Source organism: Elephas maximus, chromosome 3 (genome assembly GCF_024166365.1).
Source record: "Elephas maximus indicus isolate mEleMax1 chromosome 3, mEleMax1 primary haplotype, whole genome shotgun sequence".
NCBI classification, from domain to species: Eukaryota; Metazoa; Chordata; class Mammalia; order Proboscidea; family Elephantidae; genus Elephas; species Elephas maximus.
Window position 1 is genome coordinate 183,322,785 of NC_064821.1, and position 144,179 is coordinate 183,466,963.

General features: G+C 41.0%; 1 protein-coding gene, 1 non-coding gene and 1 pseudogene across 3 annotated transcripts; all 3 read left to right on the forward strand.

The window, feature by feature from the left end:
• Positions 1-35,100: 35,100 nt before the first annotated feature.
• On the forward strand, positions 35,101-35,227 carry LOC126074174 (small nucleolar RNA SNORA11). The gene has a single exon (XR_007516976.1). It is a non-coding gene; the product is annotated as a small nucleolar RNA SNORA11 (small nucleolar RNA).
• A 12,665-nt stretch (positions 35,228-47,892) lies between these two features.
• LOC126073529 (zinc finger protein 14-like) lies at positions 47,893-100,608 on the forward strand. 2 transcript variants are annotated; one of them, XM_049880289.1, is made up of 5 exons: positions 47,893-48,245; positions 76,679-76,923; positions 96,049-96,175; positions 97,130-97,280; positions 97,637-100,608. In XM_049880289.1, the coding sequence occupies exons 2-5, from the start codon at positions 76,921-76,923 to the stop codon at positions 99,081-99,083; spliced, it is 1,728 nt and encodes a 575-aa protein (XP_049736246.1). In that variant the 5' UTR covers positions 47,893-48,245; positions 76,679-76,920; the 3' UTR covers positions 99,084-100,608. The 2 variants fall into 2 exon arrangements, with proteins under 2 accessions (XP_049736246.1, XP_049736247.1); XM_049880290.1 differs by having other exon boundaries at positions 47,893-48,212.
• A 23,911-nt stretch (positions 100,609-124,519) lies between these two features.
• On the forward strand, positions 124,520-138,875 carry LOC126071410 (ferritin heavy chain-like; annotated as a pseudogene).
• Positions 138,876-144,179: the final 5,304 nt, after the last annotated feature.

Here is a 144,179-nt window from a genome sequence, read left to right on the forward strand (position 1 = left end):
TCTCTCTTCCTTGCTCCATCCCAGGGGCTCTGTCCTTAGAGAGACAGAACCAGGGCCTGAGTAATTTGAGCTCCATGTTGGGCACCAAAAATTTGTTACCTGATTAGGGTCCGTGCCCTGGAGCAGTTGAGTCAATGAAACATACTCCAAGTCAAAAAGAGTGAGAAAGTTTATTAGGGGGATGAGGGGGATGTATACATCACGGGGGACCCAGCAGCAACACAGGCTGTCTCTATGGAGTCCCAAAGAGCAATTTTACATTAGACCTTATATAGAAGTTTACAAGGGTTAGAACTGTCTTTGTAGTCAGCAGATGGCCTGGCCAGAGGAGTTATTCATTAAAAGACAGTGACAAAAGATTCTTTATCAGACTAAAAAATACATGCCGGACATCTTTTATCAGGCTAAAGATATGCATATCAGACAACTGCGCTCTGATTTTCCTGTGGAGGGTTGTAAGTCACAGGTGGTCAGAACAAAAAGTTATTTGCATCAGATTAAACGAAGAATGAAGTCATTAGCATTAGGTCAAAACAAAGCAACAGAGGTATGTGAAGGAGGAGGCACACAGAGGAAAGAGAGCTTATGGGTTCATCATGGCGTTAGTTACGTGAAGCTCTCAGTTGCCCATTTTGAAAAAGGAGAAAATATGCTGGAAGTATTAGGGTCACATCCAACTTTCACAAGCATACTAAGCAACTGAAAACACCATGGCTTGAGTCAGGCGCACCTTAGTACTTAAAGTGACTTCTTTGTTTTATAACACTTTACATAGGTCTTTTGTAGCAGATTTGCCCAAGGCAATGAGCCTTTTGATTTCTTGACTGCTGCTTCCTTGGGCATTGATAGTGGATCCAAGTAAAATGAAATCCTTGACAACTTCAATCTTTTCTCCATTTGTCATGATGCTGCTTATTGGTCCAGTTGTGAGGATTTTTATTTACTTTATGTTGAAGTGTAATTCGCACTGAAGTCTTTAGTCTTTTATCTTCACCAAAAAGTGCTTCAAGTCCTCTTCACTTTCAGCAAGCAACATTGCATCGTGGGCATATGGAAGGTTGTTAATGAGCCTTACTCCAAACCTGACGCAGTGTTCTTTTTCATATAGTCCAGCTTCTATGGTTATTTGCTCAGCCTACAGATTGAATAAGTATGGTGAAAGGATACAACCATGACACTCACCTCTCCTGATTTTAAACCAAGCAGTATTCCCTTTTTCCGTTTGAACTACTGTCTCTTGGCCTACGTACAGGTTCCTCATGAGTACAATTAAGTGTTCTGGAATTTTCATTCTTTGTAATGTTATACATAATCTGTTACGATCCACACAGTTGAATGCCTTTGCATAGTCAATAAAACACAAGTAAACATCTTCCTGGTATTCCTTGCTTTCAGCCAAGATCCGTCTGACATCAGCAATGATATCCCTCATTCCACATCCTCTTCTAAATCCAGCTTAAATCTGGCAGTTCTCTGTTGATGTACTGCTGCAGCCCACTTTTGAATGATCCTCAGGAAAATTTTACTTGTGTGTGATATTAATGATATTGTTACACAATTTCCACATTCTGTTGGACCACCTTTCTTTAGAATGGGCACAAATATGGATCTTTTCCAGTTGGTTGGCCAGGAAGCTATCTTCCAAATTTCTTGGCATAGACGAGTGAGCACTTCCAGCACTGCATCTGTTTATTGAAAAGTCTTAATTGATATTCTGTCAATTTCTGGGGCCTTGATTTTCACCAATGCCTTCCATACAGCTTGGACTCTAAGGTTCCTTTGGATCCGTTTTGACACATGCAAAACAAAGATAACTTCTCATAAGCTCAAAGAATCTCCCAGTGACCCCCTGCTGGCCCTTTCTGCTAACAGATGGAGAGGATGGGTGACAGTCTGGGGTAAATTCAGCTGGTCAGGCACCTGCTGCAGCTGCTCAGCATTTAAGGAGCTTAGTTTTGACACTCCCTATGTTAAGAATGCAATGGGTTCACTGCTTGCACTCTCGTTAATAACTAACAATCAAGCAGATTGAAAACAGATATAGTTTATTACTTTCAGCAAGTGAGGAGACAAGAAGATCAGTCTCAAAGCACTGTTTCCCTCAACAAAGGGCTGGAGGAAGTTTTTATGCTACATGGCAAAGGGGAACTCATGCATATTCATTAAATTCCTGGTCCAGACAAAGGGCTGGAGGAAGTTTTATGTTAGGCGTGAAAGGGGAAGTCATGCACACTCATTAAATTCCTGGGAAGTGGCATCTATATTTATTGTGGGGCCAGGTTAGGAATTAGCACAGAAGTAGCATATGGAACCCCGCTTCCGAAGTCCAGTGATTTTTAGCTTCTTGGTATGAGTCTCAGAGCTCATACCAAGGTCACTGATTGTCTAACTTCAGGTCACTGATTGTCTCACAGCACATGTGTGTGGGTTTGGTTTCAGCTGGTTTGCCTGAAAAACATTTGTAAGCAGGGAGATTAGAAGGAAACAGGATGGGGGGCCTCACAATCTTGCCTGCAATCTGCTGCCTAAAGTTGTCCTGCAAAATCCTTCACTGGCACAGCCCCCAGCTCAGGGCCTGTCTGTTTCCTAACTGGTCTCACCTGGGGGAAACTAATTCTCTCTGGGTCTTCACCACTGCTGCTGATGGTGTGAGCTGAGGAGGAAGCAACCTATTCACACTGGGTGGATGTTCTGGAATGTAGCCCCTCACTGTTACTCACCTTGAAGCCTGGGCTCTGCCAAGGCTGTCCTGGATTCCTGGTGAACTTGGGACAGGGCCACGGAGGTTGAAGGAGATGCTATGTAGGCCCCTGATTCTAGATCAGATAGACTGCCCAAAGCATTGTGGATGTTGCCCTGGCCAAGGCTGGCCTTCTCCAAAAGTAGGGTGGAGGGGTTGCTGCACACGGGAGGGCACAGGAGTAGTCTTCCACTCCAGGATGGATAGGGAGCTGGCAGGTATGTCAGCTGTGTGTCTGGCCTTCCACCCTGACTTGTGGACCTCCTCAGACTACTTATTTTTCTGTGTTCTTTTCTTCCAATGGTAATTGTAGGTGGGAATGGCAGGCTCACTGTACCTACATTTCTTGCATTTAGCACAGATGGTAGGATGTACCTCACGGGATGAGAAAGGAGTGTGACTATCTGTGCAGTGGGCTGAAGGCTGGGGTTACAAGGTCCTGGTGTGGCTCTTCAGTTCAGATGCCACATGGCCAGGATCAGATAGGTGGTCATCACATCACTGTACTTTTGGTTTGAATCTCTTCCCATATGTAACACATGTTCACCATCACCTCAATGCATTGGGGGTCATTGTAATCTGAGAGTGGCTCCATCTATGGATTTTGTTCTTTACCTTCATGGCCCGCCTTCACCTATGGATGTCCTCAAATGTGCCAATCTTTCCAGAGTCATGAATGAAAATTTTCTCAGCAGGCGTTCACACTGCATAGATATGTGGAAGGGAATATGATGCTGGTACTTCAATACCTCCTCCTGCACTTCCATGAAGATATTTCACCAAAAGGCAGAGATACACTCACCATCAAACATAGGATGACTTCCAGGCTCCACACATCCATCAGGGGTCTATCATACTTTTTTCCCTGGGAAAGTTCTGGGGTAGAATAAGAGGGACTACCACAGAAGGTTCCCTGCGGTGAATTCACTTCTGAAGCCAAAGCCTGCAAATTTGATGGTCATTTCCTTCTCCAAAACTGGATTTTCTGTTTCCAGATCCCTATGAACAAAACCTTTGTTGTGGCAATACTGCAGCACAGGCACTATCTGGTAGAATTTGGCTTGGGTCTCCTTTTCACACATCCTGCCATGAGCAGCTAGGTGATAAAACACATTCCTTTCACTTGTATAGTCCATCACCATGTAGAGAGTGTTCTCATTTTCAATGACTTCAAACAGCTTTACAATGTTTGGATGCTTGAGGGCTTTCATAATTTTTACTTCTCAGGATGGCCTGTGGAGGCTAGAGGAGGTCTTTTGGGTCTCATAAATTATGTTAGTGGCTATCTATTTGCCAATGATAATATGCCTGCCCAACCTAATCTTTGCAAAAGTCCTCTTGCCAGTGGTTCTAGGAGGGCGTAGTCTACCACATGGGTCTCCATTTAAGCAGCAATTGCTAAGAGGCTTTGCAGAATGTTGGATGTGGGGTCAAGGCCTGCTGGACATTGGGACAAGAGATGCATTTTTGGTAGGATTGAAAATGAAAAAAGACAATCACGGAGAGGTGGGGCCAAGATGGCAGAGTAGTAAGACATCTCCGGTGAACACTCTTACAAAAAAGACCCAGAAAAACAAGTGAAATGATTATATTTATGACAAGCTAGAACCCCTGAAGATCAAAGGCAAAGTTAGAAAATGGGCTGAGCAGCAGGGGAAGGGAGAGACAGTTCAGAAGTGGAGAGGAGTTGTCGAAACTAAATCACCGGGATCCCTCAGGCACCATTCCCAGAGCAACTACTGTGGTAGTGGTAGCCTTCAGCCACAGTTTCCTCAGGAAGAAACAGCCAGCCGCACAGCCTACTCACACTTCTGTAGTCAGAGAATAATGATCCTCTGGGCAAAATCTAAGTACTTGCGTATATTTTACTGCTCGCCCAGCCCCCAAGCAAGCTTCAGTAGCTGGCAATTTCCCTGGGCCTGAGATAGGCACTGCTGAGCACCCTGAGCTATTCTCCCAGCCTTGGCGAAGGAATAAATTCACAACTGGGAGAAAAGATAATCTGCCAGCTCCACTAAACTAGGGAGCTCAGGACAGAAGTGGCTCCTGCCTAGGCATAAATGGTCCATGGACTTTGAATAACTTTCAACCCTGCATGAACCTGTGTGGGCCTATTTCAGGAGAATAGGCCATCATTGGCAGACTGCAACAGCTTCAGCAGTGAGGTAGAAAGGTGGGTGTTTGATGTTTGACACCACTTTGCCTATTAAACAAGGTCCTCACCTACCCACATCAGGGGCCTAAGGACTGGTGGCTCCACTCACGTCACCCAGCCACCCACAACAGGGGTCCAACGATAACTGGTACCTTCCAGTCCTTACAACCAAAAGCACTGGGTGCCCATGGTCCATCTGCAGAACCTGCTCACCCGTGTGCTCTAGGGAACAAGGATGTGCTTTCCTCACAGTCACTCAGGGAACAGTTGTCAGCCCCCTGCCTTGTTCAGAGCATGACCCTCTGCTGCAACCAGGTACTGGTACCTACACCTATCACCCCTGCCCCTATAAGACTGTAGGACAGGCCCTGTACAACACACTAGATGACCAAATAACTGGACACCTGAGCTGAATCAATAAAAGTAAAGAGAATGGTCTTCTAGGCTGATACGCCTGATAACAGTTCTAGCCATGTGTGGACAGAACTTCAATCAAGAGCTTCAAAGGCAAAAATAATCAGCCTAGCTCACTCAAGCAACCTATTTGGGCATATCAAAACAAAACACAGCAAGAAGCTAGGATACAGTAAGCAAACATAAAATAAAATAATGCAATGACTTATAGATGGCTCAAAGACAGGAATCAATATAAAATCACATAAAGAAGCAGACTATGATCGTTTCAACAAGCTCTCAAAAAAAGTATCAAGGGACCTTCTGGATGAAGGTGTCTTCCTGGAATTACTGGATGTGGAATACAAAAGATTAATATACAGAACTCTTTAAGACATCAGCAATGAGATCAGGAAGGATATCAGGCAATGTGCAGAACAAGCCAAAGAACACACAGATAAAGCAGTTGAAGAAACTGAAAAGGTTATTCAAGAACATAATGAAAAATTTAATAAGCTGCGAGAATCCATAGAGACAGCAATCAGAAATTCAGAAGGTTAACAATAAAATTACAGAAATAGACAACTCAATAGAAAGTCAGAGGAGCTGAATTGAGCAAGTGGAAGGCAAAATTGGTGAGACTGAAGATAAAGCAATTGGCACCAATATATCTGAAGAAAAATCAGATAAAAGAATTTGAAAAAATGAAGAAACCTTAAGAATCATGTGGGACTTTACCAAGAGAAATAACCTACCAGGGATTGGAGTACCAGAACAGGGAGGGATAACAGAAAATACAGAGAGAATTGTTGAAGGTTTGTGGGCAGAAAACTTCCCTGATATCATGAAAGATGTGAAGATATCTATCCAAGATGCTCATCGAACTCCACATGAGGTAGATTTAAAAGAAAGTCACCAAGACATATTATAATCAATCTTGCCAAAACCAAAGATAAAGAGAGAATTTTATGAGCAGCTAGGGATAAACAAAAAGTCACCTACAAAGGAGCGTCAATAAGAATAAGCTCAGACTACTCAGCAGAAACTATGCAGGCAAGAAGGCAATGGGATGACATATATAAAGCATTGGAGGAAAAAAATTGCCAGACAAGAGACATATATCCAGCAAAACTGTCTCTCAAATATGAAGGCAAAATTAGGACATTTCCCAATAAACAGAAATGTAGGAACTTTGTAAAAACCAAACCAAAACTACAAGAAATACTACAGAGAGCTCTCTGGTTAGAAAATCAATAATATCAGATACCAATCCAAGACTAGAACACTGGACAGAGCAATCAGATGTCAACCCACATAAGGAAATCACACACACACACAAAAAAAAAACAAGATAAAAAAATGCTCACAACAGGGAAACAGCAATGTCACTATGTGAAAGAAGACAACATTAAAACAAAGAAGAGGGACTAAGAAATGTAGTCACAGATCTTTCATATGGAGAAGAAGACAAGGCGATATAAAGAAATAAAAGTTAGGTTTAAACTTTAAAAAATGGGGTAAATATTAAGGTAACCACAAAGGACACTAACAATCCTACCCATCAAAATAAAACACAAGAAAAAAATAGGGACTCAGCAGAAACAAAATCAACAACAAATCAGAGGAAAAGACAATATAAAATAAAGATAAACTACGCAGCACAAAAAATTAAGTGGGAAAAAGAAACTGTCAAGAGCACACAAAGAAAGACATCAAAATGACAGCGCTAAACTCATACCTATCCATAATTATGCTGAATGTAAACGGACTAAGTTCACCAATAAAGAGAGAGAGAGTGGCAGAATGGATTAAAAAAACATGATCTGTCTGCATGCTGCCTACAAGAGACACCTTAGACTTGAGAGACACAAACAAACTAAACCCCAAGGATGGAATAAAAATATATCAAGCAAACAACAAGCAAAAAAGAGCAGGAGTGGCAATATTAATTGACTTTAAAGTTAAATCCACCACAAAGAATAAGAAAGGACACTATATAATGATTAAAGGGACAATATACCAGGAGGATATAACCATATTAAATATTCATGCACCAATGACAGGGCTGCAAGATACATAAAACAAACTCTAACAGCATCGAAAAGTCAGATAGACAGCTCCAAAGATCTAGTAGGAGACTTCAACACACCACTTGTGGTGAAGGACAGAACATCCGGAAAGAAGCTCAATAAAGACCAAAGATCTAAATTCCACAATCAACCAACTTGACCTCATAGGCATATACAGAACACTCCACTGAGCAGCATGCCAGTATCCTTTCTTTCCCAATGCACATGGAACATTCTCTAGAATAGACCACATATTAGGTCATAAAGCCAGCCTTAGCAGAATCTAAAACATTGAAATGTTACAAAGCATCTTCTCTGACCATAAGGCCATAAAAGTAAAAATCAATAACAGAAAAAGAAATCAAACACTTGGAAACTGAACAATACCCTGCTCAAAAAAAGACTGACTTATAGAAGACATGAAGGATGGAATAAGGAATTAATAAAATCCAATGAGAATGAAAACACTTCCTATCAGAACCTTTGGGACTCAGCAAAAGCAGTGCTTAGAGGTCAATTTATATCAATAAATGCACACATACAAAAAGAAGAAAGGGCCAAAATCAAAGAATCATGCCTACAACTTGGACAAATAGAAAGAGAGCAACAAAAGAAACCCTCAGGCACCAGAAGAAAACAAATAATAAAAATTAAAGCAGAATTAAATGAAATACAGAACTGACAAACAATTGAAAGAGTTAACAAGACCAAAAGCTCGTTCTTTGAAAAAATAAACAAAATTGATAAACCATTGGCCAAGCTGACAAAAGAAAAACAGGAGAGGAAACAAATAACCTGAATAAGAAATGAGATGGGCAATATTACAACAGACTCAACCGAAATTTAAAAAATCATATCAGATTACTACAAAAAATTGTACTCTAACAAATTTGAAAACCTAGAAGAAATGGATAATTCCTAGAAACACACTACCTACCTAAACTAACACAAAGAACAATTAAATAAACCCATAACAAAAGAATAGATTGAAAAATATAATTAAAAAACTCCCAACAAAAACACCCTGGCCTGAGGGCTTCACTGCAGAGTTCTACCAAACTTTCACAGAAGAGTTAACACCACTACTACTAAAAGTATTTCAGAGCATGGAAAAGGACGGAATACTCCTAAACTCATTCTATGAAGCCAGTATGTCCCTGATACCAAAACCAGGTAAAGACACCACAACAAAAGAAAATTACGGACCTATATCCCTCAAGGAAAAAAAAAAAAAAAGAACTTAGATGCAAAAATCCCCAACAAAATTCTAGCCAATAGAATTCGACAACATATCAAAAAAATTCACCATGACCAAGTGGGATTCATACCAGGTATGCAGCGCTGGTTCAACAGTAGAAAAATAATTAATGTAATCCATGATATAAATAAAACATTTACATTTTATTTATATCATGGATTACATTGGTTTTATCATATAAATAAAACAACAGACAAGAAACAGATGCAGAAAAGGCATTTTATAAAGTTCATAATAAAAACTCTCAGCAAAATAGGAACAGAAGGAAAATTCCTCAAGGTAATAAAGGGCATTTATACAAAGCCAACTGACAACATCATCCTAAATGGAGAGAGTCTAAAAGCATTCCCCTTGAGATCAGGAACCAGACAAGGATGCCCTTTATCACCACTCTAATTCAACACTGTGCTGGAGGTCCTGGCCAGAGCAGTTAGGCTAGATAAAGAAATAAAGGGCATCCAGATTGGTAAGGAAGAAGTAAAAGTATCTCTATTTGCAGATGACATGATCTTATACACAGAAAACCCTAAAGAATCCTAAAAAAAAACTACTGAAACTAACAGAAGAGTTCAGCAGAGTATCAGGTTACAAGATAAACATACAAAAATCAGGTGGATTCCTCTATACCAACAAAGAGAACGTTGAAGAGGAAATCACCAAATCAATACCATTTACAGTAGCCTCCAAGAAGATAAAATACTTGGGAATAAATCTTACCAGAGATGTAAAAGACCTACACAAAGAAAACTACAAGACAGTACTGGAAGAAACAAAGAGACCTACATAAGTGGAAAACATACCTTGCTCATGGATAGGAAGACTTAACATTGTAAAAATGTCTATTCTACCAAAAGCCATCTATAGATACAATGCAATACAAATCTAAATTCTAATGACATTTTTTATTGAGGTAGAGAAACAAATCACCAACTTCATACAGAAGGGAAAGAGGCCCAGCATAAGTAAAGCATTACTGAAAAACAAGAACAAAGTGGGAGGTCTCACTCTACCTGATTTTAGAACCTATTATAACACCACAGTAGTCAAAACAACCTGGTACTGGTACAAAAACAGGTACATAGACCAATGGAACAGAATTGAGAATCCAAACATAAATGCATCCACATATGAGCAGCTGATATTTGACAAAGGCCCAAAGGCAGTTAAATGGGGAAAAGACAGTCTCTAACAAATGGTGCTGGCATAACTGTATATTTCTCTGCAAAAAAAAATGAAACAAGACCCATACCTCACACCACGCACAAAAACTAACTCAAAATGGATCAAAGACGTAAATATAAAATGTAAAACGATAAAGATCATGGAAGAAAAAATAGGGACAATGCTAGGAGCCCTAATACATGGCATAAAGAGTATACAAACCATTACTAACAATGCAGAAGTGAAACTAGATAACTGGGAGCTCCTAAAAATCAAACACCTATGCTCATCCAAAGACTTCACCAGAAGAGTAAAAAGATTATCTACAGACTGGGAAAATGTTTTTTTTTTTTTTGCTATGACATTTCCAATCAGCATCTGATCTCTAAAATCTACATGATACTGCACAAAAGACAAAAAACCCAATTAAAAAACGGGCAAAGGATATGAACAGGCACTTCACCAAAGAAGACATTCAGGTAGCTAACAGATAAATGAGGAAATGCTCAAGAGCATTAGCCATTACAGAGATGCAAATCAAAACTACAGTGAGATTCCATTGCACACCACCGAGGCTGGCATTAATCCAAAAAACACAAAATAATAAATGTTGGAGAGGTGTGGAGAGATTGGAACACTTACACACTGCTGGTGGGAATGTAAAATGGTAAAACCACTTTGGAAATTGATTTGGACCATACAATCCAGCAATCCCACTCCTTGGAATATATCCTGGAGAATAAGAGCCTTGCACACCCATGTTCATTGCAGCATTGTTTACAATAGCAAAAAGATGGAAGCAACCAAGGTGCCCATCAACAGGTGAATGGATAAATAAATTATAGTATTTTGACACAATGGAATACTACACATTGATAAGGAACAATGATGAATCCATGAAACGTCTCATAACAGGGAGGAATTTGGAAGGCATTATGCTGAGTGCATTCAGTCAGTTGCAAAAGGACAAATATTGTATCAGATCACTCTTATGAGAACTCGAAAAATAGCTTAAATGGAGAAGAAAATATTCTTTGAAGGTTAGGAGAGTGGGTGGGGAGGGAGGGAGGGAGAGAGAGGGGTTTTCACTAATTAAAATTAGATAGTAGAAAAGAACTATTTTAGGTGAAGGGAAAGACAACGTACAATACAGGAGAAGTCAGCACAACTGAACTCAACCAAAAGCAAAGAAGTTTCCTGAATAAACTGAACTCTTCAAAGGCCAGCTTAGCACAGGCAAGGGTTTGGGGACCATGGTTTCAGGGGACATCTAAGTCAATCGGCATAATAAAAGCTATTAAGAAAACATTTCTGCATCTCACTTTGGAGAGTGGCATCTAGGGTCTTAAATGCTAGCAAGCAGCCATCTAAGAAGCATCAATTGGCCTCAACCCACCTGGGGCAAAGGAGAATGAAGAACACCAAGGACACAAGGTAATTATGAGCCCAAGAGACAGAAAGGGCCACATAAACCAGAGTCTACATCAGCCTGAGACCAGAAGAACTAGATGGTGCCCAGCTACAACTGATGACTGCCATGATAGAGAACACAACAGAGAACCCCTGAGGGAGCAGGAGAACAGTGGGATGCAGACCTCAAATTTTTGTAAAAAGACCAGGCTTAATGGTCTGACTGAGACTAGAAGGACCCAGAGGTCACGGTCCCCAGACCTTCTGTTAGCCAAGATAGGAACCATTCCCAAAGCCAACTCTTCAAACAGGGATTGGACTAGACTACAGGATAGAAAATGATACTGGTGAAGAATGATCAAGTAGACACACGAGACTATGTGGGCTGCTCCTGTATGAAGGGGAGATGAGAGGCAGAGTGTATCAGAAGCTGACTGAATGGGCTCAAAAATAGAGTGGAGGGAAGAAGTGTGCTGTCTCATTTCGGGGAGAGCACCTAGGATTACATGGCAAGGTGTATCTAAATTTTTGTATGAGAGACTGACGTGATTCATAAACTTTCACTAAAGCACAATAATAATTTTTCAAAAAAGAAAAAAGTTTTGATTCCTAAAGTTTTGTGACAACTTGGCTAGGCCATGTTTCTCAGTGGTTTCTTAAGATACAGTTTGGAAGTCCTATAATGATTTAATCACTTCCATGATGAGATTTGATATAATGTGATCACCACCATGATAGGATGTCCTGTGAGTAGCCAATCAGTCGAAATGGAGTTTTCTTGGGGGTGTGGCCTGCATTCAACATAGGTAGACTTTCTGGCAAGGCTGATGTGATTTGCTCATTCTGGATCCTGTAGCTGACTCCTGTTCATATGACCTCTGGTTCTTGGGACTTGAGCTAATAGCTTATCTGCCATCATACCTGCAGATCTTAGGATTCGCTGGCCTCCTCAGCCTTTGAGCCAGAGGCCTGCTATCTGATCTTCTGATCTTGGATTCACTAGCACCTGTGGCTACATGAGTAAGGAGAAGCCTCCAGCTGGTCAAAGGACTTGGGATTTTCCAGCCTTTTTTTTTTTTTTTTTAACACTGTGTAAGCCATTTTGTTTATATAAATGTCTCTATATATTTATATGCTCCACTGGTTTTGCTTCTCCAGAGAGCCCAGCCTAAGACAAAGGTGGTGACTAAAAATTTAATAAAACATGGAAAAGATGAGAAAGATAAGTTAAAGCATAATAAAAAAATAAAGTTTTAAAAAAACCAAAAACTTGTGAAAACTAAAAAATAACTAGAGAAAATAACAAAAAATCAAATGAAAGTGACAAAAATTAAATGAGAAATGTTGATTAAGAGTAAGGTTGCATGGCCAACTATTGCAAGTGCTGTCAATAATTGTACATCTGTAAAAAGTTGAATTAGCAAAAGTTGTGTGATATATTTATAACAAAAAAAAGGAAATAGCAGCTGCTGAGGCTGCTTATGTACAACTAAACTCCTTGTGGAATTTGGTCCTTTTGCTTGGAGTTTTAGGATCATGGTTTCATAGGACATCCCAGTTAATTGACCCAATAACAGGTTTAGTGCCTCTGTTCTACCTTCTAGTTTGATGTGTAGTGCTTTGGTATTAAAAGCTTGGAAGTGGTCATTCAAGGCACAAAAATTAGTCTCTATTCAGGTGGAACAACAGGGGAAGAAGGAGAGTCAGGAATAGGAGGAGGAAATGGAATGTGTGACTAATTGCCTCCATGAACAACTGTCCCCTTTGCCTTGAGACCAGAAGAACTGGATGGTATCCAACTACCATTACTGAACATTTTGATCAAAGATTCCATAGAAGACTCCTGATCAAAAAGGGAAAAAGCAGAAAAGAATTTCAAAATTTCATGGACACCAGAATTCCTGGGGCCATGACGGTTGGATGAATGCTTGAAACTATTGCCTTGAGATAGTCTTTGAACCTTAAACCAAAAATATCCCCTGAAGTCTTTTGAAAACCAAACAATAGCTTAACTAGTAAAAAATATGTTTGAGCATTATGCTCATTTAAGAACTATGTATATGAGATCAAATTGACAATAGTAACTAGAAAGATTAGATAGGAGCCTCAGGGGGCAGTGAATTTATGTTAATAGGAGAGAAAAACTCAGAAAAGGAGGGTGAGAATGGTTACACAACTCAACGTAATCAATGTCTCTAAAAGGTACATGTAGAATCTGTTGAATTTGTGTATTTTTTAAAAGTGTGCTTTAGATGAAAGTTTCCAGAGCAAATTACTTTCTCATTAAACAATTAATACACAAATTGGTTTGACACATTGGCTGCCAACACCATGACGAGTCAACACTCTCCCCTTCTTGACCTTGGATTCCCCATTTCCATTCGTCCAGCTTTCCTGTCCACTCCTCCCTTTTTGTCCCCTCCTCCCTTCTTGTCCTTGCCCTTGGGCTGGCGTGTCCATTTAGTCTCTTATACATGGTTGAGCTACAGGTATTATTGTTTGTTTTATGGGCCTGTCTAATCTTTGACTGAAGGATGAGCCTCAGGAGTGACTTCAGTACACAGATAAAAGGGTGTCTGGGGCTCATACTCTCGGAATTTCTCTAGTCTCTGTCAGATCAGTAAGTCTGGTCTTCTTTTGTGAGTTAGAATTTTGTTCTACATTTTTCTCCAGTTCTTCTCAGGACTCTCTACTGTGATCCCTGTCAGAGCACTCAGTGGTGGTAGCCGGGCACCATGTAGTTGTGCTGGACTTAGTCTGGTGGAGGCTGTGGTAGTTGTGGTCCATTAGTCCTTTGAACTCATCTCTCCCTTGTGTCTTTGGTTTTCTTCATTCTCTCTTGCTCCAGATGCGTGGGACCAGTGAAGTATCTTAGATGGCTGCTCACAAGCTTTTAAGACCCCAGACACAACTCACCAAAGTAGGATATAGAACATTTTCTTTATTAATTATGTTATGGCAGTTGTGCTAGATGTCCCCTGAGACCATGTTCCCCAGCTCTCAGCCGTTATTTGGTCCCTCGGGAGTTTGGATGCATCTATGAAGCTTCTGTGACTTTGCCTTGGTCTTGGTGTATGTTTTGCTATGTATATTCTCAACAACGAAAGAAAAAAGAGATAAAATAATAAACAAGAAACATGAAATAAAAAGTGACAAAAATTAAAAATTGACTTAAAATGAATAAAATAGGAAAATTATTTTTAAATACATTGAAAAGATAAAATTGAAAAGAATAAAAACCAAAAAAGGATATACCAGAGAAAAATATAATAATATAAAAGGATAAACAAAAAAGGAATAAATGACAAAAATAAAAAATATGGAAAAAGAAATGTGAACAATAACAAAGAATACAGAAATGAGAAAAAGAAAGTAATAAAAAATAAAATGAGAAAAGGAAAAAATAAAATAAAAATGTAAGATGTGTATGAATTAGAAACAAATGAGCAAAGGAAAAGGAGGAAATGGAACATTAAGATTAAAATAGGAAAAGAAAAAATTAAAAATAATAAGATAAATTGAACATATAAACACAAAACAATAAAAAACGAGAAAAGTCAAGAAAAAAGAAAAAAATAAGGATAAGGAAAAATATAAAATGACCAAAGCAAAATAATAGTAAAATGATAAAGAAAAATATAAAAAACAAAGAATAAAGTGAAAAAGAAAATAAATGAAAATGAGAAAAAGTCAAGACAAAAAAGAAAAAAGACAAAATAAGATAAAAAATTTAATAATAAAATAGACGACAACCCATGATTCAAAGAGAAAATAAGCCAAGTTTGGTCACAGACCCTCAGTTCACTGAAACAGCTTTCTGAGCTAGAAGAATCACAAATCTAGGTTGCCAGGGACTTATATTGTTGTTGTTGTTGTTGTTGCTGTTGTTGTTAGGTGCTGTGGAGTCGTTTCCAACTCATAGTGACCCTATGTACAACAGCATGAAATGCTGCCTAGTCCTGTACCATCTTCATAATTCTTGCTATGTTTGAGGCCACCGTTGCAGCCATGGTGTCAATCCATCTTGTTGAGGGTCTTCCTCACTTTCAATGACCCTCTACCAAGCATGATGTCCTTCTCCAGGGACTGGTCCCTCCTGATAACATGTCCAAGGTACATGAGACAAAGTTTTGCCATCCTTGTTTCTGAAGAGCATTCTGCCTGTGCCTCTTCCAAGACAGATTTGTTTGCTTTTCTGGCAGTCCATAGTACATTCAATATTCTTCGCCAACACCATAATCCAAAGGCGTCAATTCTTCGGTCTTCGTTATTCATTGTCAAGCTTTCATAGGCATATGAGATCGTGGAGAAGACCATGTCTTGGGTCAGGCACATCTTAGTCCTCAAAGTGACATCTTTGCCTTGTAACACTTTAAAGAGATCTTTTGCAGCACATTTGCCCAATGCAATGCGTCATTTGATTTCTTGACTGTTACGTCCATGGGTGTTAATTGTGGATCCAAGTAAAACGATTTCCTTGACAACTTCAATGTTTTCTCTGTTTATCATGATTTTTTTTTAAGTTACCAGTTACCTATTGTCTATTAAGTGTTTTTCCATTTCTGCCCTTCTCCTCCCTTGAAACCATCAAAGATTGTCTCTTTTTGTGTAAACATTTTCATGAGTTTTTATAATAGTGGTCTCATACAATATTTGTCCTTTTGTGATTGACTTATTTCACTCAGCATAATGCCCTCCAAGTTCATTCATGTTGTGAGATGCTTCAAAGATTCATCATTGTTCTTTATTGTTGTGAAGTACTCCATTGTGTGTATGTACCATAGTTTATTTATCCATTCGTCTGTTGATGGCCATGTAGGTTGTTTCCATCTTTTCGCTATTGTGAACAATGCTGCAGTGGACACGGGTGTGTATATGTCTATTCGTGTGACAATTCTTATTTCTCTAGGATATATTTCTAGGAGTGGGATTGCTGCATCATGTTATTTCTATTTCTAGCTTTCTAAGGAAGCGCCACATTGCTTTCCAAAATTGTTGTACCATTTTGCATTCCCACCAGCAGTGCTGAAGCCTCCCCAACATTTGTTACTTTCTGGTTTTTCTTTTTTTTTAATTTGTGCCGGTAATGCCGGGGTGAGATGGTATCTCATTGTGGTTTTTATTTGCATTTCTCTAATATCTAGTGATCACAACCGGTTCCTCACGTGTATTATAATGTTGTTTATTGGTCCAGTTGTAAGGATTTTTGTTTTCTTTATGTTGAGGTGTAATCCATAGTGAAGGCTGTAGTCTTTGATCTTCATCAGTAAGTGCTTCTTCAAGTCCTCTTTGCTTTCAGCAAACAAGGTTGTCTTATCTGCATATCACAGGTAGTTAATGAGTCTTCCTCCAAACCTGATGCGATGTTCTCCTGCATACAGTCCAGCTTCTCGGACTATTTGCTCAACATACAGATTGAATAAGCATGGTGAAAGGATACAACCCTGACTCACACCTTTTCTGATTTTAAACCACGCAGTATCCCCTTGTTCTGTCACAATGACTGCCTCATGATCTACGTACAGACTCTGCATGAGCACTGTTATGAATTGAATTGTGTCACCCCAAAAATGTGTGTCAACTTGGCTAGTCCAAGATTTCCAGTATTGTGTGATTATCCATCACGTTGTTATCTGATGTAATGTTCCTACATGTTGCAAATCCTATCTCTGATATTAATGAAATGGGGTTATCGGCAGTTATGTTAATGAGGCAGGACTCAATCTACAAGATTAGGTTGTGTCTTAAGCCGATCTCTTTTGAGATATGAAAGAGAGAAGTAAGCAGAGAGACATGGGGACTTCGCAACACCAAGAAACAAGATCCAGGAGAATAGTGCATCCTTTGAATCCGGGACCCATGCACTGAGAAGCTCCTCAACCAGGGAAGATTGATGGCCAGGACCTTCCCCCAGAGCTGAGAGAGAAAGCCTTCTCTTGGAGCCGGCGCCCCGAATTTGGACTTCTAGCCTCCTAGACTGTGAAAGAATAAATTTCTCTTTGTTAAAGCTATCCAGTTGTGGTATTTCTGTTATAGCAGCATTGGATGACTAAGACAACCACAATTAAGTATTCTGGAATTCCCATTCTCTGAAATGTTACCCATAATTTAGTATGATCCATACAGTAGAATGCCTTTGCATAGTTAATAAAACACGGGTCAATATTACTAATCACATGCAAATAAAATTTTGCTAAAGATCATTCAAAAGCGGTTGCAGCAGTTCGTTGACAGGGAACTGCCAGAAATTCAAGTCGGATTTAGAAGAGGATGTGGAATGAAGAATATCATTGCTGATGTCAGATGGATCTTGGCTGAAAGGGACTTATATTTAAAAAAAAAAAAAAAAAGCCAAACCCATTGCCATCAAGTCGATTCTGTCTCATACCAAACGTATAGGACAGGGTAGAGCTGCCCCATAGGGTTTCCGAAAAGCCACTGGTTGATTCAAACTGCTGACTTTTTGGTTAGCAGCCAAGCTCTTATCCACTGCACCACTAGGACTCCAAGACTTATAAAACCAAACCCCCTGCCATCGAGTAGATTCTGGCTCATAGTGACCCTACAGGACAGAGTAGCACTGCCCTATAGGGTTTCCGAGGAGTGTTTGGTAGATTCAAATTGCTGACCTTTTAGCAGCTGAGCTCTTAACCACTGTGCTACCAGGGCTCCCCAGGACTTAGATAGGGGCTGGGAATTCCAAACAGTTGGTTGCTTATGAGGTCACAGAAGAAATGGACCAATCAAGACTGGGGATAAGTCACAGAGCTTTTTTTCACTTGTTGGTCTCAAGAATTCTTTACTCATTTTTTCGAAATGAAATATATACACGTGCATATATATGAAATATTGTACATATTAATTTGAATATATATACACACATAGAGAGAAAATTCCAGACTTTTCTTTCCTATTATTTTTTAATTGTGTTGAAAATATACGTAGCAAAAGTTATGCCATTTTAACAACGTACATTTCATTAATATTGATTATATTCTTCAAGTTGTGCAACCATTCTTGCTGTCCTTTTCCAAATTATTCCACTACCTTTAATATAAACTCAATGCGCGTAAAAACTGTTTCTTTCCCCCTCCCTCCTACCCCTGGTAACTGTGAATAAGTTTTTTTCCTATATATTTGCTTATTTCCTGTAAGTGACATCATACAATACTTCTCCTCTTGGAACTGACTTATTTCCCTCAGGTTGATGTTCTCAGGGTCCATGTATGCTGTCGTATGAATCAGGAATTCTTTTTTTTTTTTTTGGCTGCATAATATTCCATTGGGAGTTCCTAGGTGGCACTCAACTACTAGCCAAAAGGTTGGTGGTTTGAACCCACCCAGAGGGGTCTTGAAGACAGTCCCAGCATCTGCTTCTGAAAGGTCACAGCCTTGAAAACCATATAGAGTAGTTCTACTCTGCACACATAGGGCTTCCATGAGTCTGAATGGACTTGACAGCAACTAACAACAATAGTGGAGCTTTGGTGGCACAGGGATTAAGAACTTGGCTGCTAACCAAAAAGTCAGCAGTTCAAGTCCACCGGCCGCTCCTTGGAAACCCTATGGGGCAGTTCTATCCTGTCCTATAGGGTCAGTATGAGTCAGCATCGACTTGACAGCAGTGGTTTTATGTTTGTTTGTTTTTTTTTTAACAGCAATAGAATTCCATTGCATGTATATACTACACTTTGTGTATCCATTCATCTGTTGGTGGACATTTTGGCTGTTTCCATCTTTTGGCTACTGTGAAAAGAGCTGCAGTGAACACTGGCTTGCAGGTTTCTGTTTGCATTCCTGACTTCACTTCTGAAATTGGGATTGCTGGGTCATATGGTAATTCTATGTTCAACTTTTTGAGTAACTGCCAAACTGTTTTCCACAGTGGCTATTCCATTTTGCACTCCCACCAGCAATAGACGAGGGTTCCAACTTCTCCCAATCCTCACCAATACCTGTTATTCTTTTTTTTTTTTTTAAATCATTCTAGTGGGGGTGAGTTGGTATCTCATTGTGGTTTTGATACGCATCTCCCCAAACGGCTAATGATGTTGGGCATCTTTTCATGTGCTTGCTGGTCATTTGAGTATCTTCTTTGGTGAAATGTCTATTCAAGTAATAAGTTACATTTTTAACACCTATAAAGCTGAGTGGAAGATAGTTTTCATCATGTTTCATTTTGATGTTACACTTTTGCCCTGTTTCTTTAGAGTAGATTCCTCCTTTCTACGAACCAGAGACTCACTATGTCCATTTCAGTACCTTTCAATGTAGAGTTTATAGCTCCGGGTCAAGAAAGCAAGTCATTTGTTCCTTTCTAACCTACCAATACTCTTGTGGGTCATGTCTCTCTTATTCAGCATGGGTAAAGGGAGCCTAGTGCTAGACATAACATGGGTACCTCAGGTGATGAAACCGAGATTTCTCCTACACATTTTTTTTTAAAAAACTTCTCATTTAAGAGTAATATGGATACAGAAAAGTGTGCAAATCATCAGTTTACACCTTTGTGACTGTTTGAAAATGGAATTCACCTATTTAATTAGAATCTAGATAAAAAAAACAGCGTTGTCAGTTCCCAACCCCTTCACCACCACTACCCCCTCGCCCCCCCGCCACCATTTCCCTTTACAATCACTTTCTCTGCAACTGGAACCACTATTCTGTCTACTAACAGCATAGATTAGCTTGCTTCTTTTTGAAAATTACTTAAATGGAATCACACAGTATTAAATTCCTTGTGTCTGCTTCCTTTGCTCAATTTTTTTGTGAGATGTGTCTATATCGATTACTTGTTGTTGCTGTTGCTAGGTGCCATCCAGTCAGTTCCGACTCATAGTGAACCTATGTACAACAGAACGAAACGCTGCCCAGTCCTGTGCTATCCTCAAAATCGTTGTTATGTTTGAGCCCATTGTTGCAGCCACTCTGTCAATTCATTTCATTGAGGGGCGTCCTTTTTTTAGCTGACTCTCTACCAAGCATGATGTCCTTCACCAGGGACTGATCCCTGCTGATAACATGTCCAAAGTATGTGAGACGAAGTCTCACCATCCTTGTTTCTAAGGAGCATTCTAGTTGTACTTCTTCCAAGACAGATTTGTTCCTTCTTCTGGCAGTCCATGGTATATTCAATACTCTTTGCCAAAACCATAAATCAAATGCATCAATTCTTCTTCGATCTTCCCTACTCACTGTCCAGCTTTCACATGCATATGAGGCTATTGAAAACACCATGGCTTGGGTCAGGTGTACCTTAGTCCTCAAAGTGACATCTTTACTTTTTAACACTTTAAAGAGGTCTTTTGTAGTAGATTTGCCCAATGCAATGCATCATTTGATTTCTTAACTGCTGTTTCCATGGGTGTTGACTGTGGATCCAAGTAAAATTAAATTTTTGACAATTTCCAATCTTTTCTCCACTTATCATGATGGTGTTTACTGGCCCAGTTGTGAGGATTTTTGTTTTCTTTTTGTTACTTAGTTATTCTAAATGCTGTGTAATTTGTTTATCCATTTTACCATTATGAGCATTTGAATACTTTTTTGTTTTGAGATGTTAAGAATAGTGCTACCTTAAACATTCTCCTTCAGGTCTTTTGACGAGTGTATGTATGCTTTGCTGTTGGATAAATACTTATATACGGAATTTCTGGCTTATAATATATGCATGTATTAGTGTTGGAAGATGAGCCCCTCAGGTTGGAAAATACTCCAGATACAACTGGGGAAGAGTTGCCTCCTCAAAGTGGAGTCAACCTTAATGATGTGGATGGAGTCAAGCTTTTGGGACCTTCATTTGCTGATGTGTCATGACTCAAAATGAGAAGAAACAGCGGCAAACATCCATTAGTAACAGGGAAGTGGAATGTATGAAGTATGAATTAGGAAAATCGTAAATCATCCAAAATGAAATGGAATGCATAAACATTGATATCCTAGGCACTAGTGAGCTAAAATGGACTGGTATTGGCCATTTTGAATTTTGGACAATCATATGGTACACTATGCTAGGAATGACAAATTGAAAAGAAATGGTGTTGCATTCATCATGAAAAAGAACATTTCAAGACCTATTCTGAATTACAATGCTGACAGCGATAGGAAAATATCTATACGCCTACAAGTACGACCAGGTAATACAACTATTATTGAAACTTACACACCAACCACTAAGGCCAAAGATGAAGAAACTGAAGATTTTTACCAACTTCTGCAATTTGAAATTGATTATACATGCATTGATCATTACCGGTGATTGGAACGCAAAAGTTGGAAACAAAGAAGAAGATTGGTAGTTGGAAAATATGGCCTTGGTGACAGAAATGATGCCAGAGATGGCATGATAGAACTTTGCAAGAACAATGACTTCTTCATTGCAAATACCTTTTTTCAACAACATAAACCGGGACTATACACATGGACTTCACCTAACCGAATACACAGGAATCAAATCAACTACATCTGTGGAAAGAAACAATGGAAAAGCTCAATATCATCAATCGGAACAAGGCCGGGGGCTGACTGGGGACCAGAGCATCAATTGCTCATATGCAAGTTCAAGTTGAAACTGAAGAAAATTAGAACATGTCCACAAGAGCCGAAGTATGACTTTGAGTATATCCCACCTGAATTTAGGGACCATCTCAAGAACAGATTTGACACATTGAACATCAATGACCAAAGAACAGATGAGTGGTGGAATGATATCAAGGACATCATACATGAGAAAGCAAGAGGCCATTAGAAAGACAGGAAAGAAAGAAAGGACCTAAATGGATGTCAGAAGAGACTCTGAAACTTGCTCTGGAACATCAAGTAGCTAAAGCCCAGGGAAGAAATAATGAAGTAAAAGAGCTGAACAGAAGATTTCAAAGGATGGCTCAAGAAGACAAAGTAAAGTATTATAATGACCTGTGCAAAGACCTGGAGCTAGAAAACCAAAAGGAAGAACATGCTCAGCATTTCTCAAGCTGAAAGAACTGAAGAAAAAATTCAAGCTTCAAGTTGCAATATTGAAGGATTCTACGAGGAAAATATTAAATGGCACAGGAAGCATCACAAGAATATAGAAGGAATACACAAAAAGAATTGGTCGATGTTCAGCCTTTTCAGGAGGTCGCATATGATCAGGAACCGATGGTACTGAAGGAAGAAGCCCAGCTGCACTGAAGACACTGGTGAAAAACAAGGCTGTAGGAATTGATAGAAAATCAACTGAGATGTTTCAACAAATGGATGTGTTCACTCGTCTATGCCAAGAAATTTGGAAGACAGCTACCTGGCCAACTGACTAGAAGAGATTCATATTTGTGCCCATTCCGAAGAAAGGCGATACAACAGAATGGGGAAATTATTGACAATATCATTAATATCACATACAAGCAGAACTGGCTGATCATTCAAAAGTGGTTGCAGCAATGGAACAACAGGGAACTGCCAGAAACACAAGCCAGATTCAGAAGAGGATGTGGAATGAAGGATATCATTGCTGACATCAGATGGATCCTGGCTGAAAGCAGAGAATACCAGAAGGATGTTTACCTGTGATTTATTTACTATGTGAAGGCATTCGACTGTGTGGATCTAACAAATTATGGATATCATTGCAAAGAATGGGAATTCCAGAGCACTTAATTATCCTCACAAGGGACCTGTACATAGACCAAGGGGTAGTCATTCAAACAGAACAAGGGGATACTCTGTGGTTTAAAATCAGGAAAGTTGTGCATCAGGGTTGTTTCCTTTGACCATACCTACTCTGTACATTGAGCAAATAATTTGAGAAGCTGGACTATATCAAGAAGAACCAGGCATCAGGATTGGAGGAAGACTCATTAATAACCTGTGTTATGCAGATGACACAACTTTGCTTGCTGGAAATGAAGAGGACTTGAAGCATTTACTGATGAAGATCAAAGACTACAGCCCTCAGTATGGATTATACTTCAACATAAAGAAAACAAAAATCCTCACAACTGGACCAGTAAGCAACACCATGATAAACGGAGAAGAGATTGAAGTTGTCAAAGATTTAATTTACTTGGATACACAATCAATGCTCATGGAAGTAGTCAAGAAATCAAAAGATGCATTGCATTGGGCAAATCTGCTACAAAAGACCTCTTTAAAGCGCACCTGACCAATGCTATGGTGTTTTCAATTGCCTCATATGCATGCAAAAGCTGGACAATGAATAAGGAAGATCGAAGAAGAATTGATGCCTTTGAATTGTGGTGTTGGCAAAGAATATTGAATATACCCTGCACTGCCAAAAGAATGAACAAATCTGTTTTGGAAGAAGTACAACCAAAATGCACATTAGAAGCAAGGATGGTGAGACTTCGTCTCACATACTTTGGACACATTTTCAGGAGGGACCAGTCCCTGAAGAAGGACATCACGCTTGGTAAAGTAGAGGGGCATTGAAAAAGAGGAAGATCCCCAACGACATGGATTAACACAGTGGCTGCAACAATGGGCTCAAGGATAACAATGACTGTGAGGATGGTGGAGGACCTGGCCATGTTTTGTTCTGTTGTACATAGGTTCATTATGAGTGGAAACTGACTCGACTGCACCTAATAAGGACAATATATGAATATTTATAATTTCTGTATATACTGCAGTTTTACCAATTTACACACCCACCAGCAGAGGATGAGAGTTCTCCTTCCTCTCTAATACCTAGTATTATCTGTTAAATTTGTCCCTTCTGTGGGTGTGCAGTGATGTGGCACTGTGATTTTAACTGGAACTTCCTTGAGGTCTAACAAAGCAGAGCACCTTCTCATATGTTTGTTGTCCACTTCCTTTTCTGTGACACGCCTGTTCAAGTTTTTGTCCTCTTTTCTATTTGGTTCCCTGCTTTTTTTCTAATTTGTTAGTAGGTATTCTTTATGTTTCAGATAAGATTTCTTGGTTGGATACAGCCCTGCATGCACTTCCTGTTTGTCCCACCCACCCCTATTTACTCTCTGATGCCACCTCCTACGTTCTAACTTAATGATGATTCCTTTTTAGCCACTGGACTCTTGCTCTTGGAACATGCCAGATGCACTCCCATCTCAGGGCTCTGTGCCAGCTCCTAATTCTGTCTGGAATGTTCTTCCTTCAGAGAGTCACATAGCTCCCTTCCCCACATCCTTCAAGTCTTTGCTCCAATGTCATCTTCATAGTGAGGTCTCACCTGCAACTTCTTTGTATAAAGGGTGGTAGTTTCCCAAATAGTCCAACATACCACGACCCTTCAATTCGACTACTCCACTACAAGGAATTTATCACAATGAATCAAAATGTAAGTCAGTGAAATAAATACAATCCAAAGGAGGAGAAACAAAGACTACTTGTTCAAAGATTTCTATAGCAAGGGAGTCAGCCACCATTACTTGCATTTGGCAGAATCTCCAAAGCAGGCAGGGGGTAGGGAAAGTTTATAGTAAAAATGGGAAGGCTTCAGGAATACCGATACACATTGTTAGCCAGCAGTCACCTTTATTCCCCGCTCCACTGGGACAGTGGACCCTGGATCTATGAGGTGTCTTGGGAGGGTGGCTCAGGGCTGGGACACTTTCCGTGACAAAGGTTTTTGTCAGCCCCCCCACCCCACGCCCACTTCAGCTTCTCCCCTCTTCTCTTCTCCTTCCCCTCTAAGTCAATCACCAGAGTTGGTCCACCCCTGGCCTCAGACCTTGGATTTGATCCCTGGGAAGCTGTAGGATGAGCAAGGGTCAGCCTTGAGCAGGTGGGGATGGTGGCTGCTCTGTGGCTGTACAAGTGAGGGTGAGGGGCTCTGAACTCCCTCCACACAGAACTCTTTGCCCTCCCTTCTTCCCCAAAGCTGGGCATTTCCTTCCACAAGCTGCTGTGCAAGTGGTTATTTGCCCCTTCTCAAGAGTCTGTGCCATGGCCTCTCCATCTTCCTCTCAGACAGAAGGAGGGGCTGACCCAGACCTGGTAATGGGGAATGAAATACAGGGGACTTTGGCTCTTCCAACCCCCCAGGTGGCTGATTAGGCTACTCTTCTCCCTAGTGACAGGGACTCTGAGCACTCTGTTCTAGGTGAGCCTTTGAAACCCCCGCCCTGCCATCCATCTCCCCACTTCTTCCCCTTTCTTGGAGTTGATCTGGGCACCAGTTGACTCCACAGCAGTGACTGCCTCCACCCCAACTAGCTGTCTCAGCTCTAGTCCTTGCTGTCCCATTCCTTAGCCCTGGACCCCCAGGCAGATAAAGGCCTCCCCCCACCCCTCAAGTCTCTCCTCCTGTCCTGTGGAACAGCCATCCTGCTCCTAGGGGCCCAGGAGGAGGACATGGTTTGGTTGCCTAAATGGTTTGGGGGCCCAGAGCACCCTAGCGAGGTGGTTCCTGTCTCCCCAACATTCGTCCTGTACTGTTTCCCCTACAGATCAAAGTCATAATGAAAGAAATGTCTGGGAAACAAACAGTTGTTGTCAAGTGGATTCTCACTCCTGGTGACCCCATATGTCGCAGAGCAAAATTATTCCATATGGTTTTCTTGAGTGTAATCTTTATTGAAGTAGATCGACAGGCTTTTCTTCTAGGGCACCTCTGGATGGGTTCTAACCTCCAATCTTTAGATTTGTAGTCAAACATAAACATTTGTGTCACACAGGGACCTAAAGAATGTTTTGAGGGAAAAATATCTTCAGGACCTTTGTTGTTGTTGTCGTTAGGTGCTGTTGAGTTGGCTGACTCACTGTGACCCTATGTATAACAGAACGAAACGTTGCCTGGTCTTGTGCCATCCACATAATAGTTGCTATGTTTGAGCCCATTGTTGCAGCCACTGTATCAATTCATCTCATTGAGGGTCTTCCCCTCTTTCACTGAATCTACTTTACCAAACATGATGTCCTTCTCTAGGAATTGGTCCCTCTGATAACATGTGCAAAGTACCTCTCACCATCCTAGCCTTTTAAGGGCATTCTGGCTGTACTTTTTCCAAGACAGATTTGTTCGTTCTCCTGGCAGACCATGGTATGTTCAATATTCAGGCCCCTGTAAAGACTTTTAATCTGAGAGAAGTAGGGTGGCATTGGAGGATTTTAACAGAGAAATAACGTGATGTGACTTATGTTTTAACAGGATCACTGTGTTTTGAGAAAGTGTAGGTGAACAAGGGCAGGAATCAGGTAGACACTAGGAAATATTGCCATAATCCCAGTGAGTGGTGATGGTAGCTTGGTCATGGCAGCAAGCGTGGGAAGAGGACAGTGTATCTGTGGCTGGCAACTTTTATCTGCTCAATTAACAACCAGTTGTCGGATTTACGGTAGACCTCCAACAGGGCTCTCTCTGCCTCCCAGGCTCAATGTGGCTTCACATCCTCTTCTCCTACCTTCTTCTCTCAGGCCTTCTCCTCCAGCTTATACCAGAAGATTTGACTAGCAGTGGTAAAGGGAGTGATATAAGATTTAACTTAATAAATATCAAACTAAAAGAGATACTACAGAAGAAGATAAGGCCATCAATTCATGTATTCTTCACCAACACTACAATTCAAAGGTGTCAATTCTCCGTTGGTTTTCCTTATTCGTTATCCAGCTTTTGCATGCATATGAGGCAACTGAAAACATCAAGGCTTAGGTCAGGTACACCTTAGTCTTCAAGGTGACATCTTTGCTTTTTAACACTTAAAGAAGTCTTTTGCAGCAGATTTACCCAATGCAATGTGTCTTTTGATTTCTTGACTACTGCTTCCATGGGTGTTGACTGTGTACCCAAGTAAAATGAAATCTTTGACAACTTCAATCTTTTCTCCATTTATCACAATGTTGCTTATTAGTTCAGTTGTGAGGATTTTTGTTTTATGTTGAGGTGTAATCCATACTGAAGACTGTGGTCTTTGATATTCATTAGTAAGTGCTTCAAGTCCTCTTCATTTTCAGCAAGCAAGGTTGTGTCATCTGAATAATGCAGGTTGTTAAAGAGTCTTCCTCCAAACCCAATGCCCCATTTTTCTTCATATAGTCCAGCTTCTCGGATTATTTGCTCAGCATACAGCCTGAATAAGTATGGTGAAAGGAAACAACCCTGATGCACACTTTTCCTGACTTTAAACCATCCAGTATCTCCTTGTTCTGTTGGAATGACTGCCTCTTGATCTATGTAAAGGTTCCTCATGAGCACAATTAAGTGTTCTGCAATTCCCATTCTTCTCAACATTATCTATAATTTGTTATGATCCACACAGTTGAATGCCTTTTCATAGTCAATAAAACACAGGTAAATATCTTTCTGGTATTCTCTGCTTTCAGCCAGGATCCATATATCCCTGGTTCCACATCCTCTTCTGAATCCAGCTTGCATTTCTAGCAGTTCCCTGTCGATATACTATTCGAATAGAGAACTAGGTTTTATGAAACACAGCTGGAATCAATGTCCACGACCCCATAGCACAACTCATCTAATGAGGACATCCCTAACACCACCACCAAGCCAAAGGCTCTACGGTTTACACTACCAATACTTTAGCCATGAACCCCGGACACCTCTTGTACCCCTACTGGCACTACAGCCCTAGGAACTCAACTGGGATGAGGGTTCCCAGTGCCTATCTATTTGAGCCACTGGTTCCTGCTTCTACTAATTCTGCTGACTGGTTGGAAACCCTGGTGGCGTAGTGCTTAAGTGCTACATCTGCTAACCAAAAGGTTGGCAGGTCAAATCCGCCAGGCACTCCTTGGAAACTCTACGGGGCAGCTCTACTCTGTCCTATAGGGTCGCTGTGAGTTGGAATTGACTCGACGGCAGTGGGTCGGGTTGGGTTGTAGTATAATGTAACCTTCTTGACCATATCCTACCTCTAAGGCAGTACAAGAAAGCAAATGTTTGGCACTTTCATTTCCTATTGGGTGAGACATCCTCTGCATCCCAGTGTGGCTGACAAGGCCAGGAAAATTCCAAACACACAAGGGATTTCAGGTGCTAAGCTGACCAACAAACATCAAAAGTGTCCATAAGAAAGAGTATATCAGATCAGGACCGGTGAAGGTTGTATCATTATAAAAACATCAGACTGATTTCTTCCTGCAACTTTAATCCACACTACCAGGAGGAAATGCCAAAGGAAAATCACAAATTCCATTATTGCAGTAAATGATATATATAACCTGCTGATGGAATTACCTGAGATGAGAACAGTCATTTGGATACTGTCAAATATTACCGTAAACAGTATGATAAAATTTTTACAGAACGATACATTTGTGTGACAGGTAGAGAGATAGTATGTCACCAAGTATGAAGAACAAAACTTCAGACCATTGGTTTTGTTCTGTTTGTTCAAACAGTCAAATGGTTTGATATAACATTATATATTTTCCTATTTTTCGTCCTTTCCCTTCTACTCATCACACTTTAATGAACTGATTTGAAGATCAAAACAATCATCTTCCGTAACTTCAACTCTCTGTTTTTAAATATCTCCATTGATACAGTGACAAGTCTGTTTTCCGGGAGCTGGAACACAGAAAAGGGCCATCTCCTCTCTGGACTGGCGAGGCCCAGGATTGGCGGGGATTGTCTCTATCTGGAAAACCAGCTGCTGGTATAATCCATCTGGAATCTCATCCATGTTACTGGCAGCCCAAGCAGGTGGCACATACAGTTTATAGAGATGATTGACTCACCGGAACCACCAAGCATTTGCAGAAGGACAATAGGTAAGGTAGCAAACTCAGAGGGAAGAACTTGCCCCTGGGAACTGATTAATAGAAAAATCAGCACAGTGATGTAAAGTTGCTACTGAAGATGGCTAACACCCAGAGATTTTCTACTCATGAGTCTCCATCAGAAAACAGGGTGTCCTCACAGCCAGGCTTTGAGAAGCTCTATACTTTTTAATTCTGATCACGAAAGGAATGTTTGGGAATTCCAGGCAAGGAGACAATATAAATATTAGCCAAGTGCGGCCCGTGCCCTGGAGCAGTCAAGCCAGTGAAACACACTTCAAGTCAGAAAGAGTGAGAAAATTTATTCAGGAGACGGATACATCACCAGGGACCCAGGGGCAACATGGTCTGTCTCTATAGAGTCCCAAAGAGCAATTTTGCATTAGAGTTTATATAGAATCTTACAAGGGCTAGAAGTGTCTTTGTAGTCTGCAGGTGGCCTGGCTGGAGGAGTTATGCATTACAGGATAGTGACAAAAGACTCTTTATCAGACTAAAGAGATACATATCAGAATCCTGGGCTCTGATTTTCCTGTGGGGGTTGTAAATCATAGGTGGCCCAACAGAACAAAACAAAGTTATTTGCATCAGTTTAAAACAAAGAACAAATCATTAACATTAGGTCAAAACAGAGTCTTTAACAGACGTATGTGAAGGAGGAGACAGGCAGAGGAAGGAGAAAAACTTACAGGTCATCTTGGCATTAGTTATGTCAAGCTCTCAGTCGCCCATTTTGAAAAAGGAGAAAACATGCTGGGGGAGTACTGGGGTCACAATATCAAGCTGTGTCATGAACCTGGTGTTCAAATCATAAGACAGAAGAAAAAAAAATAATGAATGCATATTCACATTCTCTTTGCCTCCTCCAACAATTCTTACATTGGCCCGCATTTCTAGCCACATCAATCTTGAGCTCTCTCGTCATTCAATTCCCCACACTCTTGTGACCCCAGTACTCCTCAGCATGTTTTCTCCTTTTCAAAATAGGCAGCTGAGAGCTTGACATAACTAACGCCATGATCAACCTACAAGTTTTTCTCCTTGCTCCGCCTGCCTCCTCCTTCATATACCTCTGTTAATGACTCTGTTCTGACCTAATGTTAATGACTTTGTTCTTTGTTATAATCTTAGTTTGTCCACCTGTGATTTACAACCCCCCTCAGGAAAATCAGAACCCAGGTGTCTGATATGTATCTCTTTAGTCTGATAATCTTTGTCACTATCTTGTAATGAATAACTCCTCCGGCCAGACACAAAGACACTTCTAACCCTTGTAAGATTCTATGTAAGCTCTAATGTAAAATTGCTTTTTGGGACACCATAGAGACAGGCTGTGTTGCTGTCAGGTCCCTGGTGATGTATAGATCTCCTCAATAAACTTTCCCTCTCTTTCTCACTTGGAGTATGTTTCATTGACTCTGCTGCTCCTGGGCACCAGAGTAACAATCACTATCTCTTGCTATGGATTATTCATTTCTGAACAATATCTTATTTGTCGTAATTCCCCCCCCCCCCGAATTACTACACATATTCATATAAAATATTTTTGCATCTTAGAACTACTGTAGCAATAAAATATATATGCCGATCGAATAATAACAAAGTTCAAACATTACTACTTTGACTTGTGCCTATGACCCCAATACTTTTCAGCATGTTTCCTCCTTTTCAAAATGGGTGACTGAGAGCTTGACATAACTAACGCTAAGATGACCTGTAAGTTTTTCTTCTTCCTCTGCCTGCCTCCTCCTTCACATACCTCTGTTAAAGACTGCATTTTGACCTAATGTTAATGATTTGTTCTTTGTTTTAAACTGATGCAAATAATTTTGTTTTGTTCTGTTGGACCACCTATGACTTACAACCCCCACAGGAAAATCAGAGCCCAGGTATCTGATATGTATCTCTTTAGTCTGATAAAGAGTCTTTTGACACTATCTTGTAATGCATAACTCCTCCTACCAGGCCACTTGTAGACTACAAAGACACTTCTAGCCCTTGTAAGATTCTATATAAACTCTAATACAAAATTGCTCTTTGGGACTCTATAGAGACAGACCATGTTGCCCCTGGGTCCCTGGTGATGTATCCGTCTCCTTAATAAACTTTCTCACTCTTTCTGACTTGGAGGATGTTTCATTGGCTCGACTGCTTCAGGGCACAGACCTAATCGGGTAACACTCTCACCGTAACATTCTTGCAAAAGTACATAAAAGGTCAAATCACTTCCTTGTTTATAATCCTTTCATGAATTCTCTTTAGTTTTAGTTTTAGGAAATTTCCAATGTGGAGCTTTAACAAAAAACAAACCTGGGAGGTGGGGGTGGGGGGGTGAGGAGCTAAGGGGGGGCGGGGGAGTGAGGGGGTGGGGGGTGGGAGGGTGAAAAGCCAAGTGGCAGCAGCAACCAACGAAAGATAGTTTGGATTCAGTTTGAGCACTCTTCCACCCCTGACATTCTGCTAGTTATGACTATTAGAAAAGCTTACCCTCAGGGTTATAAGGAAAAATACCCATGGTCCCCCTGTGGCACCTCAGACGAATGAATTTAAACCCAGTATGAGCCCAAGGTTCTTAAACCACGAACCACGGCCTTGGGGGAGATTCCTAACCCTGACTATGCTAATTTGAAGTTTTCCAGAAGAAAAAAGAATATTATGAATAGGAGGAGGAAAAAGAGGGAGAGCCCCCATCCCATGGTATATCTGGGGACAGACGAACAGATAATAAAAAAACCTGGATACAACAGGAGAAAATCTTATATATGTATGCATATGATATTAAATTAAAACAAAAGTTCATAATCTGGTTCAACTGAGAATTCAAAACTGATTAGCACATTTTATTATTAATTTTAGATTATTGTTAAAATAACTTATACAACAAAAGATAAAGTGGCACTATTGGTTTTTGTGCCTCTACGACATAACTTATGAATTAATTTTAGTATATGCTAAAATACACAATTTGGCAACCATCATGAATTAATCAATACTGGAACTGAAATTAAAGTTATTCCTGGAGAGCTCACTAAGTTTAAACATGATACCCCCGATAATCTTAGGGTAGTTAGTGAATATAAAATAAATAATAAATAAATATGCCTCATCTTAACTATCAAAATTATTCTTACCTAAATTTCCTGTAGTCATAGCACCCGCTGCCATAAAATATCCCGTAGTTGGCATCGACCTTCTGACACAATGAGTAATAAACTGACATTAAGTCTTTGACACTTACAAATTGTCTTGACGAAATGGGACCCCACAGACTCCCAGTTAAAATAATATGGCCCCATATATGCTAAACAGGGCTTCAAGGATTAAAACTCATTATATAAGGTCGAATTAGTAAAGGGGTGATTATCCCCACTGCTTCTCCATTTAACAACCCAATTTTGCCCATTCTTATACCTAGAAGGAATAACTTGCAACTCACAGTGGATTACTGAAAGCTTAATGCTGTGGTCCCATACCCAAAACTGGGTATTATTAAATTGCTGTCTTCATCCAATCAGCAACAGTAAATATTTTGCTACTACAAGTTTACTAATATGTCCTATTCACTGCCTATTTCAATAGCCTCTAGGCCACAGTTTCCCTCCACCTCTGAAAGAACACAATACACCTTTGCCACGCTACTCACAGGGCACCTCAGCAGCCTTGTCATCACACACAATATTTACGTGCAAGATCTTAACTGCATGCTCTTTCTACAGGAGCACAGGCACGACATTATATTAATGACATCCTCCCCTGAGGAGATCTGTTTAACACTCTAATTAATAACACGCAAGTCCAACATCTTTTTAGTCCTTTATTGAGTTCTAAAGGCAATATATCCCTCATTTACAACTTTTACTTAAACTCACCGATGCTGTTATTGACAAAACAGCCCACCCTGAATGGGGCCCCTCCATGAAGACGTTCTAAAATCTGTCCAAATTAAAATCCACAGGCACTGTAGTTAGTGCCCGCTGAAACTCTTTCACTGTCACACTTTAAAAATCTTTTCTCACCCCGAGAGTATGGCCCCCCGACACCTTTTTGGCTCAGTAATGAAGTCACTCCTGAGGTTCACCCTTTAGTCAAAGATTATAGACAGGCCAATAAAACAAGACTAAAGGGCACACCTGCCCAAGGGCAAGGACTATGGTGATTGGGATCCCAAGGTCGAGAAGGAAGAGTGTTGACATGTGTGGGGTTGGTAACCAACCGCAAAATAATATGTGTACTAATTGTTTACTGAGAAGCTAGTTTGTTCTGTAAACCTTCATGTAAAGTACAATTTAAAAAAAAATATGCCTCCTAGACTCTCTGGACCACCTATGATGGCCTTAAGTTGTCCATGGGCTCCTGATGCAAGAAACCATCCTTTTGATGGTAACGTTTCACTGGCAGTAATTTTCGGTCTCAAAGGCTTTTGTTTTGGCTCTGTTATAGATTGAATTGTGTCCCTCCAATATATCTGTCAACTTGCCTAGGCCATGCTTCCCAGTATTGTGTGATTTCCACAATTTTGTCATTTGAAATGATTTTCCTATGTGTTGTGAATCCCATCTCTTATGATCTTAATGAGGCAGGATCAGAGGCAGTTATGTTAATGAGGCTGGATTCAATCTACAAGATTAGGTTGTGTTTTAAATCAATCTCTATTGAGATAGGGAGAAGTAAGCAGAGGAACAGGGGGACCTCGTACCACCAAGAAAGTACTGTCAGGAGCAGAGTGCATCCTTTGTACCTGAGATCCCTCAGCTAAGACGAACCTAGACCAGGGGAAGATTGATGACAATGATCTTCCTCCAGAGCCAACAGAGAGAGAGCGAGCTTTCCCTTGGCGCTGGGGCCCTGAATTTGGACTTATAGCCTCCGAAACTGTGAGAGAATAAATTTCTCTTTGTTAAAGCCAAAAAAAAAAAAAGTCCTTCTCCATCCTATGCCATGTACCATTAGAACAATAATTGCTGACTGCATACTGAGCTCTCTTAGAAATAGAGGTTCTCATAGACCCTGAGGCTATGATCCTCCACACTCATCTGTCCATCGTGCCTTGGATCATGGGAGCAGAACCCTATAAGCTTGGCAGGGTTGCTGAGGCTTCCTCAATATGAGATGGAGCCAAACATAGGCTCTCTGGTATATTAAACCTGCAGGAAGGAGTGGCCTCCCCTGTTCTCAATCTCTTGCCAGGTGCCATGTTACTGAAGGAAAGCACCCCTCCTGCAGGCCCCTTGACTACCTGGAAGCCCCTTGGGATTAACAAGTGCACTGCAATGGGAGTTTGTAGATGGTATGTACAGCACTGTCCCCATCCTACAAATGATAGAACTTGGTGGAGTGGTGCTGCTTTCCACCCCTTAACCAGAAAGTCCCTGATAAAGAACAAGACCTTGGGGTCAGCACAATGGCCACACTTTAGGCAATCATCTTAGCACTAAATGCCCTGGCTAATAAATGGCCCCATCTACATATATACAAGACCTCTTTAAAGCATTCAAAAGCAAAGATGTCACCTTGAAGACTAATGTGCGCCTGACCCAAGCCATGGTGTTTTCAACTGGCTCATATACATGCAAAAGCTGACGATGAATAAGGAAGACCTAAGAAGAACCAGCGTCTTTGAATTGTATTGGTGAAGAATACTGAATATCCCATGGACTGCCAAAAGAACAAATAAATCTGCCTTGGACGAAGCACAATCAGAATGCTCCTTAGGAGCAAGGATGGCGAGACTACATCTCACATACTTTGGACATGTTATCAAGAGGGATCAGTCCCTGGGGAAGGACATCATGCTTGGTAAAGTAGAGTGTCAGTGAAAAAGAAGACTCTCAACAAGATAGATTGACACAGCAGATGCAAGAATGGGCTTAAGCATAACAATAATTGTGAGGCTGGGGCAGGACTGTGCAGTGTTTCTTTCTATTGTACATAGGGTCCCTACGAGTTGGAACTGACTGGATGGCACCTAACAACAATACATATTTTTTACGAACTCTGAGGACAGAGCCTGGGAGCTGTCACCTTCAGGGCATAAAAACTCTGGAATGCTTTGCCTCACAGATACCTGAAACATAAATCAAGGTCACACATTATCTATTCTATATATATATTCTAAGGTCACAACACAAAGTCTCACCAGGACACTCCTGCCTTTCAGAAAACCAGACATTACTGATAGTGACCAAGACACACATTTCGCTTCTCAAAATACACAGTGTTGGTGTACTCAGAGCAAGGGGCCTCAAGACTGGCTTCTCTGTTTACAACACACCCAAGAGGAATCTGGGCTCATTGTGACAAGGGGCACATAGCTCATGGCCTTCCTATGAACAACACCCACACAGGTCTTCCTGCACCTCCAGGTTGCTGCTGGGTAGGGCCAGTAGGAGAGGACTCACTATTGGAGGAAAAACTGCAGCATTTAGTTGGGGAGGTTGCCAGTCCATGCATGAGCCATGGGTGAACCTCTCTTTTCAAGGAAAAAAAAAAAAAAAAAGATTGACATGAGGAAACAACCAGACAAAGCCAGAGTATATGACATTCTAAACATCACTGGCCTGGATGCTTCAAAAAAGTCAGTGTCAGAAACTGAAAAAGCGGAGGTTGTTTTAAGAGGCTAAGGACACAACAACCAGACGTACTGCATGTACCTTGAACTTATCCTGGATCTAAAAAAAATTTCGCAAAAAACATCTCTGCAGTAATTGGGGAAATTTGAATATTGATCATATACTAGATGATACAGAATCATCAACAGTTTTCTTCTGTGACAATGGTATTGTGTATAGGTAGGAAAATGCTTACTGAAACATCGAGGAGTGACGTTATTTTCAAACATTTCGGCAAGAAGTGTGCACATATGTATACATGTAGGTGGAGACAGAAAATAGCAAACTGTTAATAATTGTAAAACAATTTGGCAGTTCCTCAAAAAGTTAAACAGAATTACTGTATGACCCAGCAATTCCACTCCTAAGTATATGCCCAAAAGGCTTGAAAGCAGGGACACTGGCAGACACTTGGGCACCAATGTTCACAGCAGCTTTATTCACAACGGCCCAAAGGTGGGAACACCCCAAGTGCCCATCAACAGCCGAGAGTGGATAAACAAAACGTATATACATCTCATGGAATACCACTCAGTCATAAATAGACATTAAGTTCTCATACGTGCTATGACATGGACAAACCATGAAAACATGCTTAGTGAGATAAACCAGGCCCAAGAGGACAAGTATTGAATGGTCCCACTTATATGAAATGTCTAAAACAGCAGATACATAGACCAAAGTGTATTAGTGGTTTCCAGGGTCGGCAAGACTGGGAAATGGGGAGGTACTTGTTTCTGCTAAGGGTAACGGGAAAATTTGGAAATGGATCGTGGTGACGGTTGTACAACACGGTGAAGGTAACTGATGCCACTGAAGTGGACACGTAAAAATGGCGGAAATGGCAAATGCTTTGCTCTATGTATCCTACCACAATAAAATAAAAATTTTAAAAATACTGATTATTGAATCTACATGAAGGATATACAGATATTCTATGTTCATTATCTTGTTCTTTCAATTTTTCTGTATTTGAAAATTTTAAAAATAGTAAGTTTGAGGCAGAAGAGCCACTAGTTTGTGGTCCACGGCCCTGGTGCTGATGGCTCACTTTCGCCCACTGCTTGGGCTGTGAACCTGTTAACAGCAGGCTTCCCGGCTTTCTGGGAACTGATTTTCAGAATACCAGTGGTTGTGTGTTATTTCAGTATCCACTCCCGCTTAGTTCTTTTTTTCTTTCATATTATTTTAGAATTAAAATAGAGATTTATTTTCCCATTCAATTTCAAGAAGTTTATACCGTACCTACGAAAGGAATGTGTTTTAGCTTTGAAATTGTACCACGTAACTCTGAAATAAAGCCAGGTTATGTTTCTTCAAAAAAAAAAAACAAAAAAAACACAATGTTGGGCTTTTGAAAGAGGCATTCAATGGAACTTTCATGCCTTGGATCGGTACCAGACAGTCAGTTTGCTTGAGAGACAAATTGATCTCCTCAAAGAGCTCCTATTTAAGTTACGATACAACAAATGGATCCCTAAAGGGGTCTCCTTTTGCCCCAAGCTTTGATCTCTTTTAATTCAAGGCTCTTTGGCTGACTTACACTTTATAGTAACTTATAAAAACAAAACAAAAACTCTTCTAGAGCTTCTTCGTATATTTCAAAGGGGATGTGTCTCACTTCTAAAGGTACAAAAACTTATCCTACTAGGTATTATCCTACATGAGGCCCTTTTAATGTCTCCCCCTACCTTGATAGATTATCCATACTGCCCCATCCCGTAAGGTCTGGAGCCCAGATCACAGTTTCACACACTAACATTTCCAAAGGTGTATCAACGTGCCATGAGCATCTCTCAGTTGATACTGAAAGCCCCAAGCCAAAGCCAACAAAAGCGTCAGAACTTTGCTCACTGCACTCCTGTTGATCCTAAAAATATAAAAGAAATCTATAGCACCAGTAGCTACAGGGGCGAGTGCACAGACATCTTAGATCAGGCCACTCAAACATACAAGGCCCTACCCCCAAATACCCCAGAAGATAGCTGCTTGGAAAGGCTACCCTCTTCCTGGTGGCCCTCCACACCACATCCGAGGCATTGCCTCAGACCACCTCATCCCAGCCCAAGAGTTCACGACTGGAAATGACATCACCCAGCTCATGAACTCACCGAAGCAGATAACACCACCATGGACATTTTCAGCATTTGGGACTCCAGTCACCTTGGACATAATACAATGGATACTTCCTTAATCTCTCCCACACTCAGTGGGCATTCTTATCCATAAGTGCCCCCAGCAGACCCACGTGAGTTACAGTGATGCCTACCGGGTCCACTGAACCAAGAGGTACCAAATCTATTTTCCTGGTTGTCTCCCACTAAATGGGGTGCATGGCTATTAACTGGGTTTCAATCACCGGTCATGATAGTAGGAATATTCCTAATTGTTACCTTACTTAAACCAAAACCAAACCAAACCCAGTGCCGTCGAGTCGATTCCGGCTCATAGCGACCCTGTAGTACAGAGTAGAACTGCCCCATAGAGTTTCCAAGGAGCGCCTGGCAAATTCGAACTGCCGACCCTTTGGTTAGCAGCTGTAGCATTTAACCACTACGCCACCATAAAAAAATAGGTTAGCTTAATTGAACACTGTGTCTTTTGAAAATCTATCTATATGGGATCATTTGACTATACCAACTCAAAGGGTCAGAGAGTAAACTTAGGAGGGCCAGTGAGCTTATGTTAATGGGCAGGAACAATTAGGAAAAGGAGGGTGACAATGGCTGCACAACTTGAAGAATCTACTCAATTTTACTGAATTGTACATGTAGAAATTGTTGAATTGGTTTGTTTGGCTGTATAACTGAAGTAGCAAAAATGCATTTTCTTTAGTGTTTTAATATTAAAGAACATATTTTCTCATTTGTTTTAGTATAGCTGTATAAGCTACGATTAATCTCTAGTCCTTGGAAAATGGTGCAGGCTCTGTTCAAAATATAGCTGAGCAGCCTGCTACACTCTTAAACATAATAAACACCCTAATACCTTACACCATGTTTTCCCCTATTCAAAATAGGTGATTGAGAGCTTGACACGACTAATGCCATAAGGATCCTCTAAGTAATCTCTGAACACTTTTTTATTGCACCAGCTGCACCCATCTCTTCCAAAGGGGTGGGGAGCTCTCTCAGCTCCTGTGGCCTTGGTCGCTCTTCTTCTTTTTTGTTCTCTTGAGAAATGGCCTTCAGCCTGAAAACCAACAGGAAGGCTCTCTGGCATTTTTAGTCTGCAACTTTCTTGCTTCCTATCTCAGCCACAGTGGACTTGGCAAAACAGTTCCACTAGCAGAGAGATTCTTATGTGAGTTTTTCAGTCTGTTACAAATATACTAATTAGAGTCCGGATGCCTGACATGCATATCTTTAGTTTAATAAAGAGCTTTTTGTAGTTGTTTTGTGATGTATAAGACCATCTGCGGACTACATGCTCAAAACATTAGGTAATCCTGATCTTCCCCATATAAAACCCTCCCATCAGCCCTTTTAGGTAGACAGAATTTGGGAGAAATTTAACGCCCTCTGTCTGTCTCCTGAATACTGGTATTCAATAAAGCCCTCTTACTGCTTACCTCCTGTCTCAGTATTGGCTTGGCAGCAGGCGGCTCAAACCCATGATTTGCGGTAACATAATTTCAACGATAAAATTAAAAAAATAAAAACTTCTCCCTTTTTCCATGCTAAAGCACTAAAAATTTTAAACTGACCAAAATATTCTCAGCACATGATAACCCTGAGACCCCACCATGCTTGCCATACATAAGCCCTCTCTGGCATCTCCAACTTGGTGCAGACTTGTCCCCGGGTACAGCCCCCTCTGTAGCCCTGTATGGAGGAATGTTGTAGTTTCCTCTCTGGTACGTGTGAGTACAAAATTCTATTTGTTTCTAGCCTTCCTGAGTGAGCCTCACTTTCTTGTACCACACCTGACAGACCATCCATGACTCCCATAGACCTCTTTAGGGTCAAAACTAAAACATGCATTTTATAGCTCACACAGTATTTAAAAAAAATTAATCTTGGAGAATTTCCTCTTTTAGCTTTGTCACAGGTGCCACCAATTCATGCCATTTTACAAAGTTAAGTCTCTTTCCTGTCTCCTGTAGGGCTCTGAATCTTTGGTCTGTCTTCCCGACTAAACTAGAAGCTCCATTAGGTAAGGATGGTCCCTGTCTTCTACATCACTTTATGCCCTCTATCTTAATATGGCTGGGACATTTTATGGTGCTCCTGAAATCCTTGTCAAATGAAGGATACCAATGAATGAACTGCCCTTGTCTCCATTATGAATAGCCTTTTCTCCCTTTGATTTTTATTCTATTTTTGATATTGAATACTATGTGGAGATATTGGAAACCTTGGTGGTGTAGTGGTTAAGAGCTATGGCTGCTAACCAAGAGGTCAGCAGTTCGAATCCACCAGGTGCTCCTTGGAAACCGTATGGGGCAGTTCTACTCTCTTACAGGGTCACTGAGTCGGAATCCACTCTACGGCAACAGGATGTGGAGATAAGTAGAGGGAAGTATCCATTTGGTGAATATTTCAAAACAAAATTTGAACAAACAGCACAAGACTCTGAGCTTTAAAGCAAACTTCTACCTTCTTTTCTACTAATGGACTCATTCCAATATAAAATCATGTACAGGTGTATATGCTTAACATCTGTGGGGGCAACGTCCAACCGCACGCACTTCCATGGTCCCATACCAAAAACCCAAACCCGTTGCTTAGAGTCGATTCAGACTCATATAGCACACTATAGAACAGAGTAGAACCGCGCCATAGCGTTTCCAAGGAGCAGCTGGTGGATTCGAACGTACTAACCCTTATGGTTAACCGCAGAGATCTTAACCACTGTGCGACCACGACTCCTAAGGTTATAATAAAAAAAAAAAAAAATAGAGTTCAGAAATCCTGATGGGAGAACGTGCTGTAGCAAATGTACTTGGCTAAGTATGGCGATCCAATCTGTGTCTCATTAGCTCCTCGGCTTCCACATCCGCCCAGGCACTCAGGTAGCAGGAGAAGGGGTCCCTGCGCCCATCTGTGGCTGCTTGTCCTACCGCACTCGCCTCAGGCAGGGACCAAGCAGACACCACCGGACATGCCGAAAGGGGTGCCCCGTCAAGGCTGCTGCCCCAATCGGCCAGGCGCCCTGCACAGGATCAGAGAGCCAACATCTTGGCTTCTTCCCGGGTGGGAGGAGGAGCAAGAAAAGCGGTGGGGAGGGGGCGGCAGAAGGAAGCCGAGGGGAGATGGGCAGGGCTGGAAGAGTTTAAAGCCCATGGTGGGGTGGGGGAGGGGGACAGTAAAGGCGGGGGCGGGGGGGGGGAAGGAAGGGAAGGAAGCCGGAGGCATGGTGGGGCAGGAGGCGGCTGGCTGGATGGCGAGTGCGCGCAGTGGCAGCAGGGGGCCGGATGTGGCTCTCGGAGACCTGCGGCGACCAAGCAGCACCTACAGCGGCAGAGCCAAAGTTTTCACGAAGTCCATCAGTGTGGTGACAGCGCGTCCCTGGTCCCACCAGTGACCGTCCTGCGCGCCTCTCTTTTTGTATATAGCATGGTGTTCCCATAGCACACAAATTGCATAACATCCTATTTTCAGGAACAAATCGTGAACATTAAGCAACGCATACCTGTATTTATAGTGTAGAATATTTTGTGAATGTTGCAAAACACTCATGGGCCATTCTATTTATGCCCTCAAGGAAGGCACCTCATGGTCAACGCCCCCCAACTCCTCACCGTTTTTTTTATCTCCAGTGCCTCCAGACTGGATGTTTCGCAAAAGAGTCTGACCTAACTGATGACAACACCAAAAGATAAACATGAATGACACTGCTGAATATTATTACATCAAACACGGTTCTTAGTATAAATTAGGAATTTTAAATTTATGCCAATTATAAAACAAAATTGGAGCCCTGGTGGCAAAGTGGTTAAGAGCTTGGCTGCAAACCAAAATGTCAGCAGTTGGAATCCACCAGCCATTCCTTGGAAACTCTGTGGGAGCAGTTCTACTCTGTCTATAGAGTCTCTATGAGTCGAAATCAACGGCAACTTTTTGTTGTTGTTTTTGGTTATAAAAATTAAGATACAGCACAATAAAACAAACAAAATCCCAAACTCATTGAGGATGAGTCGATCCTAGTGGATTCTGACTTACAAGACAGAGTAGAACTAATCTGTAGGGTTTCCAAGGTGGATTTGAACTGCCAACCTCCTAGTTAGCAACCAAGCTCTTAACCAGTGTGCCACCAGGGTTCCATAGCACAATGAAACCAAAAAACCAAACCCATTGTCATCGAGTGGATTCTGATTCCTGATTCACAACAGTCCTATAGGATAGAGCAGAACTTCCCCACAGAGTTTCCAAGGAGCAGCTAGTAGATTCAAAGGGCCATTCTTTTGGTTAGCAGCCAAGCTCTTAACCACTGTGTCAGCAGGGCTCCACAGAGCAATTAAAAAAAAAAACCCATTGTCGTTGAGTCTATCCTGACTCATAGCAACCCCACAGGACAGAGCAGAACTGCCCCCTAGGGTTTCCAAAGAGCACCTGCTGTATTCAAACTGCCGATACTCTGGTTAGCAACTGTAGCTCTTAACCACTATGCCACCAAGGTTTCCGACCCATAGAACAACAGGTCTATGTATTTTCAATATTTCATTTCTTATGTTTTCTATCCCAGTGGCACCATGATCAGGTGCTTGGCTGCTAACTGAAAGGTTGGTGGTTCAAACTCACCCAGTGTCTCTATGGGAGAAAAAGCTAGTGGTCTGCTTCTGTAACTGTTACAGCCTATAAATCCTATGGGGGCAGTTCTACCCTGTCACATGGTATTACTGTAAGTCAAAAATCAGTCCACAGCACCTAGCAGCAACATCCCTCAAAATGGCAGAGGTTTGAGGCTTTGTATTTATTTTATTATCTAAAGTCCCAGATCTCCTCCATTTTGACAGAGAGGGCTGGGGATGAGTCACTTCTGAAAATTAAATTTCAGGTTCCCTGCTCTTGTACCGAGAGAGAGAGAGATCAATTTAAAAATTAAAATGTATGGTTCAAAATTGAAATGAAAAATGGACTGTAATATTTGAAAAGTGTGGATGGAAAATATTTCCATAATCCAAATAGTAAGAATATTTGTTGTTATTAATACAAAGTAAATACCACTGATGTTCATGAAAATCAATCATAGATTTGACAGAACCAACGTTCAGGGTTTTTTTTCAAATCATTATAATGTCTCAATAAGCATGAAAACCAAAATGTCAGACCACAAGTTTGGTTGTTTAAGAAGCTGAATGATTGCATGCAACATGATATAGATTCCTATTTTTTCTTCCTCTCCCTTCTACTCATCACACTTTGTTAAATTGATTTGAATATCGAAAGCAATGATATTCTGTAACTTCAGCTCTCCATTTAAAAACATCTATATTGGTCTTTCCATCAACTCATTGGAAAAACAAATCACATTCCCTAAAAGATATAAATTATGTGCTGATGCGGCTTTTTGTTTTTCTGAAAGCAGTTTGTACAATCTGGTTCCCTTCAAATAAACAGCTTTAACAAAACTCAAAACATTTCTGAATTACCCGCACAATAGTTTTCAGATGATAAACTGTTCTGTTTCTATTAGACATCTCAGAAAATCCAAGTCTGTTCAATTCAGCCACAATAACATAATAAAATAATAACCAACAACAGTAGATATTACTGATCACTTACTCTCTACCAGTTAGTGTGTTAAGCATTTTAAATGTATAATATCATTTTACTAATTTTTTAAAAAAGCACAAAGTATGAGGACTCACACTTTCCAACTTCAAAACATACAACAAAGCTACAGTAATCAAAACAGTGTAGTACAGGTATAAGGATGAACCATGGAATTCCTAGAGAAAGAAAATCCAGTCAGAGGAAATATGTAGTGCAAAGGCCATACAAACAATCAATCAAACAAACAAAAAAACCAAACCCCTTGACATTGAATTGATTCTGATTCAGAATGACCCTATATGACAGAGTAGACCTGCCCCATTGGATTTCCAAGAAGCAGCTGGTTAGCAGCTAGTTAACCACTGTGCCTCCAGGGCTCCTGGCCTCACGGGAGAAAAAGATTGCCATTTTTGAGGAATTAAGAAGGAGAAAATGTGGTGACGGTTTTTTATTTCAGAGCTATCAAAGAAGATAAATGGGTGGCAAATAAGCTTATAGATATAGGCTCAATATTATTAGTCATTAAACCCATTAACCTGCTGCCTTCAAGTCAAATCTGACCTATAGCAACCCTATAGAACAAAGTAGAACTGCCCCCATAGTTTCCAAGGAGCATCTGGTGAATTCAAACTGCTGACCTTTTGGTTAGCAGCCGTAGCTCTTAACCACTACACCACCACGGTTTCCCTATTAGTCATTAAAGAAGTACAATTTAGAACCACCTCCATCACCTGTTAATATGACTAAAGAAAAAAGAGCTGACACTTCCAAATGTTGGTGAGAATGCAGAGCAACAGGAACTTTCATTCACCGATTGGGATACAAAATGTTGCAGCCACTTTGGAAACTGCTTGGTCATTTCTTGTAAAGGTAAAGATGCACTTACCAGATAACACAGTGATCCCACTCCTAGGTATTGACCCAAGTGAACTGAAAATTTATGTTCACACAAAAACCTGTATGGTGTTTTTATAGCAGCTTTATTCATCATTAGCAAAACCTGGAAACAACACATTCTTCAACAAGTGAATGGATTAACAAACTTTGGTGTATCAGTACAATATACACAGCAATAAATAGAGCTCACTATTGACAGAACATGGAGAAATCTTAAATGCATTTCTGTAAGTTAAAGAAGCCAGATAAAAATGGTAAATAACAGATGGTTCCATTTATACAATATTCTAGAAAGACAAACTATATAGAGAAAAAACAGATCAGTTGGTAGGAGTGAGGGAGGGAAGAGGAGTTGAGTACAAAGAGGCTTCACAAAGGCATTTTTCAGGCAACAGAACTGTTCTGTATGGAATTATACTGGTGTTTACATGACTCTAAGCATTTGTCAAAACCACAGAGTTATACGTCATGAAGAATGGACTATGCTATATAGAAATTTCTAAAACGTTCCAGATATGCGTGTATCCCAGAGGGGGAAGCAAACTAACAAATGAATCTAAGTCTATTACAAATGTAGGACATAATATCCATGACAGTGATGATGAAATAAGGAGCTAACCTAAAGAACTTTGGAGATCGTGCTTTTTCTGGAAACTCTAAGAATAAATACAAGAACTTCAAAGAAATACTGCTTTAATTGGTAAATCTGTTTCTCAGAGCAATATTGTTTAGCAATTGTAAAATTACACATTTACCAGAGTTGAACAAATACATAGATAAATTGCAAATAATGGGAACCAAGCTTCTCATCACCACTCAAAGACAATTATAATTAGCAAGGAGAGGGATAGACTGAAAATTAGCAGGGGTAAAGCAGGACGCTGCATAATGATGAAAGGGAAATTCAACAAGATGACATAACAATCTGACATGCGTATATACCTAACAACAGAACTTCAACACATATAAATGAAACATGAAATAGAAAAAAAAAATCACAAGGATATGAAAGTCAGCAATCATATGGAAGACCTAACTACATCATCACCATCTTGACCTAACTGACATTTATTAAACACTCCACCCAACGACAGCAGAAGATACATTTCTAAGTGTTCATTAGGCATTCAGCAAGATAAGGCTGTATGCTGGGTTATAATACAAACTTTAACAACAGAATAAAATGAATAGACAAATGAATAAGAAAAAATGTTGTATATTCATCCATTGGAATAAAACACAGCGACAGAACAAATTACTGCTATACACAACAACATAGATAAAATTTGACAGACATGTTGACTAGATGAAGTCATACAGTATTATTCCAACTACATGAATCCAAAGAATAGGCAAATTTTATCTCTGGCAATAACAGTCCGAACATTGGTTATTCTTGGGGTGCCTATCGACTGGGAAAAGGGCATGAGGGAATCTTCTTATGTGCTGGAAAATTTCCCTAACCTGATGTCAGAGAAGGTTATAGGGGGGTATGTTGCTGTTGTTAAGTGCTGTCAAGTCAGTTCTGACACATAGTGACTCTGTGTACAAAACCAGGCCTGTGCTATCTTCCCAGTTGTTGTTATGTTTGAGCCCATTGTTGCAACCACTGTGGCAATACATTTTGTTGAGGGTCTTCCTTTTTTTCACTGACCCCCTACTTTACCAAGCATGATGTCCTTCTCCAGGGACTGGTCCCTTCTGATAACATGTCCAAAGTAAGTGAGACAAAGTCTCGCCATCCTCGCCTCTAAGGCGCATTCAGGCTGTACTTATTCCAAGACAGATTTATTTGTTCTCCCAGTAGTCCACGTATATTCAGTATTCTTTGCCAATGCCATAATTCAAAGGCATCAATTCTTTTTGGATCTTCCTTACTCGCCCGTGCAGTTTTCACATGCATATGAGGGGACTGAAAATACCATGGCTTGGGTCAGGCTTAGTCCTCAAAGTGATGGCTTTGCTTTTGTTGTAGAGAAAAACTCGAATGCTGTTTCAAGTTAAAACAGAGAGGTTCAGTAAGGGTTTAAAACAACTGCAATTGGGGAACCACATAGCCTCTTGAAAATGGAACCAGGCAGTCCTGGGAGAGTTTCATTATACAAGTATTCTCATGGGGTAAAAAGAGGAGCCAAACCATACAGAGGGCAATTACAAGAAAATCAATGAATATTGTCATAATCACACTCTAGTTACTGATTATTAATACTATAGTTACTGATTACAGATAGCTTTACAGGCTGCTTATTTAATGGTCACTAGATGCTTAAAAAAAATTTTTTTTTTTAGATGCTTTACATGCATTTTACCTATCTTGCAAAAATATCTTGTTGGCAACATTACCCAGTCAGTACTCTTTAAGTACAAGTATTTTGAGGGGTGCAGATGGTCACTTGGTTAACACCTCTTGGGGCGTATGATTTCACAGCCTGATTTTGACCAATGAAAAACATGTTTTTCTCAAAAAAACATAGCTGTTAGTCTAGATATCCAGATTAGAATTGCACAGGATGGTCAGCATATTATGCCCCTGTCTCACTGATTGCACTGAAAGTTTTCTTTTCCTAAGACACTTAACACTTTAAAAAGGTGTTTTGCACATTTCCCAATGTAATACGTTTGATTTCTTGACTGCTGCTTGCATGGGTCTTGATTGTGCCTCCAAATAAAATATCCTTGACAACTTCGATCTTTTCTCTGTTTATCATGATGTTGCTTATTGGTCCAGTTGCCAGAACTGTTTTCTTTATATACAGCGTATAAGCAGATGTAAAAATTGTGTTGTACACTTAAGACTAGTACACACTGTGCACTTTATTATATGTGTGAGTACCTGAGAAAAGTAAAAACTTTGTAATTGTCATTTTCAAAGGTACTTCGCCTTTTACCTATTCTCCTGCAAAAGGACTGGTATCTCCCTGCATCTCACCTTGGAAAATGCCTCCCTTCAGGATCCTCAGCTCTTGGAGAGATCAGACTGAGTTTGCACAGTCGGTATCCTTCTCCTAGGTAAAAATGCTCGAAATGCAAGAGAGGACAGGCTACGAAACAGAAGCCAAACTAGACACTTCAACAATTCTAAATATGGGCAAATATTTACGAGGAGCGGGCAAATCCTCTAAAGAACACGGTAAAAATTTTTCAAATGGCCAAATATGCGAACACTTTCTCTGCTCCCCAAAGGTATTAAACCAAAAAAAACCAAAAAACAACCAAACCCGTTACCGTCGAGTTGATTCCGGCTCATAGCGACCCTATAGGACAGAGCAGAACTCCCCTACAGAGTTTCCCATGAGCGCCTGGCGGATTTGAACTGCCAATCTTTTGGTTAGCAGCCATAACATTTAACCACTATGCCACCAGGGTTCCAAAGGGTATTAAAACCAAAAAGCCAAACCCAGCGCCGTCCAATCAATTCCGACTCATAGCGACCCTATAGGACAGAGTAGAACTGTCCCATAGTTTCCAAGGGGCGCCTGGCGGATTCGTACCGCTGACCCTTTGGTTAGCAGCCGTAGCACTTAACCACTACGCCACCAGGGTCTCCTCAAAGAGTAGAGTATTAGAAATCTTTAAATACTTAAATCCGTGTTTAAGCTTATACATGCGTTTAAAGAAAAGCTACGTTCTTCTCTATAGAAGAAAGAAGGCAGCAGAGGACACAGCCAAAACCTAAAGGTAAGCCGCTGAATCCCACGTTCCTGGCTGGAACCCTCGGGAATCGCTCAGGGAGCCCCTCCCCTTCGGTACCGAGCATCCCAGGAACGGGAAGCGGAAGTGCGCGGCCACGGGTAGGCTGCTGGTTTCTACCGCACTCCTGTTCCGGCGTCAGGAAGGTTTTGCGTATATAGGCATCCGGCTTGGTCCAGTTCTTGCTCACGCTTTCCTGCGCACTTCTGACCTCTCCACCCACCCAGAGCCGCGGGACTTTCTGTAGCCTGGCTCTGCCCGTGGTATCCCGCCGCCTCAGCCTCTGTGTTCCTCTTTCCTCCTCCGCCGCGGTCCTTCGCCAGCCGGAGTCTCCTCTGAGAGTTCGTCCCACCCCCCCAGTGCCCGCATGGGCTGCGATTTCTTTCTGCCCCGGCGGCTTCTGGACGGCGGAGTAGGTGGGTTGGACCGGTCTGTCGATGCATTAGCAGGTAAAATCGTGTACATGCTCGCTAAGGAGAAGTGTGTTCTCAGACCGGCAGTGTTAGCTTCACCTGGGAGTTGTGAGAAATGCGCAGTCACAGGCTTCATGGAAGCCCAGGGTTATTGGCCTGAGTCTAAAATGATCTGCCTTCACCCTTTCTAGTCCACCGCTCACATGCTCATCTTTGTATTCTGTGCTTCCTCAAGGCAGGACTTTTGTTAAGTATTGGTGATCATAAAAAAGTAAGGTTATGGTGAGGAATGTATCTTCCCGACTTTAATGGATATGTGTATGTGTGTATATATATTTATGTATTTAAAATAGGTGAAGAATTTAGAAACATGAGTTGCAACTAATAGGTACATTTAGGACCATATTTATCCTGAGTACGGGAGGAAAATATGTAGAGGCACACTTCGAGGAATTTTTTTGGCTGTAAGGCAGACATTTTCGTCATGATTGTTTGAGAAACAATATGGCCAGCCCTAGTTGGTCTGCCATAAGATGTGGTGTGGCTGAACAAGCTTAATATAGGCGTCTTAGTTATCTAGTGCTGCTATAACGGAAATATCACAAGTGGATGGCTTTAACAAAGAGAAATTTATTTTCTTACAGTGTAGTAGTTTACAAGTCCAAATTCAGGGTGTCAGCTCCAAGGGAAGGCTTTCCCTGCCAGCCTTCTCATCAGTCATCCCCAGGACTAGGAGCTTCTCTGCGCAGGGACCCCAGGTCCAAAGGACTCACTCTGTTCCTGGCACTGCTTTCTTGGTGGTATGAGGTCCCCCTGTTTCTCTTCTTTCTTCTTTTGTATCTCAAGAGATTGTCTCAAGACACAGTCCAGTCTTGTAAGTTGAGTCCTGCCTCAGTAACACAACCAAAGTGGAATGCAGAACATTTTCTCAGTAGACTTTGTTATGCCAGTTGATGTAGATGTTCCCTGAAACTATGGTCCCCAGGCCCCAGCAACTCTGTCCCTCAAAGTGTTTGGTTGCATTAAGAAAAATTCTTAGGTTTTGCTTTGGCCCAGTTGTGCAGGATTGCGTGGTGTTCTTCCTTCACCAAAGCTGACCCTTGTCTACTGTCTAGTTAGTGAATTGCCCTCCTTCTCCCTCCCCACCCTCGTAACCATCAAAGAATGCTTTTTCTGTGTTTAAACCTTTTCTTAAGTTCTTATAATAGTGATCTCATACACTATTTGTCCTTTTGTGACTGACTAACTTCACTCAGCATAATACCCTGCAGGTTCATCCATGTTGTGAGATGTTTCGCAGACTCATCATCGTTCATCGTTGCATAGTGTTCCTTTGTAGGCACCATAGTTTGTTTATCTGTTCGTCTGTTGATGGGCACCTAGGTTGTTTCCATCTTTTTGCTCTATTGTGAACAATGCTGCAGTGAACATGGGTATGCATATGTCTATTTGTGTGACGGCTCTTATTTCTTATTCCTAGAAGCAGGATTGCTGGATCGTATGGTACTTCTAGTACTAACTTTTTAAGAAAGCACCAAATCGTTCTCCAGAGTGGTTGTACCATTTTTCATTCCCACCAGCAGTGCATAAGTGTTCCAATCTCTCCACAAGCTCTCCAACATTTATTATTTTGTGTTTTTTGGATTAGTGCCAGCCTTGTGGAGCTGAGATGGTATCTCAGTGTAGTTTTGATTTGCATTTCTGTAATGGCCAGTGATTGTGAGGATTTCTTGATGTGTCTGTTAGCCTCCTGAATGTCTTCTTTGGTGAAGTGTCAGTTCATATCCTTTGCCCACATTTTAATTGAGTTGTCTTTCTGTTGTTGACGTGTTGCAGTATCTTGTATACTTTAAAGATTAGACCCTTATCGGATATGTTGTAGCCAGAATTTTTTTCCGAGTCTGTAGGTTCGGTTTTTACTCTTTTGGTGGAGTCTTTGGATGAGCATAAGTGTTGGATCTTTAGGAGCTCCCAGTTACCCAGTTTCTCTTCTGGCATTTGTTCATGGTTAGTTATGATTTTATACTATTTATGCCATGTATTAGGGCTCTTAGCATTGTCATTATTTTTTCTTCCATGATATTTATTGCTTTAGATTTTATATTTAGGTCTTTGATCCATTTTGAGTTAGTTTTTGTACATGGTGTGACATATGGGTCTTGTTATATTTTTTTTGCTGATGGATATCCAGTTATGCCAGCACCACTTGTTAAAGAGACTGTCTTTTCCCCATTTAATGGACTTTGGGCCTTTGTCAAATATCAGCAGCTCGTAGGTGGATGGATTGATGGTGATTTGTTTATCCATCTTGTTAAAAATTGCCTTTGGAATTTGGATCGAGATTGCGTTGTATCTGCAGATCACTTTGGATAGAGTTGACATTTTCACGATGTTGAGTCTTCTATCCATGAGCATTGTATGTGTTTTCGCTTAGGTGGGTCTCTTTTGGTTTTTTGCAGTAGTGTCTTGTAGTTTTCTTTGTATAGGTCTTTTACATCTCTGGTTAGATTTATTCCAAAGTATTTTATCTTCTTGAGGGCTATCGTAAATGGAATTGATTGGGTGATTTCCTCTTTGAAGTTCTCTTTGTTGGTATAGAGGAGTCCAACTGATTTTTTTATGTTTATCTTCCATCCTAATAATTTGCTGAAGTCTTCTACTAGTTCCGGTAGTTTTCTTGTGGATTCTCTGAGTGTTTTCTGTGTATAAGATTGTATCATCTACAAATAGGTGGGGATAGTTTTACTTCTTCTTCTTTTCTTTTTAACCAATTTGGATGTCTTTTATTTCTTTTTCTTGCCTAATTGCTCTGGCTAGGACCCCCAGCACAATGTGGAATAGGAGTGGTGATAAGGGGCATCCTTCTCTGTTTCCCATTCTCAAGGGGGGAATGCTTTCAGACTCTGTCCCTTTAGAATGATGGTGGCTGTTGGCTTTGTATAAATGCCCTTTATTATGTTGAGGAAGTTCCTTTCTATTCCTGTTTTGCTGATATTTTTTTCTCATGAATGGGTGTTGGACTTCGTCAGATGCCTTTTCTGCATCAGTTGATAAGATAATGTGGTTCTTTTATTTATGTGACAGATTACATTGATGGATTTTCTAATGTTCAATCATCCCTGCATACTTGCTATGAATCCCACTTTGTCATGATGAATTATTTTTTTGATATGCTATTGAATTCTATTGGCTAGAATTTTTATTTTTTTATTGTACGTTAGATGAAGGTTTGCAGAACAAACTAGTTTCTCATTAAACATTTAGTACACATATTCCTTTATGACGTTGGTTAACAACCACACAACATGTCAACACTTTCCATTCTCAACCTTTGGTTCCCTTTTACCAGCTTTCCTGTCCTCTCCTGTCTTCTAGTCCTTGCCGCTGGCCTGCTGTCTCCTTTTGTTTTGTTTTATGGGCCTGTCTAATCTTTGGGTGAAGGGTGAACCTTGGGAGTGACTTCATTACTGAGCTAAAAGGGTGTCTGGGGGCCATACTCTAGGGGTTTCTCCAGTCTCTGTCAGACCAGTAAGTCTGGGCTTTTTTTGTGAGTTACAGTATTGTTCTACATTTTCTTCCAGCTCTGTCTGGGACCCCGTATTGTAATCCCTGTCAGAGCAGTTGGTGGTGGTAGCCTGGTACCATCCAGTTGTACTGCACTCAGTCTGGTAGAGGCCATGATAGGTGTGGCCTGTTAGTCCTTTGGACTAATCTTTCCCTTGTTTATTTAGTTCTCATTATCCTTTGCTCCCGAAAGGGTGAGACCAGTGTTGTATCTTAAATGGCCATTCACAGGCTTTTAAGACCCAAGATGCTACTCACCACAGTAGAATGGAGAACATTTTCTTTATAAACTATGTTATGCTAATTGAGCTAGATGTTCTCCAAGACCATGGTTCCCACAGTCCTCAGCCCAGTAATTTGGTCCCTCGGGGAGTTTGGATGTATCTGTGGAGCTTCCATGACCTTGCCTTGTACAAGTTGTGCTGGCTTCCCCAGTATTGTGTACTGTCTTACCCTTTACCAAAGTTACCACTTATCTATTGTCTTTTTAGTGTTTTTCCATCCTCACCCGTCTCCTCCCTGAGACCATTGAAGATTGCTTCTTTTTGTGTGTAAACCTTTTCATGAGTTTTTACAGTAGTGGCCTCATACAATATTTGTCTTTTTGTAATTGACTCATTTCACTCAGCATAATGTCCTCCAGAGTCATCCATGTTATGAGATGCTTCACAGATTCATCATTGCTCTTTATCGTTTTGTAATACTCCATTGTGTGCATGTACTATATTTTGCTTATCCATTTATCTGTTGATGGGCATCTAGGTTGTTTCCATCTTTTTGCAATGTTAACAGTGCTGCAGTGAATATGGGTGTGCATATGTCTATCCGTGTGACAGCTCTTATTTCTCTAGGATGTATTCCTAGGAATGAGATTGCTGGATCCTATGGTATTTCTATTTCTAGCTTTCTGAGGAAGCGCCATACCATTTTCCAAAATGGTTGTATCATTTTGCATTCCCACCTGCAGAGCATAAGAGTTCCCATTTTACTGCAGCCTCTCCAACATTTGTTATTTCCTGTGACTTTGATTGCTGCCAGTAATGCTGGGGTGAAATGTTATCTTATTGTGCTTTTGATTTGCATTTCTCTAATGGCTAAAGATCATGGGCATTTCCTCATGTTTTTGTTGGCTGCTGGAATGTCTGTTCAGTTCCTTTGCCCATTTTTTAATTGGATTATTTGTCTTTTTGTTATAGAGGTGTTGGCTTTTCTTGTAGATTTTAGAGATCAGACCTTTGTCTGATTTGTAATAGCCAAAAAATTTTCCCCAGTCTGTAGGTTCTCTTTTTATTTTTTTGGTGAAGTCTTTTGCTGAGCCTAAGTGTTTAATTTTTAGAAGATCCCGTTTACCTAGCATATCATCTGGAGTTTGTTTGTCATTGGGTATGGTTTGAATCCTGTTAAAGCCTTGTATTAGGGCCTTTAGCATTGATCCTGTTTTTTATTCTATGAACTTTATTGTATTTGGCTTTATATTTAGCCTTTGATACATTTTGAATTAGTTTTTGTTTATGGTGTGAGGTATGGGTCCTGTTTCACTTTTTTGTAGGTGGACATCCAGTTGTGCCAGCACCATTTGTTAAAAAGACTGTCTTTTCCCATTTCGATGGACTTTGGGCCCTTGTCAAAGATCAGGAGACAGATTTACATCTGGGTTCTCAGTTGTGTTCCATTGGTCAATGTATCTGTCATTCTACCAGTACTAGGCTCTTTTGATTATTATAGCCGTATAGTACATTCTGAGGTCAGGGAGCGCAAGTCCTCTTACTTTATTCTTCTTCCTCAATAGTGCTTTGCTTATTATTCTGTGCTTCTTTCCTCTCCATATAAAGTTAATGATTAGTTTTTCCATCGTTTTAAAGAATGTTGTTGGTATTTGGATCGGGATTCCATTGTATTTGTAAATTGCTTTGGGTAGAATTGTCATTTTCACAGTATTGAGTCTACCTATCCATAAGCATGGTGTGTTTTTTCCATTTTGTAGATCTCTTTTGGTTTCTTGCAGTAGTGTTTTGTAGTTTTCTTTGTATAGGTCTTTTACATTCCTGGTTAGATTTATTCCTAAGTATTTTATTTTGGGGAGGGGGGCTATTATAAATGGTATTGTTTTCCTGATTTCCTTTTCATCATATTCTTTATTGGTGTATAGGAATCCAACTGATTTTTGTATGTTTATCTTGTATCCTGCTGCTCTGCTGAATCTTTCTATTAGTTCCAGTAGTTTTCTTGTGGACTCTTGGGTTTTCTATGTATAGTATCATATCATCCTCAAATAGGGAGAGTTCAACTTCTTCATTACCAATTTGGATGCCCTCGATTTCTCTTTCTTGCCGTATTGCTCTAGCCAGGACTTCTAGCACAGTGTTAAATAGGAGTGGTGATAAAGGGGATCCTTGTCTTCTTCCTGTTCTCAAGGGGGTTGTTTTCAGCCTTTTTCCATGAAGAATGATGTTGGCTCTTGGTTTTGCATAGATGCCCTTTGAGAAATGTCCCTTCTATGCATATTTATTGAGAGTTTTTATCAGGAATGGGTGTTGGACTTTGTCAGATGCCTTTTCTGCATCAATTGAGATGATTGTGTGATTCTTTTTTTCCTTTTATTTATGTGGTGGATTATGTTGATTGATTTTCTAATATTGGATCATCCTTGCGTACCTGGCATGAATCCTACTTAGTCGTGGTATGTTATTTTTTGATATGCTGCTGAATTCTGTTGGATAGAATTTTGTTGAGGATCTTTGCATCTATATTCATGAGAGATATTGGTATGTAATTTTTTTTGTGGTGTCTTGCCTGGTTTTGGTATCAGGGATATGCTGGCTTCATAGAATGAATTTGTAAGTATCCCTTCCTTTTCTGTGTTCTGAAATAGCTTGAATAGTACTGGCATAAATTTTTCTCTGAATGTTTGGTAGAGTTCACCAGTGAAGCCATCTGGGCCAGGACCTTTTTTTGTTTTTTTTGAGGAGGAAGGAGTTTTCTTTATTACCTTTTCAGTCTCTTTTTGTTATGGGTCTGTCCAGGTTTTCAATATCATTTTGTGTTATTTTGGGTGGGTAATGTGTTTCTAGAGATTTGTCCATTTTTTCTCTAGGTTTTCAAATTTGTTGGAATATAGTTTTTCATAATACTCTGTTGTGATCCTTTTTATTTCATTTGGGTCTGCTATGATGTCCCCCATTTAATTTCTAATTTGGGTTATTTGCATCCTCTCATGTTTTTCTTTTGTCATTTTTGCCAGTGGTTTGTCGATTTTGTTGATCCTTTCAAAGAACCAACCTTTGGTTTTGTTGATTCTCTATTGTTTTTCTATTCTCTATTTAATTTATTTCTGCTCTGATCTTTATTTTTTCATTTCTTCTGGTGGCTGTGGGCTTCTTTTGCTGTTTCCATTTGTTCGAGTTGTATAGCTAATGTTTTGGTTTTGTCCATTTCTTCTTTTTTGATGTGTGGGTCTGTTCCTATAAATTGACCTCTAGAGAGTGCCTTTGCTGTGTCCCAAAGGTTTTGGTATGATGTGTTTTCATTGTCGTTTGATTTTAGGAATTTTTTGATTCTAAATCTGATTTCTTTTATTACCCATTGGTTTTGAAGCAGGGTGTTATTCAGTTTCCGTGTAATCGATTTTTTTTTTCCTTATTCTTCCTGTTGTTAATTTCTACCTTGATGGCATTGTGGTCAGAGAAGATACTTTGTATTATCTCAAATGTTTTGAGTTTTGTTGAGGGTTGCTCTCTGGCTTAAGATGTAATCTATTCTGGAGAATGTTCCATGTGCATTGGGAAAGAATGTGTACTTTGCAGCTTTTGGGGGGAGTGTTCTATGTATGTCTGTGAGGTCAAGTTGGCTGATTTTGCTCTTCAGCTCTTCTGTATCTCTGTTGAGTTTCTTTCTAGATGTTCTGTCCTTTACTGAGAGTAGTGTGTTGAAATCTTCTACTTTGTTTGTGTAAGTGTCAATTTCTGTTTTCAGTGCTTGTTAGAGTTTGTTTTATGTGTTTTGGAGCCCTGTCATTGGATGCATGGGTGTTTATTATAGTTAAGTCTTAATGATGGATTGCCCCTTTAATCATTATATAGTGCCCTTTTCTGTCTTTTATGGTAGATTTTGTTTTAAAGTCTGTTTTGTCTGAGATTAGTATTGCCATTCCTGCTCTTTTTTGGTTGCTGTTTGCTTGGTACATTTTATTCCATACTTTGGCTTTTAATAAATTTACATCTTTGTTTCTACGTATGTTCTCCTGTAGACAGCATATTGATGAATCTTTTTTTTTTAATCCATTCTGTCAGCCTCTATCTATTTATGGGTGCATTTAGGCCATTTACAGACAGTGTAATTATTGATAGATGTGAGTTTGTTGCTGTCATTTTATAGTGCCTTTCTTTTTTTTTTTTGTGGTGCTAACGTTTTCTTTGTTCCTCTTACTCTCCTGCACTGAATTCCTTTTGTTTGGATTTTTTTTTTAGTTTATTTTTTTATAATTTTTATTGAGCTTTAAGGGAACGTTTACAAATCAACTCAGTCTGTCACATATAAGCTTATATACACCTTACTCCATACTCCCACTTACTCTCCCCCTAATGAGTCAGCCCTGCCAGTCTCCTTCCGTGACAATTTTGCCAGTTCCTAACCCTCTCTACCCTCCCATCTCCCCACCAGACAGGAGATGCCAACACAGTCTCAAGTGTCCACGTGGTACAAGTAGCTCACTCTTCATCAGCATCTCTCCTACCCATTGTCCAGTCCATTCCATGTCTGATGAGTTGTCTTCGGGAATGGTTCCTGTCCTGGGCCAACAGAAGGTTTGGGGACCATGACCACCGGGATTCCTCTAGTCTCAGTCAGACCATTAAGTCTGGTCTTTTTATGAGAATTTGGGGTCTGCATTTTTTTTTTTTTTTTTGATCCCACTGATCTCCTGCTCCCTCAGGGGTTCTGTGTTGTGCTCCCTGTCAGGGCAGTCATCGGTTGTGGCTGGGCACCGTCTAGTTCTTCTGGTCTCAGGATGATGTAAGTCTCTGGTTCCTGTGGCCCTTTCTGTCCCTTGGGCTCATAGTTGTCGTGTGACCTCAGTGTTCTTCATTCCCCTTTGATCCAGGTGGGTTGAGACCAATTGATGCATCTTAGATGGCTGCTTGTTAGCATTTAAGACCCCAGACGCCACATTTCAAAGTGGGATGCAGAATGTTTTCATAATAGAATTATTTTGCCAATTGACTTAGAAGTCCCCTTAAGCCATAGTCCCCAAACCCCTGCCCTTGCTCCGCTGACCTTTGAAGCATTCAGTTTATCCCGGAAACTTCTTTGCTTTTGGTCCAGTCCACTTGAGCTGACCTTCCATGTATTGAGTATTGTCCTTCCCTTTGCCTCAAGTAGCTCAGCATAATGCCTTCCAGGTTTCTCCATGTTATGAAATGTTTCCCAGATTTGTCACTGTTCATGATCGATGTGTAGTATTCCATTGTGTGAATATACCAGAATTTCTTTAACCATTCATCCGTTGATGGACACCTTGGTTGCTTCCAGCTTTTTGCTATTGTAAACAGAGCTGCAGTAAACATGGGTGTGCATACATCTGTTCATGTGAAGGCTCTTATTTCTCTAGGGTATATTCCGAGGAGTGGGATTTCTGTATGGTAGTTCTATTTCTAACTTTTTAAGATAACGCCAGATAGATTTCCAAAGTGGTTGTACCATTTTACATTCTCACCAGCAGTGTATAAGAGTTCCAATCTCTCCGCAGCCTCTCCAACATTTATTATTTTGTGTTTTTTGGATTAATGCCAGCCTTGTTGGAGTGAGATAGGATCTCATCGTAGTTTTAATTGGCATTTCTCTAATGGCTAATGATGGAGAGCATCTTCTCATGTATCTGTTAGCTGCCTGAATATCTTCTTTAGTGAAGTGCATGTTCATATCCTTCGCCCGCTTCTTGATTAGGTTGTTTGTCTTTTTGTGGTTGAGTTTTAACAGAATCATACAGATTTTAGAGATCAGGCGCTGGTCGGAGATGTCATAGCTGAAAATTCTTTCCCAGTCTGTAGGTGGTCTTTTTACTCTTTTGATGAAATCTTTAGATGAGCATAGGTGTTTGATTTTTAGGAGCTCCCAGTTATCTGGTTTCTCTTCGTCATTTTTGGTAGTGTTTTGTTTTCTGTTCATGCCTTGTATTAGGGCTCCTAAGGTTGTCCCTATTTTTTCTCCCATGATTTTTATCGTTTTAGTCTTTATGTTTAGGTCTTTGATCCACTTGGAGAGTTAGTTTTTGTGCATGGTGTGAGGTATGGGTCCTGTTTCATTTTTTTGCAAATAGATATCCAGTTATGCCAGCACCATTTGTTAAAAAGACTTATCTTTTCCCCAGTTAACTGATACTGGGCCTTTGTCAAATATCAGCTGCTCATACGTGGATGGATTTATATCTGGGTTCTCAATTCTGTTCCATTGGTCTATGTGCCTGTTGTTGTACCAGTACCAGACTGTTTTGACTACTGTGGCTGTATAATAGGTTCTAAAATCAGGTACAATGAGGCCTCCCACTTCTTCTTTTTCAGTAATGCTTTACTTATGCTGGGCCTCTTTCCCTTCTGTATGAAGTTGGTGATTTGTTTCTCCACCTCATTAAAAAATGTCATTAGAATTTAGATTTGTATTGCATTATATCTATAGATGGCTTTTGGTAGAATAGATATTTTTACTATGTTAAGTCTTCCTATCCATGAGCAAGGTATGTTTTGCCACTTAAGTATGTCCCTTTTAGTTTCTTATAGTAGTACTTTGTAGTTCTCTTTATATAGGTCTTTTACATCTTTGGTAAGATTTATTCCTAAGTATTTTATCTTCTTGGGGGCTACTGTGAATAGTATTGATTTTGTTATTTCCTCTTCGATGTTCTTTTTTTTGATGCAGAGGAATCCAAGTGATTTTTGTATGTTTATCTTATAACCTGAGACTCTGCCAAACTCTTCTATTAGTTTCAGTAGTTTTCTGGAGGATTCCTTAGGGTTTTCTGTGTATAAGATCATGTCATTTGCAAATAGAGATAATTTTACTTCCTCCTTGCCAATCCGGATGCCCTTTATTTCTTTGTCTAGCCTAATTGCTCTGGCTAGGACCTCTAGCACAATGTTGAATAAGAGCAGTGATAAAGGGCATCCTTGTCTGGTACCCGTTCTCAAGGGAAATGCTTTCAGGCTCTCTCCATTTAGAGTGATGTTGGCTGTTGGCTTTGTATAGATGCCCTTTATTATGTTGAGGAATTTTCCTTCAATTCCTATTTTGCTGACAGTTTTTATCATGAATGGGTGTTGGACTTTGTCAAGTGCCTTTTCTGCATCAATTGATAAGATCATGTGGTTTTTGTCTTTTGTTTTATTTATATGGTGGATTAAATTAATGGTTTTTCTAATATTAAACCAGCCTTGCATACCTGGTATAAATCCCACTTGGTCGTGGTGGATTATTTTTTTGATATGTTGTTGAATTCTATTGGCTAGAATTTTGTTGAGAATTTTTGCATTTATGTTCATGAGGGATATAGATCTGTAATTTTCTTTTTTTGTGATGTCTTTACCTGGTTTCGGTATCAGGGATATGGTGGCTTCATAGAATGAGTTAGGCAGTATTCCGTCATTTTCTATGCTTTGAAATGCCTTTATTAGTAGTGGTGTTAACTTTTCTCTGAAAGTTTGGTAGAACTCTGCAGTAAAGCCATCTGGGCCAGGGCTTTTTTTTGTTGGGAGTTTTTTGATTACCGTTTCAATCTCTATTTTTGTTAAGAGTCTATTTAGTTCTTCTACTTCTGATTGTGTTAGTTTAGGTAGGTAATGTATTTCTAGGAATTCATTCCTTTCTTCTAGGTTTGCAAATTTGTTAGAGTACAATTTTTCGTAATAATCTGATATGATTCTTTTAATTTCAGTTGGGTCTGTTATGATGTGGCCCATCTCGTTTCTTATTCGGGTTATTTGTTTCCTGTATTTCTTTAGTCAGTCTGGTTGATGGTTTATCAATTTTGTTAATTTTTTCAAAGAATCAGCTTTTGGCTTTGTTAATTCTTTCAATTGTTTTTCTGTTCTCTAATTCATTTAGTTCAGCTCCAATTTTTATTATTTGTTTTCTTCTGGTGCCTGATGGATTCTTTTATTGCTCACTTTCTATTTGTTCAAGTTGTAGGGACAGTTCTCTGCTTTTGGCCCTTTCTTCTTTTCATATGTGTGCATTTATCGATATAAATTGGCCTCTGACCACTGCTTTTGCTGTGTCCCAGAGGTTTTGATAGGAAGTGTTTTCATTCTCGTTGCATTCTATGAATTTCTTTATTCCCTCCTTAATGTCTTCTATAACCCAGTCTTTTTTCAGGAGGGTATTGTTCATTTTCCAAGTATTTGATTTCTTTTCCCTAATTTTTCTGTTATTGATTTCCACTTTTACGGCCTTGTGGTCTGAGAAGACGCTTTGTAATATTTCGATGTTTTGGATTCTGCAAAGGTTTGTTTTATGACCTAATATGTGGTCTATTCCAGAGAATGTTCCATGTGTGCTAGAAAAAAAGTATACTTTGCAGCAGTTGGGTGGAGTGTTCTGTATAAGTCAATGAGGTCAAGTTGGTTGATTGTTGTAATTAGGTCTTCCGTGTCTCTATTGAGCTTCTTACTGGATGTCCTGTCCTTCTCCGAAAGTGGTGTGTTGAAGTCTCCTACTATAATTGTGGAGGTGTCTATCTCACTTTTCAGCTCTGTTAAAATTTGATTTATGTATCTTGCAGCCTTGTCATTGGGTGCATAAATATTTAATATGGTTATATCTTCCTGGTCAATTGTCCCTTTAATCATTATGTAGTGTCCTTCTTTATCCTTTGAGGTGGATTTAAGTTTAAAGTCTATTTTGTCAGAAATTAATATTGCTACTCCTCTTCTTTTTTGCTTATTGTTTGCTTGATATATTTTTTTCCGTCCTTTGAGTTTAATTTGTTTGTGTCTCTAAGTCTAAGGTGTGTCTCCTGTAGGCAGCATATAGACGGATCATGTTTCTTTATCCAGTCTGAGACTCTCTGTCTCTTTATTGGTGCGTTTAGTCCATTTACATTCAGCGTAATTATAGATAAGTATGTGTTTAGTGCTGTCATTTTGATGCCTTTTTGTGTGTGTTGTTGACAATTTCATTTTTCCGCTTTTTTGTGCTGAGACGTTTTTCTTTGTAAATTGTGTGTTCCTCATTTTCATAGTATTTGACTTTATGTTTGCTGAGTCATTACGTTTTTCTTGGTTTTTATTTTGAGTTATGGAGTTGTTATACCTCTTTGTGGTTACCTTAATATTTACCCCTATTTTGCTAAGTAAAAACCTAACTTGTAATGTCCTATATCGCCTTGTATCCCTCTCCATATGGCAGTTCTGTGCCACCTGTATTTAGTCCCTCTTTTTGATTATTGTGATCTTTTACATATTGACTTCAATGATTCCCTGTTTTGAGCGTTTTTTTTTTTCTTTAATTAATTTTAATTCGTTTTTGTGATTTCCCTATTTGAGTTGAAATCAGGATGCTCTGTTCTGTGTTGTGCTGGTATCTGATATTATTGGTTTTCTGACCAATTTCCTTTAGTATTTCTTGTAGCTTTGGTTTGGTTTTTGCAAATTCTCTAAGCTTGTGTTTATTTGTAAATGTCTTAATTTCGCCTTCATATTTCAGAGAGAGTTTTGCTGGATATATGGTCCTTGGCTGGCAGTTTTTCTCCTTCAGTACTCTATGTATGTCATCCATTGCCTTTTTGCCTGCATGGTTTCTGCTGAGTAGTCTGAACTTATTCTTATTGATTCTCCTTTGTAGGAGACCTTTTTTTTTATCCCTGGCTGCTTTTAAAATTTTCTCTTTATCTTTGGTTTTGGCAAGTTTGATGATAATATGTCTTGGTGATTTTCTTTTTGGATCAGTCTTATATGGTGTTTGATGATCATCTTGGATAGATATCCTTTCGTCTTTCATGATGTCAGGGAAGTTTTCTGCCAACAGATCTTCAACTATTCTCTCTGTGTTTTCTGATATCCCTCCCTGTTCTGGGACTCCAGTCACACACAAGTTATTCTTCTTGATAGAGTCCCACATGATTTTTAGGGTTTCTTCATTTTTTTTCAATTCTTTTATCTGATTTTTTTCCACCTATATTGGTGTCAATTCCCTGGTCCTCCAGATTTCCCACTCTGCATTCCAACTGCTCGAGTCTGCTCCTCTGACTTCGTATTGCGTTGTCTAGTTCTGTAATTTTATTGTTAATCTTTTGGATTTCTGAATGCTGTCTCTCTATGGATTCTTGCAACTTACTAATTTTTCTACTATGCTCCTGAATAATCTTTTTGAGTTCTTCAACTGCTTTATCAGTGTGTTCCCTGGCTTTTTCTGCAGATTGCCTTATTTCATTTCTGAGGTCATCCCTGATGTCTTGAAGCATTCTTTAAATTAGTTTTTTATATTCTGTATCTGGCAGTTCCAGGATTGTATCTTCATTTGGGAAAGATTTTGATTCTTTAGTTTGGGGAGTTGTAGAAGCAGTCATGGTCTGCTTCTTTATGTGGTTTGATATCGACTGCTGTCCATGAGCCATCACTAAGATATTGTAGTGATTTATTCTATATTTGCTCACCGAGTCTTATCTTGCTTTGTTTTCTTTCAATATACGTAGATGGGCTACTAGATTGCGCTGTCTTGATTGTTGTAGCCCTTGACTCACTTATGTCCTGTTATCACCTGGTTTGGGCTGTTACCAGATATATAAGCCTGAGTCCAGTTACTATTCTTGAGTAGAATCTGATCTTGGGTCATCAGGTGTGTGGTACAGACTGTCACCTATCCACCTAGGTGGGTAGTGGTGATAGTTGTGTGCATCAGATTCTAGTAGCAGCAGGGGTTCACACTGCAGGGGGGTCAGGATGCTGACAGGCTTCCCCCAAGTGTCAGTGAGGTAGGTGTGTCTCTATTCCTAAAGCACCTTGGTGGGTGGGCTTTGCAGCTGTGCCTTAGGCCCCCAATGCAAGTACCTCTACACATTGGTAGGTGTCACCGTGCTTAGACCCCTAAGGCAGGAGGCTAGGTGGTCTGAGGGGAGCTTCAGCCCTCAGTTCCCTGTTGTGGGTCAGTGAGGGCTCTGTTGAATATGCAGAGGTATCAGACCTGGGAAACTTGTCTTTCCAGTAATCCGCAGAAAACAATTACAGTCAGATCCCTATCAGAAATGCCTTTGCATTATAATAGCCACCTTGTTCCCTGTAGGGATGAAAGCTCAAGACTGTGGATCACGTATGCTTGGCTGGAGCTGGTTCTGTGTTTTTAGTCCAATTAGGGAAGGATTTTTGGTCCCTGGGTTTTTTGTAGCTGCTTCTCTCAGGCCAGGAGAAAGGGTTAGGGAAAGACCAAAAACAAAGAAAAACCTCAGTGCAGTTCACTCTCTGGCTCGGGAAATTCCAATGTTGATGAAGCCGCCTGGGAAAGGGAAGGGAGGGTTCGGATAAATAGGAGAGAGTAGCACCCCGGAATATAGTCAAGGAGAGAGTAGCACCCCGGAATATAGACAAAGTTACTTATCTTGCTTGGGATGACTATTTTATCTGAGATTCCCGAGGGGTGCGTCGACTGTGTGCGCTGGCTGGGTAGAGATTGCCACCGAGGGTCAGGCCCGCGTCCCGTGCTTGCGCTGTCTCAGAAGCCGCGGTTTGTTCCTTCACTCCCAGTCCAAAGCCCAGCGCCAGGGTTCTCCGGCTGGAACGCCACACCCCCGGCTCCAAAACCAGTTGCTGCCTCCCGGTGACTTCTCCTCCTGTCAGCCGCATCACTGCGCTGCCTGTGTGCACTGGCTGGGCTTCCCCTGCGGTCAGTTCAGGGGGTTAGCGCTGCGCCCTGTGTTTGCGCCATCTCAGGATGCCGTGCTCAGCTCCCATGTGCCCAGTCCAAAGCCCGGCGCCAAGGTTTCCTGACTGGGTGGATGGCTCCAGGCTCCGAAAACAGTCACTGCTTCCCCGTGGTTATTCATTCTCAGTCTTTGTCACTCAGGTCAACTCTTTAGATCTGTGTTTGATGGTCAGGGTTTGTAGATTGTCATGTATGTGATCGATTCACTTTTTTTTTCTGAGTCTTTGTTGCAAGAGGGTCCGAGGTAGCTTCTACCTAGTCAGCCACCTTGGCCCCACCTCCGAGTTTATTTTTGTAGACTTTGTTTTTACTGAGAATTTATGTTTTTCTTCTTTATGTTGATGAGTAGGTTTTTAAACTTTCTTTGTGGTTACCTTGAAATTTACTCTTACCTTCCTAGGTTTGAACCATTCTGTCATTATTTGGTATCATCTTGCATTCATCTCCATTAGAAACTTCTATACTGTCTTAGTCATCTAGTGCTGCTGTAACAGAAATACCATGAGTGGATGGCTTTAACAAAGAGAAATTTATTCTTTCACTGTCTGGTAGGCTAGAAGTCCAAATTCAGATCGTGAGCTCCAGGGATAGGCTTTCTCTCTCTCTGTCGGCTCTGGAGGAAGGTCCTTGTCATCAATCTTCCCTTGGTCTGGGAGCAGCTCAGCACAGGAATCTGAGGTGCAAAGTATGTGCTCTGCTCCTGGCACTGCTTTCTTGGAAAGAGGAGGTCCCCAACTCTCTGCTTGCTTCTCTTTCCTTTTAGCTCTTGAGAGATAAAAGGTGGTGCAGGCCACACCTCAGGGAAACTCCCTTTGCCTTGGATTAGGGATGTGGCCCTAGCAAGGGTGTTACATCCCACCCTAATCCTCTTTAGCCATAGGCAGAGATTATGATCTGTAACATAGGAAAATCACAAAATGGAGGTCAACCACACAAGGCCTAATCATTAAGTTGACACATATTTTGGGGGGACACAATTCAATCCATTATGTATACATACATTATTTATTGCCTCTTTTATTGTTCTGACGTTGTTCTCATTTACAGATCAACCTCTCTGGTTCCCTGTTGTAATTCCTTTGGTTTTGGATAGTCACTGAGAGTTCATTTCCTGGGTTGGTATCTGGCTGGTACAATCGTGTGTTCTAGATTCAGGCTGTGGTCTGATGTTGTTTGTTCTCAGACTGAAACACTCCTTTTAATAATTCTTGTAAGTTTGGTTTGGTTTTTACATATTCTCTTCATTTCTGCTTATCTGGAAATGTCCTAGTTTTACCATCATATTTGAACGAGAGTTTTGCACGATATATCGCTCTTGGTTGGCAACTTTTTTCTTTAAAGGTTTTATATATCATCCCATTGCCTTCTTGCCTGCACAGTTTCTGCTGACTAATCAGAGCTTAGTCTTACTGTTTCTTCCCTGCATGCGAGTTTTCGTTTTTCTTGAGCTGTTCTCAGGATTCTTTGTCTTTGGTTTTATCAAGTGTGATTATGATATGCCAAGGTGTTTTTCTTTTGGGGTCTATCCTACATGGGGTTCATTGAGCTTCTTGGGTGGTTAGCTTTTCATCTTTCATGATATTGGAGTTTTCTGTCAGTAATTCTTCAGTGATCCTCTCTGTGTTTTCCATGTTCTGTCCCTGTTCTGGAACTCTGATCAATTGCAGATTTTTGCTTTTGATTGTATCCCACATTATTCTCAGGTATTCTTTATTTTGCTTCGTTCTTTTTTCTGATCTTCCCTCAGGCAGAATTGTATCCAAGTGTTTGTCTTCACCTTTACTGATCATGTCCTGATTGTTTTAAACCTGCTCCTTAGCGCTTCTATGACCCTGTCCATTTCTGAAATCTTGTTGTTTATCTTCGGATTTCCAGTTGTTGTTTTTGTATGATTTCTAGTTGTGAATTTATTTTGGCGTTATGTTTCTATATTATTTTTCCTGATTTCTTTCTTTTTTTGTGTGCATTTTCCACGAATTTTTCTTTTTCATTTTTATCTGCTTTTTGCTTCAACTCTTGGATAGCTCTGGATATTGGAGATTTGAATTCCCTATCAGGTAGTCATAGTACCTTTTCTTCTACTGGAAAGTCATCTGGTATTTTATTTTGGATGCCTACTAGAAAAAAAAAAAAAACTTTTTAGTTTTTTTACTAGAACCATCTTGCCCTGTTTTTTTAAATAGATTTTGATATTGTCTGCTGCCTTCGGGACATTCAGTGTTATTTTCTTCATTTACTGATTGTTGATTATTTTGTTCTGTCCTTTTTTGTTTTATTTGGTTATGTCTGAGCAGGTTGGCTGTACGTTCTTTGTTGTTTGCTTGTCTGTGGGCACGATACTTTTCACCTCCTTGTCCAATGGGCAGGACCAGTTGCTCAGCTATGATGCAGCAGTGCAGGTCCAGCTGAAGGGAAGGGGCCGGGATAAGTTGTTTGTGGCGGGTAATAGGGCCAGCAGGGTGGGATGGGAATCATTGCAGCCCACGTTCTGATAAGCCATACCTGTGCTGCCTCGTGGTGTAATATTCAGCAAATAGTGCAGATAGGCAGAGATTGTGATGTGTAGAGCTGAGATGGGTATGGGAAAGAGGAGAGAGAAAAAGAAGCACCCCACCCCCCCCCCAAAAAACATTGCTAAGGGTGCTTGCCATTGGAGTGGAGAGATGAGAAATGGAGAAAAACGAAAGGGGAAAAGAAAGTAAATACAAGTTAGGGAAAAAGAAGACAAAAGCCTCCAGGCATCCCACTGGTGCAGCTGCGAAGACTGGGGAAGTGGCTCCCAGTCCATGCAGTACAGCCTGGCTAGAAGGGGTAGAGATGTCACGCAGCACCACGTATTCAGGAGATAGGAAAAGAAGGTAAGTATGGAGAGACAAGAAGCTGAGAAATGAAGAAAGACAAAGAGGATAAAAGAGAAAGGAAAAAAAAAATGCCCCCAGAGAGCCCATCAGTGCGGCTTTGCAGACCAGGGAAGTGGCTTAAGGCCACATAGTACAGCCCTGCTACAAGGGGCTCCCAAGCATGGAAAAGAAAAAGAAAACAAACGAAGGAAAGCCAAAAAAAAAAAAGCCCTGGGATCCCACCAGTGTGACAGCAGGCTGGGGAAGCTGTTCCCTAGTCAAGTGGTGCTTCACAGCCTTTCAAGAAGCAAGGATGGCTCACGGAGCCAGGTGTTCGAGAGAAAGGAGGGGGAGGTGGTGAGAAGCATGGAGGAAATGAAAAGGAGGAAGAAAGCAACACTGGCAACAAACAAATGGCACTCCAGTAGCCAGCCATAATGGGTGGGGCAAATCCAAGTGGCAGGGGGCCGAAGCCAGGGTCTCTCAGCTCAGACTGTGTGGCCAGTGGGGTGCAGAGGAGGCTGAGCAGCAGAGGGGAGAAGGATCGGGTGTTTCTGTCTCCTGCTGGGGGTTCCTGGAAACTGTTTTCCCGTAATCCCTGTCTGCCATTCTCCAGAGTGGGTGGGCTGAATCCAAGTGGCACGGACCCTGCACTCCTTGACCAGCTGAGTGACCACAGCCAGCTATAAAGTGGGGGAGGTTGAGCACGGGGAGAAGAATGGGGGTGGAAGAGCGTATATTGCTGCTCACTGGGTGTTCTGTCTTTTGTTGGGAGCTCTGTGAAGCTGCTTTCCCATACTCCCTGTCTGACAAATCTGTGCTGTGTTAGCTGATAGAGGACCTCTGCACATGTGTCTCCTCGGTCTCTTTCCTTCGTCAGCTTCTTACTCCATTCAGTGTTTAGCTGAGTTCTTTATTTCTTCATTTGACGCTTAGGGTTCAAGGATTGACGTTTGTCTTTGTTTTACTTAGTTTTTCAGGTCTTTGCTGTGGAGGGATGGCGTGGTTGCTTCTGTCTATAGTGCCATGTTGGCCAAAAGTCCTGTATTGGCTAGAATTTTGTTGAGGATTTTTACGTCTGTGTTCATGAGGGATATTGGTCTGTAATTTTTCTTTTTTTGTGGTGTGTTTACCTGGCCTTGGTAATGAATGAATGAGTTTGGGAGTATTCCTTCCTTTTCTGTGCTCTGAAATACCTTAGTAGTACTGGTATTAACTCTTCACTGAAACTTTGGTAGAATTTTCCAGTGAAGCCACCCTGGCCAGGGCTTTTTTTTGTTGTTAGGATCTTTGTAGTTTTGATTTGCATGTTTTAATGATTAATGGCAGTGTAGTGGATAGTAGTGGATAAGAGCTTCGGCTGCTAGCCAAAAGGTCAGCAGTTCACATCCACCAGGCACTCCTTGGAAACTCTATGGGGCTATTCTGCTCTGTCCTATACGGTTGCTATGAGTCGGAATACTCAAAGGCAACAGGTGTTTTTTTTTAGATGACTGATGGCATGGAGCCCTTTTTCATGTGTTTATTGGCCATTTGTAGATCTTTTTTGGTGAAATGTCTATTTAAGTTTTTTTTCCCTATTTTCAAATGGTTTGTCTTTATGTTGTTGAGTGGTAGGAGTTCTGTACATACCCTGGATGTTAAAGTCTTACCGTATATGTGATTCCCAAATATTTTCTTCCCTTCTGTAGGTTGTCTCTTCACTTTGTTGTAAAGTCCTTTGATATACGAGATTTTTAATTTATCTTTTTTGTCTTTTGTTGTTTGTGCTTTTGGCATCCTATCTAAGAATCCATTGTTGAAAAGTAGTGTGTAGAAAAAGTATATGTTCATATTATTTTAAATAGTAAAAATATTGCATATTTCAAAAAGTACAAAAACGTGTAGAGAGAAAATGATCGTTTAACATCACATATAACCTCAGCATTGGTGAAAAACGTGATGCCTTTTATTTTTCCATTTCCTTTCCTAGAGATAGACATTATAGAAGTATACCCTTTTTGGACTGGAGTTTTTCTTGGAGACATGATTAGTGGTGTGGTCACTTCATGTAAAATTGAAACCTGCATTCACAACTACGGAATTTTCCTAGTTCAGAATCTTAAAGAGGTGTCTCTCAGATAATGTCACAATATTGACTTATATATATCTCCTACTCTGTCCTATACATACGGTTGCTATGAGTCTGGAGTCGACTCGACGGCACTGGCTTTTAAAAGCCTAATACGTGCCAGAACTGTGGTCTTCCTTCATTTTAGCTGGAAGCTTCAGAACTTGGAATGGAACCTGTTTCAGAGGTCACAGTTTGATTCTTTGCAGTCAGGAGAAAGCAATCTACAGGTTGAGATAATGGGCTACTGGGTACCAGTTGACTCAGAGACCAAGCCCTTCCCATAGTCCACTAGGGGCATTAAAGACTGTATTGTTTTGAAATCTAACATGTCCAAGACAAAGCTTTTAAAATCTGACTTGAACAAATCTTCTTCTCCCTTGCCTTTCCCATACCAGTAAATGCCATCAGTATCCATTCACTAGATTAGGAGAAATTGTCCAAGCTATTCTGTGAGATCTACCTTATGAAAACAGAGCCTGAACTTCTACTTTTTCTCTTGTCACAAGAATGTGTAATCTCCACTCAGCAGCAAGAGGCATATTTCAAAAATGTAAACCAAGTAAGCCTCCAATCACGTATAGAGTAAAATCCATGTATTTTTTGTTGGCCAACAAGATCTTACATGGTGAGTGTATCTAGTTGTCTAGTGCTGCCCTAACAGAAATACCACAAGTGGATGGCTTTAACAAAGAAATTTATTCTCTCACAGTCTAGTAGGTTACAAGTCTAAATTCAGGGCATCAGCTCCAGGGGAAGGCTTTCTCTCTCTGTCGGCTCTGGAGGAAGGTCCTTGACCTCAGCCGTCGCCTGGTCGAGGAGCTTCTCAGGCACAGGCATCCCGTGTTCAAAGGACATGCTCTGCTCCTTGTGCTCCTTTCATGGGGGTATGAGGTCCCTGACTCTCTGCTTGCTTTCCTTTTATCTCTTGAGAGGTAAAAGGTGGTACAGGCCACACCCCAGGGAAACTCCCTTTACCTTGGATCAGGGAGGTGACCTGAGTAAGGGTGGTGTTACAATCCCACCCTAATCCTTTCAACATAAAATTACAATCACAAGATGGAGGGCAACCATACAATACTGGATATCATGGCCTAACCAAGTTGATATACACATTTTTGGGGATCATAATTCAATCCATGACAGTCAGGCTTATGTATACTTTTCTGACATAAATTTATAACACTCATCCTCATGTTAAATAAGCTCTGGACACATTAAAAAAAATTTTTTTTTCCCAAAGATATTGAGATTTTCCCTGCCTCTCAACCTTCACACCAGATATTTCCTCTAATTAAAGGAAAACTTTTTGACCTTAGGAATGTGATAATTCTTATAATTCAGGTCTCACTTCTGATATTACATCTTCAAAGAGTGCTTCAGTTATACCCATTCATTTCTATGTTTAAATGTCATTGCAGTTTTCAGAATGAGGTAAATCCAATTTAGGCTGACACTTAATCATTGTAAAAATGGTGTGGGGGGCGGGCATCTGACCTCCTCTAACTTCACTAGGGGGAGAGGGAATCAAGATCAACATCCCCAGGCTGATTCCTCTGAGGCAGAGGTCAGACATGTCTTCGTCATCCACTACCTTTACCAATTCTGACACCAACTCTTCCACGGTCTGTGCTCTTCAGGATTCGATAATTCACTCTAATGGCCACACAGAACTCACAGGCAATACTCAACGATTATGGGGTTTATTAGGTAAGTAACAGGTCACAGTTCAGGTTGAGGAATGCTCAGGATATGGTTATTCCATCAGGACAGCCTCTTCCCAGCTATTTCTGCAGGCACGCGTCTCTCTGGCCCCTTGGCGCTTGCCCTGCTCAGGCAAGTGTCACAAAGTGTTACAAAGCCCTTTTTGGTCCACATAGCTCCACCAAGTGCCTGGAGGTACCTTACTCTACCAGCAAGACTCCTACCTGAAGGCTGTCAGCTTTCTTGCTCTGTAGGCTAGGGAGCCCACCAAACCGTCTCTTGCTGGTCTCTCCTGCCACCACTTCTCATCTTCAGTATTACAGCTCTCTTTCTTTCTTGGGTCCAGGAGGGTCTCAGCTCAGGGATCCCAGGTCCAAAGGACACACTTTACTCTGGGTTTTTCTTCCTTGGTGGTGGTAAGATTCTTACCTTCCCACCTCTGTGATGGCTCATTTTAAGCCTAGCAGGATAGCAAAATAACCATTCCATTTGGCGGGCCACAGTTAACTTATTTGTACAGTCCCACCCAATCACTTGAGTGAGAGTTTTAAGACCATGGCGAGAAAGGCCACATAAAAGGGATCCATCCCACTGCAGACCACCCCCAGGCTTTTCTTTCATACTTGGAGGATAACTTCCCCCTCTCAGTCATTTTACCAGTCCAAAACAGTCATTAACAATTAACCCTTCTATAGAGCAAAGGGAAACCTTGAGGGTGTGGTGATTAACTGCTACAGCTGTTCACCAAAAGGTTGGCAGTTCGAATCTGCCTGGTGCTCTTTGGAAACTCTATGGGGCAGTTCTACTCTGTCCTATAGAGTCGCTATGAGTCGGAATCAACTTGACAGCAATGGGTTTTTGGTTTTTTGGTATAGGGCAAAGAGTCCTAACGTTGAGGTTTCTTGGGCACCAGCCATTCTGGTCTGTTGCAGGTGTCCATCTGATGTGGTGAGGTTTTCCAGAAGTCATCTTGGCTTAACCCTTTCTGGTGCCTGATAAGATGTAACTGAAAGAAGATTATTCCCTTGCTCTGAACCTCACCACCAGGTATCAGCAGAGCAAAACCTTTAAGGGACTTCAGGGTCAGCCACTCTACTGGAGTTCAGCAGTGCCTCTCTCTTAATCCACTCTTTCCCATTTATAGCTTCTACAATTAACAGTTTTTTACAGTCACTGTTAACCATGTTAACAGTCAGCACTTACAACAGAATCATGTAATCTTATCAGCATCTCCCCCGCCCTTCCAAACCCATCAGGAAAGAGGAAAGTATTCAGAGGGATCCTCCTCACTTTTCCAAACCCATCAGGAAAGAGTAAAGTATTCAGTAGGGGTCCTCTGTTGTTTCCCTCCTTTAATGTAAGCATACTCATGAAAGTGGAAGCCAGCCATTTCCTGCCTTTGTCTCCTTCTGTTTTAGATAGCCAATGTTTAAATTTCCTGTTCCTATCAAACCAGTACTCTGAGGAGGCAAGCACGTTCCTTGGTCTTGAAGAATCTTCTGTTCCAGTTGGAACTTTGAGCATCTGCATCGATAGAGTTCAGTCCAGAGCCAGCCAGCAAATTGCAGCAATCTTCACCAGCTCACGGTGTCAAACATCTTTCTCTTCATTCAGTCGAATTGTGGTCACCTCATTCCTAGCCATCCAAGCTAGGCCGCAATGGATAGCCCCTTCTCTCTTTCATCCCTTACCCTTTCAGGCTAGGTCAGTGGGCTCCACCCATAAACACAGCAGTCACTACTGCTACTCCATGCACTTCTGACCAGCCAGCCATTCCTCTCACTCTCATCCCTAGCCCCCATGGGCTAGTTCAGTGGGTGCCAGTGGAACATGTCCAGACTCAGCCTGTCTCTTTCATTGCTGCACTTTCCCCACTTCTGCTCCTGAGTGGATTGTGGTGCTTACCTCAATCAAACATATCAAGCTGTCTAGTGGGGCTCACTTTAACTTCCAGTCTTGGAAGGGGTTCCTTCTGATGGGCGTAGACTTTTGCTGCCTTGATACAAGCAAAGGTAAACTGCTTGCTTGAAATTCAAAAAGCAAAACAGTCATTTTTTTTTTTTTTTTTTTACCCCACAGATCCTCCCTTCAAATCTGTTCTCTCAGCATTTCTGGGTAGGTCTGCGTGTCTTTTCAAATGTAAAATCTGGGTGGGGTCAGCCCCAACTGTGTACACAGGGCTAAACCAAAGCAGACCCCCTGCCTTCGAGTCATTCTGACTCATAGTGACCCTATAGGACAGAGCAGAACTGCCCCGTAGAGTTTCCAAGGAGCGCCTGGCGGATTCAAACTGCCAACCTTTTGGTCAGCAGCCGTAGCACTTAACTACTAACCACTACGCCACCAGGGCTACTGCATTCAAATCAGCAGACTGTGTTTCCTGCAGGCAAACCCTAGCTCCCCTTTTAGCATATCCAATCAAGTATTGCCTGAGGGCAGAGTTACACACTATCTGTAATCTATAGTACTGACTACCCATTTCTATCATACATTCAGGTCTGTTTTTACAACGCTAGATACGAGAACCGTTTAGTATGGGTAAAAACCAAAAAAAAAAAAAAAAATCATTAAACACCCATTGCCCTCAAGTCAGTTCCGACTCATAGCGACCATATAGGACAGGCTAGAACTGCCCCATAGAGTTTCCAGGGAGCACCTGGTGGATTTTAACTGCTGACCTTTAGGTTAGCAGCAGTAGCCCTTAACACTGCCCCACCAGGGTTTCCTTTAGTATCCATAGTATGTTCAATTAAACACATAATCCTAAACATATAACTCTTTTTAGAGAACATTCCAGGTTTATCTTTTCCACTCCTTGACTATCTTCCCATTCATATGCATGTAGCCTTGGACCTCTGCCTGGGTGGAACCAGTAGACCCTGGTGTCCTCTCCTTTTCTGGTCTGGTTTTTGTTCCGGGCCACTGCAGATGTGGTTTTTATCCCCTTAGCATAACTTTCCTTTTAGCCATTACAGGTAACAACAACGAAAGTAACCACCTAAGAATCAAAAAGTTTCACTACCCAGGCCCTTTTGTTCTTTCTCGTAGGAAGTCCCATGCCTGCACGAGTTTGGAGCCATTGCAGCAAATATTGCTTATGGCGCCAACTGTAAAAATGATATGGGGGCAGTGTTTGACTTTCTCTGACCTCACCAGGAGGAAGGAGAATCAAGATCAACAGCCCAAGGCTGATTCCTGTGAGGCGGAGGTCAGACATGCCTCTTCTTTCCGCCATCTTTACCAATTCTGACACCAGTGGTCTCTTCCATGGCACTTTCTACTTCTCTGCTGGGTTTGATAATTTATTGCAATGGCCACATAGCACTCGTAGACAAAACTCCTGATTATGGGCTTTATTAGGGAAGTAAAAAAGAAAAACTTAACGCATTGCCGTTGAGTCGATTTTGACTCGTAGCGACCCCAACAGGTTACAGTTCAGCCTTAGGAACACTCAGGATACAGTTCTTCTGTCAGGACAGCCTCTTCCTAGCCATGCCTGCGGGCACGCCTCTCTCTGGCCCCTCAGCCCTGCTCAAGCAAGTGTTACAAAGTCTTTTAGCTCTTCCGGTAGTGCCCAGAGGCACCCCCACTCTGCCAATAAGCCTTGGCCTAAAGGCACTCAGCTCCAGCTCCCTGGGTCAGCAAACCAAATTCCACCAGATGCCCGGAGGCACCGTACTTCACCAACAAGCCTCCCAGCCTAAGGCACTCAGTTTTCTCACTCCATGGGGCGGGAAGCCCACCACGCCGTCTCCTGTTGGTCTTTGCTGCCACCATTTCTCTGTCACCACTTCTCATCTTCAGTGTTAGAGTTCTCTCTCTGACTCTTGGGTCTAGGAAAGTCTCAGCTCAGGGATCCCAGGTCCAAAGGACATACTCCGCTCCGGGTTCTTCTTGGTGATGGTGAGACCCTCTCTTTACTGCCTCTGTGATGTCTCATTTTAAGCCTAGTGGGATGTCAAAACTGACCAATACCCTTGGTGGTTCACAATTACCTTATTTGCACAGTCCCACCCAATCACTTGAGTGGGAGTTACAAGACCATCGAGAGAGAAGGGCCACACAAAAGTGATCCATCGCACTGCAGTCAGATAAATACAACCAATTGAATGGACTGTTACCTTTGCTTTTACCAGCTCTGTTTCTGTACATGACAGGCTTCGAACAAATAAAAAGCTGTGAAGCTCTGCATTGTGGTGATGGCAGCTTTCACACCCTCTCTGCTGTGTTGGTTGCTCTGCGTTCTGGTGAGCTCACTAGAACGGTGATGTCCAGTAGCCAGATGTGGCTATTTCAGTTAAAGTTAGTTAAAACTGAAATAAGTAATTCAGTTCCTTAGTTCCTTTGTGGTTATTAGGTGCCGTCGAGGGGCTCCAACTCATAGCGACCCTATGTACCACAGAATGAAACACTACTTGGTCCTACGCCATCCTTATAATCGTTGTTATGCTTGAGTCAATTGTTGCAGACACTGTGTCAGTCCATCTCCTTGAGGGTCTTCCTCTTTTTTACTGACCATCTACTTTACCAAGCATGATGCCCTTCTTTAGGGACTGGTCCCTCCTGATAACATGTCACATGTTAAATTCTGAAGAGCCACATGGGGCTAGTGGCTGCCATATTGTACTGTGTACAAACAGAACATGTCCATCTTCACAAGAAAGTTCCATCGGACAGTGTTTGAATGATGTCAAGCAGGAGCTTGTTATGAAGAAGTTAAGGAAGACTGAGAAGGCCTAGACATGGAGATAGTGGGATGATATAATGTAGGTATCGATGGTTCCAAGGGTATCAGTTAATAGAATGCTCATTCCTTGAATTAAAGGCTATAGAGCAGTGAATGCTTCTCAGAGTTGAATGTGGATAACCAGGGGATCTTGTTAAAATGCAGATTTTGATGCAGCAGGTCTTCGGTGGGGCTTGAGATTCTACATACCAAACAAGCTCCTAGTTTATGCTGAAAATACTAAGTGTAGAAATAAGGATGTGAATTAAAGTTAGATGGTGCTATTATGAGTTGGAATCCACTTGACAGCACTGGGTTTTGGGCGGGTGCTATTAAAACAGTACCCTGGTGGCGTAGTGGTTAAAAGCTACATCTGCTAACCAAAAGGTCAGCAGTTTGAATCCACTAGGTGATCCTTGGAAACCATATGGGGCATCTCTACTCTGTCCTGTAGGGTTGCTGTGGGTCAGAATTGACTTGATGGCAGTGGGTTTGCTTGGTTGTTTTTTTAATTAAGAAAATAATAAAAGGAAGGATAATGCTTAAAGAGGAGGCACTTGTATAAAGATTATGTGTGAGGGAGAAAGAGAACATTTACACTGAGAACAAGAAATAAAATAGTAGGAGTCAGCTGGGTGGGGAAGCAGGGTAGAAAGAAATGGCAACAGAGATGGGAGATGGTGCCTTAGAGAAAAGGCTTTTCTGATTTATTTGTTGACTGATTTACTGTAAGGTTGATAGAGTGTTCAGGAATCCTCAAGATTGCTCAAAGGCTTTAGAACTGGTGGTATCAAGGTTTGAGAATGAAGGGAAAAAAAACCTCAAGGGGAAGAATATGTTAATTACAAAATGAAATGAAAAATACTGATCACATTTTTTTTGTTGTGCTTTAGATGAAGGTTTATAGAACAAACTAGTTTTTCATTAAACAGTTAGTACACATATCGTTTTATGATATTGTTTAACAACCCCATGACATGACAACACTCTCCTCAACCTTAGGTTCCCTATTACCAGCTTTCCTGTCCCCTCCTGCCTTCTAGTCCCTGCCCCTGGGCTGATGTACCCCTTTAGTCTTTTCTTTTATGGACCTGTCCAATCTTTGGCTGATTACTGATTACATTTTACAATGCTATAAATGAAATGAAAGTAAAATTTTTTTAAAAAAGTACAACAGAAGGCTTTTAATTGTACACCATTTAAAATCTAGACAGATCAATGAGTTCATTGACAAAACTTGAAAAATACGTTCTTCCTGAAAATTCACCCAATTTGATATCAAATAACTGATCTGTAAGAGAAAAAATTAAATATGTGAACCCACAGCCTCAACCTTGAGCCCATGACTCCCTGGAGAAAATCAGGTTGAGGTTTTCTAGCCTGTCCAGGCCTAGATGCTTCTCATGCTCTGCCAGAAGGAAGAGACCTGTAGAGCTGTGTGAAAAACACTAGTGTGTGCACCAGGCAGCTGGAGCCTTTTCTGCCTTAAATGCAGATGCTTTCAGGGTAGAGCATTGCCTTGAGCCTGGGAGGTAGCCCTGCCCAGGGAAAGAGCTGAAGGCCAAGAACCTGTCACTCCCTCCTTACTCAACAGTGTCTCCTCCCCATTCTTCTTCCATTTCAGGTCACAAGTGTGGCACAGGGAGAACTAGACCAGTCTAGACAGCCAGGGACCTAGGGCGACCATCTTGCCCGTCCAGAAATCACAGGGATTGCAGCTGTTCTGACTGGTGTGTGGACCAAACATTATTCATCTGCCTCCAAACTGCCTAGTGACTCTGCTTCCACTCCCATCCCTCTTACTGAAGTGGCTCCTTGGACTTAGAGAAGACACTCACTTGGACTTCCAGAAGCTGGAGCAAGGAAATGGTGAGTACTGTGGAAAACTGGATTATTCTTATCCCCCCCACAAAAAAAAAAAAAAAAAAATTTTTTTTTTTTTTTTTAAGGGGAAAAAGCTTGGTATGAAATGTTGGGAGACCAGCTGGGTACTGTGGGCTCTGTGGTTCCTCAGTGTGGTCAAAAGTGGCAGAGAAGGCCAAGGGACTGGGCCCTAGAAGGCATCCTTAGGCCCTGTTTCACTTCATCTGTACACACGTTGTTTTTCAAGATTCGGATGCCAGTGGTTATGTCCTTTATGTGACCCTCAGAGCTAGCCCCGTGGAACGTTAACATCCACCCTGGGCCTTGCTCCTCTGTGTTGGAGTGGCAGAATCTCCTGAGCAGAGCCTGAAGATGGTGCAGCTCTGGCTGAGGAGGCTGAGCCCCAGGTCCTCCAGAGCCATCCTTGTCCCATAATTGAGGTTTTCTTGGCTTTCACCAGGCACTGGAGCCATTTCTGTGCAGTTCTAAAACTACAGCTCTTCCTCTCACACTCTATGATGGCATAAGAAAGGAGAGAGTTGGCAGGCAAAGACCTTGACTGTTTATGGGGTCCTGGGTGGGGCTTGGTGCACTCATGCCCTTACCAAAGTATTAGGTTGGGGAGAATGAGTCCAGGTGGATCATGCGTGGGGTCTCTAAACCAGTGGGGAGTGCTTTTGCCTTGAGGCTTTCAGGTGTGTGAGAAGCATGAATAAATACCCAGTATAGGCCCTTGTCCTCCCACCTATCTGTGCCTAGAGCTGATCTTAAATCCCTATCGTTTTCGACTGCTTTCCACACGCTTGAATTAGGATCTAAAATTAAAGTGTTCTCTTTGCTAGAGAAGTTCAAAATATGATATGTGTGTATTTAAGTCCTTGGGTTTACAGTTTTCACTGAAAGAAAATTTCCAGATCATTTGGTGTATTTCTACTGAGAACTTTTCGGTTTAATGGATGTAAACTTCTCAAACACAGAGTAATGCCTTCTTTATTGATGTAAAGCTATTCTAAGCTTACTTAAATCTTGAGAAAGTTCTTAAAGACTCCTATTACATTTAGCAAGTCATGCCAGAACCCCTAATTTGTTAAATATTTTAGCAACGTTCTGGCTAAATGGAAATAAAGTGGATATAGACTCTGATATCCCTGGTTACTGTGTTTAGAAAGAGAGCCCTAACGTATACTTTTATGATTTGCAGAAGTGTATTAGACTATTGAATAAATATTAAATTTATTTTAATATTTATAAATGTAGATGTTAATAAACATTTAGTATTTAATATTTAAATACTAAATTCAGAGGGCCCTGAATATTAAATTTAATGGGTTTTATTATTAGGAGTGTGCATTCCTGGTAAAGAAACACTTAATACCTCATTGGATTTGTATCGTGTTTCTAAGTACAATATAGGTTAGTGAAATTGCTTTTCTAGTTGCTAGCACCTTCAGAGTCCAAAAGTAAATATGAACTTTGAAAGTATACTTAGGAAGATGTGTTTCTATTCATGTCCTCATCCAGCCAATTCCCCTTCCCCCAGCTTCTTTAAATAGCAGGCTTTATTAACTTTCTGAAGCATCTTGCCAGTGTTTATGTAAAAGCGAGCAAGTAGAAATGAAATTTTTATTTCCCCTACTTTGTTATACAAAAGGTAGCAAGGAATTTACACTTTTTAATGAACGAATTATGCTGATGATCTTTTCATAACAATACATAAAAACCAAACCAAACCAAACCTGTTACTGTTGAGTCAATTCTGACTCATAGTGACCCTATAGGACAAAGTAGAACTGCCCCATATGGTTTCCAAGGAACGGCTAGTGGATTCAAACTGTCTACCTTTTGGTTAGCAGCTGAGCTCTTAACCACTGTGACGCCTTAAATCTTAAGTTCTTATAAAACTCTGGAATGCTACATATATGTGGTTGATCTTAGTTTTGTTGTTTTTAACTGTGTTACCATGAATGGACACCTGAATTGTGGCCAATATTTTGCTGTTACAAAGATTGTTCTAGTGAACATAAGTGTAAATTTCTAAGATCCAGGTATCGATAGTTGAGGTATAAAAGCCCTTCTGAACTAAGACAAGTTAAATCAAAACGAAGGGGTTTTCATATGATTGTAAAACTAATATATGAAAATTTCATTTGTTTTGTTTTTTTCATAATTTTTATTGTGCTTTAAGTGAAAGTTTATAAATCAAGTCAGTCTCTCACACAAAGACCCATGTACACCTTGCTACACACTCCCAATTACTCTCCCCACAATGAGACAGCCCGCTCTCTCCCTCCACTCTCTTTTCGTGTCCATTTTGCCAGCTTTTCGAATCCGCCAGGCGCTCCTTGGAAACTCTGTGGGTCAGTTCTACTCTATCCTATAGGGTCGCTATGAATCGGAATCAACTCGAGGGCACTGGGTTCTGGGAACCCCCTCTACCCTCTCATCTCCCCTCCAGGCAGGAGATGCCAACATAGTCTCAAGTGTCCACCTGATCCAAGAAGCTCACTCCTCACCAGCATCCCTCTCCAACCCATTGTCCAGTCCAATCCATGTCTGAAGAGTTGGCTGCAGGAATGGTTCCTGTCCTGGGCCACCAGAAGGTCTGGGGACCATGACCACCGGGGTCCTTCTAGTCTCAGTCAGTCCATTAAGTCTGGTCGTATGAGAATTTGGGGTCTGCATCCCACTGCTGTCCTGCTCCCTCAGGGGTTCTCTGTTGTGTTCCCTGTCAGGGCAGTCATCAGTTGTAGCTGGGCACCATCTAGTTCTTCTGGTCTCAGGATGATGTAGTCTCTGGTTCATGCAGCCCTTTCTGTCTCTTGGGCTCTTATTCGCCTTGTGTCCTTGGTGTTCTTCATTCTCCTTTGACCCAGGTGGGTTGAGACCAATTGATGCATCTTAAATGGCTGCTTGCTAGCGTTTAAGACCCCAGACACCACTCTTCAAAGTGGGATGCGGAATGTTTTCTTAATAGATTTTATTATGCCAATTGACTTAGATGTCCCTTGAAACCATTGTCCCCAGACCCCTGAACTTGCTACACTGGCCTTCGAAGCATTCAGTTTATTCAGGAAACTTCTCTGCTTTTGGTTTAGTCCAGTTGTGCTGACCTCCCCTGTATTGTGTGCTGTCTTTCCCTTCACCTAAAGGAGTTCTTACCTACTATCTAGTTAGTGAATGCCTCTCTCCCACCTTTCCTCCCTCCCCCCTCAACCACAAAAGAATGTTTTCTTCTCAGTTTAAACTATTTTTCAAGTTCTTATAATAGTGGTCTTATACAATACATTTAAATAATGTTTTAAACTGTTGTAAAGTATATCATAAACCAGGAGTGCATAAACTTTTCCTGTAGAGTTTACATAGTAATATGGGTCCTGATAATAAATAGACTTGGGTCAGTTTTTATGACCTCCCAGTGTGTCCCACCTTGGTCTCATCTCCTGTTGCCTGGTGATTGTTACTGTCTGTATTTTAGAAGTTTATGACTATTTAGTATTGCTAGTATTGCAGCTTTACCACCCAAGTTTTAATCCATAAACTCTGTTGTGTAGTTTTGCCTCTTTTGAGCTTCCTGTAAATCCAGTTATTAGTCTGTGTGGGTTCTTCAGTGACTTGTTTTCCTCAGGAAGCTTTTGAGTTTTATACATATAGCTGTAGTGTACTCATGTGTCTATGTGTGTATGTTTCCTGTGTTGTATGAATGGATTTGGGTGGCTTAAGTGTAATTTTTGCTCTTGTGAGTATTGCTGCTCTTCTTCTGTTCGTTCTCTTTCCAGGCTGCATTTGCTTCTGCAGAACAATGTTGCAGTGAGGGAAAATGGTTGAGTTGCAGATCATTAAAAAAACCAAAACCCAAACCCGTTGCCATCAAGTTGATTCCAACTCATATCGACCCTATAGGACAGAGTAGAACTGCCCTATACAGTTTCCAAGGAGTAGCTGGCAGATTCGAACTGCTGACCTTTTGGTTAGCAGCCACAGCTCTTAACTACTGTGCCACCAGGGTTTCCATTTGCAGATCATAGCCATGTTCAAATTTACTATGAAATACTGATGCATTTTACAACCTTTTCCTCCCACAAAGTAGGCATAAGTATTTTTATTTCTTCCATCTGTTTATCTAATGAATTAATTTTTTCTCTTGGAAAGAGTGGAATGGTATCTTACTTCATTTCATGGTGACACCATGTGTTTCAGAGTAAACTACACTCTCTAGTGCTTTCAGTGGCTGATTTTTTTGGGAAATAGGTCACCAGACCTTTCATCAGAGATGCCTGTGAGTGGATGCAACAACCATTCCTAGTCGCTGAGCACTTAACCCTTTGCACCACTCAGGGACTCCGTTTAGTTGATATTAGCACACATATTGAAGTGTATGTACTTCTATCACTGCTGTGCGTTGCCTTCTGTGTCATGAATCAACTTTATATAATTTGGTGGGTCTTTCCCAGGGCTGTGTATTTTTTTCCATTGGCCTATTTGTTCCTACGCTGATACTATACTGTTTAATATATTATGGTTTTACAGGTACTCTCCAGCTTAGGACAAAGTTTTGTTCTGATGACTCTGTTGTGAGGTGGTTGTAATGTAAGTCGAATACCTCATTTTTTTTTTAGTTTTTTTTTATTATTGCCCTTTATCATCAGTCTCTATAAATCTGCCTTTTATCATCAGTCTCTTTATAAATCTGATCCTTATTTGTCTTTGGGAGTTGGAAACATTAACACATGAACTTACAGATGTATTTTAATGTATGTCGTTGTTGTTGTTAGGTGCCATCAAGTTGGTTCCAACTCATAGCGACCCTATGCACAAAAGAACGAAACACTGCCCGGTCCCACGCCATCCTTACAATCGTTGTTATGCTTGAGCCCATTGTTGCAGCCACTGTGTCAATCCACCTGCGTCGTTTAATGTTTTCCCCATGGAATTCTTCAGTATTGCAACTTGAGGCTTGAATTTTTTCTTCAGTTCTTTCAGCTTGAGAAACGCCGAGCGTGTTCTTCCCTTGTGGTTTTCCATCTCCAGGTCTTTGCATGTGTCATTATAATATTTTACTTTGTCTTCTCTAGAGGCCCTTTGAAATCTTCTGTTCAGTTCTTTTACTTCATCAATTCTTCCTTTTGCTTTAGCTGCTCGACGCTCAAAAGCAAGTTTCAGAGCCTCCTCTGACATCCATCTTGGTCTTTTTCTTTTCTGCCTTTTCAGTGACCCCTTGCTTTCTTCATGGATGATGTCCTTGATGTCATCCCACAACTCGTCTTCGGTCGCTAGTGTTCAATGCGTCAAATCTATTCTTGAGATGGCCTCTTAATTTCAGGTGGGATATACTCAAGGTCATATTTTGTGATTTTTAATGAATGTTTGCAGCCGTTTCTTCTCTTTTTGAGTCATGCCACATCAGCAAATGAAGGTCCCAAAAGCTTTACTCCATCCACGTCATTAAGGTCGACTCTACTTTGAGGTGGCAGCTCTTCCCCAGTCATCTTTTGAGTGCCTTCCAACCTGGGGGGCTCATCTTCCAGCACTATATCAGACAATGTTCTGTTGCTATTCATAAGGTTCTCACTGGCTAATGCTTTTCAGAAGTAGACTGCTGGGTCCTTCTTCCTAGTCTGTCTGAGTTTGGAAGCTCAGCTGAAACCTGTCCTGCATGGGTGACCCTGCTGGTATCTGAATACTGGTGGCATAGCTTCCAGCATCACAGCAACACACAAGCCCCCACAGTACGACAAACTGACAGACGTGGGGGATTTTAATGTATACATGCATACACAAAAAATACACAAATCATAAAAATTTACTGTGACGAAGATTTGGACAACATTGGCATTTTGTCCATATGGTGTTAACTCCACTGTGGAACATTCTGGATTATCCCTGGGAATGTGGCTGGCGTTTCTAGTCAGAAAGTTAGTGAGAGCTGTCCGGTCCTTTTCTTTTCCTCATATATTTCTCGGTAATGTCTCACTGCTTCCTGAACCTGCCTGTCGATGTTAGCAAAGCAATCAGCGTTTGGGCCCATGTTTTCAAGCAACTAAAGCACCTGATTTAGTTTTTTTAAAAACTCAGGCTAATCCTTTCACTGTAAATTTTCTTGACAATTTCTCTCCTTCCTCTTTCTCATTCCTTCTTCTTCAGCATTTCTTTCTTCTCCAAAATCCATTAAAAACTAATCTGTCAGTTCCCCTTCTTTGTGATTTATGAGCTGTTCTACATCAGTAATATCAAGTTCTAAATTCAGTGTTGTCATATGGACGATTTTTCCACTGGTCTCTTCCATCGTATTATCCTGATCAAATGCTTGGAGTGTGTTCACACCACTCAGTAATTTTTTTCTATATCCCCTGCATTTATTTTTTGTAACTTCCCCCCAGGAAGATGCAGTGTCCTAGATATACTAACAGTGGTAAGAACGGTTCGTCGTAACTTGAATATGTTGTAAGTTGGAGACTACCTGTATTTCCAAAATAAATGTATAAAAATATTACTGTGTTTGTGATATGTTTGGGCACGCCCTCATGCCTTTTTCTTTAGAACATTTTGAGGATATTCATGGACATTTGCACTTATAGATGCATTTTTCAATGTATTTTTTGTGAAGTTCTAAAAAAAATTAAGCTGGTTGGTATTTTCTGGAAGTGCATTGGATGTAACAGTCTCTTTGGGTAGAATAGTTTTCTGAGTGCGTGCCCTATGTTATTATTTCAGTCTGGATGCAATTTAATAGTATTTTATCATTTTTTCTTTGTTACTGTTAGGTGCTGTCGAGCCAGTTCCCACCCTGGGTACAACAGAATGAAACACTGCCTGGTGCTGTGCCATCAGCATAATCGTTGTTGTGCTTAAGCCCATTGTTACAGCCCTTGGCTCAGTCCATCTCATTGAGGGTCTTCCTCATTTTTACTGACTCCCTACTTTACCAAGCATGATATCCTTCCCCAGGGACTGATCCCTCCTGATAACATGTCCAAGGTATGTGAGTCATAGTCTCGCTGTCCTTGCCTCTAAGGAGTATTCTGGCTGTATTTCTTCCAGGGCAGATTTGTTTATTCTTTTAACAATCCATGGTATATTCAGTATTCTTTGCCAGTGCCGTAATTCAAAGGTATCAGTTCTTTGGTTTTCCATATTTATTGTTCAGCTTTTCCATACATATGAGGCGATTGAAAACACCATGGCTTGGGTCAGGCATACCTTAGCCTTCAAGGTGACATTTTTGCTTTTTAACACTTCAAAGAGATTTTTCCGACAGATTTGTCCAATGCAGCGTCTTGATTTCTTGACTGCTGCTTTTGTGAGTGTTGATCGTGAATCCAAGTGAAATGAGATTCTTGACAACTTCAATCTTTTCTCCGTTTGTCCTAATATTGTTTATTGGTCCCGTTGTGAGAATTTTTTTTTTTCCATGTTGAGGTGTAATCCATACTGAAGGCTGGAGTTTTTTGATTTTCATCAGTAAGAGTGTCAAGTCTTCACTGTCAGCAAGCAAGTTTGTATCATCTGCATAACGCAGGTTGTTAATGAGTCTTTCTCCAACCCTTATGCCCTGTTCTTTTTCATATAGTCCAGCTTCTCAATTATTTGCTCAGCATACAGATTGAACCAGTATGGTGAAAGGATACAACCCTGACTCACACTTTTCCTGACTTGAAATCGCTCAGTATCCCCTTGTTCGGTTCGAACGACTGCCTCTTGATCTATGTACAGGTTCCTCATGAGCAAGGTTAAGCGCTGTGGAATTCTCATTCTTTGCAGTGTTATCAATAATATGTTATGCACACAGTTGAATGCCTTAGCATAGTCAATAAAACACAGGTAAACATCTTCCTGGTATTCTCTGCTTTCAGCCAGGATTCGTCTGACATCAACAATGATATCCTTCGTTCCCTGTCCTCTTCTGAACCTGGCTTGAGTTTCTAGCAGTTTCCTGTCAATGTACTGCTGCAGCTGCTTTTGAATGATCTTCAGCCAGATTTTACTTGCGTGTGATATTAGTGTTATTGTTTGATAATTGCCGCATTCGGTGATCACCTTTGTTTGGAATAGGCATAAATAGGGATCTCTTCCAGTCAGTTGCGAGGTAGCTGTCTTCCAGTTTTCTTGGCATAGACAAGTGAACAGTTCCAGCGCTGTAGCTGTTTGTTGAAACATCTCTATTGGTATTCTGTCACTTTGTGGAGTCTTGTTTTTGCCATGCTTTCAGTGCAGCTTGAAACTCTTCCTTTAGTACCATGGGTCCCTGATCACATGCTGCCTCCTGAAATGGCTGAATGTCAACCAGTTCTTTTTGGTACAGTATTCCTTCCATCTTTTGATGCTTCCTGTGTCGTCTAATATTTTCCGCATAGAATCCTTCAAATTCAGCTTGAGGCTTGAATTTTTTCTTCTCTTTTTTCGCTTGAGAAATGCCGAGCACGTTCTACCCTTTTTGTTTTCTTACTCTAGGTCTTTGATATTTCATTATAATACTTTACTTTGTCTTCTCTAGCTGCCCTCTAAAATCTTTTCAGCTCCTTGACATTCAAGAATAAGTTTCAGAGTCGCTTCTGACATTCATTTTGGACCTTTCTTTCTTTCCTATCTTTTTAATGACCTCTTGCTTATCAACACGTCAAGTCTGTCCTTGAAATGGTCTCTAAATTCAGGTGGGATATATTCAAGGTCGTACTTTGGCTCTCGTGGACTTGCTCTGATTTTCTTCAGTTTCAGCTTGAACTTGCATGTGACCGATTGATGGTCTGTTCCGCAGTCGGCCCCTGGCCTTGTTCTGGCTGATGATATTGAGCTTTTCCGTCATCACTTTCCACAGATGTAGTCGATTTCATTCCTGTGTATTCCCTCTGGTGAGGTCCATGTGTATAGTCGCCGTTTATGTTCTTGGAAAAAGGTATTTGCAATGGTCCTGAAAAATTCTGTCATGCCATGTCCAGCATCGTTTATATCACCAAGGCCATATTTTCCAACTACCAATCCTCCTTTGTTTCCAACTTTTGCATTCCAATCACCAGTAATTGTCAGTGCATTTCAGTCAATTTCAGACTGCAAAAGTTGGTAAAAATCTTTAATTTCTTCATCTTTGGCCTTAGTGCCTGGTGTGTAAATTTGGATAAGAGTCGTGTCAACTGATTTGCCTTGTAGACGTATGAATATCGTCCTATCACTGACAGTGTTGTACTTCAGGATAGATCTTGAAATGTTCTTTTTGATAGTGAATGCAATGCCATTCCTCTTCAAGTTGTCATTCCCGTCATAATAGACTATATGATTGTCAGATTCAAAATTGGCCAGTATCAGTCCGTTTCAGCCCACCAACACCTAAAATATCCAATTTTCCTAGATTCATACTTTGTACATTCCACCTTCTGATTATTAATGGATGTTTGTAGCTGGTTCTTCTCATTTTGAGTCGTGAGACATTAGCAAATGAAGATTCCAAAAGCTTGACTGCATCCATGTCATTAATGTTGACTCTCCTTTGAGGAGGCAGCTCTTTCCCAGTTGTATTTTGAGTCCCTTCCAACCCGAGGGGCTCATCTTCTGGCACTATATCAGACAATGTTCCGCTGCTGTTCATAAAGTTTTCGCTGGCTAATTCTTTTCAGAAGTAGACTGTCAGGTCTTTCTCCCTAGTCTTAGTCTGGAAGCTCAGCTGAAACCTTACCGCCATGAGTGACTCTGCTGGTACTTAAATACCGGTGGCATAGCTTCCAGCATCACAGCAACACTGAAGCCCCTGCAGTATATGGGGTTTTTTTTTTTTCCCCCTTTGGATCTTGTATTTAACACTCCTTCTTGATACTTTTTATTTTTTTCTTTTTATGGGACCTCTTTTTTAAAATTGTGCTTTAAGTGAAAGTTTGCAGTTCAAGTTAGTTTTTCATACAGAAATTCATGCACACATTGTTATGTGACCCTGGTTGCTCTCCCTATAATGTGACAGCACACTCGTTTCCACCCCAGATTTCCCATGTTTATTCAGTCAGCTCCTGTCCCTTTCTGCCTTCTCTTCTCACCTCTGAACAGGAGCTGCCCGTTTAGTCTCAGGTATCTCCTTGAGCTAAGAAGCACAGTCCTCACCAGTATCATTTTATGTCTTACAGTCCAGTCTAATCTTGGTCAGAAGAGTTGGCTTCGGGAATGGTTTTAGTTTTGCGCTAACTGAGAGTCCAGGGGCCGTGTCTTCCAGGGTCCCTCCAGTCTCAGTCAGACCATTAAGTCTGGTCTTTTTACTAGAATTTGAATTCTGTGCCCCACTTTTCTCCCAATCCATCAGGGACTCTCTTGTTGTGCTCCCTGTGAGGGTGGTCATTGGTGGTAACCAGGCACCATCTCGTTCTTCTGGTCTCAGAGTAGATGAGGCCATGGTTCGTGTAGGCTATTAGTCCTGTAGAGTAGAGGCAGTCCCCGATTTTCAACAGGGTTCTGTTCCATCAGCTGTTCTGTTGTATATTGAGTATTTTTTTTAGCTTTCATTACTATTGGCATTTATAATCAGTATTTTTATAAATGTGATCTTTATTTGTCTTTGGGGGTTGGAAAAATGACATATAAACATTTTAATATCATATGTAGTACATATTACTAATAATAAGATGTAAAAAGAAACACCAGACAGTCTTAAGTTCAGTTCATGGTAACTCGAATATATTGTACATCAGCTCAATATGTTGTATGTCGGTGACTACCAGTGGTTCCTTCTTTGAGTCTTTTGTTTCCTTTTTTCTCTCTTGCTCCAGACAAGTAGAGACCAGTAGTTGTGTCTTAGATGGCGGCTGTAAGCTTTTAAGATTCCAGATGCTTATCACCAAACTAGGGTGTAGAACACAGACTTTATGAATGGTATTATGACAGTTGATCTGGTTATCCTACAAGACTATGTATGGTTCTGTGCCTTCAAACCCAGTAAATCAATCCTCTGAGGTGTCTGGTTATGTCTAAGAATTATCTGTAACTGTGCCCCTTACGTGCTTAATTACGTATATGAATATACATGCAGTACACACATACATGTATATGTTGTTGTTAGGTGCCGTCGAGTCGGTTCTGACTCACAGCGACCCTATGCACAATAGAACACTGCCCAGTCCTGAGCCATCCTTACAGTCGTTGTTATGCTTGAGCTTGTTGTTGTAGCCACTGTGTCAATCCACCTCGTTGAGGGTCTTCTTCTTTTCCACTGACCCTGTACTCTATCAAGCATGATGTCCTTCTCCAGGGACTGATCCCCCCGACAACATGTCCAAAGTATGTAAGATGCAGTCTCGCCATCTTTGCTTCTAAGGAGCATTCTTCTAAGAATGCTAAGGAGCATACTTCTTCTAAGACAGATCTGTTCGTTCTTTTGGCAGTCCATGGTATATTCAATATTCTTCGCCAACACCACAGTTGAAAGGCATCAGTTCTTCAGTTTTCCTTATTCATTGTCCAGCTTTCACATGCATATGATGCAATTGAAAATACTGTGGCTTGGGTCAGGTGCACCTTAGTCTTCAAGGTGACATCTTTGCTCTTCAACACTTTAAAGAGGTCCTTTGCAGCAGATTTACCCAATGCAATGTGTCTTCATTTCTTGACTGCTGCCTTCATGGCTGTTGATGGTGGATCCAAGTAAAATGAAATCCTTGACAACTTCAATCTATGTATGTACGTATATATATACATATCCCTGGAGATACACCAGGACTGGAGTCCTCATGCCGGAATGGTTAACGGAAAGGTTGGTAGTTCAGATCTACCAGCTGCTCTGCAAGAGAAAGATGTGGCAGTCCCCTTCTGTAAAGATTCACAGCCTTGGAAACCCTATAGGGCAGCTCTACCCTGTCCTGTACATTGGCTATGAGTCGGAATCAACTCAAGGGCAATGGGTAATTGTGGATAGATACATCTATACATGTACATGTATATATACTCACCTACCTACCTGTGTAACCAAACATAGTTTTTTGGCTGTTGCGAAATTGTGTATGTTTTACCATTTACCAAAAACATGCATTATTCTTGTGTACTTGTTAATGACATCATTTACCTTGGTTAGGTTGTGCACGTTTCACCCACCTTCAGTGTTACCTTTTCCTTCATCAGAAATAACATGTATCTGCTATCTGGAGAGTGACTCTTCCTCCTTCCCCCTCCCATTCTTGCTAAGCACCAGTGAACATCTTTTTCTGTATGTATACTGATTGTTGTCTTTTTGTAATAGTGAGGTCATACAATATTTGTCTTTTTGTGATTGGCTTATTTTACTCAGCGTAATGTCCTTCAGATTCATTCACATTATAAGATTTTTCAGGAACTCATTTTTTATGGCTGTATAGTATTTGATTTTATGTATGTACCATATTTGTTTATCCATTCATCAGTGGGCACTTAGGTTGTTTACTTCTTTTTGTTGTGAATAGTTCTGCAACGAACAGGTATGTATGTTTGTGTCACTACTGTTAGCACACTTGGGCATATACTTCTGAGTGGGATGACTGGATCATACCGTGATTCTGGTGGCATAGTGGTTAAGTGCTACGGCTGCTAACCAAAGGATTGGCATTTTGAATCCGCCAGATGCTCCTTGGAAACTCAATGGGGCAGTTCTACTCTGTCCTGTAGGGTTGCTATGAGTTGGAATCGACTTGACGGCACTGGGTTTGGTTTGGTTTGGTTTTGGTTTTATGGTGATTCTATTTCTAGTATTTTCTGGAAGCGCCGTGCTATTTTCCACAGTGGTTGTGCCATTTTGCATTCCCACCAGCAGTGTATAAGAGTCCCAGTCTCTCCACATTCTTGCCAGTATTTGTTGCTTTTCTGGTTTTTTGGTCAGTGCCATTTTAGCATAGGTGAAATGATATCACATTGTAGTTTTGATTTACATATCTCTTAAGGCTAATGATTGCAAACATGTCCTCATGTATTTATTGGGCGCTTGTATGTTCTCTTTGGTGAAGACTTCATATCCTTTTCCCATTTTTTATTTGGATTGCTTGTCTTTTTGTTGTTGAGCTGTTGAAGTTTTCCATTTATTTTAGAGATTAGATCCTTATCTGATATTTCATTCCTGAAGATTTTTTCTAAGTCTATAGGTTGTCTTTTTACATTTCTCATAAAGCCTTCTGATGAGCATAAGTATTTCATTTTTATGAGGTCCCAGTTATCTAAATTGTCTTCTGCTGTTTGTGCATTTATAGTTGTGGATAGTTTTTTTTAAACGATTATGTCCCATAGTTTTGTCCCTATGTTTTCTTCTAAGAACTTTATACTTGCAGGTTTAACATTTAGGTCTTTGATCCATTTGGAGTAGTTTTTGTGTATGATGTGAGGTATCGGAGCAGTTGACTTGCATATTAACTTTTTGTCCAGCAGCTTTGGTATGAACGATTATTAGTTTCGTCTAAGTTTTTGTTGTTGTCATCGTCAGTTCTTTGGGATTTCCTATATAGACAATCATTTAATCTGTAAGTAAAGATGTCGTTTCATCCTTAGCAGTCTGTATGCTTTTCCCATTTTATTGCATTACCTAGGACAGCTAGTACACTGTTGAGTAGGAGTGGTGAGTGGGAGCATCCGTGCCTTGTTCCCGATCTTAGCAGGAAAGCGTCTAATGTTCTTGCCAGTAATTCTTATGTTAGCTGTAAGTTTATTGTAGATATTCTTTATCAAGTTGAGGATATTTCTGTCCTTTCCTAGTTTGCTGAGAATGTTTATTCTAAATAGGTGTTAGATTTTGTCAGGTATTTTTTCTGCATCTGTTGGTATGTTCATATGGTTTTTCTTGTTTAACCTGTTGATTTTCTGGTGTCATACCACTCTTGCACACCTAAAATAAATCCCACTTGGTCATGGTGTGTAATTCTTGTTACACATTGTTGGATTCAATTTCCTAATGTTTTGCTGGGGAGTTTTATATATACGTTCATGAGAGATAGTGGTCTGTAGTTTTTCTTTTGTGTAGTACCTTTATCTGGTTTGGTATTTGGGTGATGCAAATTAGTTTGCACATATTTTCTATGCTTCTGATTTCTGGAAGAGATAACAGAAAGTTGGTATACTTTCCTGATGAAATGTGTGGTAGAATTGATCAGTGAACCCATCTGAGCCTAGTGCTTCCTGTTTTGGGATGTTTTTACTTACTGATTTAATTATTTAGCAGATGTAGGCCTCTTCAGATGATCTATTTCTCCTTGTTTAGGTAGAATTTATCTTACAAGGAATTGATTCATTTCATCAAGGGTATCAAGTTTATAGGCATAGAGTCATGCATAATAATCCTTTATTATCCTTTTAATGTCTCTGGGATCAGTAGTAATGGCTTCGCTTCATTTCCGGTATTAGTCATTTATGTGTTCTGTCTCCTTTTTTTCTTAGCCTGGCTAGAGGCTTATCAATTTTACTGATTTTTTTTTTTCCAAAGAACTAGTCTTTGGTTTTGGTGACATTCTCTTTTGATCGCCTGGTTTCCGTTTTGTTGATTTGTTTTCTCATTTTTATTATTTTTTTTCTGCTGACTTTGGATTAATGTGTTCTTTTTCTAGTTTCCTAAGATGGAAGCTGTCATGGATTGAATTGTGTCCCCGAAAAATACGTGTATCAACTTGGCCAGGCTGTGAATCACCATTTTGTTATCTGATGTGATTTTCCTGTGTGTTGTAAATCCTATTACTATGATGTTAATGGGATGGATTAGCAACAGTTATGTTGATGAGATCTACAAGATTAGATTTTGTCTTTAATCAGTCTTTTTTGAGATAGAGAAACAAGCAGAGAGACATGGGGACCTCATACCACCAAGAAGGCAACACTGGGAGCAGGGTACATCCTTTGGACCTGAGGTTCCTATGTAGAGCAGCTCCTAGAACAGGGGAAGATTGATGACAAGGACCTTCCTCCAGAGCCCACAGAGAAAGAAAGCCGTTCCCTGGAGCTGATGCCCTGAATTTAGACTTGTAGCCTACTGTACTGTGAAAGAATAAATTTCTCTTTGTTGAAGCCACCCACTTGTGGTATTTGTGTTACAGCAGCACTAGATAACCAAGACAGAAATAGGTTGATATTAGATCTGTCTTCTTTTATAATATGTGCATTCAGTGCTATAAATTTCCCTCTTAACGTGGCTTTCACTGTAGCCAACAAATCTTGACAAGTTGTATTTTCATTTATTTTAAAATATTTTCTAATTTCTCTTGGGACTTCTCTGTCCCATGTGTTATTCAGAAGTATGTTGTTTAATCTCCATAGATACTGAGATTTTCCATCTATCTTTCTTTTACTGATTTCTAGTATAATTCCACCCATTGTGGTCAGAGCACATACTTTATATGATTTCTAATCTCTTAAAATATTTAAGTTGTGTTTTGTGTCCCAGAATGTGTCTTATCTTGAATTTTCCCTGTGAGCTTGAAAAGAATGTATATTGTGTTGTTTGTGAATGACATATTCTGTAATTGTCAATTAGGTCCAGTCTATTGGTAGTGGTGTTATTTCAACTCTGACCTTACTGATTTTCTGTCTTTTGGATCTGTCAGTTGCCTATAGAAGGGGTTCAAGTTTCCATTTATAATAGTGGATTCGTTTATTTCTCATTCTAGTTTTTGCCTCACATATCTTGGCACTCTGTTGTTGGGCACATAAACTTGAAGGATCGTTATGTCTTTTTGAAGAAGTGACCTTTTATCATGTAATGCCCCTCTCCATCCCAATCATTTTCCTTGTTCTGGAACCTGCTTTGTCTGTAATTAATATAGCTACTCCATCTTTCTTTTGAGTTCTTTTACTTTTAATCTGTTTCTTTATATTTTAAGTAACTTTCTCATGGACAATACAGTCTCTCTCTTTTAGTTGGTATGTATAGACTCCTGATGATTAAAGGGATTGTTGATACAGTTGGGTTAATGTCTTCATGTGTCTTCCCGTTTTCTATTCATTGCCCTTGACTTTTGTTTTCATTTTTGACTTTTACTCTTTCTCTACCTCCTTTGGTTTTAATTGAGATTTATATATGATTTTGTACTCTCCCCTCTTAGTATATCAATTATACTTCCTTCCTTTTTTTTTAATTTAGTGTTTGCTGTAGTGTTTGCAGTATACATTTGCAACTAATCGCAGCCCACTTTCAGGTAATACTCTGTGACTTAATGGTTAATGTAAATGTCTTATAAACTGTATTCTAAATTCTTCCCTCCTGTTGCTGTAACAATGCTGTCATCCATTTCACTTATCCATAAACTATAACCAGGAACTATATTGTTGCTGTTACTATTTTGAATAAACTATTAACCATTAGATCAATTAAGAATACGAAAGATCAAGATTTTATATAACCTTTATTTATTCATTCTGTAATGCTCTCCCTTTGCTTCTGTAGATGTGAGTTTCTGATTCGTAGCATTTTCCTTCTCCCTAAAGAACTTCTTTAATCATTTCTTGAAGGAAGTTCTCCTGGTAAACTAACTTACTTCATATTTGTTTGTCTGGAAACATCCTTAATGTCTCCTTCATTCTTTTAAGATTTTTTTAAATTGTAGTTATATGTGTTCAACAGTTTTTTACATCTGTAGTTCAGCAGGTGATGCAGATTCTTAAGCACTCAACTGCTAGCCGAAAGGTAGCTAGCTTGAGCCCCCCCGCCCCACAGGCACCTCAGAAGACAGACCTGGCAGTCTGCTCCTGAAAGGTCACAAACCTTGAAAACTCTGTGGAGCAGTTTGTACTATGCACACATGGGGTCGCAATGAGCCATAATCGACAGCAGCTATGAACAACAATAATAATGTAGTGACATTGATTACATTCATCTCTTATGCAGCTATTTCCACTATCCTTACCCAACTTATTCCACCACCAGTAACATAACATAAACTCAGTGCCCCCTATGCAGTGAACCCCTCTTTTCCCCTCTTTCCCATCCCTGGTAGCCACTAAGTCACTAAAGATAAATATGCTTGGGTTTCTCACGCTTATCCCCTTACCGTGCTCCATTTTCCATTGAACTTATTGCCATTTTCATTGTATTTCACTCTTTTGTTTACTGTCCACACCCAAAAAACACACGATCCATGTGCATCTGGATATTTTTGTTTTCTTCACTGTTGTGTCTGCTTTGCCAACATTAAATAGGCTCTTGTTTTCTTGTTTTATATTACTCAAATTAATTTTAATAAATTGAAGGAGCCAGAGGTAAGGGCCTGAAGGGAAGTAGCCTTACCTGAGGCACAGGGCTTTGCCAGGAGAAGGAGCCCCAGGTTGTCTGAATTGAATAGGATGTTTCCTTTGTCACTCTCCCTAGCACCCAACAGGGCTCTAGATCATCTGTGGTCTTATTGGAAAATAACAGCCAGAATAATAACAAAACTTATGCATATGAACAGAAATGCTGTTGTCAGAAATTTAGGCTTCAAAGACAAGTTGACCTGCATTCTGACCCTGCCTCAGCAACATTCCATGTGGGCAACATGGAGCATGTGATTAATCGATTGTCTCTAACTTTGCTCAGCTATGAACTGTTTGAAATAATATCTGCTTAAAAGAGTCATGAGATAGAAATGAGTTAGTATGTCGAAACTTTCTGCACAGTATTTCACATATTGTAGTTGCTCAGTTCGTGGAACATTTTATTATTAATATATTGTATAATGAATGTTAGGGTTTTTGATGACTTTAAAATTAATGTAACCTGGCCCACTGCAGTGGAGGAGACTTAGATTTTGGCTTTAGCTTAGAGTTACTTGTGCTACCATCATAACAGGGTGGATTAGAGATGACACAGGCAACTCACTTCACTTTTTCCCTGACAAGTCTTACTCTACAGCTGCTTTGTTTTTCAGTCTGATTTTAGCAACCAAAGTGGAGTTTAGCAGCCTTTTTTCCTCGGTACGTGAAGAAGCCAGTGGGTTGATAATATTTCACAGAACAGGGAATTCAGTGTCAGGGTTCTGGTAGTCCTGTGTGTGTCTCCTAGGGGCTGTAAATGTGAGAAGATTTTGAAGTGGAGCCTCTAGAGGGCTGATGTGTAAGTCTTTTTCCTAGGCTTCATGGGAAATCTAATGGCTAAACATTCTGCACTCCAGCTAACTTCCAAAATTAACTTTTTAGTGGTAAAAAAATACATATAACAAAACATTTGCCAATTCACAGTGTTTACATGTATAATTTGGTAGCATTGATTACATTTATCATGTTGTGCAATTATTACAAAATGAGGATTGTAACCTTTTCTCAGCAAACACAAGGGCGTGTTATTCTAGTTTCTACAGGGGTAGGGCTCTTTATCATCTCATAAATTAGAATGTGCTTGTGTGGGTGTACGCATTTATGCTTGTTGAGGGTAGCAGTCACTAATAATTAGTGTACAGTTGCCTCAGGTATCAAAATTTGAGAATTGTGGGGAGATCTGGATTCTCATGTTTCCTGTCTCTCACCTGAGGTCTTTTTAACTTCTAAGTACCTTTGCCTATGTCTATGAAAGGGACAGAGGATGACAGGACAACTGCTGAGCTTTTGAAAAATAGGTGACTGACATGTAAATAATTTTCCAAAAGATTATTATTTTTTCAGCAGGTGGACCTGTCACCTTCTCATCTCTTGGAGTTCTTCTAGAAAATATAACTGGCAGGACCTTGGACTTGCCAGTTTGTTTGTATGGGCCCCTGGTCCTTTTCATGACTGTAAGGGACGAAAGGAAAAAGTGCCATTCTGCGGTATTCCCCAGTTGTTAATATCTCCTTCGGCTTTTTCCCTGTGCTTCATGTTTTGTTGAGTGTTCTAGCAGGTCTTGTGGAAGGAGGTAAAATCGTTCCCAAGGAAGTGATGATCTGAATTAGAACATTTCTCTAATTTCTATTTTCACTAACTGTTCTACACCAAAGATAGAGGTGTAGGACTGGAATTGTTGGAAATCAAACTGTGGAGAGATGATTTCCCTGTGTTGGAAGTCTATGGGACAGGATGTAATCAGTGAGGAAGTGAATGTAGTCAGTGAACGGAAGTGGCTGATGGCTGTAGCCTAGAGTAGACCTTTGTAGACACAGAACCTTGTGCGAAATCCACATGAATTCTTAGTTCTCAGGACTGTCAGTCTCACCCTTTCTCTTGTACACACTGGAGTACATGGTACCTTGCTGATCCAGAACGTGTGGAATGTTTTAGGACGCACTGGCCATTGAGGATGTGGTCCTAGACTTTACCCAGGAAGAGTGGGCTTTGCTGGATCTTGCTCAGAGGAAGCTCTACAGAGATGTGATGACGGAAACCTTCAGAAACCTGGCCTGCGTAGGTAAGATTGACATCATTTTTTTATTTACTCTTCTAGTGAACAGAAATACTGTACTCACTGACTTTGGGTTAAGAATTGGAATAAATTGTTAAAAACAGGCATAGTCCCTTGTTCTGTGGAGCTCACATATCCTGGCTTTGTCATGAACACAAAGTTACACAAAGTAACTTTTCATTTCTCTTGAGATTAAAAGACTTTAGGCGCTTTAACTGTTGTAAGTGTAAGCATTGGCTTCAGGAGTCACTTTGGGGCACTGACAGATTTGTGATTTAGAACCTTGTAGAGAGTTTTACTGTGTTCTTTACAAGTTTGATGTGATTATTTTGTTGCAAATAAACTCATCTTCCGAGACCCTGAAGATCAAAGTATTGGCTAAGTGTCAGGGAAATGTTTATTGCTTGCTCTGTCTTCCCTCATGCTATGCATTTTTCCATGGGCACCATCTCAGCTATACCATTTGTCTTCCCAGAGAAGCAAGGGAAAGATCTGATGAGAGTGGAGATAGGACTCATCCAGGGCCAGTGTGTCAGGGAACACCAGGAAAGCAAGAATTTTTTGAAGGCCCAGCCCGGCATGGAGGGAATTCAGTTTCAATCAGTCAGCTAGAAAAAGGGTCTCTTTTGGGTTGAAGAGACAACTTCATAGACATCTGAGCTTGCTTTTCTGACCATCAGTCCTCTTAAACCTGTGGTCATGGGGACCATTTTCCTCTTTTAATGTTACATGCATATTGTGGCCAATATCTTTCTAACTAGTCCCAATCACAACTACTACATATCATCACTCTCAATCCTCACAAAAGTATTTCTTAGTAAAATGCTTTTTGACCATTGCCAGAGTCCTGAAACCGTGAAATGTAGTTAATCTTCCTTTGTTCACAGAGGCTTTTTTTCCCTAATAAATTCTTTCCACTTTGTTTCATATTGTGAACCTCAACTTGAATCATTGGGTCAGTATCTCGAAACCTTAATGATGGAGAAAAGTTGTCCAGTGAACATATAATAGTACAATTAATGAAGAATAACACCTGCTCCTCCATGTTAGGAAAAATCCTTGAATCGCATGTCAATAAAGATCAGCACAATAACCAGTGGAGATATTTGAGGTGAGTGTCATTCAAACAACAGAAAACAGTGCCTCAGGAGAAAGGCCTAAGGCGTCATTAAAATACACATACGTGTATGTATTTATATATTTATAAATCTAGTTCTAATTTATGTGTTCAGAGATTTTTCGCAAGATTTTTATAGATGTGAGTCAGATATTGAGTATTTGAAACATATTTTGTACACAATTATCAGAAAGACTATTTCAGAAAAACTGAATGTATTAGTATCTCTGCTAGAAGATTTAACCTATGAAACATGAGACAAGTCAGAACAAAAACCATGCACGTTTACTTTGTTAATGGTAAACGGGAACAGATTTATTTCCAACACCGTGTTGCCTATTTTTTAACAGAAGGCATGCCGTAGAGAACCTCCATGAAAGTAATGAAGGCAATCAGCATAGAAAAGCCTTCAGCTGGATTCCAAATCTTACTGTGGTGAAAGGAAAGCCTTCAGAAGTAAATCCTTTTACATGCTGTGAGTGTGGAAAAGCCTTCAAGGATCACTCGTCATATGAGCATCATACCAGATCTCAGACTGGTTGTAATACTTACCAGTTTAAGAAATGTGGAGAAGCCTACAGTTGTCCCTCTCACCTGAGCACTCCTGTGACAACTCTTACTGGAGAAAAACCTTTTATGTGTAAGGTATTTGGGAGAGACTTCGTTTGTACTTCAGCCCTTGAAAGTCCTGTGACAACACTCACTGATGAGAAACACAATGAATGTAACAAATGTGGGAAAGATTCCTGTAGTTTCTCATCCTTTCAAACACACGTGACAGGTCATAAGCAAGAATGTGAAGAATGTTGTAAAACCCATGGTCCTACGTCCCTCTCTTTACATAAAAAATCTCATAACACAAATAAGCCTTATCAATGTAAGGAATGTGGAAAAGCCTTTAGGTATGCCTCAAACCTCACTAAACATACAAAAACTTACAGTGGACAGGGGCCTTTTGAATGTAAGGAATGTAGAAAAACATTTACTTGTTACTCATTCTTTTCTAAGCATTTAAGAATTCACAGTGGGGAGATGCCTTATGAATGTAAGGAATGTGGGAAAGCCTTTAGTCTGTCATCACACCTCTCTAAACATAGAAGAACTCACAGTACAGTGAAGCCTTACGTATGTGAGGAATGTGAGAAAGCCTTTAGACATCCCTCATTGCTCACCCTACATACAAGAACTCACAGTGGAGAGAGACCTTATGAATGTAAGGAATGTGGGAAAGCCTTTAGTCAACCGTCATGCCTCTCTAAACATAGGGGAACTCACAACAGAGTGAGGTTTTATGAATGTAGGAAATGTGGGAAAACCTTCAGTTCTTCCTCACTGTTTACTAACCATAAGAAATCTCACAGTAGAGAGAGGCCTCATGAATGTACAGAATGTGGGAAAGCCTTTAGTTACATCTCAGACCTCACTAAACATAAAAGAATTCACAGCGGAGAGAGACCTTATGAATGTAAGCAATGTGGGAAAGCCTTTAGACATGCCTCTCAGTTCACTAAACATAAAAGAATTCACAGTGGAGAGAGGCCTTACGAATGTAAGCAGTGTGGGAAAGCCTTTAGTTACGTTTCAGACCTCACTAAACATAAAAGAATTCACAGTGGAGAGAGGCCTTATGAATGTAAGCAGTGTGGGAAAGCCTTTAATTATGTCTCAGACCTCACTAAACATAAAAGAATTCACAGTGGAGAGAGACCTTATGAATGTAAGCAATGTGGGAAAGCCTTTAGACAGTCATCACACTTCACTTACCATTTAAGAACTCACAGTGGTGAGGCCTTGTGAATGTAAGGAATGTGGGAATACCTTTAATTGTGCCTCATGCTTCACTACACATGTAGGAACTCAGTGGAGAGACTGCTGTATGTCCAAAGTGAGATATTTCATTCTTACTGCTATAATTGCAAACAGCAAATATCTGAGTCTGTGGTTACAGAACAAAGCAAGATTAACTGAAAACAGGGATCGTTAGAGGTACTTTGTGCCTTTGGGAGAAATGACAGTTTCATTGTAAATGTGGGGCTGTCCTTGTTGGTGTTATGTTCTTAGTTCTAGCTAAATTTTACTTAAGTCTTTGGCTGTTACAAATAAGGCTGCAGGGAATAGCCTTGAGCAACTGTTGTTTTATATATTTTTTATTGTTTTTATTGATTTTAGTTTGCATGCAATAAAATACACTGCTCTTGTATTTGGCTTCACAGTGGTTTGGTTTGTTTTCATACTTAATGTGTTTTCTTCCTTCCTTTCCTACTATAAAATTAATTTTTTGACCCTTTATAATTAGTAAGTATGGTGTAGTTGATTACTTCTGTGTGGCTTTTCTAGCCATGGTCTTGTAACTCCTACCCAGGTGATTGGGTGGGACTGTGCAGATAGGGTAATTGTAGCCCTCCAAGGGGATTGGTCAGTTTTGTCATCCCACTGGGCTTGAAACAATCCACCTCAGAGGTGGGAAAAAGAAGAACCCACCACTGCCAAGGAAGAAGAGCCAGTGGCATCCTTTAGACCCAGGATCCCTGTGCTGAGAAGCTCCTGGAAGCAGGAAAATGAAAGAGAGAGCAACCTGTAATCCTGAAGATGGCGGGAAGCAGTGGCAGCAGGAGACGCCACAGTGGGCTTCTTAGCCCACGGAGGGAGAAGCTAGGCCTAGGGTTAGGGAGAGACATGCCTGTGAACACAGCTGGAAACAGGCTGTCCTGATGGAAGAACTATATCCTGAGTGTTCTTGAGCCTGAATTATAACTGTTACTTCCCTAATTGGTGTAGTGGTTAAGTGTTACAGCTGCTGACCAAAAGGTCAGCAGTTCAGATCCACCAGGCACTCCTTGGAAACTTTATGGGGCAGTACTTCTCTGTCCTAGAGGGTTGCTATTAGTTGGAATGGCCTCGATGGCAATGGGCTTATTCCCCCCCCCCCCCAATAAACCTCATAATTGTGAGTATTGTCTGTGAATTCTGTGTGGGTGTTGCAATGAATTATTAATCTCAGCAGAGAAGTAGAGAGTGCTGTGGAAGGGACAGTTGGTATGAGGATTGGTAAAAATAATAGAGGAGGCACCTCTGACTGCTACCTCATAGGAATTAGCCTTGGGCTGTTGATCTTGAGTCTGCTTTCCCCTAGTGAAGTTAGAGGAGGTCAGATACTTCCCCTAAGCTGTTTTCACAGTAAGTTTATCCTAGGGTGCTAGTTTGAGACTGCAGACATTTTGTTTTTTTGTCGTACTTTGGCTTATTAATTTTAGAATTCATTGATAATTATTAACTACAATGATTATTACTGTGGTGGTTTCTGTTCCAGTCATTTTTTCTATGTTTAGTAATTGGAATCCTGAAAGGAACACCTTTCCGTTCTCCGTCTTTTAATTATTAAACTGTTTATATCAATATAGGCTGATCAATATTACTGTATTTTTTTTTCTTGCTCAGATTTTCACGTTTGTTTATTAGGAGCTCCCTTAAGAGTAAGTTCCTATTCTTTTTGACATATCCCCGTCATAATCTGTACATTACTTTCTGTCAGACTTTGAGGCTCATCTTGTCCTTTTCCTGCCTCAGCCCTGAAATCAAGCCTTTCTTCAAGAAAACCTGGTTCTTTTTATTAGAGAATTTTTAGAAACAAAGATTTGGGCATTCAGTGTGCTTATTGTTACTGGACGCTCAGTGGACAGAGCTAGGAAATATATGTGTGATTGCACGTTCAACAGACATATTTTTACCTATTTCTATATGTATCTGTATATAATTTTAAAACCATGAGATCATACCCAGTCTTTGATTCCAGGGTTTATTTTAATCTTCCCTGTTGCCTTATTTGTTAGTCCTTTCATTGATAGACTCCAGGCTCTTGTTATTCTCAATACATTATTTACTGAATCGGAGAATATTTATAGTTTGAGGTTTGTTTCTGTGAAGTGATAAACCACCTTACAGAAAGCAATTTGGTTTTGTTCGTTGTTCCTGAGAGCTGAACCACACCCGAGGCTAATGAGTTGGGGTAAGCAAGACCAGAGGGACTACCTGGTGGCCCGATGCTAACCTCTTGAGTCATAATTTAGCTTACCATGTAGGACTGGCCAATATAAGCCCAGAAGTTAGAGGCTCAAGGGAGCTTCCCAATTGGCGAGAAACATGCATCTATGCCGGGAGGGTAGCATGTCCTGGGGATATGGAAGTTCTGCAGTGAGACCATCCCAGACATCATCTCATGCATATTTTTGTTTGTATCCTTTTTAATATTAAAGCTGTTATCATAAGGGTGGCCTTTTTGTGAATTAATGTGATTCATTCCAGTGAACTACCGAACCTAAAGAGGAGCAGGAGACAGCAGGTCAGAAGTAAGGGGGCTTGGGGACCCCTGAACTTGAGGCTGGTATTTTAAGGGGCTTTAGTGGGAACCCGCGGTCTTTTAGCCAGCAGGTCAGAGGTTGCGAATTGTTCAGACTCCCAAACTTGAAGCTAGTGTCTACCTAGTATGTAGTTTGGTAGATGGTGTCCTTGTCATTTGTGAGGTCTGGCCTAGCCCCAGGTGGGTAGAGTCAGAGGCAGAATTCTCCGTGGGCAGCTAGTGTCAACTGAACAAAGATGGGAATCCACGTAGGAGATTTCCACACAAAGCGGTTGACTTGTGAAGTGGCACTCTTAGTCTCCTTGGCGCAGACAGTAAGTAGTTGAAGCTATTAAGCTCCATGTGACTAAACCTGATGCATCAACTACTGTATTACGTGATTAGTTGCACTGTTGGTGAAAGTTGGAAGATGGATTGAACCAGACTAGTGTCTGTGTACCTGATGTCAGTACATAGTAAGTATTCATTACATAATTTTTAATGACTGAATGAATAAGTGAATCATTTAGAGGCAGTTAGGGGCTTTCTCAGTTTCCTCTCTTTCTCCAGAAGTTTTTGCTCCGACACCCATCAATGCGTCCATACTTCATATCAGTGAAAAATTTGGCCCTCTCCATGAGCTATGTATCCTCTCCCTTCTTTCCTTGTTTGGTCCATCACATCATCAGTCATTTACTCTCTCTTCAGCATCTTCAATATCTCCTGCCTCCTGGCTGCTGTCAGTATCAAATTTCTCCAACCTAATAAACCTCTTGTAGCTATGTTTCAGCTGTTTCCACAGTCTTTGTATTTAAGCTTTTTTGAAAAGATGCTGTAACCGCCTATGTTCTTGGCTTTGACCATCAACCCCATTTACTCCCCACATGTCCATATCTTCAACAGAGGTCTCTTTCCCAGGATTAAGCCCCAGATAATCATTACAACAGCCTCCTGAAAGTTTATCTTGCCATAATCTCATCCTTTAGCCACTTCTTCGTTGCTGCCAGTAAAATATTGGTTTTAAAACTTAGCATTTAATTATATCGCTTTCCTGCTTACCATGTGTATTTCTACCTCACCTGTCTGGAATTCATTTCCTTCTCTGTTTCTTTAATTGTACAAGACTCTTCTGCAAGGCCACCACTCCCATTAACGCTTCTGTCATTATACTAACTGCTCTTTATTTATGCATGTTTCTCTCTGCTGATCTCTGTGTGTGTCATACAAAAGGCCCTCAAACAAGAGAAGCAAAGGATGGATGGGTGAACTAATCACTTATGACACATCAGGTTTATCTTGTATCACTAGCACAAAGAACAGGGCCTGTCACAGAGCAGGCAGGCAGACATTTTTTGAATGTGGGATTGGTGAAATTAAAAAGATAATGAAGAAATGGAATTTTCAGATGACTGGTGTCATGAATTGAGTTATGCCCCCTATAATGTGTGTATTAACTTGGATAGTCCTTGATTCCCCATATTCTGTGGCTGTCCTTCATTTTGTGGTTGTAATTTTATGTTAAAGAAGATTAGGGTGGGATTGTAACACCTTTACCAGGTCGCATTCCTGATCCAGGGAGTTTCCCTGGGGTGTGGCCTGTACCACCTTATATCTCTCAAGAGACAAAAGGAAAGGGAGGCTATCACCAAGAAAGAAGCGCAGGGAGCAGAGCTGTCCTTTGGACCTGGGGTTCCTGTTCAAAGAAGCTCTTAGTCCAGGAGAATATTGACAAGATGGACCTTTCTCTAGAGCCCACAGAGAGAGAAAGCCTTCCCCTGGAGCTGATGCCCTGAATTTGGACTTCTAGCCTACTAGACTGTGAGAAAATAAATTTCTTTTTGTTAAAGCCATCCACTTGTGGTATTTCTGTTATAACAGCACTAGATGACTAAGACAACTGGTAAGTGGAATAAAAGAAGTCTTGCAGGTAACTACTAGACATCTTTGTCAGGAATAGAATTTTTTTTTCCCCCTTTGTTACTTTATGGAGCCCTCATCTGCACCACAATTCCAGAATAGTTCTAGACCACTGGATGGATGTGGATCCAGCCTGAATCAGAAAAAAAAGCTTTTTGGAAGGAGAATCCTAGGAAGGTAGTGGGGGCATCCTTAGTGCTTATCACGGCTGAATCTTGTCAAATGTCTGTCATTTATTTTCTAAAAGAAAGTGATTCAACATGGTAGGACTTCTTATTCTTTAAATGGTATGCTCTTACAGCAGACTTCCTTATCTAGAAACCTTTCCCGTAAGTCGTACATCTGCCTCCTGGGCATACAAAAAGTAAATATAATCCCTTTTTCATACGGAATACTCAAATAGTCAAGTACCGTGAAATGTGTTCCCCAGGTCTTATACTTTGTAGGCTAAATGCCCTCATTTCTGTACCTTCTGGTCCTTCAGCTTTTTGTCTATACATGTTAAGGACAGTGTCCTTGTGGGATTAAAGCCAGTATTCAAGATTAGGATATGCTCATTAAATAATACAGTCAAACTAGTTCTACAGGTTTTCAGAATGATGTCATTCTGTAAATACAGACCAAGCTTATACGATTTATAATAATGCTGAGTTCATAACCAAAAATATTTTAAATGTTCCATTTCCTAAGTTTTCTACCATATACTTCCCTTTAATTTAGAAAGAAAAAAAATGTGCTTTTTAAAAGTTGAACAGAGATTCCTTAAGAAGAAAGCATTCACAGTAAACTTGGTGTCTTTATCTTTTATACAAAGTTCACTGGTAAGTAGCAGGGGGCTGTTCATGGACTTCCAGGGAGATAATGTATCTTGATTTCAAAAAATCACTGGACACATGACATTATCATATTCATAGTATCTGAAAGGAGAACCAGGACTACACTGAGAAGGAGAAAAGGAAGAATTACATGACTATATTTTATTCAACCAAGAAATAGATGTGAGTCAAGCTCTAGGGAAGTGTACGGATGTTTTGAAGTCACTGATTTCAGAGGCAGAGAGCACTTTTAGGTGAGCACAAGTCCGTGGAATTGGTTATTTGGAGTGGCTTAGAGTAGAAAATCCCCAGCAATGAGGTCAATGGAACTAGAAGCCAAAGTAGTAGAAAAAAAATCCATGCAGACACTGAGTGATGTAGAATTTAGGAGAGAAGGTAAGGATAAGGCAGCTTCCAAAGCCATTAATCAGTGGGGTAAATGACTGGGAGGTGGGCAAACATCAGTAATGAGGATGGAGAGAAGCTAGTGTAGCTGAAAGGCAGTAAAAGGAACAAGGGGTTTTACCCGAGAGTGGAGGAGGCTCAACCCCCAGATGGTACAAGGGATTGAGAGTTAACTCCTGGAATCAGATGTACAGAAAGTGTGAGAGGTACAATCAAAAGTGTTGAATAAAAAAACTCCAGAAACAACTTGGAGAAAGACTTTTTCTACACAGAGTAGATGGTTCACAAACAGAGCTGGAAATTGCCAGAAGAGGGGTTTGCCCACTTCACCCAACCTCCTTGTTCCTTACCATGAGCTTTTTATCCCCTTCTGGTTTCTGTCCCTACAGTGTCTTCCAACTTTTGTACCTCTGCTTCATTCTGCAGAGTGTTTATTGGTTTCTCGTACCTATCTTTAATTTCATGAAATCATCTCTCTGCTGTATATCAAATGGTATTAAACTCACCTACCCCTTCTAATTTTGTAGTTACACATTTCAGTACAGAATTTCTGGCTGATTTCTTTCCAATATACAGTGTCTTTTTTTTTTTTTTCAATTTTCAGTTTCTGCCTTTTATCTTCATGAACATGGTAATCGTAGGTGTTTTATAGTTTGTGTGTCTCTTTCTGTTGACTGCTGGTTGATTAACTGTGCCTGATGATGCATTGTTCTCTGGTAAATATATTCATTAGGTTTTCTTTTGTTAACACTTTTAAACATACACAAATTACAACAACTTTTCATATATTTGTTGTCAAGGATCAACAACTCTCAACATGTTAGATGTTTTACTTTAAAACTTAACTGAAGATTTTTCTTCTTCCAAAGAGGATTTTTTTTTTTCCACGTCAGTTGTACAATCTCAGAAACCTTAAATTCAGAGCTTGAGATTTCCATTCAGATAACTTAGAGTTAGTCTTGTGTTATATTTGCATGGCTCCCACTTTTGGGAAGCCTGGGCTCCAACTTCTGCCCCTATATCTGAACGTTCGTACATTTTTAACTGAATCAGCCTTGATTAGCAAAATTCATCGCAAATGCTTGACTCCTTTCTCTAATTCCATATTATTCTGATTGTGTCCAACAATTTTTGAACATTTTATTTCTTTATTTTTAGGAACGTCGATCTTATTTTATCCAGACATTTTAGATGTCTTCACTGGAAAACTTGGTCCTAACTACTTACAGTGGAAATCTCATTTGTCCTTTGAACATTTGTTAAAATTCAACATATCTATCTATATTAATGGAAACCCTGGTGGTGTAGTGGTTAAGAGCTTGGCTGCTAAACAAAAGGTTGGCAGTTTGAATCCGCCAGGCACTCCTTGGAAACCGTATGGGGCAGTTCTACCTGTCCTAAAGGGTTACTCACTATGAGTTGGAATCAACTTGTTGGCAATGAGTTAAGTTTTATCTCTATTAATATCTTTATATAGAGATAGATAAATATGTATGTATATGTATAAACTTGTAAGATGTGAAGAAATCTCCCAAACGTTGTATAAATGGGGAGACAAACATGCATTTCAAAGAGTCAGAATTGAAAAGTGAAATCTCTGTAAATTGAACTTTAAAATATAGCCTCTTTAATACCTTAATAGCACTTTGTTTCTAAGACGTATCTGTAGGTTAATTCAAAGAGAAATATAAAAGACTCGATAAAAAAGAAGACTCTAATAAAAATCTATGGTGGTTAAGTATGGCACTGGCATAAAAGTAGATAAATCTACTGAGAGCTTGGAATTTAACTTTTCATTTTAAAAAATCAATGAGTAAACATTAATTGTTGATGTGGCATCTGGATATGCATTTGAAAAAATCAGTTTACATATTTGTTAAAAAATTCCAAGTCTATTAATATGCACAGGGTAATTTGCCGCACATGATGCTGGTTTAAATCACCATTAGTGGGTGTCGTAGTCTGGGTTTTTTAATGGAGCAAAACCAGTGAAGCATATATGTATATATAGGGAGAGAGATTTATCTCAAGGAAATGGCTCACACGATTGTAGAGGCTGGCAAGGGTCAGGTGTCAGGCTGGAGGCTTCTCCCAATTCACGTAGCTGCAGGAGCTGATGAACCCAAGATCCTCAGGTCAGAGGGCAGGGTGCTGGCTCATGGACTGAAGGCGGAGGGATCCAAGATCAAGAGGTAAGACCTCAGGCTACTGGCCCAAGTCCCAAGAACCGTAGTTGAGATGCTGCGGAGCTGAATGCAGGATCCAGAGCAGAGCAAGAGCCAGTGAGCTTTGCCAGAAAGTCTGCATATATTGGATGCAGGCCACAACCCCAAGGAAGATCCCTTTTAACTGATTGATTACTCATAGCAGACCTCATCATGAAGATGATTATAGCACTTCTCATTATGGAGGTGATTATGCTGTTACATGACTAACAAACTACATCATAACTGACAAGCCACAGAATATCATGGCCCAGCCAAGTTGACACAACCTTAACGATTACAGTGGCCATGACATAGGAAAATGGAGAATATTATGTTATTTTGATTGAAAATTTTTGGGGAAAATTCCACCATAAATTAGAAATAGCCACACATAAAATGGCATAGTATAAATGCCATGCCAAAACTTGAAAAATCACAGATAAACACTAACCTGTCTCCACCTTTCACACCCATATATGTCTTCAATGTACAGACTTGAATACATTTCAGAAGTCTCAGTTTTCCTGTCCTGAGACTGCACAGTCACTTCCATAATCACCTCCTCTTCTTTTTCTGTCAGTTTCAATTTTGACATGTTTTTATACATCAACAATGCTGGAAAGAGTGAAAGAAAAAAAGAGGCCAATATTGACCAACTGTCTGGGTGGGCAAGAATCCCAAAACATGAGCCAATGGCACATTAGAAAGAACAATATGTATGTTTTTTATTTCAAAAGTTTTAGTATGAAGAGATTTTCCTTAGGACTAAAGAACATTTCAGGATTTGTGTTAAAAAAAGATTACCACAGTATTTGCACTTTTAGTTGGTTTTCCTTTTGACACATGTTGGCAAGAGAAAAAGAACTACACAAAATAAGTAAACTCAGTGGAAACCTTTAAAATCAAAGGTAAGGCTTAAAAGAATGGGTTAACATTTAGTAAAGGTAATTTTTGGTTTAAACCTTTTTGATAAAAGCTTTTGTCCTTGTTGACCTATTTATTATATACAGACAGGAAATAACATGATTTTGACATGTCTTTTTCTTTCTGCCCAGTTGATGTTTCAAAAAAGTAGTTTCCATTGCATCCATTCAGATTTTAAGCAATTTGATTTACTATAAAGGGAGTATTTATAGAAAAAAAAAAAACCACTTTGAACAGTATACAGGACTGGTGGAGACTGGATATTTCGCAGCTTCAAATAGTAAAACCAGTATATGCCAAATCAGTATATGCCATATGAGCTGTCTCTGTAGACTCCCGTAGTTGTCCTCACTGAAGGTGACTTATGTCTTGAGTTAGTCCACTCTTTTTGCCCATAGGAATCTTAACTCCTCACTGAGTCCATCCCCGTAAGCATAGTAATTAGCACCATTTTGGGCTGCGGTGCTGTAGCTGTTATAGGAATCATAACTGTTCATCATAAGCAGCATATTCGTCATAGTTATATTCTGCTTAGGTCTCTTGTGCAGAAGATGGTGGTGGAGATCTGTACCCAGTTTAGGCAACTCCTCTTACTCCAGGAGTGAGAAGTCGTCTTTCCTGAAAAACTGGCCCTCAGGTGGGAAGGACTCCCCTGGCAGTTGTTCATTGTGGTGCATGTACTAACTCTAATGGGCAGGCTGTGATTCCTCCTTGCCCCTGGTTATTGTTCAGTTTGGTACACCTCTTGTACATAAAAGGGGTTTCCCTCAAACCACTGGAACATCTGCATTTTCTGAATCACCATTCAAATAAGTTAATTCCTGGAGCTGTGCTTGCCTGAATTCATCATTATAGTCAGGGTGAGGAAAATATTTCTTCCAAAGCACTTCCAGGCATGCACTTATGCCTGACGGGTCAAAAACTTCATTTGAGAACATGGAGGTTATCATGTCCTCTGTGCCCTGAATGCCTGTTTGTTTGGAGAACAACTGGTATATTGTCAAGGTTGGGAGAAAAGGGATTGGGAGGCACTAAGGAACACAAGGGCAAAGAGTCTGCTTCAGCTAATGAGTAAATGAACTTTTGGTAGGTTCAAGCCAAATCTTGGACCAGAGACCTGGGACTGGAACAGTTTCTGCTGTTTTTCTATAAAGATCTGTTATCCAGTTATTGCCTATTTCAGAATTAGGCTATTTCGAGTCATATATTTTGATTTGAGTGCTAGAATTTCATAGTGTTGCCTGACGCAAGCTCCTATGCAAGCTTTTGCACGGGATGTCTTTTGTTGTTGTTAGCTGTGCCTTCCAAAAAGAACACTGTGTAAACCACTTTTACAACTAATTTTTCCAAATTATTCCAGAGGCTTTCTGATTAAACCTAGTATAACACGCAAAGAGGAGGCATTGGTGGTTTAGTGTTTGAAGTTTCTTCTCCATACGGAAGATCCAGGATTGATTCTGGGCCAGTGCAGGGGTTTTTGTCCTCTACTCTTCTATGTGTCCAGTGCCTTCTTTGGTGGATTCTCCACTGCATAGACAAGTCAGATCATTTTAGGGTTCTGGCTTCCAGAAGCAGTGGTGATACATGGAGGAAAGGGGGAATTATGCCCCCGGAGTTAATTTCAGAGAAAAAGAGCTTAAGGAATTGGTCTAAACAGGGACTTTGCAGGGGTCTGGGGCCAGGAGCGATGCGCATGCAGTGCAGGAACCACCTGAGGAGATCATCTCTTCAAAGATGCAAGCGTGTCTGGTGCGTGTATGTGCTTTTTAATATTTGAGACCCAATTTTTTTTTTTACTTTTACTAGGTAGCCTGGCAGATCCCTATATTTACCTTTGATGATTACTTCCACCTTTAGCTAGACTTAATGTATAGAGGTGGTGAGAGAGAGCGGAATCACAAGATCTCTCTATAGAAAAAAATTGAAATCGCCACGCTTAAACCACTTAAGAGGAATGAGTAAACAAGGGAAGGGTGAAAGAACAGAATTGGAAATTCATGGGATGACTGTGATGGGGATGATCTCTGGGTGTTTGTGAATCATTAATTACTAGGTTAAGAGGCAATCATGGTGTCTTAATAGTAATTTCATTCAACCCTTTGGGTGGCAATGTCCTTTGTGTTGAGAACCTCGAATTGCTTTACTTGCCCAGCTTCCAGTGGTCACCCTTCCTGCACTCCCCACAGACCATTACCTCCCTGCTTCCTTCAAAAGAGGAGCCTGCACACGGAGGCTGAGCAGCTCTGCTCAGCCAGTGGGTGCCTGCCAAGCCCATCAGGCTCACAAGTCTTGGAGCGAGTTGCCTCATCCTACCTGCCAGACCTCAGAACTTACCCAAAGATGCGCTTTTGCCTGTGTGCAGAAGTGATGGGAGGAGCCAGGCAGTGGACAGGGTTGACAACAGGAGGCTGCAGAGGAGCCGCCCTGGCTGAGAAGGATGCCGAGCTAGCATTAAGACCTCCTTCCAACATCAAAAAGGATTCAGACAGAGGCAGGGCCAAGATGGCGGAATAGATGCTTCCAGCAAGCCCTCTTACAACAAAGACCCGAAAAAACAAGTGAAACCAGTATATTTATGACAAGCTAGGAGTCATGAACATCAAAGGCAAAGTTAGAAAACAAACTGAGTGGCAAGGGGAGGAACAGATGGTTCAGAAGCAGAGAGGAGTTACCAGACCTCAATCGCTGGGAAACCTCAAGCACCATTCCTGGGAGTGCCTGTGGTGGGCCGGTAGTAGCATTTGGCTGCAGTTTCCTCAGGGAGAAGCACCAGCCACATGGCCTACTCACACGTCCAGAACCAGAGAAGAATGGCGCTCTCAGCAAAAGCCAAGTACTTGCGTATATTTTACTGCACCTCTAAGCTGACTTCAGCAGCAGTTGAGTTCCCTGGGCCTGAGATAGGCCGTGTTAAGCCCCCAGAGCCATCCTCCCGGCCTAGGAGAAGGAATAAATTCACAACTGGGGGAAAAGATAATTTGCCAGCTCCACTAATTGGACAGAAGTGCCTCCTGTCCAGTCATAAATGATCCATGGGCTGTGAGTACCTTTCCCCCCTGCATGGATCTGGGCATATTTCAGAAGAATGGGCCCTTGTTGGCAGACTACAAACTGTTTCAGCTCTGTGGTGGAGAGGTGGGTGTTTGATGGTTGACACTGCTTTGCCTATTAAACAGGGTCCTCAACTACCCACATCAGGGGTCTAAGGACTGGTGGCTCCACTCAGGTCGCTCAGCCACCCATGACAGGGGTCCAAGGATAACTGGTAGCTTACAGTCCTAACAACCAAAAACATTGGGTGCACATGGTCCGTCTGCAGAACCCAACCCCTCCCTGTATACTCTAGGGAAGAGGGATACGCTTTCCTCAGACACTTGGGGGATGATTCTCAGCCCCCTGCCTTGTTCAGAGGGTGACCCCCTGCTGCAACCAGATACTGGTACCTACAGCAATCACCCCTGCCCATCTAAGACTGTAGGACAGAACCTGTACCATAAACTTGATTAGCTACCTGGACACCTGAGCTGAATTCATACAAGAGAAGTGAATGGACTCGTAGACTGATATACCTGATAACACCTATAGCCATTTGGGGACAGGACGTCAGAGCTCCAAAGGCGAAAATAAGCTAGCACACTCAAGCAACAACCCATTTGGTCATATCAAAAGAAAACAAAGAAGCTATGATACAATAAGTAAACATAAAATTAATACAATAACATAAATGGCTTGGAGACAACAGTCAATATCAAGTCACATAAAGAAACAGATGATGATAGCCTCAACAAGCTCTCAAAACAAGGAATCTTCTAGATGAAAGTGCCTTCCTGGAATTACTGGATGTAGAATACAAAAGATTAATATACAGAACCCTTCAAGACGTCAGGAAGGAAATGAGGCCATATGCAGAAGAAGCCAAGGAACACAAAGATAAAGCTGTTAAAGAAATTAAAAAAGGTTATTCAGGAACATAATGAAAAATTTAATAAGCTGGAAAAATCCATAGACAGCAATCAGAAATTCAGAAGATTAACAATAAAATTACAGAATTAGGCAACTGAATAGAAAGAGGAGCAGAACTAAGCAAGTGGAAGGCAGAATATGTGAACTTGAAGACAAAACACTTGGCACCAATATATTTGAAGAGAAATCAGATAAAACAATTTTAAAAAATGAAGAAACCTCAAGAATCGTGTGGGACTCTAGGAGGAGAAATAACCTATGACTGATGGGACTACCAGAACAGGGAGGGATAACAGAAAATACAGAGGGAATTGTTGAAGACTTTTTGGCAGAAAACTTCCCTGATATTGTGAAAAATAAGGTATCTATCCAAGATGCTCATTGAACTCCACACAAGATAGATTTTAAAAGAAAGTCACCAAGACATAATCAAACTTGCTAAAACCAAAGATAAAGAATTTTAAGAGCAGATAGGGATAAACGAAAAGTCACCTACAAAGCAGATTCAATGAGAAGAAGCTCGGACTACTCAGCAGAAACCATGCAGGCAAGGAGGCAATGGGATGACTTATACAAAGCATTGAAGCAAAAAAATTGCCAGAGAAGAGTCATATATGCAGCAAAGCTGTCTCTCAAATATGAATTGGAAATTAAGACATTTGCAGATAAACAGAAGTTTAGGAAATTTGTAAAAATCAAACCAAACTACGAGAAATACTAAAGGGAGTTCTTTGCTTAGAAAATCAATAACATCAGGTATCAACCCAAGACTAGAACACTGGACAGAGCAATCAGATGTCATCCCAGACAGGGAAATCACAAGAGTAAATCAAGATGAAAAAAATGCTCAAAACAGGGAAACAGTGATGTTATTATATAAAAGAAGACAACATAAAAACAAGAGGGTCTAAGAACTGTAGTCATAGACCTTTCATATGGACAGGAAGACAAGATGATACAAAGAAATAAAAGCTACATTTAAAATTAGAAAAATAGGGGTAAATATTAAGGTAACCACAAAGGAGGCAACCTATCTTACAAATCAAAATAAAATACAAGAAAAAAATAGAGACTCAGCAGAAACAAAATCAACAACGAATATGAGGAAAAGACAATATAAAAGGATAGACTACTCAGCACAAAAAATTAAGTGGCAATAAGAAACTCAACAACACACACAAAAAGATATCAAAATGATAGCACTAAATTCGTATCTGTCCATAATTACACTGAATGTAAACGGACTAGTTGCAGAATGGATTTAAAAACAAGATCCGTCTATATGCTGCCTACAAGAGAGACACCTTAGACTTAGAGACGCAAACAAGCTAAAATTCAATGGATGGGGGAAAAAAATGTATCAAGCAAACAACAATCAAAAAAGAGCAGGAGTGACAATATTAATTTCTGAGAAAATAGACATTAAAGTTGAATCCATCATAAAGAATAAGGAAGGACATTATATAATGATTGAAGGGACAATATACCAGGAGGAAATAATCATATTAAGTATTTATGCACCCAGTGACAGGGCTGCAAGATAGATAAAGCAAACTCAATCAGCATTGAAAAGTGAGATAGACAGCTCCACGGTAATAGTAGAAGACTTCAACACTCAACTTTCGATGAAGGACAGGACATCCAGTAAGAAGCTCAATAAAGACATGAAAGATCTAAATGCCGCAGTTTACCAACTTGATCTTATATACTGAACACTCCACCCAACAGAGACAAGTATACTTTCTTTTCTAGTGCACCAGGAACATTCTCTAGAAAACACCACATTATTACATCATAAAGCAAGCCTTTGCAGAATCCAAAACATTGAAATATTACAAAGCATCTTCTCTGAGCATAAGGCCATAAAAGTAGAAATTAATAACAAAAAGCAGGGAAAGAAATCAAACACTTGGAAACTGAACAATACCCTGCTCAAAAAAGACTGGATTATAGAGGACATTAAGGAAGGAATAAAGAAATTCATAGAATCCAATAAGAATGAAAACACTTCCTATCAGAAACTTTGGGACACGGTGAAAGCAGTGCTCAGAGGTCAATTTATATCAATTAATGCACACATATAAAAAGAAGAAAGGGCCAAAATCAAAGAATTATCCCTACAACTTGAACAAATAGAGAGCAACAAAAGAAACCCTCAGGCATCAGAAGAAAGCAGAGAATAAAAATTAGAGCAGAATTAAATGGAATAGAAAACAGGAAAACAATTGATAAAATTAACAAGACCAAAAGCTGGTTCTTTGAAAAAATCAAAAAAATTGATAAACCATTGGCCAAACTGACAAAAGGAAAACAGGAGAGGAAGCAAATAACCCGAATAAGAAATGAGGTGTGCGATATTACAACAGATCTAACTGAAATTAAAAGATTCGTATCAGATTACTATAAAAAATTGTACTCTAGCAAATTTGAAAACCTAGAAGAAATGGATGAATTCTTAGAAGCAGTGTCTACCTAAACGAACACAACAGAGGTAGAACAACTAAGTAGACACATAACAAAAGAAGAGATTGAAAAGGTAATAAAAAAAAAAAAAAAAACTCCCAACCAAAAAAAGCCCTGGCCCGGAGGGCTTCACTGCAGAGTTCCACCAAACTTTCAGAGAAGAGTTAACACCACTACTATTAATGGTATTTCAGAGCGTAGAAAAGGACGGAAGACTCCCGCATTTATTCTATGAAGCCACCATATTGCTGATACCAAAACCAGGTAAAGACACCACAAAAAAAGAAAATTACACACCTATATCTCCCATGAACTTAGATGCAAAAATCCTCAACAAAATTCTAGCCAATAGAATTCAATGACATATCAAAAAAATCATTCACCATGACCAAGTGGGATTCATGCCAGGTATGCAGAGATGGTTCAACATTAGAAAAACAAATGATACAAAAGACAAGAATCACATGATTCTATCAATTGATGCAGAAAAGGCATTTGAAAAAGTTCAACACCCATTCATGATAAAAACTGTCGGCAAAATAGGAATAGAGGAGGAGGTGGGGGCCAAGATGGCTGACTAGGTAGACGCTACCTCAGATCCCTCTTGCAACAAAGACTCGGAAAAACAAGTGAATCGATCACATACATGACAATCTACAAACCCTGACCAACAAACACAGATTTAAAGAGTTGACCTGAGTGACAGAGACGGAGAACAAACAACTATGGGGAAGCAGGGACTGTTTTCGGAGCCTGGAGCCAGCGTCCCAGTCAGGTAACCTTGGTGCCGGGCTTAGGACTGGGCGTAGGGAAGCTGAACACAACATCCAGTGTTGGCGCAAACACGGGGCGCAGCCCTACACCCCTGAACTGACCCCGGGAGGGGGCCTAGCCAGTCCGCGCCGGCAGCGCGGCGACGCGGCTGGCGGGAGGAGAAGTCACCGGGAGGCAGCGACTGTTTTTGGAGCCGGGAGTGCAGCGTCCCAGCCGGGGAACTTTGACGCTGGTCTTTGGACTGGCAGCAGAGGAACTGACCGTGGCTTCTGCGGGCCTGACCCTCGGGGGCAATCTCTACCCAGCCAGCACACATAGGTGACACGCCCCTCGGAAATCTCAGATAAAATAGTCATCCCAAGCAAGATAAGTAACTTTGTCTATATTCCGGGATGCTACTCTCTCCTGTTTTTCTGAACCCTCCCCTCCCCTCCCCTTCCCAGGCGGCTTCATTAACATTGGAATTTCCTGAGCCAGAGGAAGAACTGCTCCGTGGTTTTTCTCCCCCCCCCTTTTTTTTTTTGGTCTTTTCCTAACCCATTCTTCCGACCTGAGAGAAGCAACCACAAAAAACCCAGGGACCAAAACTCCTTCCCTAATTGGACTAAAAACACAGAACCAGCTCCAGCCAAGCATATGTGATCCACAGTCTCGGGCTTTCATCCCTACAGGGAACAAGGTGGCTATTATAATGCAAAGGCATTTCTGATAGGGATCTGACTACATTTTTTTTTTAAGCGGATTTACTGGAAAGACAAGTCTCTCAGGCCTGATATCTCTGCGTATTCAACAGAGCCCTCACTGACCCACAACAGGGAACTGAGGGCTGAAGCTCCCCCCAGACCACCTAGCCTCCTGCCTTAGGGGTCTAAGGAGGGTGACACCTACCAATCTGTAGAGGTACTTGCATTGGAGGCCTAAGGTACAGCTGCAAAGCCCACCCACCAAGGTGCTTTAGGAATAGAGACACACCTACCTCACTGACACTTGGGGGAAGCCTGTCAGCATCCTGCCCCCCCCCCCCCGGAGTGTGAATCCCAGCTGCTACTGGAATCTGGTGCACACAACTATCACCACTACTTCTCAAGGGGGATAGGTGATAGGGTGCATCACACACTTGATGACCCATAATCAGATTCTACTCAAGAATAGTGAATGGACTCAGGCATATATATCTGGTAACAGCCCAAACCAGCTGGTAATAGGTCATAAGTAAGTCAAGGGCTACAACAATCAAGACAGCACAATCTAGTAGCCCATCCACGTATATTGAAAGAAAACAAAGCAAGATAAGACTCAGTGAGCAAATATAGACTAAATCACTACAATATCTTAGTGATGGCTCGGAGACAGCAGTCAATATCAAATCACATAAAGAAGCAGACCATGACTGCTTCTGCAGCACCCCAGACAAAAGAATCAAAATCTTTCCCAAATGAAGATACAATCCTGGAATTACCAGATACAGAATATAAAAAACTAATTTACAGAATGCTTCAAGACATCAGGGATGACCTCAGAAATGAAATAAGGCAATCTGCAGAAAAAGCCAAGGAACATGCTGATAAAACAGTTGAAGAACTCAAAAAGATTATTCAAAAACACAGTGGAAAAATTAAGTTGCAAGAATCCATAGAGAGACAGCATTCAGAAATCCAAAAGATTAACAATAAAATTACAGAATTAGACAATGCAATAGGAAGTCAGAGGAGCAGACTCGAGCAATTAGAATGCAGAGTGGGAAATCTGGAGGACCAGGGAATTAACACCAACATAGCTGAAAAAAAAATTAGATAAAAGAATTAAAAAAAAAATGAAAAAACCCTAAGAATCATGTGGCACTCTATCAAGAAGGATAACTTGCATGTGATTGGAGTCCCAGAACAGGGAGGGGGGACAGAAAACACGGAGAGAATAGTTGAAGATCTGCTGACAGAAAACTTCCCTGACATCATGAAAGATGAAAGGATATCTATCCAAGATGCTCATCGAACCCCATTTAAGATTGATCCAAAAAGAAAAACAACAAGACATATCATCAAACTTCCCAAAACCAAAGATAAAGAGAAAATTTTCAGGGATAAAAGAAAGGTCTCCTAAAAGGGAGAATCAATAAGTTCAGACTACTCAGCAGAAACCATGCAGGCAAGAAGGCAATGGGATGACATATACAGAGCACTGAAGGAGAAAAACTGCCAGCCAAGGATCATATATCCAGCAAAACTCTCTCTGAAATATGAAGGCGAAATTAAGACATTTACAGATAAACACAAGCTTAGAGAATTTGCAAAAACCAAACCAAAGCTACAAGAAATACTAAAGGAAATTGTTTGGTCAGAAACCAATAATACCAGATACCAGCACAACACAAGGTCACAGAACAGAACATCCTGATATCAACTCAAACAGGGAAATCACAAAAACAAATTAAGATTAATTTAAAAAAAAAGCTCAAAACAGGGAATCATTGAAGTCAATATGTAAAAGATCACAATAATCAAAAAGAGGGACTAAATACAGGTGGCATAGAACTGCCATATGGAGAGGAATACAAGGCAATATAGGACAATACAAGTTAGGTTTTTACTTAGAAAAATAGGGGTAAATATTAAGGTAACCACAAAGAGGTATAACAACTCCATAACTCAAAATAAAAACCACGAAAAACGTAACGACTCAGCAAACATAAAGTCAAATACTATGAAAATGAGGAACACAATTTACAAAGAAAAACGTCTCAGCACAAAAAAGTAAGTGGAAAATTGAAATTGTCAACAACACACATAAAAAGGCATCAAAATGACAACACTAAACACATACTTATCTATAATTACGCTGAATGTAAATGGACTAAATGCACCAATAAAGAGACAGAGTCTCAGACTGGATAAAGAAACACGATCCGTCTATATGCTGCCTACAAGAGACACACCTTAGACTTAGAGACACAAACTAAAACTCAAAGGATGGAAAAAAATATATCAAGCAAACAAGCAAAAAAGAGCAGGAGTAGCAATATTAATTTCTGACAAAATAGACTTTAAACTTAAATCCACCTCAAAGGATAAAGAAGGACACTACATAATGATTAAAGGGACAATTGACCAGGAAGATATAACCATATTAAATATTTATGCACCCAATGACAAGGCTGCAAGATACATAAATCAAATTTCAACAGAACTGAAAAGTGAGATAGACACCTCCACAATTATAGTAGGAGACTTCAACACACCACTTTCGGAGAAGGACAGGACATCCAGTAAGAAGCTCAATAGAGACACGGAAGACCTAATTACAACAATCAACCAACTTGACCTCATTGACTTATACAGAACTCTCCACCCAACTGCTGCAAAGTATACTTTTTTTTCTAGCACACATGGAACATTCTCTAGAATAGACCACATATTAGGTCATAAAACAAACCTTTGCAGAATCCAAAACATCGAAATATTACAAAGCATCTTCTCAGACCACAAGGCCATAAAAGTGGAAATCAATCAATAACAGGAAAATTAGGGAAAAGAAATCAAATCCTTGGAAACTGAACAATACCCTCCTGAAAAAAGACTGGGTTATAGAAGACATTAAGGAGGGAATAAGGAAATTCATAGAATGCAACGAGAATGAAAATACTTCCTATCAAAACCTCTGGGACACAGCAAAAGCAGTGCTCAGAGGCAAATTTATATTGATAAATGCACACAGCTCTGTTTACAATAGCAAAAAGCTGGAAGCAACCAAGGTGTCCATCAACAGATGAATGGTTAAATAAATTGTGGTATATTCACACAATGGAATATTACGCATCGATAAAGAACAGTGACGAATCTGTGAAACATTTCATAACATGGAGGAACCGGAACCTGGAAGGCATTATGCTGAGCGAAATTAGTCAGAGGCAAAGGGACAAATATTGTATAAGACCACTATTATAAGATCTTGAGAAATAGTATAAACTGAGAAGAACACATACTTTTGTGGTTACGAGGAGGGGAGGGAGGGAGGGTGCGAGAGGGTGTTTTACTGATTAGTTAATAGATAAGAACTACTTTAGGTGAAGGGAAGGACAATACTCAATACAGGGAAGGTCAGCTCAACTGGACTGGACCAAAAGCAAAGAAGTTTCTGGGACAAACTGAATGCTTCAAAGGTCAGCAGAGCAAGGGCGGGGGTTTGGGGACTATGGTTTAAGGGGACTTCTAAGTCAATTGGCAAAATAATTCTATTATGAAAACATTCTGCATCACACTTTGAAATGTGGCGTCTGGGGTCTTAAATGCTAACAAGCAGCCATCTAAGATGCATCAATTGGTCTCAACCCACCTGGATCAAAGGAGAATGAAGAACACCAAGGTCACACGATAACTATGAGCCCAAGAGACAGAAAGGGCTACAGGAACCAGAGACTTACATCATCCTGAGACCAGAAGAACTAGATGGTGCCCGGCCACAACCGATGACTGCCCTGACAGGGAGCACAATGGAGAACCCCTGAGGGAGCAGGAGATCAGTGGGATGCAGACCCCAAATTCTCACAAAAAGACCATACTTAATGGTCTGACTGAGACTAGAAGAATCCCGGTGGTCATGGTCCCCAAACCTTCTGTTGGCCCTGGACAGGAACCATTCCCAAAGACAACTCATCAGACATGAAGGGGTCTGGACAATGGGTAGGAGAGAGATGCTGATGAAGAGTGAGCTATTTGTATCAGGTGGACACTTGAGACTATGTTGGCATCTCCTGTCTGGAGGGGGGATGGGAGGATAGAGAGAGTTGGAAGCTGGCAAAATTGTCACGAGAGACTGGAAGGGCTGACTCATTAGGGGGAGAGCAAGTGGGAGTATGTAGTAAGGTGTATATAAACCTATATGTGACAGTTTGACTTGATTTGTAAACGTTTACTTGAAGCTCAATAAAAGTTAATAAAAAAAATAGGAATAGAAGGAAAACAATATAATAAAGGGCATTTATACAAAGCAAATGGCCAACATCATCCTAAATGGAGAGAGTCTGAAAGCATTCCCCTTGAGACTGGGAACCAGACAAGGATGCCCTTTATCACCACTCTTATTTAACATTGTGCTGGAGGTCCTAGCCGGAGCAATTAGGCCAGATAAATAAAGAACATCCAGATTGGCAAGGAAGAAGTAAAAGTATCTCTATTTGCAGATGACATGATCTTAAATACAGAAAACCCTAAAGAACCCTCAGGAGAACTACTGAAACTAATAGAAGAATTCAGGAGAGTATCAGGATAGACGATAAACATATAAAAATCATTTGGATTCCCCTACTGAACAAAAAGAACATCAAAGAGGAAAGCATCAAATCAATACCATTTACGGTAGCCCCCAAGAAGATAAAATACTTAGGAATACATCTTAGCAGAGATGTAAAAGAGTTTTATAAGAAAACTATAAAACACTTCTGCAGGAAACCAAAAGAGACCTAAAGAAGCGGAAGAATATACCTTGCTCATGGGTAGAAAGACTTAATATTGTAAAAATGTCTATTCTACCAAAAGCGATCTATAGATTTAAGGCAATTTTGATTCAAATTCCAATGACATTTTTTAATGAGATGGAGAAACAAATCACCAGCTTCATATGGAAGGGAAAAGGCCCCGGGTAAGTACAGCATTACTGAAAAAGATGAACAAAGTGGGAGGCCTCACTTTACCTGATTTTAGAACCTATTGTACTGTCACAGTAGTCAAAACAGCATGGTACTGGTTCAACAACAGATATAGACGAATGGAACAGAATTTAGAATCCAGACATAAATCCATCCACATATGAGCAGTTGATATTTGACAAAGGCCCCAAATTAGCTAAACGGGGAAAAGATAGTCTCTTTAATAAATGGTGCTAGCATAATTGGATATCCATCTGCAAAAAAAAGAAACTACCCATACCTCACAGCATACACAAAAACTAACTCAAAATGGATCAAAGACCTAAAATGTAAAATCTAAAACGATAAAGAGCATGGAAGAAAAAAATAGGGACAACATTCAGAGCCCTAATACATGGCATAAAGAGAATAGAAAGCATTACTATAAATCCTTAAAAAAAAAAAAAAAAGTAGATAGCTGTGAGATCCTAAAAATGAAACACCTATGCTTAACCGAAGATTTCACCAAAGAAGTAAAAGACCAGGTACAGACTGGAAAAAAAGTTTTTAGCTATGACATTTCTGATAAGTGCCTGATATCTAAAATCTACATGATACTGCAAATACTCAACTACAAAGAGACAGATAACCAAATTGAAAAATGGGCAAAATATATGAACAGACACTTTACTAAAGAATACATACAGGTAGCTAACAGATATATGAGGAAATGCTCAGGATCATTAGCCATTAGAGAAATGCACATCAAAACTACAATGAGATTCCATCTCCAACAAGGCTGCAGTGATCCAAAAAACAAAAAATTATAAATGTTGGAGAGGTTGTGGAGAGACTGGGATATATATACATTGCTTGTGGGAATGTAAAATGGTGCAACGCCTTTGGAAACTGATTTGGCGATTCCTTAAAAAGCTAGAAATAGAAGTACCATTCGATCCAGCAATCTCATTCCTTGAAATACATCCTAGAGAAATAAGAGCCTTTACACAGATATATGCACAGCCATGTTCAGTGCAGCACTGTTTACAATAGCAAAAAGATGGAAACAACCAAGGTGCCCATCAATGAATGAATGGATATATAAGTTAGGGTATATTCACACAATGGAATACTACGCATCGGTAAAGAACAGTGATGAATCTGTAAAACATTTCAGAACATGGAGGAATCTGGAAGGCGTTATGCTGAGTGAAATTAGTTGCAAAAGGACAAGTATTGTACAAGACCACTATTGTAAGAACTCGAGAAAAGGTTTAAACAGAGAAGGAAATATTCTTTTATCATTATGAGAAGGGGTAGGGAGGGAGTGAGGAAAAGGGGTATTCACTAATTAGATAGTAGATAAGAACTACTTTTGGTGAAGGGAAAGAACACACAATACAGGAGAGGTCAGCACAACTGCACTAAACCAAGAGCAAAGCAGTTTCCTGAATAATCCGAATGCTTTGAAGGCCAGTGTAGCAGGGGCGGGGGTTTGGGGACCATGGTTTTAGGGGACATCTAAGTCAATTGACATAATAAAATCTATTAAGATAACATTCTGTATCCCACTTTGGATAGTGGCGTCTGGGCTCTGAAACGCTAGCAAGTGGCCATCTAAGATGCATCAATTGGTCTCATCCCACCTGGAGCAAAGTAGAATGAAGAACACCAAGGACAGAAGGTAATTATAAGCCCTAGAGACAAAAAGGGCCCCACAGCCTGAGACCAGAATAATTAGATGGTGCCCAGCTACAACTGATGATGGCCCTGACAGGGAACACAACAGAGAACCCCTGATGGAGCAGGAGAGCAGTGGGATGCAGACCCCAAATTCTCGTAGAAAGACCAGTCTTAATGGTGTGAGACTAGAAGGACCCCGGTGGTCATGGCCCCCAGACCCTCTGTTAGCCCAAGAGAGGAACCATACCCAAAGCCAACTCTTCAAACAGGAATTTACTGGACAATGGGATAGAAAGAGATGCTGGTGAAGAATGAGCTGCTTGGATCAAGTAGACACTAGACTATGTTGGTGTCTCCTACCTGGAGGGGAGATCAGAGGGCAGAGAGGGTCAGAAGCTGGCGGAATGGACACGAAAAGAGAAAGTGGAGGGAAGGAGCAGGGTGTCTCAATAAGGGGAGGTCAACAGGAGTATATAGCCAGGTGTATAAGTTTTTGTATAAGAGACTGACTTGTAAACTCACTTTAAGCAGAATAAAAATTTAAATAAATAAAAGGATTCGGACAGATGCAGAGGTGGAGACAGCCTGGATGGAAAGCACTTTGTATCAGGGCCCCCGAGTGTGTGTTGTGGTTTGGGGTGTAAAATGAACTCTGATCTTCCCCCTAAAACCTGCTGCTCCTGCGGTTTTCCCATCTTCATTGATGGTAACTGCTGAGAGTTCTCTTTGATGCTGGTATTTTCTTCAGACTCCACTTCCAATTAGTCAGAAATTTGTTATTTCTTTTCAGCCCAGTGTAGACATTGGACTACATGATCACTACCTCCCTGATTCGTCATTCGGCCAAAGGACGGTCCTGATAAAAGCTGGGAAATCAGTTTACCTTGCGACCCTTGGCTGGCTGAGACCTTAGTGTTTGAGACTTCAGTCTGAGATGATGGGTTCGGGCTCTTGTTTCACGTTTTCCTTTGCACTAACATTCCCCCATGCAAGAGTGATATACTTTGTTGTTGCCAGCCACCCTATTTGGATGTTGGGACCAGACAAAGAAAAAAACAAAAAGAGCAAAGTATCTCAGTTTCAGCTATTACAGAATGTTGTCCCGATTGTTCAGAGTCCTAAATCTGAGGAGGTAACAAATGGGAAAGTTGTCCTCAGGTTTTGGTGGCTGACAAGTTTTCATTAAAGGGAGGCTGGCAATAGGATGGATAGAAGAATGGCCTCTATTCTAGAGGATTGGTGGGTATGTGTATATGAATATTTTCTTCAGTATTGTTTTTCATAATAACAGTTTATATTTCAACAATTACATTATGACTGAGTATGTACTAACGTGTTGATACTGCAAATATGTAATTGTTAAAGAATGGGTTAGACAGTAAAGATTCAGACGATATTAACCCATAACCTATTGCTGTCTAGTCCATTCCCAGTCTAAGCGACCCTATAGGACAGAGTAGAACTGCACGGTAGGGTTTCCAAGGAGCAGCTGACGGATTCGATCTGCTGAGGTTTTAGTTAGCAACCATAGCTCTTAACCACTGCACCACTAGGATTCCTCAGGTGATATTACTGATAACAAATTACAGATCACTTTATTGAGCCCTGACAACACCTCTTATGTACATTAGCTAATTTAAATCTCAGAACGTGTACGGCCTCAAGGAACTACAAGGATAGAATGAGGAGTAGGAAGCAGTGAGGTATCTGAAGGAACTGGATAAGCCAAGAAGAGAGAGAGCCGTCCCCCTCTTGACGCTCCCTGCAATCATAGGCTTTGGGGCTCCTTCCTAGATGGTTCTGGAAACCATTGCTCTGTGGGAAAGCTGCATCTCCCATGCGTTGCACCAGGCACACACTATGCCTTTTCTCCTGTGGGTGTTTGCCACCCAGCCTAGAGGGGCTGAGAAGAACCAAGTATCTGAGGCAGGAGCACGGGCGTAGGATGGGACAGGCAGGAAATTTCAGGCAAGAAGGAGGGCCCATCAATTAATTTTATGCATGAAATGAGAGCCAGTAAGATCAGAGAGCAGACCCCATTTCCCAGGCGGGGCTACAAGCAGACAAGCAGAAGCTGAGAGAGCTGTACTTGAACAATCTTTTGTGTTTCCATGTGAATACGTGCGATGGCACAACGAAGGAGCAAGCGGCCTTTACCTTCTTTCCCTGCACCCCAGCAGGAGCCCTACTCTGATGAAACCCAGGACTCAGCCCGTGAGGCCCTACTCGGCCCTACACTGCCAAGGCCAAGTCCAATGCCAGAGCCGCCTCTTTGCCTCAGGTTGGAGCAACAGTGTCATAAGGCAGCGGGAGACAGGCTGTGGCTTCTCCGGTGGACCTCCTGGCATGGTTCAGGGCAGGAGAAGCACAGGCTGGCAAGCTGACCCATTGACTGCGGTCAGAGTGTGTAGGTCACTAGTCCCCAAGGCAGGGGTAGGAGTCACTGTATTGAGAAAGAGGAGAAGCAGGAGAGTAAGGGGAGAAGGAGGGAAGGGGAGAGAAAACGAGTGCTGGTGGTCTCTACCTGACAAAAGTCAAAGCAGTGGCAAGCCCTAGATGGGTGGTCGTTAAGGTGCAAGGGTGCTGGCCAAAGAGGTACCCAAGCAAGTTCGAAGATCTTCCCCAGGTACCTAAGTGTTAGTGAATGAAACCTCAGCTACAAGTCTGTGAGGAAAGCGCAAATGCACTTCCTAACTACCACCAACTATGCCCTCTTGCTCCCAACATCTGGGGGAATGGCTGGGGTCAGCATGTCCACAGTGCAATGGATTAGCTTCCCACTAAGAAAAATACCACCTCAATCTGGATATTTGCTCTGCCAGATAAGTATGGTTGAAGCTCCTGCCAACACACTGTAGTCTCCTATCTCTTAACTGTACATCCACGGTGACCATCAACCCCCTTGATCTGCCCGCCTGCAATCTGCTCTCTGTGAAATCATTGAGGCCCCAGCTCCCAAGTGGAACCCACATCCTGGCCAAACACACCACCTTGAACCAGAGGTCCCCAACCAGCAACCACTGCACCGTCTCATCTACATACTTCCCAGGCAGGCCCAGGCCACTCCACCTTCCTGGCTGTCACTCTTCTCTTGGGTTAAAATGGACACAAGACAGATCTGAACCCCTCTTGGGAGTATTGAATGGAAAACAGAAAACACTGCGGTGCCTGCTAGAGTCTACAGGAATTAAGGATCACAGCAGTGGGGCTTCAGTGTCATCATTGCCATACCCTGGTATTTCTTTTGCTTATGGCACTCATAACAGTTTTCCATTTTTACATAGTTCACACGCTGCCTTTGCTGGCTCAGTGAACATTACCTTCCTGCACTGTTTTATCTACATAGGGGACATCCTCTATGATCTCACCGACCACTTACCTCTTTCCCACCTTCACGTTTATCACTTTCAGTCACCTCTACCAAAACCTAGTAAGCAGTTAACCAATGAACGGAGCAGAGGAGGCTGAGCTAATGCACCCATACCTATGGTGGGCACTAGGAATGGATTATTCAATAAGCAAGGTACACCCAGGCTTATTTGTGTTTACTTACTACTCTTTCACCAAACCAAAAAAAAAAAAAACCAAGGACGTGGTAAACCCATGTGAAATTATGCACTACAGAGTAACAAACACAATTAAGTGCATGCATACCTTGCTTACTATAAGCCCTTGCGTACCTAGCTTACTGGTTAATCCACCCCTGGTAGGCACAAACATCATGACTTGGCTCACCCTTTCACTCAGCTATCCAGAGCTCAGCTGGATAGCATCCCTGGAGCAGCAGCAACAAACAGTGTGGTCTTCGGTATAGCCAAACAGGAATTTGAATTTCTGCAGGGCTGTGTTAACCTGGGTAAGAGGGTTAGGAGCTGTCTAAAGCCACTTCTACCTGTGTAAATGTGAACATGAAGTAAGGCCAATGTGTTCTGAGAAGCTGCTCACCATCACTCAAGCCTACCTTCTCCCCACCCCTAACCCTCCTGATAACAGAGAATTAGAACTTGATGCAGCTGCTCTTCTACTTCTGGCTCTTGGAGCACACCAGACCTCTGGGAATAATGGGAGACTTCCTGCATGTGGAGGTGGAGAGACAGTGTAAAAATGATTCCCTGACCTGGAACCACACCCATGCTAGGGCACACTGAATCCTAGCCTCTACATATCCAGGTGTGGACCAGTAAATTGAAATTTGCCTCCAAAATTGGAGGGTGCCGAGAGAGTGAAGAAAGGAGTGGTCAACTTCAGCATGGCCGTGAAGGAGTTGATTAGGGATACTTACATATGAGGTGGTCACAGGCAGCCGTAGGACCAAACATCTCCGTACCCAGAGGTAGGGGGTGGAGGTTTTATAGTGGTTAGGGACAATCGTTTCTACATGCCAGGAATGTTACATAAGGACACTTTAGCAAGTTCACATAACAGCTAATGGGCTTGGAAAACAGCAGTAGACCTATGGAAACAGCAGTGAACTAACAGAAAGTGTGAGGGCAGACATGTTCGGCCTCACAAAGCCTGTTTCCCCTTCACTAGACCACTAGGAAACTTACATTTCTGTAAGTCAAGGAGTGAGTTGCCCCTTCCCAGCGGCACTTCAGAACTGACTTTAGATATGTTTTTGCATGGCACCAGCATGTGGAGAGATGGTTACAGGATCCAGAGCAGTGGATGAGCTTGCCAGCAGGAGGCAGGATGGATAGCATCCAGGGTAAGAGAACCAAGATTTTGGTATGTCCAACTTCAAAAAAAGCACTCAGATGGATGCAGGAGCAGAGACAGGCTGGACGGAAAGTTCTTCCAAGCAAGACTCAGGACCCTGAACCAGATGGTCCGCCTAAAACCTGCTACACCTGCCCTTTTCCCATCTTTGTTTTTTCCCATCTTAGTTGGTGGCAACTCCATCCTTCCATATACTAAGGCCAAGAAATATGAGAGTTTTCTGTGATGCTGGAGTTTTCCTTTGACCCAAAACCCAATTAGTCAGAAATTTATATTTTCTAGTCTGTGTAGGGAGCCCTGGTGGCACAGTGGTTAAGAAATTGGCTGCTCACCAAAATCCCAGCAGTTCAAATCCACAAGCCACTCCTTGGAAAAACCTATGGGGCAGTTCCACTCTGAGCTATAGGGTTGGTATGAGTCACAACCAACCCAATGGCAAAAGGTTTGGAGTTTTTGTTGTTGTTTTGTTTTTTAAGTCAGTCTAGTGTGGACATTGATCTATGCCAGGGTTTCTCAACCACAGCACTATTAATAGTTTACACTGGATAATTCTTTTTTGTGGAGGGCTCTTCTGTGCATTGCAGGATGTTTAGCAACATCTTTGGCCTCTGCCAACTAGGGGCTAGTAGGCTCTCTGCCACCCTTAACATGACAATCAAAAAGTCTCCAGACATTGTCTAATGTACCAAGAAGGGGAGGAAAATTTACCCCCTACTGAGAACCACTGATGTACAATATCTCAGTGTTCCTTGGCTTCTGTCTTCCCCTGTGTATGTGTCTCTGAGTCTACTCTGCTCTTTTTAAAAGGCACCACATAGAAGCGGTTAGGTTTAGAACCACCTGACTCTGTTATGACCTCATTAACATCACAAAAGAAAACTATGTCCAAACAAAGTCATATTTACAAGTACAGGTGTTAGGAATTCAATGCATAATTTGGGGGGTATATAACTCAATCTATCACAGGGTCACCAGTACGAGTGAGGGCATGTGTCCCACACTGAATTGATTTGTGTGGTAGTTACATGGGTGTTTTACATAGTTCAAAATTTGTTGAGCTGTGTGAAAATGCAGAACATAACTGAAGGACTTACACTACCTGACTTAGAGACTTACTATCAGCTGTAATAGGCAAGCCAGTCATATCAGGATACGTAAATAAATAAATGGACAGTTTGAGAAAGCTGAAAATGACCCACACATCTATGGTCAATAAGTTTTCGATAAATGCTGTTCAATGAGGAAAGGAAATAGTTTCAATAACTTGTGTTGGGATAGCTGGATATACATATCAGGGGATAAAAACCTTTATTTCTACCTACACTACACACAAAAGTTAATTTGAGATGAATCATACACAAAAATATAAAAATTAAAGGCATAAAGCAATGTGAAAACATCTTTGTGTTCTGGTGGTAGGTAAAGATTTATTAAACATGAAGCAGAAGAGTAAAAGAAATGATAAACTTGACTACGCCAACATTAAAAATACATTATCTATCTAAGATACAACTCTTAGTCTCTTCTAGACCAGAACAAAGGAGAAGAAAAAAAAAAACTAAAGACTCAAGGGAGCAATTAATTAGTCCAAAGGACTAATGGACCACATGAACCACAGCCTACATGATCCCGAGACCAGAAGAACTAGATGGTGCCCAGCTACCACTACAGACTACTCTGACTAGGATTACAACAGAGGGTCACGGATAGAGCGAGAGAAAAATGTAGAACAAGTGGTCACATTCACGAAAAACATCAGACTTACTGGTGTAACCACCTGAACCAGACTAGGACCGGGTCAGGTCCAGGTCCCTGCTCAGCGCAGCGTGTCTGAACAGAAACGGACATGGTTGTTTAGGCAAAGTGAAAGCATTTATTTAGTTGACCAAGTAAAGGAGCATGCCGGGAGTCCAGTCGCCAAGGCAGCTCCCTGAAACTTGGCTAGGGTCAGCTTTTATGAGGTCATCATAGTAAACAGAATCAGGAAGTTATACATATTCATGATTTTTTGCTGGTTATTCATTGTGGAGCAGGGTTAGGAATTGGCACAGAAGTGATTGTTGGACCTGCAGCCTCTGAAATGCACTTGGCTTTCACAGATGACATAATCCAGTGATTTTTTTGTTCCTTGACATGAGTCTTTTTGTTCATTGATATGAGTTTTCTGATTTATCTGCACATGCCTGGTGGTGTGGTGCTGGTTTTTCTTGGAACTTGTTTATGACTTTTAGCTGCAGAATTACCTGAAGTTCAAACAGTGTAAAGAGTAGGTAAGTAGTTAGACATAAACAGTTTTGATCTGAAGCCCCAATATAGCCTGCTTCCATGGTGAGGGCAGGAGTGCGTGCGGTTTAGCAACCACCTTGCCGGTCTGACAGAGACTGGAGGAACTACTGAGAATATGGCCCCCGGACACCCTTCTAACTCAGAATTGAAGCCATTCCCAAAGTTCACCTTTCAGCCAAAGATTAGACAGCCCTATAAAACAAACAATAACACATACGAGGAATGTGCTTCTTAGATCAATCAAGTACATGAGATCAAATGGGCAACACCTGCCTAAAAACAAAGATGAGAAAGCTAAAACGGACAGGAAAACTGGATGAATGGAACTGGGGACCCAGGATAGAAAGGGGAATGTGGGGAGTACTGTCACAATGTGTGAGTGCAACAAAGGCCACAAAACAATTTGTGTATAAATTTTTGATTGAGAACTAATTTGCTCTGTAAACTTTGACCTAAATCACAATTAAAAAAAAAATTTTTTTTCCATTAAACGACACCGTTAAGAAAGTCAATAGGCAAGTCACAGATGGGGAGAAAATATTCAGAAAACAATTAAAAAAAGGCCAAAACCAAAACAAAAAATCCACTGTATCACAATTGTATAAAGAGTTTCTCCAAGCTGATTGGTTTGAACTACCTACCTTTCAGTTAGCAGCCGAGCACTTAACCACTGTGCTACCAGGGCTCCTACATATAGAAATCCAGGTCAGACATTCTCTGCAGAGATTTTGCCACATTTTCTGCTTGGACTAAAGTGCTTGGACGAAAACCAGAGGTCAACAGCTTCCAGGTCCCCCTTCCTTCTTCTGAGGTAGCTCAGAGCCAGCCCACCACCTTCACAGCTCCCCTACAAACCCAAGGCTCCCACTGCTCCCGCGGGGCATAACAGATGCTGCCAGAACTACAACCACAACACCAATGCCACGATCAACCTCCACAGCTCTATTTCTACATTGCCTACCTGCCCATGTCTTACTACTTTGACTTTGATGATGTGGCTTAGAAGAATTCTACCAAATATTTTCTTCACTAATGTCATGAGGAAACAGAATATGCTGAGAAACTAATGAAGCTACAGAACCATGGTAGTGGTCAATTCTTTGGTGGAACCAGAGACTGTGATGACTGGGAGAGCCAGCTGAGTGCAGTGGAATGGGCCTTTTGGCCTTACACTTGGAAAACAGTGTGAGTCAGTACTACTGGAACTGCACAAACTGTCACTGACAAAAGTCCCTCCAGCATACACACGTGTGTGAACTTATTGAGACCCACTACCTGAAAGAGCAGGTGAAATCCATGAAATAATTGGGTGATTATGTAACCAACTTGCACAAGATGGGACTCCTTGAATCTGGCCTGGCAGAGTATCTCTTTATCCAGCGCACCCTGGGAGACAGCAATGAAGAGAGCTAAGCTTTAGACTGGCCTCCCCATACCCACGGGGCTGACTTCTGTGGTCACCAAGGCAGTGCATACATGTTGGATTTATTGTTACATTTTCTGTAAGTTCTACCAAAACACCCACTTAAGTTCTTTTATTTGTTCCATTCCTTCAAATAAAGTAAGTTGGTACACTTCCGCACATCTCTCCCCGCCCCTATACCCAAACCCAGTGCCGTCAAGTCAATTCTGACTCATAGAGACCCTATAGGACAGAGTAGAACTGCCCCATAGAGTTTCCAAGGAGCACCTGGTGGATTCGATCTGCCGTTCCTTTGGTTAGCGGCTGTAGCACTTAACCACTATCCCACCAGGGTTTCCCCCCACCCCTATAAAAATACACCCCCCAAAAAGCCAACAATCAAAATTCTTTAAATCTTGAAACGGGCAAAGGACTATAACAGATTCTTCTGAGAGGAAGCTAAATACATGGTCAAGAACACACATAAAGGAGTGCTTAGTATAATTAGTTATCAAGAAAATGGATTTTAAAACCCACATTGAGATATCACCACTCCCAGTAGAATGGCTAAAATTATAAAGACTGGAAACACCCAATCTTGGTGAAGAGGGGGAACAACAATGTCTTGGGCTGGGTTCTCTAGAGAAGCAAAACTAGTAACGTGTATAAATATATAGGGAGAGATTTATATCAAGGAAACAGCTCACGCAATTGTAGGGGTTGGAACGTCCAAAGTCCTTGGATCAAGATAGAGGCCTTTCCCAATTCACGGAACCACAGAAGCTGGTGAACCCAAGATGAGTACGTTGGACAGCAGGACTCCCACTAACAGGCTGTGACAGTGGAGGAATCCCAAAGGTCAGCAGCAGGCAAGACCTCAAGATTTCTCCTGAGTCACGTAGCCGCAGGGGCTGGCAGACCCAAGATAGGCAGCCTGGGGAACAGGACTCTTGCTCGCAGGCCATGAAGATCAGGAGATCCCAAGATGGACAGGCAAGGCTGCTAGCTTAAGTCCCAGGAACCAGAGGCCAGACAAGAGATAGCTGCTGGATCCAGAACAAGCCAACAACTTCTGCAAGGTGAGCAGGAAGGAAGTAGGCAGTGGAAGGCAGAGAGATGAAGGCTGAGGGGGCAATGAGCTGCCAGAAGGCCCACCCCTGCCAGTATCACTCAGCAGATTCCATCATGGGGGTGATCACATACCAAATTTCAACAGGGAAGTGATCACAACATTATACATCTGCCAAAACACTGAGAATCATGGCCCAGCCAAGTTGATACACAATCTTAACCATCATAGTCCACCCCTTGTCAACTTGGTATCTGTACACATCTCCCCAAACCATACATAACCTCTGAATAAGCACAATTACAAAGTTATACTTGTGCCTAACATGATACAACTAACACACTTAAACCAAAAATGCACTAGCCCCATTTACATCTTTATTTTATAAGTGAAGAAAACAAAAATATCTGATGCACACATACAAAGCAGAAATACTCATAACAATTACAGTCCTTGTTTCTGCAAATGGTCATGTGGCCATAACTGGTATTTAGAATTACCTTCTTCCACCAACCATTCTGTGTTCCCTTTGCCCTCAGCAAGCACCTCAGCTGGTCGTGGCTCTTTGACTGGTGGGGTGACCCAAACCTTCATTCCTGAAGGATCTGGTCCATTAATAGTCATGTTGGAATTGGATTGCTGTAGTTTTCCATTGGCTTTAATCACAGGACATGGTGGTACTAAGAGACACCCTAAGGGATCCCCTGCATTCCAGACATACTCTTCTTTACCTCTATTATGTAATATCAATCTGATTTCCTCTTGGTATTCTGGATCAATCACACCAGCCAGTATGGTAACTCCCTTTTTTGCCTGTTGATCCAGAGGCATAAGTAGCCCAAAGTGGCCAGGTGGTATTCTTAGCTTCCAGTTCAGTGGAATTGGTGATGTGGCTCTAGGTGGGAGCATTCCTCCCTTTGGAACTGAGACCTCTAGGCCTGCAGAGCATAAGGTTGTGGGGGCAGGAAGCAAAAATCTTGCAAGTGGTTCACTAGGGGTAATAGTGAGTGGTGCCACTCCCATTTCCACCCCTTGATTCCTGGACCCATGAATCCTTGCTATGGGAGAAACAGCACCATATATCGGATGCTGGTTTAGTGCATATACAGCCTCCTGGAGAACATTGCTCCAACCCTGCAAGGTATTGTCACCTAGGTGGTGCCGTAATTGTGTCTTTAGGGGGCCATTCCATCATTCTGTCAAGGCAGCTGCTTCAGGATGATGGGAAACATGGTAATACCAGTGAATTCCATGAGCATGGGCCCACTGCCGCACTTCGTTTGCTGTGAAGTGAGTCCCTTGATCAGATGCAATGCTGTGCGGGATACCATGATGATGGATAAGGCATTCTGTAAGTCCACAGATGGTAGTTTTGGCAGAAGCATGGCATGCAGGGAAGGCAATTCCATATCCAGAGTAAGTGTCTATTCCAGTAAGGACAAAATTCTGCCCTTTCCGTGCTGGAAGTGGTCCAGTGTAATTAACTTGCCACCAAGTTGCTGGCTGGTCACCTCAAGGGACTGTGCCATATTGAGAACTCAGTGTTGGTTTCTGCTGCTGGCAGACTCGGCACTCAGCAGTGGCTGTAGCCAAGGTAGCCCTGGTGGGTGGAAATTCATGTTACTGGGCCCGTGCACAACCTCCGTCTCTGGCACCATGGATACTTTTTTCGTCAACCCATAGGGCAATGATGGGAGTAGCGGGGGAACGAGCATTAGTGGTTTCCACAGAAAGTGTCACCTATCCACTTGATTTTTAAAATCATCCTCTGCTGAGGTCACCTTTTGTCACATGAGACACAAATATCTTCAGTTCTTTGGCCCATTCAGAGAGGTCTATCCACATACTTCTTCCCCATAAGTTCTTGTCTCCAATTTTCCCCTCATGTTCCTTCCAAGTCCCTGACCATCCAGCCAAACCATTGGCCACAGCCCATGAATCAGTATACAATTGCACATCTGGCCATTTTTCCTTCTAAGCAAAAGGAACAACCAAGTGCACTGCTCAAAGTTCTGCCCACTGGGAGGCTTTCCCTTCACCACTGTCCTTCAGGGAGGTCTCAGAAAGGGACTATAGTGCTGTCGCTGTCCACTTTTGAGTGGTACCTGCATATTGCGCAGAACCATCTGTAAACCAGGCACGAGTTTTCTTCAGTCAACTGGTCATAAGGAACTCCCCATGAGGCCATAGGTGCAGACTGGGAGATCAATGGTAATGTGACAGAAGTGGAGACCATGGGCATTCAGGCCACTTCCTCATGCAACTTAATTCTGCCTTGAGGTCCTTCTCAGGACTGATCTTGTATATACCACTTCCATTTAATGATGGGATGCTGCTGTGCATGTCCAACTTTATTACTTTATGGATCAGACAACACCCAGTTAGTGATGGACACCTCAGACCACATGGTTCCTTGGTGGCCCATGGTTAAGTGTTCAGTCTCTACTAAGGCCCAGTAACAAGTAAAAAGCTGTTTCTTAAAAGAACAGTAGTTATCTGCAGAGGATGGCATGATTTTGCTCCAAAATCCTAAGGGCCTATGCTGTGATTCACCAATAGGGTCCTGCCAAAGACTCCAAACAGCAACTCTATTCGCCATGGACACTTCAGCTGGATCATATGGCCCAAGTGGCAGACAGGCTTGCACAGCAGCCTGAACCTGTTGTAGAGCCTTCTCTTGTTCCAGGCCCCACTCAAAACTAGTAGGTTTTTGAGTTACTTGATAAATAGGCTGGAGTAGCACACCCAAATGAGGAATATGTTGCTTCCAAAACCCAAAGAGGGCCACTAGGCACTATGCCTCCTTTTTAGTTGTGGGAGCATCCAGATGCAATCACTTATCCTTCACTTTAGAAGGAATATCTTGACATGCCCCACACCACTGGATCTCAAGAAATTTCACTGAGGTGGAAGATGCCTGAATTTTTGTGGGATTAATTTCCTACCCACTAGCACGCAAATGTTTTACCAATAAGTCCAGAGCCATTGACATTTCTTCCCTACTAGGTCCAATAAGCATAATGTCATCAATGTAATGGACCTGTGTGACATCTTGTGGAAAGGAAAGGCAATTGAGGTCCCTCGGGACCAAATTATGACATGGGGCTGGAAGGTTGATGTAGCCGTGAGGTAGGCAAGTAAAGGTGTATTGCTGGTCTTGCCAGTTGAAGGCAAAATGCTTCTGGTGGTCCTTTGAAATAGGAATGGAGAAAAAGGCATTCGCCAGATCAATAGCTGCATACCAGGTACAAGGAGATGTATTAATTTGCTCAAGCAATGCAACTATGTCTGCAACAGCAGCTACAATTGGAGTCACCACCTGGTTAAGTTTTTGATAATCTACTGTCATTCTCCAAGATCCATCTGTTTTTTGCACAGGCCAAATAGGAGAGTTGAATGGGGGTGTAGTGGGAATCACCACCCCTGCATCCTTCAAGTTCTTAATGGTGGCAGTAATCTCTACAATACCTCCAGGAATGCAGTATTGCTTTTGGTTTACTGTTTTCCTAGGTATGGGCAGTTCTAATGGCTTTTGCTTGGCTTTTTCTACCATAATAACCCTTACTCCATTTGTCAGGGATCCAATATGGATGCTAATTGCTGAGCATATCTATTCCAAATATGCATTCTGGAACTGGGGAAATCACTACAGGATGGGTTTGGAGACCACTGGACCTACTGTGAGACAGACATGAGCCAAGACTCCATTAATAACCTGGACTCCATATGCCCCTACTCTGACTGGTGGGTCACAGTGACGTTTTGGGTCTCCTGGAATTAATGTCAGTTCAGAGCCAGTATCCAGTAATCCCCAAAAAGTCTGATTATTTCCTTTTCCTGAATGAACAGTCACTCTTGTAAAGGCTGTAGATCCCTTTGGGGAAGGCAGGAAGAGATTAACAGTATAAATTCTTGGCAGTGTATTGGAGTCCTACCCCAAGGGGACCTGGCCTCCCCTTTAATCACGGGGTTGTGGGTCTTTAAACTTGCTAAAATCAGGGCGGTTTGAGAGACTGTGACTCTCTATTCTGGTGGTTCGAGTTAGACTGCTGTTCACCTGACCTAGAATTCATCCTTTTGTACAGATCAAGTAAATATTTGGTAGGTTTCCCATCTATTTCACTCCTAGGGACATCATGACTAAGTGGCTAGTGCCATAAGTCCATACAAGTCAGACTATTCTGATTACTGCTTTGACTCCACTGTCATTATGGTAACCACGCCCACCTTGTTTTTTGCTGATTGAGTGCAGCCACTTCGCCGCTACTACTATGGGGTCCAATTGGCCCCATTGTAGCTAGGTGCCTTAATTCAGTTAGGGCAGTTCTCACTGTCAAATCTGACTGACGTAAAATAACATTCACAGCAGTCTTCAAGGATGCTGGAGCTCCCTTCCCAAATTTGCTCCTCGCAGTTGTGGAAAAAGGTGTGTCCTCTGGGTGTTCTATGTGTGGGACTGTGGGTCTAACCTGATAAATCCACTCCAGCATGCCAATTTTCCGAAGTCTTTGGATACCTTCTTCTACAGTACACCAAGGCAGGTCTGGTACTTCAACTTGGTTTAGTGTAGGTCACTGTGTAATCCGTGCTTCAGCAACCCAGCCAAACAAACTACTAGAGCCTTTCCTAACTTCTTAAGCTGAAACATTGAATGAAGAATCTGTTTTTAGCAGACCCATATCAATAAATTCAGACTGATCCATCTTTATGTTCCTTGCACCGTTATCCCACACCCTTAATAGCCATTCCCACACATATTCACAGGTTCCTGTTTGTACATATTAGAAAAGTAGTTCTTTTGGAGTGTAGCATACCTTCTCCTGGGTCACAGTTTGTACTTAACCTTCTAGGGTTTGCTGGGACTTAAGTCTATTTATAGGTCTAGAAGCCAGAATCAGTAGTATGGAATTGTTTTGAGAACATTCAGAATTCTTTTGTAAAGCATCTACCTTTGGAGATGCCGCAGGCAGTGACTCCAGCAAGGGCTCTTTAGAGGCAGCTGGGCTAGCACTAATCTCATTAGATCGGAGATGGGGGTGGGGCGCTAATGGTTTTTCTGGGCAGGGTGCTGTAGGAGACAAACATGAAGTAATTTTTTTGGATGGGAGAGGTTCTGTTGGCAGGAGTGATTCAACTTCAACAGAATTTAGGGGCTCCCTGTCTCCAGCTTCCTGATTACCTGTCCATATGTGCCCATTCCAATTTTCAGGATCCCATTTCTTCCCAATCAGTGCCCTCACGCCAACTTTAGACACCTCTCTAGGTTGGCAATTGAGCTGGCGTTGTAATTCAGCCACTCTTACAATAAGAGTCTGGGTTTGGCTTTCAGCAATTTCAGCTGTTAAAAAAAAAAAAAAGCTGTTACTACAAGAAATAAGTCTTTATTTCACAGCACAAGTGGAAGCTTTGAGGTCGTTTATGCGGCACTCGAGCTTTGACTCTCAAGCTGAGCACATCTCTTTCTTTCACCACTTTGTCTTGCGAAAGTAGGACCCACCAACCAGCTTCCTTATACTTCTCATTCTGACAAAACTCTAGAAATGTATCACACATGTGTCTACCCAGAGCCTCACCTTTCACCAATGCCTGATCTACTGATGGTGGTATTTTGAGTATTTTTATTGCCACCTCACGCCGTGGATTAGCAGTGCCCTCTTTACTGTTGGAAGCAGAGTCATCAACATCTTTAAGACTAACCAGATTTGAGAACCGATTTAGAAAATTCATCCTTACAATTTTGTTTCTCTAGAACCAGTGTCGGTACCAAATGTCTTAGGATGGGTTCTCTAGAAAACAAAACCAGTAACGCATATAAAGATATATACAGAGATTTATATCAAGGAAACAGCTCTCGAGATTGTAGGGGTTGGAACGTCCCAAGTCCCTGGATCAGGCTAGAGGCCTTTCCCAATTCGAGGAACCACAGAAGCTGGTGAACCCAAGATGAGCAGTTTGGACAGAAGGACTCCTGCTCACAGGCTGTGACAGTCAAGTAGTCCCAAAGGTCAGCAGGCAAGACCTCAAGGTTTCTCCTGAGGCACATAGCTGCAATGGATGGTGAATGCAAGATTGGTAGGTTGGGGAGCAGGACCGTTGCTTGCAGGCCATGAAGATCGACGAATACCAAGATGGACAGGTAAGCTGCTAGCTCAAGTCTCAAGAACCAGAGGTCAGACAAGAGATAGCCACTGGATCCAGAACAAGCCAACAACTTTTGCAAGGCGAGCAGGAAGGAATTAGGCCATGGAAAGTGGAGAGATGAAGGCTGAGGGGGTGGTGAGCCGCCACAGGCCCCACCCCCACCAGTACCACTCAGCAGATTCTATTATGGGAGTGATCACATATCAAATTTCAACAGGGAAGTGATCACAACATTATACAACTACCAAAACACTGAGAATCATGGCCCAGCTAGTTGACACACAATCTTAACCATCACAAACCACAACCCTCACACATTGTTGATGGCAAGGTAAAGCAGTAAAACTACTTTGAAAAAGAGGTTTGGCAGTTTTTATGAATTTAATCACATACCTTTCCTTTGTGCCAGCAATTCTTTACTTAGATAATTTTTAAAGAAAAAGAAAATGTCAAGTAACAAATGAAAACGTATTTCCACAAAACTATTCATGGAAACAATGTTCACAGTAACATTATTCACAATAGTCAACACTGGAAACAACCTAAAGGTCCGTTATCCATTGAGTAGTAAAGAAACTGTGGAATATTCATGCGATGGAATAGTGCTCAGTAATAAACAAGGGGTGAACTTCTGATATATTCAACATCATGGATAAAAATCACAGATATTATGCAGAGAGAAACAGTTTGGGCAGAAAGAAGTACATATGGTATGGTTCCATTTACATGAAGCCCTAGAAAAAGCAAAACTAATGTGAAAAAATCAGGACAGTGGTTGTCAATTGATAATGCAGACAATGACAATGATTTGATGATTTTCCAAATTATGACATTATTGATTGAGTAGTCACTAAATCTAAACATATCTGGCAATAACAATATAAAGTAGTTTCTTTAAATGTTGAGGCACATAATATTTAAGTTACTTAACCAAGAACATACATAGATTGCATTAGGTTTCCAGCCCACAACCTGTGTCTCTTTGGATCCCTCTCATTCTGTTTCAAGTTTTTCTGGATTGGTCAGCTGCAAAGAAGGAATGAAAGAAGGAGAAAGAAGACTAGGAAGGGGAAGATGGAGGGAAATATGGGCCCTGTAACTGACAAAGAGCAGAGAAGATAACTATTACGAATGTTTTTACCATATAGAGAAGATTTCTGTGAGGCAAGGGAAATGGTAGTCAACAAGCTTGCTGTGGGTAGGACAGGAATTTTAGATGTCATGGTATAAAAATGGTTTATCTGTTATTATACCAGTGCCAGTCTGTTTTGATTGCTGTAGCTGTGTATTATGTTTTAAAATCAGGAAGTGCGAGTCCTCCTACTTTGTTCTTCTCTTTCAACATTGTTTTAGCTATTCAGGGCCTCTGGCAATCTATATAAAGTTGAGGATTTGTTTTTCTATTCCTGTAAAGAAGATTGTTGGAATTTTGATCAGAATTGTGTTGAATCTGTAGATTGCTTTTGGTAATATTGACATTTTAACAATATTAAGTCTTCCAATGTATGATTATAGAATATATATGCTGTAAGCAGCCATCTAGGATATTCCACTGGTCTCTCTCCTTTCAGAGCAAGGAAGAATGAAGAAAACTAAGACACACAGGAAAGATTAGTCCAAAGGACTAATAGATCACATCTACCACAACCTCCACCAGACTGAGTCCGGTACAACTAGATGGTGCCTGGCTACCACCACTGACTGCTCTGACAGGGAGGGTACTAGACAGAGCTGGAGAAAAATGTAGAAGAAAATTCTAACCCAAAAAGAAAGACCAGACTTGCTGGTCTGACAGAGACTGAGAGTATGGCCCCCAGCCACACTTTCAGCTCAATAATGAGGTCACTCCCAAGTTTCACCCTTCAGCCAAAGATTGAACAGGCCCAAGGAACAAAACAAGACTAAAGAGGGAACCAGCCCTGAGGCTGGGACTGGAAGGAAGGAGGGAAGAGGAAAGCTGGTAATAGGGAACCTAGTATTGAGATGGGAGAGTGTTGATATGTTGTGGGGTTGTTAACCAATGTCATACAACAATGTGTGTACTAACTGTTTGATGAGAAACTAGTGTGTTTTGTAAACTTTCATCTGAAGTTCAATTAAATAAATAAAATAAAATAAAAATATAATCTTTGTCTGAAGAGTTGACTTCGGGAATGTTTTTAGGTTTGGGCTAACAGGAAGTCTGGGACCATGTCTTCTGGAGTCCCTCCCGTCTCAGTCAGACCATCAAGTCTGGTCTTTTTACTAGAATTTGAGTTCTGCACCCCACTTTTCTCCCCCTCTATCAAGGACTCTCTTTTTTGTTCTCTGTCAGTACAGTCATTGGTGGTAGCTGGGCACCATCTAGTTCTTCTGGTCTCAGGCTGATGGAGTCTTTGGTTTATATGGCCCTTTCTGTCTCTTGGGCTCATATTTTCCTTATGTCCTTGGTGTTCTTCATTCTCCTTTGCTCCAGGTGGGTTGGGACCAATTGATGCATCTTAGATGGCTGCTTGCTAACTCTTAAGACCCCAGATGCAACTCATCAAAGTGGGATGCAGGACATTTTCTTAATAAATTTTGTTATGCCACTTGACCTAGATGTCTCCTGAAACTATGGTCCCCAGACCCCCATCCCTGCTACTCTGTCCCTCAAAGTGTTGGCTGTATTCAGGAAACTTCTTAGTTTTTAGTTTAGACAAGTTGGGCTGACTTCCCCTGTATTGTGTGTTGTCTTTCCCTTGACCTAAAATATCTCTTGTCTAATATCTAGTTCGTGAATACCCTTCTGCCTCCCTCCCAACCCTCTTAACCATCAAAGAATATTTTCTTCTGTGTTTAAACCTTTTCTTGACTTCTTGTAATAGTCGTCTCATACAACATTTGTCCTTTTGCGACTGACGAATTTCACAAACCATAATGTCTTCCAGATTCATCCATGTTATGAGGTGTTTTGCAGATTCATCATTGTTCTTTATCGTTGCATAGTATTCCATTGTGTGAATATACCATAATTGGTTTATCCATTCATCTGTCGATGGGCACCTAGGTTATTTCCATCGTTTTGCTATTGTGAACAGGGCAGCAATGTACATGGGTATGCATATATTTGGTCATGTGAGGGCTCTTATTTCTCTAGGATATATTGCAAGGAGTGGGATTGCTGGATTGTATGGTACCTCTATTTTTAGCTTTTTAAGGAAGCACCAAATCAGTTTTCAAAGTGGTTGTACCACATTCTCACCAACAGTGTATAAGTATTCCTATCTCTGCAATATTTATTATTTCGTGTTTTTTGGATTAATGCTAGCCTTGATGGGGTGAGATGGTATCTCATTGTACTTTTGATTTTGCATTTCTCTAATGGCTACTGGTCATAACCATATCTCACTTCTTGATGAAGGGCCTGTTAATATCCTTGCACATTTTTTAATTAGGTTGTCTTCTTGTTGTTCAGGTTTTGCAGTATCTTGTAGATTTTAGAGATTAAACCTTTATCGGATTTGTTGTAGCCAAGAATTTTTTCCTAGTTTGTAGGTTGTCTTTTTACTCTTTTGGTGAAGTCTTTGGAAAAGCATAAGTTTTTGATTCTTAGGAGCTCCCAGTTATCTAGTTTCTCTTCTGGCGTTTGTGCATTGTCAGGAATGTTTTGTATTCTGTTTGTTTCATATATTAGGGCTCCTACCATTGTCCCTATTTTTTCTTCCATGACCTTTATCGTTTTAGATTTTATATTTAGGTCTTTGATCCATTTTGAGTTAGTTTTTGTGCATGGTGTGAGGTATGGGTCTTGTTTCATTTTTTTTTGCAGGCAAATATCCAGTTATACCAGCACGATTTGCTAAAGAGACTGTCTTCTCCCCAATTAATGGACTTTGGGCCTTTGTCAAATATCAGCTGCTCATAGGTGGATTAATTAACTTTTGGATTCTCAATTCTGTTCCATTGGTCTATGTATCTGTTGTTGTGCCAGTTCCAGGCTGTTTTGGCTACTGTGGTGGTATAATAGGTTCTCAAATCAGGTAGTGTGAGGCCTCCCATTTTGTTCTTCTTCTTCAGTTATGCTTTACTTATCCAGGGCCTCTTCTGTTTCCATACGAAGTTGGTGATTTTTTTCTCCATCTCATTAAAAGATGCCATTGGAATTTGGATCGGGCTTGCATTGTATCTTTAGGTCACTTTGGGTAGAACAGACATTTTCACAACGTTGAGTGTTCCTATCCATGTTTTTCTACCTATGTAGGTCTCTCTTTTGGTTTCTTGCTGTAGTGTTGTCTTAGTCATCTAGTGTTGCATTAAAAGAGAAATACCACAAGTGGATGGCTTTAACAAACAGAAATGTATTTTCTCACAGTCTAGTAGGTTACAAGTCCAAATTTAGGGTGTTGGCTCCAGAGGAAGGCTTTCTTTCTCTGTTGGTTCTGGGGAAGGTCCTTGTCCTCAATCTTCCCCTTGTTGAGAAGCTTCTCAGGCACAGGGACCTCAGGTCCAGAGAATACACCATGCTCTTGGTGCTGCTTTCTTGGTGGCATGAGGTCCCCAACTCTCTGCTCACTTCCTTTTCCTTTTATCTCATGAGAGATAAAAGGTGGTGCAGGCCACATCCCAGGGAAACTCCCTTTACATTGGATCAGGAAGGTGACCTGAGTAAGGGTGGTGTTACAATCCCACCCTAATCCTCTTAATATAAAATTACAATCACAAAATGGAGGACAACCACACAATACTGGAAATCACAGCCTAACCAAGTTGATACACACATTTTTGGGGGGACATAATTCAATCCATGACATTCTAGCATTTGACCCCCCCAAAATCACATCCTCGTAACATGTAAAACATATTCACCCTGTCATATCATAGCAAAAGTCTTAACTCCAAGTCCGAATTCCAAAAATTCTTCTTCATCTATGAAATCTAGAATACAAGTTATCTGCTTCCAAAATATAATGGCAGAACAGGCATAAGCCAGACATTTCCATTACAAATGGGAGAAACCGAAGGGAAAGAAGACATAATAAGCACCAAGCAAGTCAGCAGGACACATTACATTAGCTCTCAAAGTTTGAAAATAATCCTCTGTTCTCTGAGACAATTTATGCAATAACCCTACCCTCTAGCCTCTAGGTATTGGCCACACTCTCAGAATTCTGAGTGGAGGCCCCTCAGCCTTGGGCTTCAGCTCCGCCTTCAGACCCACTGGGTCAGCAACTCTGCTCCCTCAGCTTTAGGTGCGCTATTCTCCTCTTCTATCTGAGTGGCAACTCCACCCTTAGAAAGACCAGAGGCCATGGCTCCACCCTTTGAAACCCCTGAGGTCATGGCCACACCTTTTGAGACTGATGCAACTAGGCTTCTTGTGTTCTTTGTCCGTTCAGCTTCTGCTTCCTGGTTTTTTGGCCTTTCGGGTCCAGACCTGCATCTGCCTTGCTGGGGCAAGTGTTCCAAAGCTCTGTAGCTCCATCTGGAGTTGTGGTTAAGTGCTACGGCTGCTAACCAAAGGGTGGGCAGTTCGAATCCACCAGGTTCTCCTTGGAAACTCTATGGGGCAGTTCTACTCTGTTCTATTGGGTCACTATGAGTCGGAATCGCCTTGACGGCACTGGGTTTTTTTTTTTTTTGGGTAGCTCCCTCGATAAGTGCCTAGAGGCACCCCACTCTGCCAGGAAGCCTACTATGCACAGGCATGCAGCTCTCTCACTCCATGAGTTGGCTCCAGTGCTGTCTCTCGCTGGTCTCCTGGTTCTGCTGCTGTTGGTTCTCTGCTTCTGCTGATTCTCTGCATCTGCAGGTTCTCTGCTGCACTGGTCCTCTGCCGCTCTTGCAACTCTATCCATTCACACTTTCAAAACCACTTCCACATTTTAGGTATCTGTTAGAGCAGGACCTCATTCTCTCAGTACCAAATTCTGTCTTAGTCACCTAGTGTTGCCATAACAGAAATACCACAAGTGGATGGTTTTAACAAAGAGAAATTTTTTTCTTCACAATAAAGTAGGCTAAAAGTCCTAATTCAAGGCGTCAGCTCCAGGGGAAGGCTTTCTGTCTCTGTTGGCTCTGGAACCTTGTCCTCAATCTTCCCATGGTTGAAGAGGTTGTCATGCGCAGGGACCCTAGGTCCAAAGGACGCACTCTGCTCCCGGTGCTGCTTTCTTGGTGGTATGTGGTCTCCCTCTCTCTGCTTGCTTCC

What these genes read in the sequence shown, in the direction of transcription:
- LOC126073529 (XM_049880289.1), top strand. An exon ending in CAGAAACCTGGCCTGCGTAG is followed by an intron (nt 96,176 to 97,129) that starts GTAAGATTGACA and finishes TCATTGGGTCAG; the next exon opens with TATCTCGAAACCTTAATGAT. An exon ending in AACCAGTGGAGATATTTGAG is followed by an intron (nt 97,281 to 97,636) that starts GTGAGTGTCATT and finishes ATTTTTTAACAG; the next exon opens with AAGGCATGCCGTAGAGAACC.